The sequence below is a fragment of the Muntiacus reevesi genome, chromosome 10, assembly GCF_963930625.1.
Source record: "Muntiacus reevesi chromosome 10, mMunRee1.1, whole genome shotgun sequence".
Lineage (NCBI taxonomy): Eukaryota > Metazoa > Chordata > Mammalia > Artiodactyla > Cervidae > Muntiacus > Muntiacus reevesi.
In genome coordinates this window covers 15,164,215-15,308,393 of record NC_089258.1, presented here as the reverse complement: position 1 = coordinate 15,308,393, position 144,179 = coordinate 15,164,215, and the positions used below count along the sequence as shown (strand labels likewise).

Sequence of the window (144,179 nt, the reverse complement as noted above, 5' to 3'; positions counted from 1 at the left end):
TTGATAGAGATTTTATCAAACCTCTTAAGTTAATATGTCCTTGCTAATAAGTGATCCATGCTCAGTTGCTGGGAAATGATTGATTTTTAAGTAAAGTATTCTTTTTAGGTGAAAATCTTTATAAAGGGCAATTAAAAATATATAACCAATTGTAGGCAGTAGAAAACTCTATTCAAGTAAATAGAGCCTTTAGCGTAGGCTTTTACTTTGGTGTTAAACTTTTAACTGTTAAGCTGAAGGAGGCACATTACTGTCTAAATTTTCAGGAGGGGCGGGGGTGGGGTGGATTTTACCAGCTCAACATTGCTACTGTTGGTAACTTCTTAACACTTTTCTTAAGTGTTTACTTATTATTTTACCAGTTTCTTAATCTGTTTTTCTTATGTACATTTTTACACAGTTATATTTGAAATTCAGTACAGTTTTGTTCTGTTGCTCAGTGGTTTCCTTGATTAATATCAGTTGTTACAAATGTAGCACATATACTTAAAGATTGCCTCAATGTTAGATATTGAATATTTAATTTGTTTTTAAAATTTGCTTGTTATCAACAAACATGAGAGGCCTGTTTTCCTATTTAAAGCTTTATTTACCTTTTGGGAATTTTTTTTATGACAGATGCCAAGAACAAAATTCCTGGGTCAGTGATTTTGAATATTTTTATGACTTGTGCTAATAAATTACTTTCCATTGGGGTTTAGTGCATTTACATTGCAATGACCAGGAGGTGAAAGAACCATCTTCACCTTCCTCTCAGTGGCATTGATAATACCAGTTTAAGGTTATTTTTTTTTTCTCAAGTTATAGAATGATAAATCTCATCATCTTATGTGTTTTTTGGATACCAGTGAAACTGAACGTTTTCCATGTCTGCTAGATATCCAGATTCTGATGAAGTGTTTCCTTCTGTGTTTTGAAGGCTGCCTAAGCAGATTCACCCACGCAAACCGCCACTGTCCGAAGCACCCTTATGCCAGGCTGAAGCGGGAGGAGCCCACAGATGCTCTCAGTAAGCCCCAGGCTGTGGACAACCAGGCTGCCGCTGAGTGGTTGGCAAAGTAAGGCTCTCCCTGGAGTCCACAGCAGAATGCTGCCCAGTGTGCGGGTTGAAGCTGGGGACTTACACAGTTTTGTCAGTTGAAGTTGCTTTTATACACGTTTTTTAAAAATAACTTGAAATGGGACTTTATTTCTTTAAAGCACAGAATTGTTAGGAGTTTTATTTGGATCTGTGTGTGATAGAAGACTACTGTATGATATTAGTCTGAGCACTCAGACCACAATTTATTTAAAAGCAAGGGTTTACCCCATTTGAAAAGAATGTTTTTTATGTATTGTATTTCATTTGTCATTAGTACAATCCATCTTCATTTTCTTTATATTGAATTTAGCGATGTGTTGATGATTAGAGAGACAGAGACTAGAAGTTCTTCTAAAGTAAAATTTCCAAAAGCATCCAGTTTAATTTTTTTAATGGCAACAAAGTGACCAGTATAAAAACATCCTGTAAGGATGTTTTGATTTAAGGAGTCGTCACACCCCAGCAGCAGCTGATTGTGCCATTCCCTAGCTTCACTTGTCTCCTCTGCGCTGAGGATAAACTCTAGAATCCCTAATTATGTTCGGTGGTTCTGCCTCCCTCTAGCAACACAACTGTCTCCAGCCACCTGGGTTTTATCTTGTCTCTCTATGGCACTGTTACTGTAGTTTCTAGCCCTTTGTGCTCACTTCTCTGTTCACTCTGCTCATTCTTCATTTCTTCATTTCTTACTCAGATTAAACATCACTTCAGGAAGTTCTTCCCTAACCTACCCAGTAACCCCCAAAACAAATAAGGTTAAATCCACTTAACAGATGATTTTATAACACGTTGTATTTTCTATCTCAAAACCTCCATCACACATTTATTTGTTCGATGACTATCTTCCCTGCTGGATCCATAAGCTCCACAAAGGCAGGGATTGGGTTTGTCTCAAGTATTGCACCATTTTCTTCCTCCCTCTTCCTCCTTGCTGGCTTCCACTGCCCCATTGAATGTAATTTTGCCCAAGCCAGAAACTAGTCATCTTTGTCTTTATCTTATTTTTCTCCCATCTACTCAGTGATCAACCTATGGATTCTACTTCCTTAACAATTCTCAGATTCAGCCACTTAAGTCTTCTCAATCGACACTTCATGCTGCTGCCAGAGGAGTCTTTCTAAAATGCTAATATGGTTCTCAGTATGAAGTCTAAACCCTTTATTATAGCATTCAAAGCCCTTACCTAGTCCTTGCTGACCTTGCTGACTTGTATTTTGCTGTTCTCCTTTTCTAGTTGTCCTTGAAGTCATATTGAACTGTTTGCATTTCTCTTTTTATATTTCTGAGTATTTCCACAAGTTTTCTAGTTTGAGTAGTCTAGGTTTCCTGAAATCTGGTAATTTTTTTTTGTATGTAATTTTAAAAACAGCTTTATTGAGGCATAATTGTCATACAATAAATTGTACACATTTAAAGTACATAATTTGATGCATTTTGACGTATGTATATACTTGTGAAACCTTCACCAAAATCAAGATAGTGAGCATACCCATCACTTCCACAAGTCTCCTCATGTAAGCCTGCATCTCCCTGCCACTGCCAGCCCCCAAAAACATTCATCTGCTTTCTCTCTGTACAGTTCCATTTTCTAGAGTTTTATACAAATGGAATCGCCCATTATGTACTTGGTTGGCTTCTTTCAACCATCATAATTATTTTGAGAGTCATGGTGTTGTTGAATGTATCAGTTCATTCCTTTTTATAGCTGTGCAGTAATCTGTTGTATGGCTGTAACTCCAATTATTTATTCATTCACCTCTTGATAGGCCGCCTTTATGTTGGTTTTGGCTATTACAAATAAAGCTGCTATGAACATGAATGGACATTTTTGTAGGTAATGGTACTGTCATTTAAATATGCCTTTCTTTGGTTTTCAAAAAAGGTGGAAAATTTGCATTTTCTCTTGTGCGTTATCAGTTGGCCATGCAATAGAATAATGATGGTGCTCTTAAATTCTTGAATAAGCTCTATGTGTTACCCTTATTAATCCATTTGTGCTATTTTTTGGTCAGAAGCCATCATCCCTCTGTGGATAGGATAAATAGGCTTCTAATGATTATTCTATTTCTATATTTTACTCTAGTCCATTTCACATGTGATCTTGAAATCAGTTTAATGATGAAAACACATGACTCCAGAGCTGAGTCTGAGCTGCTGTTTGTTGATTGTGGCATTCTAAGCAAGTCCTTCAGCTCCCTGAACTTGAGTTTTTCCACATGTTATGGAAACATGTGGAGAAGGAAATGGCAACCCACCAGTATTCTTGCCTGAAGCATCCCAGGAACAGAAGAGCCTGGTGGGCTGCCGGCTATGGGGTCGCACAGAGTCGGACACGACTGATGCGACTTAGCAGCAGCAGCAGCAGCAGCATGGAAACATGTAACGTATTCACTTTGTAACTTTATAAACTGTAACACACAAAATAATACTGTAGTAAAGACCCGCCCACTCCCTTTTTTTTTTTTTTTTTTTAGAAAAGTGAGCATTGGAGAATGTTACCTATACGTGTAAGTAATGCGGATGCATTTCATGCAGGTACTGGGAAACACGAGAGCAGCGCACTCCCACCCTGAAAGGAAAGCTGGTTCAGAAGGCTGATCAGGAGCAGCAGGACCCGCTGGAGTACCTCCAGTCTGACGAGGAGGACGATGAGAAGAGCGGGGCGCAGCGGCGGCTCCAGGAGCAGCGGGAGCGCCTGCACGGAGCCCTCGCCCTCATCGAGCTGGCCAACCTGACGGGAGCCCCGCTCCGCCAGTAGCCCGAACACTGACTCTTCCACTGTACAAAAGTACTGCCCAGCGTACTTAAAAAGTAGATCCTTGGGCATAAGCTAAGCACCTTATTTGCTTATCATAGGCTGCTATTCTGTAGAAATGTATGAAGAATGTCATTGCCCCAGAATATGGGGTGAGAGAGAATTGCACTTTTTTTATATGGTCATAGATTTGTTGTAAAATTTAAAATATTTTGTAAATATGGGACTTCTAGTACAGGGTAGAAAACTACGTATTGTGGGAGGCTAGATTTTGCAAGTTTAATGCATTCATTGGAAGCAGTTCTCACAGAAAGCACTTTCTGAATAAGACACTTGTATGGGGAAAAAAAAAAGCATGGTACATGTAGCCAAAGAAGGTTTAAATAGATTATTTATAAGATCAGTTTTAACAATGTATATTAGTATGTTTAACAATACTGTAAACACTGAAGCAAGCAGAAAGCATAAGATGTGAGTAAGGTATATATTTTAAAATTGCAAAATAGTGTGCCTAATAAGACTAGAGATGGAAAACTGACTTTCAGAAGACTTTCTAACTTTGGGACTTTGGAAGAAAACAGATATTTGAAGATCTTGGTAAGATGAACAGTAGTTAAGAATTTTCAAAATTGGAGTGAAGTCAATCTTATTCTATCTTTCTGAGGTTTTACAACTCACTATGATGTTTAGATTTGAAAGCACTTGTCACCCTAGCTTGTTAACTTGGGAACTTTTGCACATTTCATGTTTCTCATTTGCTGAAATTGAATGATTAATCTTGCAAAGTCTAGGTAACTTGGTAATCGGTATTTTAAAAATATATTATGGGCCCTGTAATGAGATTTGGCACTTGGATTTTTATTAATAAAAGGGACATCTACAGGGTTGTTTTGTAGTGAACCGTTTTAGATCTTTTGTTAGCAAACACTAAATTTAAATGTACTGCTTGTTTAGAATTATTAGCAAATGGAAGCCTCCTATTTATATTTTCAGTGCATAAAGCCACCTTCTTGCTTTACTTCAGAATAACATGCCAAGCTATTTTGTGTTCACTAAATTTAGCTATCAGTTAAACACTGCAGAAAATATTAGCTACTCAAATAAGTAGGCTTCCGGAATAGTTTTAACTGCAAGTGTGTTAACTTGTGTGGTGGTTTTAAATAATTTTTTCCAAAATAGATGAAGTTTTTAAACACCACTTTATGTACTGAAGCATGAATAGAAAAATGAAGAGCTGAGTAGTTCACCTCCTTTGTGTAGGCATAAACTTCCATCATTTTAGCTTTTTTTAAGCAGAAACTAAATAACATGCATAGCATGGTAATTTTATAGATTGCTTAATTGGAGTAAACGTCACAATAAGGGAAATAAGGGCTCGTCAGTGCCTTTCTTTCTTTTTTTTGTATTGAAGAAGTAGCCTACTGATGTAGTTTAAACATCTAAAATGTAGGCTTCTGTATCTCAAAATCCCAACATGTTGCAGTACACAGATAGTTTAAAATGTGTAGCCATGGGGAAGGGGATGTATGTAAATGTCTTGAAATGAGGCAAAAGTATGAAAGATAATAGTAACAAATAATGTGTATGATGAGGACATACTTTAAAAATGTAATTCCTCTGTACAGTAAATTACAAATCTTGAGGGATTTTTTTTTTTTTGTAATAAGAGAATTTATATTTGTAATGGTCTAAGAATTTTTTTTTTTCGTAATCTGGTATATAGAATTTTAACTTGGAGCACTTATGAGCACAGTAAGAGAGACTATAGCATCTGAATTTTCTTGGTTTAGGTTTCAACATTTTTCTCTAGAATTTTCCTCTCAAAGATGACTTAAATGAATTCTAAAAAGCTTCATCAGTCTTGGGAAATTTAATGAACTTACCTAAAGAAGGAAATGCAGTAGGAATTTAAAAAATACAAATTCACACATAATAAAATTTAAGGCCTTCAAAAGTAAAGAGTTTTTGTTTCTCCTGTCAGCTTTTGTCAACTATAATAGTTATATTCACAAACATTTTCTATTTGTATAATTGGAAGTTTTAAGAAATTATTACAATTATTTACTATAGAAATATTTAAAATGTTCCTTTTTTGATATAAGCTATATATTTGGACAAAATACATTGGCATCTAAAATTTGAGGTGTGTTAAAAATGTGGTTTACATTCAAATTTTTGAAGTGTTTTATGCTTCATACGGCTAAGTTGTAGTTTGGCAGAGTTAACAGCATAAGAATAAACATGCTGTAATTTTAAAAGTTGCTTTGAATAAAAACTTACTTTAATTTACAGTTTAAAGTACATGCTTATTTTTTTTTACGTGCTTATTCTTAAACCCTTTATAATTTGTTTTCTTTTTAAAAATATGATAACCAAAAAAAAAAAAAATACAATAACCATAATATAAAAATTTAAAGATGGAAAGAAATATCATGTAGCCATACATTCTCCTGTCATTATTATTTTGGTGCATTTTATATTTCATTCCAGTCTCAGGCATCTTTTTAGCATAGTTGGAACCATTGTGTGAATTCCTTTTTCTTACTTTAAAGTTTTGGCCTTTTAGACTATGGATATTCATTTAACTTCCTCATCTGTTTTCATTATTACAGTGTAAAAATACCGATGTAAAAAAGCATCAAACTACTGCCAGCTCTATCCCAGGCTTTATATTAGGGTAATCAGAAACTGGAGTTTTATTTCACTTATATCCAGGATGTGTTGAATCTGAGGTCAACCCTGGAGAATCCACTCAAGGCTTGTTTACTTTTCTGAGTCAAGCAAATTGCTTTAATTTTTCAATTGTTTTTGGTACCTCTTTAGTTGGTTATTTGCAGTGGCAAGGTTTCAGCCTGTCCAGGCTTTGTGCAAAAGAATTTCACAAGCAACTCTTCAGTGTCAGTTGTGGTTTAAACACAGAAAGGATGAGATTTTTGACACTGACTTAAGTTCCAGGAAGTATGTACACAGAAGCAAATTCAATGCAAATATGATTAAGACTGTCTTGAAAAGTGACTTTAAAATACTGTCTTGTGGTCCAGTGGTTAAGACTCCAGGCTTCCATTTTCCAATGAAAGGGCGGGGGGGGGGGGGGGGGGGGGCAGGTGCTGACCCCTAATTCAGGAACTAAGATTCCACATGCCTTGTGTGGTCAAAAAAAAACAAAAACACAAAACTGTCTTGTTGCCAAAACTTAGTTGGAGACTCTGGAACTCACTGGAAACTTAGTTGATCTTTTTGAGGAACTTAACCAAAATGACTTCCAATTTCAGATTTTGGATTCAACCTGAGTGTGAATTTATTTTCTATTTTAAAAGTCATGTGTATTCCTTTTCTGTTTTGGGTAATGTAGACTTCCTTTCTGGCTTTTTTAGTGCTAGTTATTTGTTAAAAGCTGGGGTCCCAAAGAGTTGGACACCATTGAGCAACTAATAACATCACATCATATCTTCAGTTCAGTTCAGTCACTCAGTCGTGTCTGACTCTTTGCGACCCCATGGACTTCTGCACGCCAGGCCTCCCTGTCCATCACCAACTCCCGGAGTCCACCCAAACCCATGTCCATTGAGTTTGTGATGCCATCCAGCCATCTCATCCTCTGTCGTCCCTATCCTCCTGCCCTCAATCTATCCCAGCATCAGGGTCTTTTCAAATGAGTCAGCTCTTCGTATCAGGTGGCCAAAGTATTGGAGTTTAAGCTTCAACAGCAGTCCTACCAATGAACATCCAGGACTGAAAATACTATTTAAAAAAAAAAAAGGCAAAACAAACCCTACGTCTTAACGTTTCTCCCTAAGGCGGCAGTTTAGAGGAAGACAGGGTTTTTAAAAAACTCTCCCAAACCCAGACAAGAGTCAGAGGGTGGTGCCTTTGACGACGAACTTGAGCCGAACCCGCCCTTACGTGCGGGCAGCTTTGGGGCGCCGGGCGCGGGGCGTGGGGGTTCCCTCCGCGGCCCTTCCTGTTTCGGCCGCGCCTCCTCCCGCGCTGGCTGGGGGCGGGGACTGAACCGGGGCGGCGCGGGCCCGAGGGTGGCCCAGACGGGCGGCCGCGGGACATGACGGCCGGCGGCCAGGCCGAGGGCGCGGGCGCGGACCCCGCTTCCGCGCGGCTGCCTTCCCGGGTGGCCAAGCTACTGTCGGCCCTCTTCTACGGGACCTGCTCCTTCCTCCTCGTGCTGGTCAACAAGGCGCTGCTGACCACCTACGGGTGAGGCGGGAGCCTGGGGGCTGGGAGGAGTCCGCGGGGGCGCCCGGCTGCTCCGCGGGACTCCGGGACCTTCCCGCTCCGGCGCGGCGCGGAGCGGGTGCTGGCCGGACTCCGGAGGTCCCGAAGCCGGGGAGAGCCGCGGGGCTGCCTGCCCTCGTGCACTTCGGTCGCACTCGGGTCAGCGGGTGGCGGGTAACGGCGAGCGGGAAGTCTCGCTAACTCCGGAGCAATTTGGGCGGCCAGTGCACTGCGCACGGGCCACGTATTCAGGGTCCGGACCTTCGCACTGTTTGGAAACCAAACCACAAGCTAGCAAGTCAGCGCGGGCGCACCTTGCCGCGGCTTACTGCTCCAGGACAGGAAGCGCACCTGTGCTTTCAGGAGCACCAGTGAGCTGAAACTAGCGATCCGAATGTGTCCTTCAAATGTAAGCTATTTCTACAAGTCTAGCTATTCAACCATCAGCAGAGTCCTGAGTGGATGTGGATGAGTTTATTCGCATTGTTTGGTCATTCATTCTCAAATCACCAGCATGGTCATGGGAAAATGGAGAAAACAAAATTTCATATTCTTTACTTTTTTTTTTTTGATGAGTATGCAGTAAACCAGCAAATTTGTGTTTCCTTGAACCTATTTGTAAAGATAGAAAATCCTGTTTAATTCTGCTTTGGTTGTATAGGCACCGAAAGCGCTGTGAATTTAGACCCAGTTCCACCAGATAATTACATCTTTGTAAATTATCTCCCAGACCTCGGCATGAGTTGTCGTAAGTGAGGCCTCCTTGTAAACTGTACTGTGCTACAAGAATGTAAAATCAGAATTTTATAAAGAGTCCAAAGGACTTCCCTGGTAGCTCAGTAGTAAAGAATCATCCTGCTTGGGCAGGAGACAGAGGTTCCCTCCCTGGGTGGGGAAGATCCCCTGGAGAAGGAAATGGCAACCCACTCCAGTATTCTTGCCTGGGAAATCGGATGGACAGAGGAGCCTGACAGGTTACAGTCCATGGGGGTCATGAAAAGAGTGAACACTACTTTAGCAACAACAAAGAAACCTCAGAGTGTCTTCAGCCTCCTTATTTTAAACTAGCAGAAGCTGAAACCTAGGTGAGCTTGGCTGGTTCCACCTCTAACAGATATTTACCAGGCAGCTACTAGGTGCCAATGCCTGGTATCAGGGAAGCAGCTGTGAAAAAGCCCCCTATCATATCAGTGGTAGGGAAGAAAGTGAACAGGTGGGCTCATGAATAAGCAAGGTGATTTCAGGTTTGCTGTGAGCGTTCCTGGGGTGGAGTGGTTGGTGGAGAGCATTCCACACGGAAGAAAATGGGCTGAAGTGGGCATGAGCTTGGCCTACTGGAGGAATAGAGAGAAGGTGATCTGGCTAGAACTGAAAGAGCAAGTGGTAGGAGAGACAGTGTTGGAATCGGTAGGATCGGATCCTTCATTCATTCAATAACATTCAATAAACACCTATCATAAAAAGAGAATGCTGTTAATAGGCGTTTGGGGAGTGGTTGACAGATATATCAGTTGAAGTTTGATGGTAAATCTCTGCTTTCTGCTCTTGACTGAGCAGTGTGCTCATTGACCAGAACAGTCAATGAGTCCAAAAACATGTGTCTTCTTGTTGGAAGCAGGGACCGGTAAACACTGGTTAAGTGCTTGGAAGATGCAGGACAGTGTTTGACTGTAAAGAATTATATGAGGCATCTCCTGCTGTAGCCTTTCCATCTTTAAAATTTTGAGTTCCACGACTGAAGGAGGAAATTGTTTTTGTCTCAGCAAGGCAAAGCTCCTTATAACCTTATGTTTCACATTTCCGTAATGTGATACACCGTTGGAGAGCCCTGTTCAAAAAACATTGTTTAGTGTCTCATCTCAGGATGCTTTCAGAGCATGTTTTGAGGCGAAGAGGGTTGGGGTTATTAGGTTATAACAATAAGCCATAGATATCTGATCCAGACATTAACTGTTTGAGGATAGAATGTTGTGTTGTCGGGTAGAAGGAAGAACTTTTTGTAGTTACAACAGGATTATGGGAATGTAGCTCAGGGAATATTTTTTTCTCTTCCAATTTGAGTAGATTGTGTCTGGCTGGAGTCCCAGACTGATGAGTGGTCTTAGTTACATGTTAGTCTTAGGTCATTGACTTGCTAGATTTACCTGGTTGGACAGAGAGAGCTTTGGAAGGACTTAGAGTCAGACTCTGTTGGAGTGAGAGGGAAAAGAATCTGGGGGACAAGATGGGCTTTGATGGTTCAGCGCATTTAGCCCAAAGTCCTGAAGAGTGGAGAGAAAGACCAGGGCTCCTCTAAATGAGCCCCAGAAGCTCAGGAGGCACTGCAAAGAGGAACTCTAGCGCTGAACCTTCAAAGCCCATCTTGTCCCCCAGATTCTTCTCCCTCTCACTCCAACAGGGAGAAGAACAGTAGTGGTTCTTTGGAGTTATATTCATGAGGCTTGTGCAGGCAGTCTCAGTCATTTTTTTTGTTACTATTTTAATACTGTTCTCTGCCATGCAAGATTTTACGAATAATGCTTAATACAAAGTGTAAACTTAGTTGTATTTAGTTCAACAAGTATTTGCTTGGTACTTGCTGTTTGTTTATGCTCCAGGGCTTTGAGATCACTTAACATAGTCATTTCCAAACTTGCTTGGTAATATGAATCCCTAGGAGAGATTGTTTTTTTTTTTTTAGAGCTATTGAATCAGAGGCTCCAGTGGTGGGAACTGGAAGTTTATACTAAAAATCAAAAACAACTCCTAATTTTCTCGCTCAGATGGTAAAACGTCTGTCTACAATGTGGGAGACCCGGGTTCGATCCCTGGGTCGGGAAGATCCCCTGGAGAAGGAAATGGCAACCCACTCCACTACTATTGCCTGGAAAATCCAATGGATGGAGGAGCCTGGTAGGCTACAGTCCATGGGGTCGCAAAGAGTCGGACACGACTGAGTGACTGAACTGAACTGAATTTTCTCCTCCTCTGATGAAAACTGGCTCTCTCCTAAAGACACTGCTCCATTCGGCTCCTGGGAAGGAGCTGGATCCTGGTCATGCCCCACCTGTTGCCACTGCTCTGCTCTGCGGAGAGTCCAGGCTTAGCACTCCCTTCTGTCCTCTCTATGTGCCTCCTAAGCGTCTGTGGCTCCTTTAGTGGAGTCCTGGTCTTTCTGTCCACCCAGACTCTTAAGCCCTCAAGACTTCGTGCTACGTGTGCTGAACCCTCAAAGCCCATCTTGTCCCACATCCGGTGTCACTCCCAGGGCCGTGTGCTCAGTGTGACCCTGCCCGCCACTCCAGTCCTGGTGCAGGACATCCATGCTTAGTGCTGCAGCCCAGGTATTTCTGCCACCTCCACCCTCCAGGCGTCCCTTCTCTCCTGGTCCAGCCGGTGGGCCCCTCCCTGGAAGCCCCTAAGACTCCTTCCCAGCTCTTACCTTGGCTGATACTTATCTCACACAGCCTACCTTTTGCAACTTTCCTTCAGCATTGAGCAGCTCTGACTGTTCGGGGAGAAAAATCACTTTGGGTATGGCTGGGTTGACTTTAATTTGATGATCACAATCCTCAAAACCAGCTCTTCTACCACCCTCTAGTTTCTTCTGGAGCCTTGCTTTCCTTGTCTCAGAAATGTCTCCTTCCTGCTTTCTCTTCTACCCTGAAACCTTCCACACCTCCATCCTCCACTCTCCTCTGATACTTCACTGAGGGAAATAGAAACTGTCAGATGAGGTCCCCTTTCTGCTGTGATGGAGGGAGTGCTTTATTCCTGTGGAGGGCCCAGCTCCCCATTTCTGGATGTCCCTCCTTCCTGCTCCTTTCATTATCCTCCTCATTGCTGCATCAGCCGCCTCTCTCTGTCAGCTTAAAGCATGTTTAGGTTTCTCAAGCAAAAATAACCCTCCCTTGATCCACGTGGGTACTCGTTTCTCTGATCCTTTCAGAGTCAGACTTTAAAAGGTTGTGTACACATACTATCTTCACTTCCTTACATTCACTCCAAAAATAATTCAATTAAAAAATCGGGTGTTGTTTAAATATACAAATGTACAAAGAAGATGATAGTAATAATTGTTCATATTTCCACTATCTGGAATCAATATTTTGAATTTTTTCAAAGAAAAGTCATTCTGTGTGATCATTATAAAGAATTCAAACAAGAGAAAAATATTAGAGTAAAATTTTTAAAATTACTATAGTTGACATTAGGCAATAACTTCAGACATCATTTAGATGATGGATGGATTGGAGAAAGACAGGTTGAATTACTTTTTGTATAAAGTATATTTATAGATATAGCTACTTATTTGCTCATTTCTTTATAAATTATTTTCTTTAATTCAAAAAGGAGTGGAAAATGAGTGGGCGCTTTCATTTAGTTATTCAATTGTTTGAGGATCACCAAAGTCCCTCTGAGCTTTCCTGATGGTTCAAATGATAGAGAATCTGCCTGCAGTGCAGGAGACTTAGGATTGACCCCTGGATCAGGAAGATCCCCTGGAGAATGGAATAACTACCCACTCCAGTATTCTTGCCTGGAGAATCCCATGGAGAGAGGAGTCTGGCAGACTATGGTCCATGGGTTCACAAAGAATTCGACATGACTGAGCAATTAACACTTAAGTCCCTCTACCACTTTTTATTATGTAAAATTTCAAGCACACAGGAAAGTGGAAAGCAAAGTACACTGAACATCTGTACATATACCACTGAAATTAAGTAATTAGCATTTTGCTATATTTGAGTGCTGAAGAATTGATGCTGTTGAATTGTAGTGCTGGAGGAAACTCTCGAGAGTCCCTTGGACTGCAAGGACATCAAAGCAGTCAGTCCTAAAGAGAATCAACCCTGAATATTCCCTGGAAGGACTCTTGCTGAAGCTGAAGCTCCAATACTTTGGCCACATGATGTGAAGAGATGACTCATTGGAAAAGACCCTGATGCTGGGAAGGATAGAAGGCAAAAGGAGAAGAGGGCGGCAGAGGATGAGATGGTTAGAGAGCATCACCGACTTAGTGGACATGAATTTGAACAGACTGTGATAAATTTTGGAGGAAGAGAAGCCTGGTGTGCTACAATCCATGGGGTCACATGAACCACTGAATACATCATTCATACATCATGACACTGCACTCTCAGATATTTCAACGTGCATGTGTGTGCATGTTCAGTTGTGTCTGACTCTTTGTGACCCCATGGACTGTAGCCTGCCAGGCTCCTCTGTCCATGGGATCTCACAGGCAAGAATACTGGAGTGGGTTGCCATTTCCTTCTCCAGAGGATCTTCCTGACCCAGGGATGGAAACCACATCTCCTGTGTCTCCTGCTTTGGCAGGTGGATTCTTTACCACTGCACCACCTGGGATGCCCTATTTCAACATACCTCTCCTGAAATATGGATATTCTCTGATATTAGTATCATTTTTGCTCTTAGCAAACTTAACAGTAATCTCCTAAAATAATCTAATTCCAAATCTATAGTCATCCCAATTGTCTCCAAGATGTTTTTATGATTGTTTTAAACATTTGGATCAAGATCCAATTGAACCTCAGGCAATGTATACAACAGATACATCTTTTTAGTTTGTTTTAATGTAGAAAAGTTCCCCACGCACCTCTTCTCCCTGATTATTGTTGTTGTTTAGTCGCTAAGTTGTGTTCAACTCTTTGTGACCCCAGGGACTGTGGCCCGCCAGGCTCCTCTGTCCATGGATTTCCCAGGCAAGAGTCCTGGAGTAGGTTGCCATTTCCTTCTCCACTTCCCCTTGATATTGACTTTGAAATGCCTGACCCAGGTGTGTTGTAAAGTGTCCCCTATTATGGATTGTTTGATTTATTTTTTGAAGTCTCACTTAACATACTTTCTGTTTTTTTAACTGAAAGTTAGATCTAAAAGCTTGATTACATTCAGATTAAACATTTTTTGGCTTTATACTAATAGTGGACCCTGTAAATTTCAGTTTGCATCATGTAAGGGGTTGTAATACCATTAGTCATTCTGGCTGCGTTTGAAGGCTTAAGGTGAGGGCTGCAAGTTGCATGTATGTATGAAATTTCGTTTTTACTGAATTGAATGGAGAGAAGAGAAATTAGAGTTGAATGAAAAGAATTGTTGACTTTCAAATCAATTTCTTCAGTTTCTGACTGTATGTATGGCTTCTCTGCTGTGAAGCATGACACCTCTGTACTTCTTCCTATCTCCTCTCCCCTCCATGTCTTCTTTTATAGTGTAGCATCCTGTTGTGTAAGTATAATCCCACAGTTGTTTGAATCTGGTCTATGTTAAATGAATACAGTAGTCAGCAGCCTTTTATCGCAGTGTCTCCATTCCAGAGCTCAGTATTTTGATTTGACTCCTAAGTGGCGGATTCCATTGCAGGGTCGTGTTTTTATGGAGAGTTCATGACTGCTGTATTGATGGTGTTGAATATTCTTAACAACTTTTTCTGCAACAAATGTGCTTTTAGATCTGGAGAGGTTGCTTATTTTCCTCCTGTCAAGGAAACAAATTTGCCTGTTTTATCTTTGAATTATTTTCTCTCTTTATTGAGAGAAAGCAGCACAGAGATGAGCCCTTTCTGGTGGTACCTCTCTTCTAAATCTGTTTATCTTTGAGAATGTGTCTTTTTCCTGTTCATTCACTGTGATCACCTCCTCTTGGTAGTTCATTTTTCAGCAGCAGTCATTTACTTCTGTATTGTTTCTAAATTTCTCATAGGGCAGGTATGTTGTTTTCTTCCTCAGCTGGTTTCCTTAGATCTGTGGTTCCCTTTTCATCTCACTAGTTTCCTTTGTTATCTCAATTTTGAGCTGTTGGTTTTCTTGACATCTTCTTACTAAGGTGTTCCGTAGCTGGAAACAATTAAAAGGGTGCCTTCTCTCCTTGTGTTCCATTCTCTTCTAGGCTGAGCTCTTTGTCTTCCTTCTGTAAGCCTTTTGTCGTTGTTTACTGTTTGTTTATGTTGTGGTCTTATTATTTTGCTTGATGTTGCAGGTTGTATTCCTGGGCAAGGAGACTCTCAGGGGTGAGGATACTGGGCAGTGCTGTTGGGACCCACTCCTGTGGGAGAGTGAGGGAAGCAGGTTAGGTAGGGAGAGAGAGAAGCGAGGCTGTGCTTCACCCCAACAGAGCCTTATCCTAGGGTCTCTGGAGCTGGAAGGGCTCAACAGAGTTGTCTTGAACTGGGTCGAGGGCCCTTGGCCTTTATACCTCTGCACAGACATGCAGGCTCAGAACACAGGCTGGGCTGTTGGCAAGGCAGCTTTCTCCTGCTGAGGATGCTCTTGGGAAACTGGGGGATGAGGGCTTCAGTCCAGAAGCAGATGTCTGGGTGACACATCCGGCATCCATTAGAGTACATTTGATTTTCATGGTGGTGCTGTCCGGTCATTCTGTTTTCTCTGACAAGGTAGGTTAGTTCCTTATTCTCTTCTCACCCTATCTGAGATAGGTGTTTCCCTGTAATATGCAGTTTAGGGGATGAGGTGGTGGTGTTGGTGGTGGTGGTTTTTTGAGTGCTAGTCCCTCTTTAGCAGCTGGACAGAATGACTGGGAGCCAGTGAAGGGCTGGAGAGTGAGTGAGCCTGATGAGGTGATGTGCTGCCTTGTTAAGTATGGTTTTAGGTAGGGAGTAAGATTCTGTATCCAGTTGCCTGCTGCCATTTGTTAAAAGACCGACTGTCTTTTCCCTACTGCTCTGTATGGTCATCTTTGTCATGAATCAGGTTTCCATGTGAATGTGTTATCTGTCCTAATCTCTGTTCTCTTTCATTGTCTGGTTAGAATATCATTGTGCAAATACCACACTCTCTCATTTGTTGTGAATTTAAAATCAATCCTGGGAAATTCCCTGGTTGTCCAGTGGTTAGGGCTCCATGATTCCACTGCAGAGTATGGGTTCAATCCCTGGTTTGGGAACTAGGATTCCAGCATGTTGCAGCCAAAAAAAAAAAAAAAAAAAGAAAGAGAATACTGGCATCCAGCAGAATCAGTCCTCCAATGTTTTTTCTTCACGATTATCTTGGATCATGTTTGCTTTTGCCTTGAAATTCAGTTTTAGGGTCAATACAAAATACCTATTCTTGTTTGTAAAGAAAGGTTTGATTTTATAGATCAGTTTGTGGATAATTGTTCACTACAATGTTGATTCTAATCCATGAACTTTATTTAGGGCTTCTTTCATTTTTTAAATACAGATTTATAGTTTTCTATGTAGAGGTAGTTCTTGGAAATATTTTATTAGATTTATACCTGGGTATATTATCTTGAAGAAAGGAAACCAGTGTAATGAATCTCCATGTAGCCATCATCCAATTTCAACAAGCTTGTGACATTTATATCTCTCCTCTTCTCAATTCCAACATCTCCTCCCAGATTATTTGAATTTCTAAAGGATAAGAAGGACTATTTTGTTTAAAAAAAAAAAAAAAAAAACCACGGCACTATCATTTCATGCTTAAAAAGGTAAAAATAATTTTTTATTACCGTAAAATACCCAGTTAGTATTATTTGATGTCTTTGGGTGCTATTGCAAGTGAATACCTTTAAAATTATTATGTTCTTCGTGTCTTTATGATATATAGACCTAGAAGTGATTTTTTTTTCACATATTCATCTTTTATCCAGTAACTTTGCTAAAGTTATTTATTAATTCTAGTCATTTATCCCCCAATTACTTTGGCTTTCTACATATATAACTGTGTTGTTTGTTAATATGACAGTCTGCCTTAAGGGGCAATAGAAGTTTGCCCAGTTTAGCAATGATCAGTTTAAAAAATGGAAAAGAAATGAACAATGAACAAATTTGATGTTTTCACTTAGACAGAAAAAGTAGTCTAAGACCTTTAATAAGTTTAATAATCTTTTAATAACACAACCTTTTAATAACCCCTGTCATTCTGTGTTGTATATTGTTTCCAAATTTTTTCATCAGTTGCTAAAATTATTTGTTATTCTGTATTTTTTGTAGTTTTCCATCACCAATTGTTCTTGGAGTTGGACAGGTAAGTGAAAAAAGATAAATTAACTTCTTACTTATTTGTTAGTACATATGATGAAATTGTAAGTGCTTTTGTTTAAGACTGTGGTTTACAAATTTGTTCAGCTGACAGAGGACTGTGGTACTTTGGGTGAGAATTTGTTCAGTTGGCAGAGGACTGTGGTACTTTGGGTGAGACAACGTGAAGTATTGATACATTTTATTTCATTTTACAATTTAGGAACAGTTGTTATTTGTAGGAGAAACTTCCTTACTAGAATTTAATTACTCTAAAGTAAGGGGGCAGCAGACTGGAAGCCTCCAAGGTCTGCTGGGTTACAGATGAGTGTGCACAGTTGAAGTCACTGTGCTTGTTTAAGAAAAGGATTGGGGAGATGAGGTGAGGCTCACTAGGAATCAGGGAAATTTTATTTTCACAGCAAACCTCCCAATTTGTACATGGTGGCAACAGATTCATATTTTTTCATAAACCTCTCTATGGGCCAAACGAAACAGGTTTAGAGTTTCCTTCCTAAACTTCGTGATGTTTGTTCTCAAGTGTAAGGGTAAGCTTGGATAAACTTTCAAACTTACCCACACTTGGCTGTTTCTGAAATTTTCCATTAATATTATTTTTTGACTTGCTTACATTTTTTTTTATCATATGCTGGTGATTTCTAGTAGACACATGTTAACAGGTACTGAAGAGTTTTTTTTGTTTTTCTTTAGTTTACTAGGAGAAAAAATTATAAAAATTATATCTGTTAACTAAATTTTAAATTGTGAATCTGGAATTTATACAAATAAACATTATTCTAGTTAAATGTTTTGCTAATAAGATACTCTTTGCACATCACTTTAGGGTGAAAAAATAACAAGGAAACAGTGTTTCCTTAAGGTAATAAAAAATATCTCTTTATGGTTCAGTGTGAAAATATGTTTAAAGAAGTACTTTAAAAGATCAATAGTACGTGGTAATACTCCCTATGAAATGCCCAAGGCAAATACATTCACTGTCTTGTACTCAATTAAGGAAAAAACCTTTCTGATTTGCAGTTTGTAAGGGAAGAAGTCAGTAGACCAAATTTTAAAAATTTGAATTGCAGAATAATTTACATAGTGTTGGTATATTTCTGTTAAGAATTTTAAAGTAAGTCATAAATACAAACTACAATTATTATTCAGAGTGGGCTTGAGTTGTATAAATCTATCATAAGTATCTGTACACTCAGGCTTGAGGTTTAGGACAGTAATCATGTTGAAGGAGTCCTTATGTTTGTGCATCCTAATATGGAGAAAAGTGAATAAGTTCTAAAATTTGCATAGAAAGATGATATTAAAAGTTTTTATTTCAAAATAATAATCTGGAGTCTTTCTGATATACCTGGTGTAAACCAGCTGAATAGCATTTGAATGAGATATTTTTTGTAACACTGGCTAGGTGGAGAGAAAATGTCTTCTGTGTTATAGAAATTGTGTACTTTACAAAGTATGTTTATGTGTGGAATTTGCCTCCCTTCCCCACCTCCTTTCACCCCAACACTTACTTTGTGGGGGAAGGTGACCATATGCTCAGAACATGGGAGGTATCATTTATGAGCAGCCTTACTGACTGTGGTCACGCTGGTCTGTTTGGGGCACATCATTGATTCTTCCCTGTTCTTCTTCCTTAAGTTACTTGAGATCACGTGTATATGTGTGAGTCTATTTGATATTATACTTTTTGCCTATAGTTCTAATGCAATCTATGCAGTGACACAAAAGTTAATATTTTAAGGAAAAATGATTTTTTTGGAACCTAGAAAATAGATTTTTCACATACATATGTTTTCGGTGAATCTCTTTTCTTTTGATGATGTATTTGTATCTCAAACAGTCTTTCTCGATATTTTGCTGAAGTTTTTCTCTTCCCTTTTCTTTAGATGGCAGTTACCATAATGATACTATACATGTCCAAGCTAAATAAAATAATTCACTTTCCTGATTTTGACAAGAAAATTCCTACAAAGGTATGTGATGGAAAGTACATGTAATTATGTTGGAAGATGTGAAAATGCTATAAAATTACAAATTGATCTTAGAGTACAGGTCCATTTCCATATACCCTGTGCTTCCTGCTGGTTAGAAACTTTTTAATAAAGATTTCATATCATTCAGTGGTCCACTAATGTAATGTGATAGTAACAGTGTGTGCTTAGCAACGGATGTTAAATAAATACTATGTGTCTTCTGAAATAGCAAAACTCTCTAACAGAAATTGTCAAGGTTGTTTGGTAAAGGACCAGATGGCAAATAATTAGACTCTCTGGGCCAGACTATCTCTCTTGCAGCTATTCAGCTCTGTACTTTGAAAGCAGCTGTAGATGATATGTGGTATGTGTATAAATGAATCGATGTAGTTGTGTTCTAATAAAACTTTATTTGCATAAATAGAAGATGAATTAGATTTATCTCTCGGGCCCTACCAGTTTGCTGATCCCTGCTTTAAATTTTCATTTTTAGCTTGGGTAGCTAAAACCTGTGAGTGGAATAAACAGTAAATACAATTTGATATACATAGTTTTTTTTTCCCCCCCATGGTAGAATTACAAACACGAGACCTGCCATTTCTTCCTGGGTATGTGGAATGGAACTAATTTTATTGAACAGTTGCTAGGTGCCAGGCATGAGGCCAGACATTTAATTCCTAGAACAATCCCCTGCGACCAGTGGTATTAAATGGATCATGGTGACATTTTTGGATTTAGGGAGGTTAAATCAGATTGCAGTTCCTTGAAAGTAAAGAGCTCACATGGTTTGTTCACTCCATGTCTCTAAGGCCTGGAAAAACTTTGGCGTCTAGCTCTGGATTATTCATCAGGCTGACTAAACATGCTTACAGCATCAATAATCAGGGACATCCACACAGAGAAAAACAAACCACTGAAGTGTAGGAAATGTATTAACCTAGTCATCATAAGAAAAATCAGAATATTGTTGGGCTTGCCTACACTTAGTTTATGATATAGTTTTAAATACTTTAAACAATTGTGAAATATCTAGACATAGGAAAAAAAGGCATCATCCATGAATGTGTAATTGAATGAATAATTACCCTTGTAGTCATTACCTAGGTCATGAGATGGGGTCACAGAATCCTTACCTACTATTCTGACTTTTGTCGTAATGATTTTCTTGAGTTCTTTTTTAGTTTTCTAAGCTTGTATGTATGCTTGAATTTAGTTTTGCCTGTTTTTGGAGGTTATATAAGGGGAATTACCTATATATTTTTTGTATCTTGCTTTCACTTTATTATGACGGTAAGATTCATCTACATTGTTGTGTGTAGCTGTATTCTTTTATTTTCATTGTATAAATATAATTTATCTGTTTTACTCTTTATGGTAATTGGAGTTGTTTCTGGTTTGGGCACTAGAAAAATAAAAAGTACTGTTCTGAATGTACTGAGAGTTGGATCTTGATGCAGATGTATTTATTAGTCAGATAAGGCTCCCATCACAAAATACCATAGACTAGGTGGCTTAAAAAAAGGAATTTATTTTCTCACACTTCTGGAGGCAGGAAGTCCAAGATGAAGGTGCTGATAGGGTTGGTTTCTGGTAAGAGTTCTCTCCTTGGCATATAGACAGCTGCCTTCTCACTGTGACCTCATGTGGCCTTTACGCTGTGCCTATGCACTCTACTCTTCCTATAAGGACACAGGTCCTATTGGATTAGGACCCCACACTTATTAGCTCACTTAACCTTAATTACCTCCTTCCAGGCCCTATCTCTGTCTGCAGTCACCTGGGGTCTAGGGCTTCAAGGTGTGAATTTAGAGCAGACACAGTTCAGTCCAAAACAGCACATGTGCATGTAGTTTCTTTGGGAGGCTTATCATGAAGTGAAACTGCTGACTCCTAGAGTGATGCTTTTGAACTGTGGTGTTGGAGAAGACTCTTGATAGTCCCTTGGACTGCAAGGAGATCCAACCAGTCCATCCTGAAGGAGATAAGTCCTGGGTGTTCATTGGAAGGACTGATGCTGAAGCTGAAACTCCAATACTTTGGCCACCTGATTCGAAGTGTTGATTCATTGGAAAAGACCCTGATGCTTGGAGGGATTGGGGGTAGGAGGAGAAGGGGACGACAGAGGATGAGATGGCTGGATGACATCACCGACTCGATGGGCATGAGTTTAAGTAAATTCCGGGTGTTTGTGATGGACAGGGAGGTCTGGCGTGCTGTGATTCATGGGGTCGCAAAGAGTAGGACACAACTGAGTGACTGAACTGAACTGAACTGAGAGTGAGCATATTGTCACCTTGAAAAGATAATGGCAAACTGTTCTCCCAAATGGTTCTACCAATTCACACTCCTGACAAAAGTGTATGAAAGTCCCTATTGCTCCTCATTCTTGCCAATGTTGGGTGTGTAATGACATCTTCTTGGCTTTTATTTGCATTTCCCTGGTTATTAATGAGGTTGAGTGCCTTTTCATTTTTTAGTGCCCATATGGATATTCTCCTCTGTGAAGTACTTGTTAAGACTTGTGCCCATTTTTCTGTTGGTTTTATGTCTTTTTCTTACTGAAATGTGTAGGAGTTAAAAAAAGTATTAAAAATATATTAATGATAGTCCTCTTGTTAGTTATTGTAGCATTACAAATATATTTTCCCCTTTATTTTCTTTATTATGTATTTATCTTGTATCTCTTTATCATGAAAAAGAATCTTAATTTTAAAACAGATATATTTCATCAGTCTTCCTTAATAATTAATCACTATTTTTCTTACTAAGGAAATTCTTCCCCATCCTGAGATTATAAAGATATTTTTCCAGATAAAAAGTATATTGTTTTTCAGAATTAGGTTTTTAATCTGTTTGGAGTTGATTTTTGTGAATGGTACGAGGTACTGGTCCAATTTCATTTATTTTTTTCCAATTAGGTAGTCAATTGTCACAGAATCAGCTTAGAAGTTTATCCTTAATGTTGTGCCACTTATATCATGATACTGTTGTTTCTGGGCTCCTATGCTTTTTCATTTGTCTGTGTTTCTGCACTATTACCTCACAGTCATAATTACTATTGCTTTATGCAAAGTCCCTTGTGGCTCAGCTGGTAAAGAATCCGCCTGTAATGCGGGAGACCTAGGTTTGATGGGAAGATCCCCTGGAGAAGGGAAAGGCTACCCACTCCAGTATTCTGGCCTGGAGAATTCCAGGGACTATACAGTCCATGGGGTCGCAAAGAGTCGGACACAACTGAGAGACTTTCACTTTCATTATGCAAAATCTTGCTGTCTGATAGAGCAAGTCTTTACCTCCTGAATTCTTCATTCTTCACATTTGTAGATGAATATTAGAAGCACATTGTCAAGTTTCAGGAAAAATAACCTGTTTGGATTTTAATTGGGATTGCATTGAAGCTCTAAAGCAATTTGGAGTGAATTGACATCTTTAAAGTGTTGAATCTTACAATCTATGTACATGGTGTACATAAAAGTGAAAGTATTGGTCACTAGTTGTGTCCATCTCTTTGTGACCACACAGATTGAAGCCCGCCAGGCTCCTCTGTCCATGGAATTCTCCAGGCAAGAATACTGGACCGGGTTGCCATTCCCTTCTTTACGGGATCTTCCTGACCCAGGGATCAAACCTAAGTTTCCTGCATTACAGGCAGATTCTTTACCATCTGAGCCACCAGGAAAGCACATACTCCCTTTTAAATTGCCCTCAGTAAAGTTTTGTAATTCTCTCTATATATGTGCGTGTGTTAGTTGCTCAGTCGTGTCTGACTCTGCAACCCCATGAACTGTAGCCCTCCAGGTTCCTCTGTCCATGGAATTCTCCAGGCAAGAATACTGGAGTAGGTTGCCATAGAGTTCTAATATTTTTTGTTAGAAGTAGATTTTGTTGTTGTTGTTGTTGCATTTATCATTTAAACAGGGAAATTTCCTGGTGTCCTGTGTTAAGATTCTGTAGTTCCATTGCAGATGGCATAGGTTTGATCCCTGGTCAGGGAACTAAGATCCCCACATGCTGCAAGGCATGGGCAAAAAAAGATTATTTGGAAAGTTAGAGGTATGTTGACTTAAAATTGTTCACAAACCTTAAACTTCTGAATTGTAGTTTATTCGGCGGAAATTTTTCAGACTTCAAGCCTGGGAGGCAGCATCTCAAGTAATCGTGAGAGAACCGCTCTGAGGAGTTGAGGCAGGGAGCTAGGACTTATAGGAGTTCTGCAACAAAGTGAAGACAGTCTGAACTTCAAACAAGTACTGTTAATTAAAGAAAACCAAATATGTTAACTTAAGGTATATAGCACTTTTCTGTGTACAAGAAGATGCAAAATCTGGGCTTGGAAATCATTCCTTTGATATGCAGCTCAGCTATCTGGGCCAGTATCCTCTTTTCATATCCTAAATTTCCTTAAGTCTCATGTGGGAGCAACTACAGTCTGATGGCTCCTATGTGGCAGGTTTTCTTTCCTTCCTGAATTCCCTTAGGCCTCACCAGCTCACCAGAGGCTGTGGCTGCACAGGTGATGGCTACAATAGCTGATGACCTCTGTTTAGTGATAGAGCACGAAATAGTCCATTTCTCAGGTACACATGTTCATCTTTCTTTTGTATATTGTTTTTGTATCTGCAACATTCTTTCATTTCTTTTACTTGCTTTCCTGTACAGCATTGGACCTACAATTCAGTGTTAGAAATGTAAATTCTGGGCATTTTTGTCTGATCTCAAAGGGAAAGCTTTTAATATTTCACCATTAAGTGTGTTGTTTGCTAGAGGTTTATTTGAGATGCCTTTTATCTATGTCCTAGTTACATTTTGCTGTTAGGACATAGACCCTACCTCTGGATGGAAAGAGAAAGTGGCTCAGTCGTGTTTGACTCTTCGAGGCTTCATGGACTACACAGTCCATGAAATTCTCCAGGCCAGGATACTGGACTGAGTAGCCTTTCAGTTCTCCAGAGGATCTTCCCGACCTAGGGATCGAACCCAAGTCTTCCGCATTGCAGGCAGTTTCCTTAGCAGCTGAGCCACAAGGAAAGCCCACCTCTGGGTGGAAGGGAGTATCAAAGTCACACTTTAAGAGTGTGTGAGAATGGAGATACTGTTACAGCCATTATCTCTGATTATGGATTTGTCTGTTTCTCTTGAGATTTGTTAGATTTTTTGGTTTTGTTTCCTGTATTTTGAGACTGTATGATTAGGTGCCTAGGGTTTTTTTTTTTTTTTTTTTTTTTTGCCCACTACACAGCATGTGGGAATCTTAGTTCCCTGACCAGGGATTGAACCCCTGCACCCTGCAGTGGAAGCACAGAGCTCTAACCAGTGGACTGCCAGGGAATTCCCATAGGTGCCTAACATTTTAAGTTAGTTAAAACTTCCTGGTGCATTAAAGTGTTTACTTGCACTAGGTGAAACTCTTGTTTAAGTTCTTTTAGTGTTTTCCTAGAATTCAAAACAGGCATGCCTGACTTACCAGATTATAATGGTGAATGTATTCTCCCTGTCAACAATGTAAGGACTTTCACTCCATTCACCTTTCCTCCCAACTTATATGCTTTTGCCACTAAGTGCTTTAACACTCTAGATCTCACCATACATTTTAACTTTCTTTTGAGAAAATGTCCATTTATATTTACTGCTTCCTTTGTTTTTCTTTCCTTTGTGGATCTTACACTTGCCATTTTCTTCCTGACTGAAACCAACTTCCTTAGAATTTACTGATGGCCTGCTTAAATTCTCTTCATTTTTGTCTGAAAAAGGAAAAAAAAAATTCCTTTGTTTTTGAAATATATTCTTATTTGAATTCTTCTTTGGCAGTGCTTCAAAGATGTAATTCTGCTATCTCTGGCTTCCATTGTTTCTCTCCGGATTTCTCTTCTCCCTTTATTTTTGACCTAGGAGTTCCTCACTATCTTCCTAGTCCTTTCATGCCTTTATGAAGGTTTTAAATTATTTTACCTAGCATTTTTGTTTTCAGCAGCGATATTAGCACAAATAATTTTGCTCAAGGTTACCAGAAACTAGAAGTCAGTACTGCCTTTATTTTGAATTCTATATGGTAGTAGGGGCAACTGATTCTCTTCAATACCTAAGAACCTCTGAAATTGTAATATCACCAGCTGTATGATTGAGTCCGTTGTACACTGTTAGCCAGAATATTGTTGACCAGAAAAAAACACACAACCTGAAAGTAGAGAATTGTGTCTTATTTTGAAGGCAAAACAAGTACTTAAGCCCAGGAGGCAGTCTCTCAGCTGAGATAGCTCTGAGAGAGTGCTCCAAAGAGGTAAGGGAGGAGCCGGCATATGTAAAATTTTTTGCAACAAAGATGAGGTAGTTGGAACTTCAAAAGATTACTGTTAATTAAAACTGTGTAGTCAAGGTTATGGTTTTTCCAGTTGTCATGTGTGACGTGAGAGTTGGATGATGAAGAAGGCTGAGTGCCAGAGAATAAATGCTTTCTAATTGTGGTTGTGTTAAGGAGTCCAAGCTGACTTTACTTGCTACACGGTAGACCAATAAATCCAAGAGATGAAACATTGAGACAAAGAAGGGACTTTATTTGGGGAGCCAGCTGACTAAGAAGACAGGCTAGGCCTCAAAATAACTGTCTTGTTGAGGCCTGAAGGCCAGGTTCTTTTATGGATCAGAGATGGTGGGGAGGTAAGGAAACAAAGTAAAAAGACCATTTAATTCTTGCAAATAGCTCGCTGAGTGGAAAGCCTCTGGCAGGGGGATGTGTTAGTTTCACTTCCTTATACCCCTTCAGCAAATCAAATCCCTCATACAGTGGAAGTGACAAATAGATTCAAGGGATTAGATCTGATAGACACAGTGCCTGAAGAACTATGGGCAGAGGTTCATGACATTGTACAGGAGGCAGGGATCAAGACCATCCCCAAGAAAAAGAAAAGCAAAAAGGCAAAATGGTTGTCTGAGGAGGCCTTACAAATAGCTGAGAAAAGAAAAGTAAAAGGCAAAGGAAAAAGGAAAGATATACCCATTTGAATGCAGAGTTCCAAAAAATAGCAAGCAGAGATAAGAAAGCCTGCAAAGAAACAGAGGAAAACAATAGAATGGGAAAGACTAGAGATCTCTTCAAGAAAATTAGAGATACCAAGGGAACATTTCATGCAAAGATGGGCACAATAAAGGACAGAAATGGTATGGACCCAACAGAAGCAGAAGATATTAAGAAGAGGTGACAAGAATACACGGAAGAACTGTACAAAAAAGATCTTCACGACCCAGATAATCACCATTGTGTGATCACTCAGCTAGAGACAGACATCCTGGAATGTGAAATCAAGTGGGCCTTACAAAGCATCACTACAAACAAAGATAATGGAGGTGATGGAATTCCAGTTGAGCTATTTCAAATTCTAAAAGTTGATACTGTGAAAGTGCTGTGAAGATACTGTGAAAGTATGTCAGCAAATTTGGAAAACTCAGCAGTGGCCACAGACTGGAAAAGGTCAGTTTTCGTTCCAATCCCAAAGAAAGGCAATACCAAAGAATGCTCAAACTTCCACACAATTGCACTCATCTCACATGCTAGCAAAGTAATGCTCAAAATTCTCTAAGCCAGGCTTCGTCAGTACGTGAACTGTGAATGTCCAGATGTTCAAGCTGGATTTAGAAAAGGCAGAGGAACCAGAGATCAAATTGCCAACATCCGTTGGATCATTGAAAAAGCAAGAGAGTTCCAGAGAAACATCTACTTCTGCTTTATTGACTGTGCCAAAGCCTTTGACTGTGTGGATCACAATAAACTGTGGAAAATTCTTAAAGAGGTGGGAATAACAGACCATTTTACCTGCCTCCTGAGAAATCTGTATGCAGGTCAAGAAGCAACAGTTAGAACTGGACATGGTTAGACTGGTTGCAGATCCGGAAAGGAGTACGTCAAGGCTGTATATTGTCACCGTGCTTATTTAACTTATATGCAGAGTACATCATGTGAAATGCTGGTCTGGATGAAGCACAAGCTGGAATCAAGATTGCTGGGAGAAATATCAACAGCCTAAGATATGCAGATGACACCATCCTTATTGCAGAAAGTGAAGAAGAACTAAAGAGCCTCTTGATGAAAGTGAAACAGGAGAGTGAAAAAGTTGGCTTGAAACTCAACATTCAAAAATTAATGTAATGGCATCCAGTCCCATCACTTCATGGCAAATAGATGGGGAAACAGTAGAAACAGTGACAGACTTAATTTTGGGGGGCTCCAAAAATCACTGCAGATGGTGACTGCAAGCATGAAATTAAAAGATGCTTCCTTCTTGGAAGAATAGGCTACATTGTTTAACCTTGGTAGATATTTACTTATTCCAGGCCTTTAAGACAAAGTAATGTGGCCAGCATACACAACTTTTTGAAAGCGTCATTATTTGACACATCAGTGAGATATGAATCTTTGTCTTTGTCCAGAAAAATGCTTATATGCCTAGATAACAGAAGTTTGCACACTTTTTCAACAGCTTTCTGAACCTCATTCATGAGCTGTATTTATAGAGTTTATAAACTATAAGCACCCATCCTCAACTCACCAACCTGGCTAGGGGTCTCCACCAAGAGAGGTGCTTGTTCAGAGCTATGTAAATAGGGAAACAGTCTGCTAATATGGGCAAGGTCAATATTTCTGTTTCTGTCCACCTTCCCCACCACCACCAGCATCATGGATATCACTGCAGACCTATTTTTTGATCACATAGAGAAACTCATATGTGTTCTGGAGTCTGGAAAATTCAGTCATTGCAAGGAAAGGAACTCTGAATGATTTGCTTTCTGATGGGGAGTGAATGTCACCATCTTTATTGATGAAGGAAAATGTTTTTGGAGTTCTAACCAAATATTGTTTCCTTTTTTTTTTTTGAAGCTGTTTCCTCTGCCTCTCCTCTATGTTGGAAACCACATAAGTGGATTATCAAGCACAAGTAAATTAAGGTAGAGTGCAAAATAATGGTTGCTTGGCGATTTTTCACTAGTTTGCTTTTAGTGTCACAGAGATAAACTGATTTTTCAAGATACTGGTTGGGCTATATATAGAAGATAATAATATTTCATAATTTAAGGAAGTAAGGTAGTTTTGAGTTTGATAATGCCTTAGAAATGTTAAAAAGCTGATATAGTTTTCTTTATGTCCAAGTCTGAAGATAGAATGTGAAATCTGTAGAAATCAAGATAGAGAATGTATGAGATTTTCCAGGGAGATTCATTTATACGAATGTGGTTCTGTGTAACTTTTAATTCCATCACAGTTTTATAAAAGCAGTCAGTTTTCGTATAGTTCAACTTTGGTAGAAGGAAAAATTAATGACGTATTATTTTCAAGTATGTGATACATATTTCTGAAATTTGCATTTGCATTTATTTTATGGTCCTTTGACTACTTTGCTAATAGTCACTATAAAAATGAAAATGGAAGTGTACAATGAACAAGTCATCCTATAAATTGGAAAATGTGGTGTGAAATATGTAGCCTAATGAATACACATTTGGGACACGAAGCTTATGAAAAAGGTGTGAATAATGAGAAAATCAAGTTTATGTAAAGGGTGACAGAAGCGGAATAAAGTCTGTTAGTATAGGAAGAGTAGAAAAGAGGCAGGTAGGAAGTAGACCAGAAGGAGAAAGTACACAGAACACTGAGAAGTGTGAAATGGGGCCTGTGGCCTTTCACTCTTGATTGGAGAGGGCAGATGGTGGCGGTTGTGAAAAACGAAATGTGCAATCCTGTTTCTGATTGTGCCTTTGAGTTGTTTCTTTCTGGGATTAGGCCAGCCGATTTTCCTTAATTATCTCAAACTTGTATTAAAGCTTCCTGTGCCAGGTGCTGTGCCTGTCTTGCCATGTAACCTCTTGGCCTGTCTCTGAGCCCACTTGCAGTGTGGGAGGGCCTTCGCTTACCCTGATAGCTGCCCAGCTCTTGCACTGGGGGTCTGGGTAGATGAGGGTTTCTTGTTTTTAGTGATCTTAGAAACATCTTTATTAGAAGTGTTCTTCAGTACTTTTCTGCATGCATAGCAGAAAAGGAAGATGAAGGCGTTCCGCAAGTAAGACTGAAGAGAAAGGAAGGAAATTGCTTCTACATGGTGTCAAGTGGTATTTCTCTCTCCCCTGTTTTCAGTAAACTGGTAGTTGGTTCTAGAGGCTTAATCAAATTCAGATTCAGTTTTTCAGGCAAGATCAGTTTGTTAGTGATGTTGGATTCTTTCTTCTGCATCACTTCATAGGGCACATAATATTTTATCCCACTTCTAATGATATTTAGTTGATCAAAAATTCTGTCTAATGATTTTAAGGGGTCAGTCTGGTTCCTTCATTAGAACGTTCCCCATCCATTTTTTACATAATGAGTTTAGCACACATTGATGATCATTGTGTAGATACATTGTTTCATTGCAAATTGAAAAATGATGATTTTCTAAGCTATATCTCCCCTTCTGCAATTATTATCTAAACTTGCTCAGTGAATACAAATTTTCATTCACCATTTCATACAGGAAAGGCAGGATAAAAGCTCTATTTATAAGCATTCAGAGTAATAAGCCAGTATTGTGTCACCTTCAGTAGTGAACTGCTGTTTTTTGTTTTGTTTTGTTTTTTACCAGCATTATTAACTCATGAATTGTCATTTACAAGTCCCGTATGAGATGCACTTTGCAAATATTTTCTCTCAGTCTATAGCTTGCCTTTTCATTCTCTTAACACTGTTTCTCAGAGCAGAAGTTTACATTTTTTTTTTTTTAATTTTTATTTTTCAGTGGGTTTTGTCATACATTGATATGAATCAGCCATAGAGTTACACGAATTCCCCATCCCGGTCTCCCATCCCACCTCCCTCTCCACCCGATTCCTCTGGATCTAATGACGTTCCATTATCATTTTTTTCTGTCATGGATTATGCCTTTGATATTTTATCTAAAAACTCATTGCCAAACCAAGGTCATCTAGATTTTCTCCTACATTATCTTCCGGAAGTTTTATGTTTTACATTTAGGTATATGGTCCATTTTGAAGTTAAGTTTTGTGATAGGTATAAAGCCTGTGTCTAGATTCAGTTTTTTTTTTTTTTTACATGGAAATGTCTGGTTGTTTGAAAGGCTAGTCTTTCTCCCTTGAACTGTATTTACTGCTTTGTCAGAGATCAGTTGACTCTGTTTGTGTGGGTTTATTTCTGGGCTGTCTATTCTGTTCCATTGAGCTGTTTGTTTCATTTACCTAATGTTTTAGTTCACTATAGGCATCTTCTTTTGATGCTTAAATTGTATCATCTGAGGTCAGTGGGAGCTCTTTGAGTCGGCTCCTGTGTTCTAGGGCTCCGGTAGGCTTTGATTACTTCCTTGCTTCCTGGCACATGATGTCCAGGTTTATCAGACTTTTTCTGCCATTTCTCCAAGGGTTCCCTGGTTATTTTTGTTTTGAGAGTGAGGTCATAGTATGGGTGCTGGATATATTTGGAAGGAAGGGCTAACACAGTATCCTAATGAGTAACATACAGGGTATGAGAAAAAGAAAGACCAAGACGCCTTCCATGGTTTGGGGCCCGATTAAGTGCTATCAACTGGGTCCATCCCCGGGAGTGGGATTGCTGAGCCATATGTGTTTAACATTTTCAGGAACTGCCAAACCGTTTTCCAAAGTGGCTATACCATTCTACTTTCCCACCAGCAATGTATGAGGGTTACAGTTTCTCTACATGCTTGCCAAATTTGTTATTGTCTGTCTTTTTGATTGTAGCTGTTGTGGTGGTTGTGAAGTGGTGTCTCACTGTGGTTTTGATTTGCGTTTCCCTGATGACTAATGATCCTGACCATCTTTTCATGTGTTTATTAGCCATTTACATGGCTTCTTTGGAGGAATGTCTATTCAAGTCCTTTGCCTATTTTTAATAGGGTTATTTATCTTTTTATTATTCAGTTTTAAGTCTTTATATATTCTAGATACAGGTGCTTTATTATATACATGATTACAAAATTTTCTCCTATTCTGTGGGTTGTCTTTTTACTCTCTTGATGGTGTACTTCAAAGCACAAAAGTTTTAAGTTTTTAAAAATTTAGTTAATAATTAAAGTTAAATATACCTAATATAAACATTTTAACCATTTTTAAGTGGACAGTTTAGTACATATATTCACAATCTTGAGCAACCATCACCACTACCTATTTCCAGAAAGTTTTCATCATCCCCAACAGAAATTCTATACCATTAAACAGTAATACCGCATCCCCCCTCCCCCCCAGCCCTGGTAAACTCTGTTTTACTTACTGTCTCTATGAATTTGCCTGATCTAGATATTTCATACAAATGGAATCATACAATATTTGTCCTTTTATTATGTCCAGTTTATTTCAGTTAGTGTAATGTTTTTAAGTTTCATCCATGTTGTAGCATGTATCAAAATTTCATTCCTTAGTAAGGCTGTCTAAGATTCTACCTAGACAACCTTTGGATCTATCATATGTTATCTATTTATAAACATTTACATTTTGGTAAAGTCTGATATATCTATTTTTTGTTATTGTTGCTTTGCTTTTGGTATTGTGTCTAGGAAAACTTTGGCTGATCCGGGGTCATAAAGACATAATCCTGTTCTTTCATCTAAGAGTTTTATAGTTTTCCTATATTTGGGTCTTTGATATATTTTGAGATAATTTTTTATATATAGAATGAGGTAGGGATCCAAAATCATTCTCTTGCATATGAATGTTGAGTTGTTTCATTGTTATTTATTGAAAGACTGTTATTTCCCCATTCTATGGTCTTGATACCCTTATTAAAAATTAATTTAACATTTCTAATTAATTAGAAAGATTTATTTCTTGATTCTCAATCTTAATGCTTTCATTAAATGTTTAACTTTAAACCAGTACTAGATAATACTGAAAATTGTAGCTTTGTAGTAGATTTTGAAATTAGGCCCACCAACTTTGTTCTTCTTTTTCAGGATTGTTTTGGTTTGTTGGTTTTCTTGCATTTCCACACAGATTTTAGAATTAGTCTGTCCATTGCTGGAGGAAACAGTGGTTGAAATTTTCACAGGGATTGTGCTGAGTCTATAGATTTATTTGAGAAATATTTCCATTTTAACAACATTAAGTCTCTGATCCATAGCATGGAGTGTCTTTCCATTTAATCTTCTTTCATCTTTTCACAATATTTTGTAGTTTGTAGTATGTTCCAGTTCTTACACTGCTTTTGTTAAGTTACTCCTAAGAATTTTGTTCTTTTTGATGCTATCATAAAGGGAATTGCTAATTTCCTTTTTGGATTGCTCGTTTCCTTTTTGGGTTGCTCATTGCTAGTGTATAGAAGTGCAATTGATTTTTGTATATTCTTTTTTTTCATGCATACTTATTTCATTTGTTCTAATAATTTTATGGTGGATTTCTTAGAATTTTCTAGATATATATCATCTGAAAATAGAGACAACTTTCTTTTCTTTTTTTCCAAACTATATGTTTTTTTTTGGGGGGGGGGAGGGACTAATTGCCCTATCTAGAAATTCAAGCGCAATATGAAATAGATGTAGTGATGAGAGGAAACATCCTAGTCTTATCCCTGATCTTAGGGGAAGAACATTCAGCTTTTTACTATTAAGTATCCATATATGCTTTTATTTTATTATTACTATTTTTTCTTTTTTGGCCACAATGTACAGCTTATGGGATATTAGTTCCCCAACTAGGGCTCGAACCCATGTCTTTGGCACTGAAAGTGCAGAGTCCTAACCACTGGACCACCGGGGAATTTCCCTTGCTGCTTTTAAAGGCATCATCTAAAAATATTTTTTGAATTTAATTGAAAATAATGACTTTTTTAAAATCTTGCTTTGAAAAAGGCCATTCAAACCAGTCTCATAAGACATCTTTAAGTGTGGATATAAAGTTCCTGAAAATTCTTTCTGCACTGCTCTGTGGTTGTCGTGGGAAGCCCCTCCGCAGGTGTGGTCAGGAGGAGCTGCCCCCTCTCCCTTAAGGTTCTCACTTTCCTTCTTTAGGTCCCATCTTCTGAGAGTCACACTGGAAACAGATGGAGGTGGGTTTTTCCAGTCCTGGCATTCTGTGGCTGTGCATTAAGCTATGTCCTGGAATCTCTGGGTTTTGAGTGAAAGGTTCATAAGTATTTTTAAAAGGCAGTGAATGTGGCCTTTTACATAAAGTTTTTAGGGAAAATTACCTATAATTTTATCCTCTTGCATACTATTTTAAATATTAACTTTTAGTCTCTTTCTGTACATAGGATGTATCTTATTACAGTTGTAGACTCTACATAGTTTCGTTACCTCCTTGATTTGTTTAACGTTTGTTTTCTAAGAGTGGTAAAGTTTTATATTATAGGATTAGTGCATAATGTTCCCTCAAGTGGATTTAACCAGAATTTATTTGGTCGTTGCTTTGTCTGATATTTAGATTGTTTCTGATATTGTCCTCAAAGACACGACCGCAGTGAACATCTTTGTGCACATGAATTTTTCCTTTTCTTTGAGTTATCATCTTAGAGTAAATTTCCTAACAAGAAGTAACGAGATCTGAGGTTAGGACCATTTAATGACTGTCCACACCTAGTCCTAACTTGCTTTGTCAAAGGGTATATTGGCTCACATTGCATATAATCTTTTAACACAATCTTTGTGGTTTCAACATTTTGTAGTAGTTGGATAGTATGATGTTTTGAATTGCTAATAAGTAAAAATGGCATGAAATTATTAAATTTCCATTTCTTTTTATTATTTTATATGTCTTAGTAACATACATGATAATTAAAGTTGACTCCTTATATTTAATTTAGAAAATTAATGGGCTTAATTAAAAATGTGACACATTAAAAAAAATACTTGTTGTCTGACATTATTATACTTGATTCTTTTCTGACAGCTTGCCGATGTTCACTGTGCTCAGGAAATTTACCATTCCACTTACTTTACTGCTGGAAACCATCATACTCGGGTGATTTTTGTTTTTCCTCTCTTCCTTTGGTGTCCTCTCCCCACACGCCCACATTATTTTTACCTAGCAACTTCTCAGCATCTAGTCATCTTTACAAATAGTTGGTTTGAAGTGCTTGTTGTAATAACTTAAGGGCCAATGGTTTATTCATTTAAAAGCAGATTCCTATTTCCATGGTTTCTTAACATGTTATGAGTGGTTTTTTTTTTAAGTTATAATTTTACAATTAGACAAGTAATATGCATGTGTAGTAGAAAATTCTAAAAAAAAACAATCACTGCAAAACAGATGTAAATCTGTTTTCTGAGCTGAATGGAATATACACTGATTTTGGAATGGCAAGGAATAGTTGTCCACATGTATAGTATGTGTCCTGTACTACAGCAGGTGTGCAGGAGATCAGGGAAATTCATTCTGATGCAGTAATTATGATGTAACACCAGAATAAATTAATCCTTATAATGTTGGTTTAAAAATTTCATGTAAAGATATTCAGGTTGACTCTAAAATGGTGATTCTCGATTTTGCTGTGGAGATTACTTAACAATGAAATTAGGATGATGGTCCAGTGTTCTAAGTTTTACTATTGAATTTTATCTCAATCTTTGGATGCTTGATAAAAGTACAAACCAACTAGACCTACCAGCAGGAGCTCTTCTGCTTTTTTTTTTTTTAATTGAAGGATAATTGCTTTATAGAATTTTGCTGTTTTCTGTCAAACCTCAACATGCATCAGCCATAGGGATACATCTATCCCCTCCCTTTTGAACCTCCCTCCCATCTCCCTCCCCACTCCACCCTCTAGATTGATACAGAGCCTCTGTTTGAGTTTTTCTGAGCCACACAGCAAATTCCTGTTGGCTATCTGTTTCACACATGGTAATGTAAGTCTCCGTGTTACTCTTTCCACACATCTCACCCTCTCCTCCCCTCTCCCCATGTCCATAAGTCTGTTCTCTATGTCTGTTTCTCCATTGCTGCCCTGTAAATAAATTCTTCAGTACCATTTTTCTAGATTCCGTATATATGCATTAGAATACGATATTTATCTTTCTCTTTCTGACTTATTTCACCTCTTATACATTTTGTCCCAGCATCTCTCTAGTGAGAACAGAGAAATACATTTGTAATTAGATTAAGACAAATACTTAAGAATTAGAGCAAATTTGGTTTGATTTACTAATCCATTTAATGTGCTTTTAGTGCTCTTTTGACATAAAGCATTGTCCATTAGATTTTATGATAGCTATAAAACTGTTAACAATGTCTATTCTCAGTTTATTTAAAAGTATAATTTATATTTTTCCTCTCCTCCTCCTTTTCTTTATCTATCTACCTATCTATCCATCCACTATTTATTTATTACAGGAAACAATATTCCTTGAACATCATTGTCAGTGTCTTTGCCATCATTCTTGGTGCTTTCATAGCAGCTGGGTAAGACTTTGGACTATTTCTGCTCAATAACTCCTTTGTGTCTTTGACAACAGACCTGGCCCTGTCCTCATTTTTCATTTTCCATCTGGTTGCAGTTGAATTGAACAGCTAAGAGACAAATCTGTTGATGTTAGTGAAACCTCCATATATTATTGTGAAAGTCAAACTGAGTTCCAAGTTGGCCAGAACATTTCCGAGAAATATATAGAGAGAGCATTACAAGATATTAATACAGTTTTTCTTCATAAAAGGAATGAACTGTGTACTTTTATTACTGAATGTTTGTCTTCAGTATAAAAATTTTACCAAGAGTTTTGAGAAGTTCTTAGGCTAAGACTATAAGAGATTTATAAAGCCCTTATATGCTGATTTGTTTTAGCATCTGGTAACGCCTTAGTGGTCAGTATTTCCAAGGGTGGAATACTCTCATTAAATGTATTTGTATGTTTGGGACATGAGCCAGTACCAGTGTATGACTGCTATCTTATTCATTAATAAGCCTGACCAGGAGTAAGGACTTCAAGTTTGCATCTGAAAGCAGGCACTCAGACTCCTTTTATAGCACAGTGTTTAAAGTGTGTGTGCAGTTACTTTTCTTGGGTTGGAAACTTAACCCTGCTGTCTGTCAGCTCTTTCTTAACCTCTCTGGGCCTGTTTCCTCATTTATGATGCATTTAGCCATTTGTATCTGAGGCTTTTGCATCTGTGGATTTAACCAGGTGTGGATCAAAAATATATTTTTTTAATTCCAGAAAATCCCCAAAAGCAAAACTTGAATTTGCTGCGTACTGGCAACTATTTACATGGTATTCACATTGTATTAAGTATTATAAGTAATCTAGAGATGATTTAAAGTATATGGGAAGGTGTACATAGATTAGGGCTTCCCTGGTGGATCAAATCGTAAAAGAATTCACCTGCAATGCAGGGGACCCAAGTTTGATCCCTGGGTCAGGAAGATCCCCTGGAGAAGGGAATGGCTACCCACTCTAGTATTCTTGCCTGGAGAATTCCACAGACAGAGGAGCCTCGTGGGCTACAGTCCATGGGGTCAAGAGTCAGACACGACTGAGTGACTAACAACAGCAACAACATAGGTTACATACAAACTTTGCATATCGATTTATATAAGGGACCTGAGCATGCACAGATTTGTGTATCTGCATGTGGAGGGGGTAGAGGTGTGGGGTCCTAGAACCAATCCCCTGTGGATGTGAAGGTACAACAGTAATAGAAGAGAAAAACCTACATGAAGTGAAGGGAAGAAAGAAAAGGTTGGAGGAATTTCAGTTAAACTAGTTTCATTAACTCATTTAGAAACAAGAGTTCTGGATCATCAATTGCAAGTTAACGGTGTGGGCTACAGAGCCAGGATGTCTGGAACCTTATTATAGTCTCCTCACTTACCAGCTGGATAACTAAGAACAAGCTAGTCGGCCTCCCTGTGTCTCAGTTATTTTGACTGTTAAGTGCAGATTAGAATAGCATTCACCTAATACGGTCACTTGTGAGAATTAAATGAGATAATAGTGAGGCAGGATTCACTCTGATTTATGGCTGAGTTCAACAGAAACATTTTGAAGCATTTACTGTATGCCAAGCATCATTCTGTGTGCTGAAGAATATAGCAATTAATAAAACAGACAAGAATTCTTGCCTTCGTGAGATATTAGCAATAATAATGATGTTTATTATTGTTATATTGCACATAGAAGGGGAAAAAGTGGAAACAGTGACATGCTTTCTTTTCTTGGGCTCCAAAATCATTGTGGTTGGTTACTACAGCAATGAAATTAAAAGATGCTTGCTCCTTGGAAGAAAAGCTATGACAAACCTAATAGCGTATTAAAAAGCAGAGACATCACTTTGCCAACAAAGGTCCATATAGTCAAAGCTGATATTTCTAGTAGTCATGTAGCAATGTGAGAGTTGGACCATAGAGAAAGCTGAGTGTCAAAAAATTGATGCTTTCGAACTGTGGTGCTGGGGAACACTCTTGAGAGTCCCTTAGACTGCATGGACATCAAACCAGTCAATCCTAAAAGAAATCAACCCTGAATATTCATTGGAAAGACTAATGCTGAAGCTGAAGCTCCAATACTTTGGCCACATGATGCAAAGAGATGACTCATTGGAAAATACCCTGATGCTAGGAAAAATTGAAGGCAAAAGGAGAAAGGGATGGCAGAGGATGAGATAGTTAGATAGCATCATCAACTCAATGGACATGAATTTGAACAAATGCCAGGAGATAGTGAAGGAAGCCTTGTGTGCTGTAGTCCATGCAGTTGCAAAGAGGCAGACATGACTTAGCAACTGAACAACAAATTATTGTTATAAATGTGTTTAGTCCCTTACCTAGGCCAGGGTTTATTATTTGAATTTTTACCTGTAATTTCCTCTTCTCCAATTCTAGCTATGTCTGAGCTCAGTTCCCTTGAAAGCTGGCCTATTTGGTGTCAGTGCTGGTACAGACCTTAAGCAGCCACACTTAGAGCCTAAGTTTTGATCATGAAGACTTTTGTTCAAACTATTTTGTTACATAAAATAGATACATAAAGTAGCTAAAAAGGGGATTATTCTATTGAAAGTGCCTTTCTCCTACAGGGCTCTGAGGTCTCCACTGGGCCTCCTCTCTTTTCTAGGTTTTTTGGAGCTCAGTTTGAAAACCACTGACTTAAAAGTCATTGAAGACTTATACAAAAATTAGTTTATAAAAATGTAAGTCTTTGATGAGGAATAGCAGTTCAGGTACTGTATGTGTGAAGGCACATTTCCAGAAGCAGTTGGTATGAATTCAGCTCATATTTAACATATGTGATAACTCTAATGAGCTGAAGGGGTAAATAGTGCTTCCTGAAACATCTGACTTCTACCCAAGAGCCAGCTTGGAGTAGTAATTCTCCACTTTTTCTTTCCTCAGCACCCACAGAATGGATAACCTTCCTATGGGTGATGAGTGCAGTCTTAGCTGCAGGCCAGCTGTAACCCCACCATTCTTTGCTGTCACTCAAATTAATTCATCAAATGCAAGTACAGATGAGCCAGTTTGGGCTGCTATAACAAATAGTCCCCACATCTTGGTTGTTTAACATACCAAATATATTTCCCCCCCACTCCACATACATAACAACATCAGTTAATGCCGTGGGAGTGCTCTGCCCATTATAGCTACTCAGGGACCCAGGCTGATGGAACCTCTGCCTCAAAGGGGGTTTCCTTTCTCATCAAGAAAGGAAGAAGGCATGTGGGGAATTGTACACTGGCTCTCCAAAGTTTTCCCCAGAAGTGACATGTGTTACCAAAGTAAGTCACGTGGCCAACAACATTTGAAACAGAATGTCTGTGAACAGCCCTAAATGACATCCCAAGGGTTAACCATGAATCTGCCCCCATTTATAACACAAGTAAATTCTTCTCAAACTTCTGTGCTTTCACAACTGGCCTAAACAGATGCTGTTGGGAATTCTTGGTCCCCCTCAAGTAGGAGATGTGAAAACTCTCAAGAATTCCCCTAAGGCTCTCTGAGGAAGTGAGTAAAAGACTTCCTTTCCATTCCTCTGAAATCTTCCATTTTTTGCCCATTCAACTCTTTGCCATCCTAAGGATGGCAGATTCTTTTCTTTTTTTTTTTGGTTATACAAAATCCTTATTTTATTTACACTGTTTTACATTTTCCAGACAATTCTAGTTTAGACTCTCAGGAGCTTCCATAGACTCTTGTAACATATACCAGTCCCCTGTAATAAGCCCGTCTTCTGTGCAGGTTCTTCTTTACACTGAGCTGAATGGGGTAGGCATGATTTGGAAAACTCTGTTTTGAGAGATTCTATTTTTGTGATTGAACCATAGATTTCCAATTTACAATGATTTAAAATTATAATGTCACAAGTATATTTGTAGGTAAGTAATACCAGTGGAAGCTTCAGGCAAAGTCTGGTTCAATTTGCATTCCAATCTTGATGCAGTTTTTGCATATTTCCCTCTTTTTGGTTAGAAATAATCTTATTTTGATACTGAAGGGGACGAGGATATACCACTCCAAAATGTGCCACTTTTGACATAAATGTTATTTTGAGTTGAAGGCATTTGAGAATCAACTAGTGTGGGAAGAGTTCTCTGCCCTCCCCTTTAAGTCTGCCTAAAAGTAGACCATAAATTTCCCTTTGTGAAGGTGTCCCTGGTCCTCGGTCGGAAGAGGAAAGCAGTTCTTATCACCAGACACAGAGAGTCAGCATCAAGATGAGTCAGCATAAGCAGACCTTATTAAAATAACCCTTATCTTCCATAAGTTTCCTTTGTATATTTCCCAGTGCCTTTTCCACAATTGATTTATTCCTTGAGGCCCACACCCTCTGCTGTGTTTATGTGGTATATAAGCTCCGTAGTCTAACCACCTCTTTGAGCTTGATTTCTTTTCTGTGAACTGCTGTGCATGTAAAATATTTAATACAATTTGTATTTTTTTCTCCTGTTACGCTGTCTGTTGTTAGTTAAATTTGCAGGTCCCCAGATACTGACCCAGAGATGGTAGAGGAAACCTCCTTGACAATACATAATTCATAAGTATATTATTCATACTTATGAATTATGACGTGGGTGTGGTACTGTTTGCAAGGTCAAGTGCAGGTGATGAATCATATCTGGTCTTAGCTGTTGTTTACTCTCCTGCCTTTGCCCTATTCCCCTTAAACATGTTTATACTAGTGTTGTTAATTTACAATGGAAATTGAAGAGATGGCTTCAAAGAATGGGGAGAAAGAGGCCTCAGAGGAGTTGCAGAGAAGGAAATGGACCCTGGCTTGCCTTTTTGGTAGACAGGATAGTGAGGGTACCGGTGGTAAAGTGGGGACCAGATGCACGTGTCAGTCCCTCATTTGACCTCTTTGGCCTGTCCTGCCCGGCTGTCCCCAGAGGACTGTACTCTGGGGATGGCCCTGTGTACTACAATAAGAAAAGCCACAGGTGGGTTGAACAAATCACTCCCCTTAGAAAAACAAGGCTCATGCTGTTTTATTAGCAAAACAAGGGCTTCCTAGTCAAAGGAAGATGGTTAATGTCCGTCTGGTTTTAAGCTGTTCTGATTAAGTTGAAGCCTCCTGGTGGCCTGATTTTGTTCTTGTCTGGAGGCAGGGGAGAAGAATCAGCCATTCACCGCCACACAGGGGGAAAGTATGTCAGAGAAAAGGCAGTCTTACTAGCACTACAAATGGATTTGATCAGGGAAAGAGAAAACAGAAGGCCTCTGAGGTCAAGCTGTGAGTTTCTGATAATCATATTCCTTTGTATTCTCCCTCCCAGTTCTGACCTTGCTTTTAACTTGGAAGGCTATATTTTTGTATTCCTGAATGATATCTTCACAGCAGCAAATGGCGTTTACACCAAACAGAAAATGGACCCAAAGGTACCAGATTTTCACTCCTTTGACTTTTTGGCTTTGTCATCTGACCCCTGAAATAACAAAATAAACTTGTAAAGCGGGCATGTAATTTAATTTACATGTTATGATCTACAGATTACTAATTTCTTTTTAATTATACTGTGCATAGGTTCTTGTTATTCCTTGTCATGCAAAATTTTGGGTGAAAATTAGGTAGGAATGGAAAAACAGGCACTATTTTGGGTGCAAAGAAAGAATGCTACATAGAAAGGGGATTATTTTGAAAGGCAAAGTAAAACTAGAAGGTTTTTACCATCGCCATTAGTGATCAAGTAAAGTCAGGAATATTCTGAAAGCAGCTCTCATTTGAGAGTCTGGAGATGTGGGTTACAGATACAAGTATTGCTGAAAAAAGTGAAAGTGAAGGTCACTCAGTGGTGTCCGACTCTTTATGACCCTATCGATTATAGTCCACCACGCTCTTCTGCTCATGGAATTCTCCAGTCAAGAATACTGGAGTGGGCTGCCATTCCCTTCTCCAGGGGCTCTTCCTGACCCAGGAATCAAACCCATGTCTCCTGCATTGTAGGCAGATTCTTTACCATCTGAGCCACCAGCCTGACTGGCTAATGTGACTGCACTTCTCCAAACCTCAGTTTCCTCCTCTGTGGAGTTAGATGACTGGAATGGATAAATGATCAGGCCCTTCCATGAGGGGCGGGCGGGCAGATGGGCTTTCCTCCCGTGTGGCTGCCCCTGGGTTGGAGCTCCAAACCCTTACCCCCATCCCAGCTGTGCCGGAAGCTCTGGAGGATGGGCCAGGCATATGTTCCTTTGTTCCAAGTTCTTTGTGTTGAGTGAGGATGTTTGCTTTGATGGACAGGCTTATTCCTATGAGCTGTTTTTTATCTGCACTGTATTTTTCTATATTATCATTTATTTTTTAATGGCGGTTTTACAAAACTGGGTTTGTTGCTTTTTGAGAATCACAATATGTCACCCTGTATGGAAAGTGGTGGATGTAGTCTCTTTAATGAAAATTAAATTTATGCATGATTGGAAACAAGATACCTGGTGTTTTAACCCTGCTGTTCCTTAATAGAAGGAGCAGATGTTTTTAAGAAGTTTTGTTTATATTAACATTTTTAATGCTATTGACTTTGTTCCAGACTTCCTATTTTGAATAGCATGCTTTAAAAAAAAAAACAATTAGCATGTTAAAGATTGGTGGAACCTCGGAGTCCATTCAGCTCCATCCATTTTATATCTCATTTTTTGGGTAAAACAAATTTTTTTAAAAAATCACAGTATTCTTGAAATGAAGCATTTTATTTTACAACAGAAATTTGCTGAAAATATTCAAATACAGAACTGGTCAGAATGTGTATTCTAACTCTGCATAAGTACATGGTTGTATAAATAGCTCCAGGCAAATAAATGGCTCCAGGAAATCTGACACTTTATATTTCTAAAATTGAGTGGAGTTTTCTTGGCTTTTGCAGGAGTTAGGGAAATATGGAGTGCTTTTCTACAATGCCTGCTTCATGATTATCCCAACTCTTATCATTAGTGTCTCCACTGGAGACCTTCAACAGGTAAGCTGATGACAGTCATTCATTCTTACTTAGCAGTCTTCACGATTTTAATATTTAACCTGTAGTACTCATTAAAATAAAAAGTATATAAGAAAGTATATAAGAAAGAAGTATCTAAAGGTAACTAAGATTTCCAAGAGCAAGATGTTTGATATCCTCAGTAGTACCTTTGGCACTTTGCTTTCTTTGCATTTGTCTTTAAACCCCGAGTAAGTAGCAGGATGTAGTCAAAAAAGCTCTGGCCTTGAAGCTTTTAGCAACACAACAATAACTAAAATCTGGAGTTTGAATCTTCCTTTCCCCTTTGTTGGTGTGAGGACCCTGGGAAAGTTAATTAACATTGAGGGGGATTTTGATAGTTTAAAAAATGGGTTTACTTATTTCTTACCTTTATTATAGACATTTGGAACCATACACACAAAGTGAAGAATGATTTGATGAGCTCGCATGTATCCATCACACAACTTCAGCATATTTTGGCATTTCACCATTCTTACTTCATCTGTTCTCATCTGCTCTCACTCCCCCTTCTTCCCCTGGAGTATTTTAAAGCTAATCCCAGACGTCATGGCATCTGCCTCTAAATATTCCAGGATCTGGAATTTTGAGAAGGTCTTGTTCTTTTAGTATTTGCCCTGTTCATTTATCTGCTGCATACCTGTCAGAGACAGGTAAATTAGCAGAAGGTTATGAGGTTCAGCTGGGGCATGGGGGTGTCTCTTAGGAAGGGTGAATGTTCACCCCATAACGTCCTCAATGGCCACCTTGAAATGTCCTGGCTCAGAAAGTTGCCAGACAGACCACTTGAAGTTCATGTGAGAAACGAGGTGTGTTGGGCAAAACCCTTGTCCCGTGTGGCCTTCTGGCCTCTCCCACAGATGCCCACTCCACCCCCCGTAGCAGTAGCCAGGCATTAACCCTCATTAATCCTGTTGTTGCTAGGCTGGGGTGGTGTTGACAGCCCCCCACCCCTGCCACCACAGCAGACGTTGACCTGCCTATGACAGCATTTCTGTATTTAGCAGCATGGTTATATGGTGGACAGTGGTTGAGCATCAGTGCCCGTTGTTGCCCGCTGGGGGTTTGAATGACTTCAGAAGTCACTCCTGGGGACTCCTCGGGTGAATATCAGGGCTTCTTGTTCCTTCTCAGAACTATACTTTCTCCCTTTTCTAATTCCTCTCTCAGAATAAGGAAATAGTGGCTGGCTTAGTAGCAATGTCCCCAGGGGTAAACACCCATTTCCATGTGTTTATATTGAAAACTACCAAGAAACACCAGTTTTAATATAGAAGTCTCAGTTTGTGAACCTGGGCCTCACTGTTAATTCAGAATATTGGAAGTTAAAACAAGCACCCCAAGTGTCTTTATTAATAATGAACAAGGGCAGAATATCTAAAAACACAGTACTTATTTTTCAGTTACCATCAATTAAACCAATTTTGTGCCAGCAGCCTTACATAATCAAGGTGAAATTATGAGCCCTCAATGAAGTAGTCTTATTGGCTTGCCTCATTTCATTATTATAAAAATGAGTGTTTCTTTTGAGTCTCTGGAATTTATCTCTTCTGAGATTCTGATGCTTTATAGCTTTTCAGATATATATTTATTTCTAAAATGTAAATCTAGAAACTCTTAGAACACTTGGTTGAAACTAAAAGCTTATTTTGCCATAGAAACAATGTTATGAATGACATAGTGACCAGAAACTGAATTTTAGGTACTTTTTAAAAATAGACTACATGTGTTATGTTAATAATTTATAGCAGCATTTCAATAGGAATATGTATTTCTACATTCAGTTTATTGACTTACAAACTTACAGCACGGCGCTTTCAGAAGTTGCCACCTGCTGTAATTATTATTATGCAGAATTATTGTACTTTCTCATGTAATAATAAAAACAGCTAATAACTACCGAGGAATCATTCTATCAGACATTGTTTGAAACAGTGTACATGAACTATCTCATTACATTCCCACAATAGCCTGAGGAGAAGGTATTACTAATTATCCCCATTTTATATACAAGGAATCTAGGGCACAATATTTAAATAACTTTCCAAGGAAAGTAGGTGATAGATCCAAGAGGCTATCTTGCTCTAGAAACACACCCTCTGCTGTAATCTCAGTTTTTAAATTTGTATATTGAAAGTGTTTGTTTCTTTCCTTCATATATGAAAAAGCATGACCTATCACTGTAGCTTAGAAAGTATAAGAGACCTTAGATTTTCTTCAGCTCCCTCAATTCTAGTGTTCTAGGAGAATATTGTTTTCCTCTTCTGACTTCTCACGCTGGAGTATCTCAGTATTTACCCTGTCTAGCCTCTTCCATTTGATCAGTCTCTTAAGATTTCAAACAGAAGTTTCTATACTTACCTTAGAGCCCAAGCAATGATGGCTATTCTCTGAAATTCCAGATGGATCAGAGCTAAATATATAGATTTATTTAAGCATCTAAGAAAAATTATTATCAGAAAAAAATTTTTTTCTGTAAGAGAAGGCCTCTATACGATGACAAAAATACAAAATTCATTAAGTTAAAAATTTGACTAACTTAAACTTGTTACATGGTAAGAGATGCCAAAAGAGATGAGATACTGTAATCAGTAATTTTAAAAAACTCTGTAGGAAAAATAGTAAGATTTTCATTTCTTTCACTTGATTGTTCTGCCCTGTGTTAACTGAATCATCATGAATTTCTTCCAGTTGGTCCCTTTTAACCATGGCTGAATCCATTTTAGACTGTGAACAAAATATAACAAAGTAGTGAACTTATGTAATCAGGTGTGTTAGTCTGCAATATAAAATTGCATTTTATTACCAAGTTTGGTTTGATTGTATTGAAAGTTGATTGATGCATTTGAGTGAAAGGTTAACTTCTCTTGTTAATGGAAGGAGTACTTTGATGAGTCATTTTTCCCAGTTGACTGGAAGGGTCAGAGATTCTGTTGAGACTCATGTGTGTGACTCACTGTACTCCTGGACCTTGGACTTCCACAGTCAGCAGGTCTGGTAATAGCACCTTGATTCTATTTGTGATTAACAAAGTCAGTAATGCCAGCTCCTCTTGTTAACAAGTTAGGCACCTGGAAAATAATGTGTAAACTTTCTTTAGTTAATCAAATCACTGCAATAAGTTCAAAGTACATTTAGTGTATTGCAGTTGATGAATAGAAATAAATAATAGAACTTTTTTCTGATTTAAGAAAATAATGAAAAATGAAAAAGATTCATACTCCAACATACTTTCATAGAAATAGTATGTTTAAAGCAGGAAGTACTTTATTGTTACTCATTTTAAATTATTTTCTGTTTTTAAATAAGTATCATTCTATGTGATTTTTTTAAAATGCCACCAGCACAGCTTCATCATTATTAAAGGAACAGAATAAAACTAAAATCTATCAGAATTGAAGTTGGCAATGAATCCAAATATTTTTTATGAAAATTACCACATAGCACTCAATGGCTTATGTGGTATCAAGAACATATAGTTTTTATTTACTGTTTTCATAAATACTCCCAGTTCTTTGAGTAGATAAGTGCTTCCTATCTTTGGTTTGAAGTTTGGGGCATATGGTTTTTTCTTATTCCCAATTTTATTTAACTTTTCAGACGCAGTGTTTTCCATGTTTCTGTTTTGATTTGATCTTTTGACAATCTTGACATAACATGTCCTGGATGTTTTCTGACCCTTTGATTGGCTTGGGTCTTGCCAGTAAGACAGATTTATATTTATTATATTTTTTATTTCAAAAGTAAGCGTTAAAAAGAAGTTTTATTATGAAAACTTTCAAACCTATTCAGAAGGAAAGAGAATAGTATGCAGATCCCACGTACCCATCAACCAGGTTTGGTGGTTATCAACATATAATGTGTATTTTTTTCATAAGGAAGGTGGGCAAAGTATTACTCATGAAACAGTGACAGTAAAGTGTGATGAGATTGTACTAGTCAGAGAAGAGAATTCCACTTTAATTGGTTTAAAAATTTGAACTGTAAACTTAAAGAGGATTTAGTGTTAAATCTATAAAGTTACTAAAACTTGGCTTGTAACAAAGTATTGCTAAATAGAAAGTGAATAGAAGTCATATTTAATCATGTTATTCAACACATTCTTAAATATAGTGTTGAGTCACTGTAAAATCATTTTTGGATTCAGGCAAGGGAAAAATCATGAATAAAATACTTCTTTTTATTGTTACCTATCTTTTCAAAAGGGTTAATTTTATTTTCTCACCTAGGGACTAAGAGAAGAAGCTGAGCATTAAACTTCTCTACCAGCTCCTTTACCCCAGTTACTTGATTGGTTTGTCAATAGGAAACAATAGTTTATTTGTTCATGATACTTTTAAGCATTTATAAATTCTTTTTTTTTTTTTCTTGGCTGCTCTTAAGTTTCCTGACCAGGGATGGAACTTGGGCCCCGGCAGTGAGAGTGCTGAGTCCTGGCTACTGGACCATCAGGGAATTCCCCTTCCACCCTTTTCCTTTTGTGCAAATTCTTGAAAATAGTTTGTGAACTTAAAAGTTTTCTTAGTCTTGCCAACATTATTAATTTTATGATAAACTTTCTTTTAAGATTATTAAAAAGTGAACACAACCTTGATTTTATGACTAGAAATTAGTAGAAATTTAAAAATAACCACAGCAATAATAGCTGTCATTTTGTTCTTGCCACCTGCCAGGTTCTAAACAGTTTCATTAAATCCTCACACTGACCTTTGAGGCAGTTTTTAAAATAATAATTCCCATTTTGTGAAATGAGCCTCAGGTTCAGAGAAGAAAAGTAATTTGCCCCATGTCTCACAGCTGATATTACCCAGGAGTTTTGAAACTGTATTTTTCTGTTTGTGAAAGTGGAATTTGTACTAGAGTGTGCAAATTGATAAAACCAGTATTATTACTCTAACCATTAGTATTCTTTGCTTTTTTTTTTTAACAATAGGCTACTGAGTTCAATCAATGGAAGAATGTTCTGTTTATCATACAGTTTCTTCTTTCCTGTTTTTTGGGGTAAGAAGCCATAGATAAGAAGAAGCTTTGGTCTACGGTATCTCTTGATAAGTCAAATCAAAATGTACATTCTCTCTGCTTTGTCAAAATCCCTTAGTCTGTGCTTCTCCAGCTTTTCCTGAGACGTAGCCCTGTAGCTGCCCTGGAGAAGGAAATTGCAACCCACTCCAGTACTCCTGCCTGGAAAATCCCATGGATTAGGGAGCCTGGCAGGCCACAGTCCATGGGGTCACAAACAGCTGGACATGACTGAGCAATTTCACAAAGCCCTGTAGCAGAGGAGTGGATCGGGACCCATGACCTCCAAAATATGATGTTGCCTATTGATTTCTGAAAGTTAGTTTGAAATAAAGTCAGCTCCCCTATCACATTCAAATGTGTTTTTTGCCTTTGTCCCAATATCCCGAGATTCCCAAGATTCTCACCTCACATAAATATGTGGAAATAACCGTTTTCTGTAGTGCTGTACCTGTTATATTCAGGGTGTTTTCTGAGGAGATTTGCTAAGGTCATTGTCCAATAATTTTAGGCTTTTGTTCTTAAAATTTTCCTCAGGTGTATCATTCTGTTGAGGGGCCTTGCAGCTTGCGTCTTTTTATATGTTCCCCAAACTTGAAAATTCCCTTTCATTAATAGATAACACATAATTTAAAAGCTGCAAAAGAATGCACAGGGGAACATAAGCTACCCTCCATTCTTCCCTGCCTTGTGGCGCTCACTGAAGTTTTCCTCTTTAGAAGTTTTGAAGAGACTTCCTCTCCACTGCTTGAAGTCTTTGAAGTATCCTTCCTGGGCTGGGCTCCATGTACACGCAAACACTTGTGTCTTACTCCATGAAAAAGGGTCTTTGAATGACTGTCTTGGAACTACTTATCAAAAGATTATTCCTGTGAAGAAACATGCATTTCCCCTTATTATTATTATTTTTTTGATTACTAGTACTACAATTTTCATTGTTGTGTAGATGGACTGAGACAACTCATGATCTCTTTGATCAACACTCTTCAATTCTTAAACTCGATCTTACTTGCAGTAATGTAGTCTCATGCAGTAAAAGTGTTTATGTATATTTTCCAGCTCAGTAATTCTTTCTTTAGCTGTGTCTGATGTAATGTTTAGCCTATTTCTTGGAGTTTTAAAAAAAATTTATAGTTTATTGAGGTATAGTTGATGTGCAATAACATATAATGGCAACCCACTCCTGTATTCTTGCCAAGAGAATCCCACGGACAGAGAAGCCTGGTGGGCAATATGGTCCATGAGGTCGCAAAGAGTCAGACATGACTTAGTGACTAAACAACAGCAATTATATGTGTTTCAGGTACACAGCATAGTGATTCACGGTTTTTAAAGGTTATAGTCCTCCATTTATAGATATTATGAAGTATTGGATATATTCCCTGTGTTGTACTATACATCCTTATAGATTATTTTATACATAGCAGCTTGTACATCTTAATCCCCTATTCCTTTCTCGCTCCTCCCCACTGGAGTTTTTGATTTTAACAATTTTATTTGTAAAAGTTCCACAGTTTTTTTTTTTTTTTAATTTAATCTGTTCATTCATGACATTCTTTTGTTGGTTATCTTTGTGACTGTATCTTTTATTTCTTTAAATATTACACACATAGCTATTCTGTATCTGATGAGTCCAATATCTGCAGTTATTGAGAATCTAAATATATAGGTTGTTGACTCAATATGTGTTTGTGAATGTCATTATGATTTGTTTTCTTGGGTATTTGGTGACCTGTGATTTGTAAGCATATGATTCAGTCTTAATCATTAAGATTCATCTTAATTAATCACAATTTTGTGGACCAAAATTAGGAATTTGAGAAACTTTCTTGAATGGACAGATTGTTTTTAGTCTTGCTGGTAGCCAGGGGTGCTCCTGACTTGGACCGCTCAGGCCTTTTTGAGGGTCTGGGCTAGTGGGCTAGCGTCTCTTCTCATTTGAGGTTTGGCCCAGGGCTCAAGCCCAGAGAGTGTTGTTTTGCAGTGGCCTCTGCCCTGATGTACTCTGATCCTGTACCCAGCTTCTCCTGTTTTCAAAGGAGGGATTTTGGGCAACCTCTTGTGCCTCTTTCAAAACCAGTATTCTCTCAAATAATGTGTTCTTTCCAAGCATTGATTGTTTGGCAGTGGTGAGTACTAAGTGCTCCCAGTACTTAGGCAGCCATTGTTGAATGCCTAACCATAGTAAGATATTTATATCCCAGTTGCTTACTGAGAACAAATAATTTTGGAAAAAATCTACTAGCCTGTGTTTGTGAGTTACTCTTTGTCAATTACCTTCCCCCCATTCCAAATAATAAAAAATTGAGCTCATATCACACAAACTCTGACTGGTACCTTTCCTTCCCTAAGCCTTTGTTCACCTATATGTAAACAGTAGAGTCGAATTTTAGTTTTGTCTAATGTCATTAGAAACTTGATAAGATACTGCTTTTTTTTTTTTTCACTTGCACTTTACTGTGTAGCCATTACATTCAGAAAATCAAGAAACAAACCCTTTGATGTCAACTATCTGCAGTGAGAGGTGGGGTAGGCAGTGCCTGGATGTGAGTTGGCAACTTCTGGGACTTCTTTGTCAGAATCTTGACCCCATCTGTCTACAACTCTATACATTTTTTTCCCCAGTTAATAGTGTGCTTCCTAGAAAACAAAGACGCTCTTGATAAATATTCTTAATTATTATTTTATCAGTAGTCATTTTGCAAGTAAAATCTCATAAGGCCATTGTAATTAGAAATAATCAGTAAGTGATAAAAACAATATTTCAGATTCTACAACTTTAAAGATGAAAATTAGGTAAGTCTCAGTTTTTTGGAGAAGGAAATGGTGACCCACTGCAGTATTCTTGCCTGGGAAAGCCAATGGACAGAGGAGCCTGGCAGGCTACAGTCCATGGGGTTGAAAAAGAGTCAGACACGATTTGGTGACTAAGCAACAGTTTTTAAAGGGGGTCTTTTGAGGACATCAATCTAACAGTTTGATGCCTCTTCTCTGGAATCAGATGGCCTGGATTTGAATCCTGGCTTTGCTGCTTTTTAGTTCTGAGTCTGTGGACTAATTATTTACTCTCTTTGAACCTGATGTTTCCCAGTTGTATGACTACTACCGAGTTTTCCAAATTTGCTGGCATATTGAGTGCAGCACTTTAACAGCATCATCTTTTAGAATTGTAAATAACTCAGCTGGAATTCCATCACCTTCATTGGCTTTGTTCATAGTAATGCTTCCTAAGGCCCACTTGAGTTCACACTCCAGGATGTTGGATCTAGGTGAGTGACCACACCATCATGGTTATGCAGGTCATTAGGACCTTTTTGTACAGTTCTTCTGTGTATCTTGCCACCTCTTCTTAATCTCTTCTGCTTCTGTTAGGTCCATACCAGTTCTGTCCTGTATTTTGCACATCTTTGCATCAACCCCCTATTTTCTTGAAAGATCTCTAGTCTTTTCCATTCTATTTTTTCCATCTATTTCTTTGCATTGTTCACTTGTAAAGTCTTTCTCCTTGCTATTCTTTGGAATTCTGTATTCAGCTGGGTATATCTGTCCATTTCTCCTTTCCCTTTCACTTTTCTTCTTTTCCCGGCTATTTGTAAGATCTCTTCAGACAGCCAATTTGCTTTATTGCATTTCTTTTTCTTGGGGATGGTTTTGGTCACTGTCTCCTATACAATATTATGAACCTCCATCCATAGTTCTTCAGGTACTCTATCAGATCTAATCAAACCACTAGGCAATTCAGGTGTGACCTAAATCAAATCACTTATGATTCAGTTCAGTTCAGTTGCTCAGTCATGTCCGACTCTTTGCAAGCCCATGAACTGCAGCACACCAGGCCTCCCTGTCCATCACCAACTCCCAAAGTCTACCCAAACCCATGTCCGTTGAGTTGATGATACCATCCAACCATCTCATCCTCTGTTGTCCCCTTCTCCTCCTGCCCTCAATCTTTCCCAGCATTAGGGTCTTTTCAAATGAGTCAGCTCTTCGTATCAGGTGGTCAAAGTGTTGAAGTTTCAGCTTCAACATCAGTCCTACCAATGAACACCCAGAACTGATCTCCTTTAGGATGGACTGGTTGGATCTCCTTGTAGTTCAAGGGACTCTCAAGAGTCTTCTCCAACACCACAGTTCAACACCTGACCACTGGAAAAACCATAGCCTTGACTAGATGGACCTTTGTTGACAAAGTAATGTCTCTGCTTTTTAATATGCTATCTAGGTTGGTCATAACTTTCCTTCCAAGGAGTAAGCATCTTTTAATTTTATGGTTGCAATCACCATCTGCAGTGATTTTGGAGCCCAGAAAAATAAAGTCAGTCACTGTTTCCACTGTTTCCCCATCTATTTGCCATGAAGTTATGGGACTGGATGCCATGATCTTAGTTTTCTGAATGTTGAGCTTTAAGCCAACTTTTTCACTCTCCTCTTTCACTTTCATCAAGAGGCTCTTTAGTTCTTCAGTTTCTGCCATAAGGGTGGCGTCATCTGCATTTCTGAGGTTATTGATATTTCTCCCGGCAATCTTGATTCCAGCTTATGCTTCTTCCAGCCCAGCATTTCTCATGATGTACTCTGTATATAAGTTAAATAAGCAAGGTGACAATATACAGCCTTGACAGACTCCTTTTCCTATTTGGAACCAGTCGTTTGTTGTTCCATGTCCAGTTTTAACTGTTGCTTCTGACCTGTATACAGGTTTCTCAAGAGGCAGGTCAGGTGGTCTGGTATTCCCATCTCTTTCAGAATTTTCCACAGCTTATTGTGATCCACATAGTCAAAGACTCTGGCATAGTCAATAAAGCAGAAATAGATGTTTTTCTGGAACTCTCTCTTTTTCGATGTTCCAGCCGATGTTGGCAATTTGATCTCTGCTTCCTCTGCCTTTTTATTATTTCTTCTATTATGTCTACTTCATCTTCAGTCATCAAGTTTTAAGTCTGAAACTGCTTTAGAAGAAAACTTCTATTTTGTCATGGTGCATTTTTCAGAATGCCGCTTTCTTATACTTTCTCACTCAGAGGACACTATGAACAGATCATTTGCTTCTTGGCAGTAATACAAACCATTGTAAGCTTCTGAGCACATCCTTGGTTTTCAGAGCAGCTGGGACTGGGCTCAGACTGTCCCTTCGCTTTGGTTCAAGCTCAAGGAGCCACAGGATTAATGTGTGCGCGTTCCAACCCTTGACTCCAGAGAACTCTGTCAGTTTCTTTCTTATTTTCACTGCTTTCAAGTTTGTGTTTCCAACTTGCTTTTTCTGACCACCAAACCTCTATCCAGAGTTGAAAATGTAATTTAAAAACTCTAACACTTTGAAAATGTACATTAAGAAGCCAACAGATTGGTGAAAAGGGCAGATTTTTCTTTTGAGCTATGGTTAAGGATTCAACTCTAAGGAATGCTATTTGTAATCAAGAATTTGTAAATAAAGCTTATGATGAAGTGAAATTGCATCAGGCAGGTAAACCGGATTGTGGCAGCCATGATAATTTAACACAGGCAAAGGTAAAATAAGACTGAAATTTAAGTAGACAAACTAGATTTTAAAAAGCTAGCTCTGCTAGTCTTTTTAATCTTGCCCAGAAGTGACAGGTTCCGGTTCGTTCACACCAGCAGCTGGCACCAGCCCCAAGGCCCTGGAGGCAATTATTTTATTCTGTTTCTGCCCCAGTAGCAGCCTCTCTGATGGACTTCCTTGGTGGCTGAGTCAGTAAAGGCCTGAATGTCCCTGTGTCCGCCTGCAACACAGGAGACACAGGTTTGATCCCTGGTTTGGGAAGATCCCCTGGAGGAGGGCATGCCAACCCACTCCAGTATTCTTGCCTGGAGAATCTCATGGACAGAGGAGCCTGGCAGGCTACAGTCCACAGGCTCGCAAAGAGCCGGAAACGACTGAAGCAACCGAGCATGCACACAGCAGCCTCTTTGATCTCACTGAAGCAGTAATATGTTCCTTAATAGAAATACAAGTGTATCTGTTTTCCCTGCTCACAGTATAAAAAATGTTCTATTCTTTGAAACTTCCCCGATACTGCCAAGATGTAGGGTCCAAGACAAGATGATTCTGCTGATTGCTTGGGCACTGGAGTGACAGAACCTTCAAAGAGTTTAGATATCCCCATCATTGCCCAACAAACCACATCCTAGTGTGAACTCAGGCTCCGGGAAAATGGGCCATATTTATCCCATGACTTTGGCTTCCCTGGCACACCACTGAGGTCTGGGGTAACAGTGAGTTCTTACTAGAGTTGGGCCAGATGAGAGTACTTGAAGTTCTTTGAAATCTGGAATGAGAGAGTGATGTGCTTGGGTATCATTGTGATTGGTGGAAGGAGTGTGGAAGTGGCCTTTTATTACTTGATCATTCGTGTTGAATTTCTATATATACTTGTACGTGGAATAGTAATCAACAACAAGATGTAAACAAGGCCATTTAGGTTCTGCTTGTGGCTGCCAGGAGGGTGCCATCCAACTTTGGGTTAGTCAGTTATTTTTTGTGTTATTTTTCAGAAACAGGAAGAAACTTTTGAGCAGGGGTTCTGGTCCAGGGGTTTCCACATGAGCACCTCCATCCCTTGGGGCCCTATAAACACCAGCTGGTATCTGTTGTCTGAATAAATGTATCTTGTATATGTGCCATCGTTTTTCAGATGTACACAGATGATGTCTTATTTTTAAAAGTATGGAATGGCAGAAAGCTACTGAGAATTCAGCAGTGCTTTTAAATGTCTTTTCATTTTATTAATTCATAGATGCTAAAATCAAAACTATCATGTGAAGATTGATATTTTTGGTGTTAAAAGTGGTTTCCTTTGCACTGAGTTAATGGAGGGTCTTTTAGTTCAGAATCTTGGTCTTAGCCAAAGGACTGTAAGGTCCTTTGCATATAGAAAACTATTATATTTCTTAGAAAATTTTAATATACTCCTTTGGGCCTAGTCATTTTATATAATAGTTACTCTCTCTGCCAACATCTGTTGGATCATAGAAAAAGCAAGAGACTTCTAGAAAAACATCTGCTTCATTGACTATCCTAAAGCCTTTCACTGTGTTGATCACAACAAACTGTGGAAAACTCATAAAGAGATGGGAATACCAGACCACCTTATCTGTCTCCTGAGAAACCTGTATGCAAGTTAAGAAGGAACAGTTATAATTGGACATGGAACAACAGACTGGTTCCAAACGGGGAAAGGGGTACATCAAGGTTGAATATTGTCACCCTGCTCATCTAACTTCTATGCAGAGTACATCATGTGAAATGCTGGGTTGCATGAATCAGAAGTGGGAATCAAGATTGCTGGGAGAAAGATAAAAAACCTCAGATATGCAGATGATACTACTTTAATGGCAGAAAGCGAAGAGGAACTAAAGAGCCTCTTGATGAAGGTGAAAGAGGAGAGTGAAAAGCTGGCTTAAAACTCAACATTCACAAAACTAGGATCATGGCATCTGGTCCCATCACTTCATGGCAAATAGATGGGGGAAACAATGGAAACTGAGACAGTCTTTGTTTCCTTGGGCTCCAAAATCACTGTGGATGGTGACTGCAGCCATGAAAGAAAAGCTATGCTCCTTGGAAGAAAAGCTATGACAAACCTAGACAGTGTATTAGAAAGCAGAGACATCAGTTTGGTGACAAAGGTCTGTCTAGTCAAAGCTATGGTTTTTCCAGTAGTCACATATGGATGTGAGAGTTGGACCATAAAGAAGGCTGAGTGCCGAAGAACTGATGCTTTTGAACTGTGATGCTGGAGAACTCTTCAGAGTCCCTTGAGTGCAAGGAGATCAAACTCGTCAATCCTAGAGGAAATAAACCCTGAATATTCACTGGAAGGATTGATGCTGAGGCTGAAGCCCCATTACTTTGGCCAGCAGATATGAAGCTAGAAAAAGACCCTGATACTGGGAAAGATTGAGGGCAGGAGGAGAAGGGGGCGACAGAGGATGAGATGGTTGGATGGCATCACCGACTCAATGGACATGAATTTGAGTAAACTTCGGGAGATAGTGAAAGACAGGGAAGCCTGGCGTGCTGCAGTCCTCGGGGTCACAAGGAGTCGGGCAGGACTTAGCAACTGAACAACAACAACAAAAGAAATGCAGCCTGTCTGTCTGCAGAAAGTGGGCTGTTCCTGTATCAGACGCCATCTGGCACTTAGGAGAACTGCTGCTAATTCGGATTTCCCCAGGAGGCTGGAGACAGGGACTCCTCCCCTCACTCAGGCCAGCTGGTGGGTGAGTGTCCTAGTGGCCCACATTCATGGTAGATGGATATTGGCCAAGGTGGTTTCACTAAAATTTGGAATGAAGAAAACATTGCACGTTTGAAATCCTGGATTAGGAAATTTTAAGCAAAACTGGAACATAAAGAACATCCATGGTTGTCTTGGGTATAATGCTGCACTCCAGTTTAGGAAGCCTGCAGGAAGCTTTTCTGTGTTCTGGAAACTGGGTTGGGCCCCTCCCAGGAGTTGTGATTTCTGTTATTTTATTAGACTCTTAGCTCCTCCAGGGCAGATGCTGTGGCTCATATGCTTTTACTACCCAGGCCCAGAAAAGCAGGCAACAAACAACATCAGGTTGATTTTTTAAATCTTTTTATTATGCATGCTTTGGGTTATTTATAGCTGCCTGGGACTAAAATTAATGTTGAATTTATTAAAACTGTAAAAAAAAAAAAAAACCTTGGATTTTCTTAGGCCAATTTATAAATACTCTTGCTTTATTTATAAAATTAGTAATTTTTGTATTAATATAAGAATACTTTCATTATTTGGTTAATGGTTTAAGTCAAGTGGTTGAAATCTCCTAAACAGCTTACTGTAAATCAGTCTCATAACTTAGTGAATTAAAAAAAAATTAAACATCTTAAATGTGATTTACAAATGTAATTTACCTGATTTTTTTCTAACAATTCCAAGGTCATAAGACCCTAGAGAAGCTGATGGGCCAGGTTGTTTTAAAACCTAGAAACTCTTTGAAATCTAGGAAACCAAACTTGGCAATGTGGTAAATCACCTTCTCTTAAACATCAGAATACTGTGTGTAGACTTAGATTTTTGTATTCTTTTCAAGTGAAAATTGGCAATTTAACATAGATTTCAGTTTTCAGATACAGACAACAAAAGTCAAGATGTTAGATTCTCTCACTTGTCAAATTGTTGTAATTACCTTAATAACAAAGACATACATTATTCTGAAGATTACAAAATTTATTTGTAATTGAGTTTATTCCTTAACTTAGTATAAAAACTTGATGTATATTATCTCTAATATTTTTTCTCTGTCATCCTTGGTAATGAACATATTCAGGCTAAAAACAGTTATTGTGTTGCATATTAGTGATCTAGATTCTGTTGTTAGCAATCAGAAATTTGGACCTGGACCTGAAACTAGTAGGTACATTGCCCCAGAGGGAGTCTCCCTAATGCCTGGGGCCTGAGCCCTTCCTTAGAGTACAGTTTCCAAGCTAGGATTTAGCTTTAAAATCCAACACATCTTATGTCCTCTGTATCTTTCCAGTTTCATTCTCAACCAGTTTTAATGGTAACCTCTTTCAACATTTAATCGTCTGATTCCAGTGGATGAAATTTTGCACCCTACTTAGGTTACACCTAATTTTCTTTACTACTTGAATGAAATGAATGTATTTCTTTACTTTTGATTGGATTCTTCTTTCTTTTCTGTGTATGTGTATATATATTTTCTTCTCTGATGCCTGGTCATGATTCCATAGTCATTTTGTTGACCAGTGTTAGACATACTGGTCAATGCTGAATACCTGTTGAATTAACTTTGGTAGTAGGGTACAGGAGTATTATAGGCATATGGAACCCATTATTTAAATCTTCTTAGTCCAAAGCTAGCAATCGTTCAGCAGCTTTCTCTGCTAACACTAGTGTTTCTCAGAACTAGCTGCACGTTAGAATCATCCGCAGATCTTTGATATGGCACATGTCTGGGGTCCCACCTCAAACCAGACGAAGGAGACTGTCAGGCATCATGGTGTTACAAGTGCATCAGGTGATTCTGATCCGCAGAGAGGATTGAAAGCTGTTAAGTGAAACAGTTCAGATCATTTAAAAAATCTTATTGTCTTTACGCCCCTTTTGTGGAAACACTGACGGGAAATGCACAGATAAAATGAAAAGGACACGTAAGGTAGAAAGTTTGGCTAATGCACGACTAGACCATTTTCCTGTAAAAAGTTGAAGTTAGTAAGGAGATGTTTTAAGATGTAGGCTTTAAAATCTTCATCGTGTTTTTCTTTTTTATTTGTTTAAAACAGCTGTGTTTAAATGCTTGCTGACTCTTCGCTCAGGTGTCTGCTTCCTTGCCGCAGGTTTCTGTTGATGTACTCCACAGTTTTGTGCAGCTATTACAATTCAGCCCTGACGACGGCAGTGGTTGGAGCCATCAAGGTAAGTGGTTGAAGCCTTGAAATACACACCCGAATTGGGGAATTGACTATTTAATTTTATTGTTGTTATTATCCGTGGTAGGTGGTTGGAGCCATCAAGGTAAGTGGTTGAAGCCTTGAAATACACACCAGAATTGGGGAATTGACTGTTTAATTTTATTGTTGTTATTATCCGTGGTACAGTAAGAATGGAGGCTTGTGATATTTTCAGCTATGTCTGGGTAATCCCTTCTTACGTTTTCTAATCTTTTAATCCACAAGACAGAGGGAAGACCTGCTAATTTATAGGTTGTTGTTCTGTTACTCAGGTGTGTCCGACTCTTTGCAACACCATGGACTACAGCACGCCAGGCTTCCCTGTCCTTCACTATCTCCTGGAGTTTGCTCAAACTCATGTCCATTGAGTTGATGATGCTATCCAACCATCTCATCCTCAGTAACTTTTAAATTGGGGATGGAAAGAAGGGATGGTCTGGGAAAACCAAGTAAAATAGCTGAAAAAATTACAAATTTCTGCGACAAGATACAGTGTGATCTGCATTTTGATTTTCTGGGAAAATATTGCTGACTAAGGGGATCCTTATAAAGAACTGTTTTCAGTCTAGATCTGTATAAGGTGATTAGCTCTGGGATTGGTGTATATGCTGTGTGTGTGTATACAGCATTTGAGTACACACACTAATGAATTGGAGGGTGAGGCATTCTAAATTCCGTTCTGCAGTTGCTTTGTGTTTCTATTCACATGAGCTTCTATGACGAAAGAGTGCTTCATCGGTAGACTTATCTCTTGGCTACCCAAAAACCATTGACAATATACTGGACAGAGCACTGCTTAGAATTTGTCAGCTGTCTTAATCAGTTTATGTTTAGGACTAATATGATTAAAATTTCCCACCCAGTGATGATAAAGAGATGAGATCTGAAAAGCTGATTACAACCTAACTCTTACATCTTTTTCCTGGTATAGTATGTGGAAGAAGGTATGGATGATGCAGTTCTGTGATTATAGTGCTATAGTTGACTTCATTGTCTTTATAAAGCCATATGTTATAGTTTTTATTCACATATTCAATATTCCATGAATCCCTACTATATGCAAATCCTTTTGAAAAGTAACTAAAATATTTTGTCTCAGATTTCACCATATGTATGTATCTTCCCCCCAAATCCTTTACTTCTAAGATCACTAATGCTCTCTTTTTGCAGAATGTATCCGTGGCCTACATTGGAATGTTAGTAGGTGGAGACTACATTTTCTCTGTGTTAAACTTTGTAGGGTTAAATATTTGGTAAGTGGGATTTTTAAATGAGTTCATCTTAGTAACATGAATTTTAAAAGCCTGATTAATATGTTATAAGTGAAAGAGCAGGAGGTATTTTGATGTTACAATTCCTAGGATAAATTTTACTTGAAATATTCAGTTCATCTTTTTTTATGGCATACTTGCTCATGTGGTTAATGGGGATGTATGTAGTGAAAATTCAGAGTCGAGATCTGAATTTAATTCATGTGTCCTCCTCACAGGAAAGACCCTACATTGCGGTCTTCCTTTTGTGAATGGGCCTCACTAAATCTGTGCTCCATCAGAGCACATGTGTTAAAGATGTTGGGAGGAGTGACTAAGATACTTTCGAAAGGCGTTTTGGGGTCTCAGAGGTAGGACACCATTTTAGGATAATAGTATATCGTTTATTCCAATAATAAGTGAAAGTGAAGTTGCTCAGTTGTGTCCGACTCTTTGCGACCCTATGGACTGTAGCCCACCAGGTTCCTCCATCCATGGAATTTTCTAGGCAAGAGTACTGGAGTGGGTTGCCATTTCCTTCTGCAGGGGATCTTCCCAACCCAGGAATCGAACCTGGGTCTCCTGCATTGTGGGTAGGCGCTTTACCGTCTGAGCCACCAGGGAATCTCCATTCCAATAATAACCAGGTGCTTATTTTTCTCCAAGTTTATGTATTAGATTTGACCTGCTCTTTTTCTGCTGCCAAAGATTTGTAAATAAGAGGGCTAATTCTCATCAATTAATCCACATATTTGAGGAAGTAAAACAGGGGGTTCGATAATTTCCTTCACATTCGGCTGACTGCATTATAAATCAACTATACTTCAACAAAATTTGAAAAAAGAAATAAGTAGCCAAAGTATAAAAAAAATTAGGCTGATTATATTTATCAAGAGTGTAACTGTTGATGGTACCACCTAGGGAATTTATTTTTACTGTTTTTTTTTCTTCTTTCAGCATGGCAGGAGGCTTGAGATATTCCTTCTTAACTCTAGGCAGCCAATTAAAACCTAAACAACCTGTGGATGAAGAAAACATCTCTCAAGATTTGAAGGTCTAGAACCTGGGGCACAATTGCAGACTGGCTTGCAGACTGGGAAGCGGGGAATATTCCCAGCTGTTTTGGCTGTGGCACTCGCCCGTCTGGTTAAGGCACAACAGGAATGTCTGCAAAATGCAAAGCGAATCTACCTCATGTGCTGCACAAGGAGCCGTCATCTACCCTGAGAAACGTACCCGGGCAAAGCCTTACCAGCTGAAAGTGAATCTTTTCAAACAATTGGTGAAGGGATCATTTCCAAGGCACTTGCGGGGCCCACACACCTATGTGCCCTCCCAGGTATCCAGAGTGCTTCAGAGGCAGTAAAAGGCCGATGCTGTTGAGGGTGTTTCTCAGCACCTTGGCCTTAATTTCAAAGGTCCCAGCCAAAGCAAAGTGCCAGTGAGAACATATTTTTGGTTTAAGCAGACATGTCTTCATTTTAGTAAAGTCAACCACTTAACTGCCAGTAAAGTTGTTAGCTTTGATTCGATCTTATATGTTGGTATCTTCACAATCATCAAAGTAAAATAAAAAATAATTTATATGCATGCCTCATGCTGGTATGTTATTGTAGGCAGGCAGTAAACAGTAAGTCATTTTATTCAGGCTGCCTTGAAGGGTAATGAATGACTCATGTTGGGAAAAATTACAAAATAACTCAATGGAAAAAACAATACTCAGGATGCTCTGTCAACATTTAAGTAGGTTATATTTCTCTCCTCTTCTTCTTCCAGGTTTGTTCAGGGGACTCTGAAATTCAGATCATGTCAATTTTAACCAAGGTATATTTTTTTTCCTGGGCTTGCCCGACTTCCCAGACCAATGGTATGTGGGAAGGAACCTAGGATTGAATGACAGCTCTTATCATCTCCTCCCAGGTGTCTCAGTAGTAAAGAATTCACCTGCCAAGCAGGAGGCACAGGAGATGTGGGTTCGATCCCTGGGTTAGGAGGATCGTCTGAGGAGGAAATGGCAACCCACTCCAGTGTTTCTGCCTGTGAAATCGCATGGACAGAGGAGCCTGGTGGGCTGCAGCCCCTTGGGTTGCAGAGTCTGACATGAGTGAGCATGCATGCACAGCACGGCACCATTTAGCAATGGACCGTCCTCACAGGGGCTGTGAGTCCACAGTCCCACTCTGGGAATCAGGGGCCTTTCTCTTCACTGGGTCTTGTCTTCACTTCAGGGGTCTTGTCTTCACTGCTAACTCACTGAGAGCTCCACAAGTCACCTTGCCGTGGTTACCTCCATTTTTTAATCTGTAAAACGGAACTATATTCCCAAATCCCTGCCAGCTCTGACTTTCTAAGTTTATAGAAGCTGAACCAGATGGACAGGACAGCAAACCAGAGGGACAGGGCAGCAAGTGAAGGAATGATTGTGCTGACATGTTTCAATTCACTTAAAAAAAAATTAATTGTAAAATACACATAGCATACAATTATCAGCTTAACCATTTCTAAGTGTACAGTTTAGTCGTGTTAAGTATATTCACAGTGCTGTGTAGCCCATCTCCAGAACCTTCTCATCTTGCAAAACCAAAATTCTATACCCTTTAGACAATAACTCCCCATTCCTCCGTTTCCCCTGTCCTTGGCAACCACCATTCTCTTTTCTGTCTCTATGAATTTGACTACTCTAGATACCTCATAATGGAGAAGGCACTGGCAGCCCACTCCAGTACTCTTGCCTGGAAAATCCCATGAACGGAGGAGCCTGGTAGGCTGCAGTCCATGGGGTTGCGAAGAGTCGGACACGAATGCGCAACTTCACTTTCACTTTTCACTTTCACGCATTGGAGAAGGAAATGGCAACCCACTCCAGTGTTCTTGCCTGGAGGATCCTGGGGCGGCAGAGCCTGGTGGGCTGCCATCTGTGGGGTCGCACAGAGTCAGACACAACTGAAGCGACTTAGCAGCAGCAGCAGATACCTCATAAAAGTAAAATCACACAGTATTTATCTCTCAGCTCGCTTATTTCACTTAGGATAATGTCCTCAAGGTTCATCCATGTTGCAGCATATGTCAGAATTTCCATTCTTCTTAAGACTGAATAATGTTCCATCACATGGATATACCACATTTTGTTTATCTATTCATCTGTCAGTAGACTCTTGGGCTGCTCCTACCTCTTGGCTATTTTGTATAATGCTGCTATTAACGTGGGTGTACAAATATTTCTTTGAGACCCTGCATTCAGTTCTTTTGGATGGTAAAAGGAAACCTGTTTCCTCTACACATAAAACACTTCTGACACCAAAGATGTGGGGACTTTCCCTCACATGAAGCCATTCTTCAACTCTCTGGATGCCAACTAGGGGTCCTACAGTTAAATTCTGACTCCACCCAGAGTTAGCACAGACCCCACAGGTTAAGGGCCCAGTCCTGCAAGATTTCCCCCTGCTTCAGATGCCAGTGCCAAGTCCCAGGTTGTGACTGGTGCTTCTGACCAATTGACCTTAAAGCTGGAGTCTTCATACCCGCTTCCTTGGGTTCAGTAATTTGCTGGAATGGCTCGCAGAGGTCAGGGGAGTGTTTTACTCTCTATCACCAGTTTATTATAAAGCATTTGACTCAAGAATAGCCAAAGGGAGGAAGTACTTATGACAAGGTATATTGGAAATGGTTTGGCGCTTTCCTAACCCGTCCTGGCACATCAGTGTGTTCATCAGCTGGAAGCTCTCCAAACCTCATCATTTTTCACAGTAACACAGGGACCACAGATACCATTTTGTATTCCCACCAACAGTGGCGGGGGGGGGGGGTCCTATTTATCCACATGCTCGCTTGTTATTTCCTTTTTTTGGTAGTAGGAGGAGGAAGTGGTGGAGAAGGCAATGGCACCCCACTCCGGTACTTTTGCCTGGAAAATCCCATGGATGGAGGAGCCTGGCAGGCTGCAGTCCATGGGGTCGCCAAGAGTCGGACACGACTGAAGTGACTTAGCAGCAGTAGGACGTGGTGGTGGTTTAGTTGCTAAGTCGTGTCTGACTCTTGTGAACCCATGGACTGTAGCCTGCCAGGCTCCTCTATTCAATGGGTGTGAAGTGATATCTCATTGTAGTTTCGATTTGCATTTCACTGGTGATTAGTGATATTGAGTGTCTTCTTGTGTGCTTCTTGGCCATTTGTCCATATTCTTTGGAGAAATATCTGTTCAAATCCTTTGCCCATTTTGAATTGGATTGTTTGGGGTTTGTTTTTGTTTTCAAATTATAGGAGTTCCTTACTATTTCAGTTTACTTTTAAAAGGCTTCTAGAATATTACCTTGGGGCTCCCAAACTAGTGTAATCACCCTTTCTTGCATCATCATCAAATGAAATCCAGGGGCCGAAAGTGCTAAGACTTGAAAAATGTAAACTTCAACTAATTTTTTTTTATCAATGTCAAGCTAAAACAAGACTTGTTTTCTTCCAAAATTGTTTTTCTAATTTTTATTTTTAGAATTCTTAAAGGAAGATGCGTTTGTGTTTTTCTAAAGTCTTACAATGGTTGGTCTTTTGTTTCAATAGCCAGGATGCCTCGGGATGGGCTCCTTTTATTCATTTATTTAATTGAAGGATAATTGCCTTACAGAATTTTGTTTCTTCTGTCAAACATCAAAATGAATCAGCCATAGGTATACATATTCTCCTTCCTCTTGAACATCCCTCCTGGAATGGGGTTCTTATTTAAATATTTTTCTTTTGCAATCACCTCAAATACTTGGTCTTACATGACCGCCCCCCCACCCCTGCCCTTTTTTCACCAGTGTGGAAAGATTTCTTCCCCTTGTTTCCATATGTGACCAGCAGAGGGCACCCTAAGAGCAGTCTCGCAGTCCCGTGTGATGTGTTTCTAGCTTCCTCCTGTCCTACTCTGTGTGATCCCATGGACTGTGGCCCGCCAGGCTCCTCTGTCCATGGAATTCTCCAGGCAAGAATACTGCAGTGGGTTGCCATTTCCTTCTCCAGGAGATATTCCTGACCCAGGGATTGAACCCGGGTCTTCGACAATGCAGGCAGATTTTTGTAGCTGGGTTGAAACTTGCAATGTTTGCTCTGCTCTACAGAACTAGAGTGGGGTGGATGGGAATGCCAGTCTGGGTTTTGAATTAAGTTTAGCTGAGAATGCTGGATGCAGAGAGGTGGTACAAAAGGAATCCATGAACTTCAATGTGGTTGAAGAAGAAATGTAGCCCAGTGCCCCCAGGTCTCCAGATTTCTTTTTTCTTAAAAAAAAAAAAAAAAAAAAAGTAATAAAAACCATTCTGGTGGAACAAGGAAAATTAGTTTAATATACTCGCTACTTTGCTTACTTCTGGCTATTTTACTGCTAATAGCAGTGACATTTGTTAACTTGTACTTTTTCCTGTTGTTTTAGTATTTTTAAAATATATTCCATATATAAGTAAAAGTACAGGCGCACTAGAAGTTAGTGAAAACTGAGTTAGCCTAAAGAATAAAACCTAGTTTAGAGAAGAGTTATATATTATATGTGTATAATTATTGTTATATGTTTATATATTTTACATATTATTTTTATTTATATATATTTTCTGTACTCTCAGGAAAATGACAAAGGTACATATGTCAATGCTTTCAAGAGACTTTAGTGAGTTTTTTCCTTTTGCCTCGTCACTTCAACTTTTCAGTCTTGTTGAGTCATGTTTATGACTTGTGAGTAATTTCTGTTTTCTGGGAATGGGTGTATGTACTTGTGTGTAAATTTTGAGGACTGGGACTTGTCAAGGATCAGTGTCTTAGCTGATCAGTAGCTGCCGCTCTGTGCTTTGGGAAACTGAGGGCGCCCAGCAACTCAGGATCTCTAAGTTCCCTTTCTGTCACTAGATACTAAAGCATGTGGAAAAACAAAACATGCCTCTTTAGGATGAAGCCATTCCTGGGGACTCCCAGGGTCAGGGAACACCATCTGTGTGTCTCTGATTCTCACCTCCATTCCAGGCTGAGGTCTCCCATGATAAGCCTCAGAACCTTTTCCCTGCAATGTATTGTTCCTGGGACAGAATATCAGCATTACCTGGGGCTTGTTAGAAATGCAGACTATCAGGTGCACACACACACTCAATAAGAATCTGCATTTTCACCCTGGTAATCTGAGGAGAACTACCCCAGACTTTTGGTCCAGATCATATTTTCAGTACCAAGGGTTCATAACCTGAGGTTCACAGAATTTATAGGTCTGGTGTACTTGAATGGAGAAAGAAAACATCTTCATTTTCTCTAATGAAAATGTAGCATTTCTTTTCATTTGAATGTAGACCACAGTTAATACTGGCTGTACTTGTGACTTAATTATCAATAGAAGTTGAAATATTTTCGTATCACCTTAGAGTTTTTGTAGAAAATCATTGGTGCATTGCTCAGTATTCTTATAGTTATTAGTGCCTCCACTAGTTCTTATTGTTTAATATGTTCATAAAGAAGAATATATCAAATTTAGACGTATTTTTATATGTATTCATATGTAGTTAGTGTGATAGTACATCATATTTAGAAAATATTACTGTAACTTTATGACAGTTGATTTTCATTATAATTTTATGTATTTTATTTTATGCATTTAAAAACATTATTTGTAGAAGGAGGCTGTAGCCATCCATAGACTGCCTTGTGGTTCATGACACTGAAAAGAGTAAGGATCCCTGCTTTAGAGGAAAAGGAAAAATTCAAGATTAATATGTTTCCTCAAGAAGTTGTCCCATTTTTGGCCTCAGGAGGCTTGCTCCTGGATGAGCCCAGGGGCAATTTTTATATCTGCTCCCTGGTGGGAAGGCATCTTCCTCCAGCCAGTGTGGTCAGCGGGCTGCAGCCAGGGGGGGAGAGAGAGCCAAAGGGAAAGGAAGGGGAGGAAAAGGGGGAAAAGGTAGGGAAGGGAGAGACCAGGACACAGGACAGCTCGGCTTCGCTGCCACGTCCTTCTCATTCACAGCTCAGATCAGAGGTCTGCCTCGTAATTCTGTCACAGTTCTTGAACCTTGTTCTTCAAACACTGCTTACCTAAAGTGTGACATTCCGTCTAGGGGAGGTGGGACAGCAGTGTGAGGATGCTCTGTGGGCCCACTCTCCACTGATTCAAGGGGAACTAGAGAAGACTGTAAAACCATTTAAGGTCCCTGGAAATTGTCCTAAGGGAGATTAGAGATTGCATTATTTAGTCTCGGTTCAATTCAGTTCAGTCACTCAGTCGTGTCTGACTCTTCGAGACCCAATAGACTGCAGCACGCCAGGCTTCCCTGTCCATCACCAATTGCCAGAGCTTGCTCAAACTCATGTCCATCGAGTCAGTGATGTGATCCAACCATCTCATCCTCTGTCATCCCCTTCTCTGGCCTTTAGTCTTTCACAGCATCGGGGTCTTTTCCAATGAGTTCTTCGCATCAGGTGGCCACAGTATTGGAGTTTCAGCTTCAGCATCAGTCCTTCCAATGACTATTTAGGATTGATTTCCTTTAGGATTATTTAGTCTATGCTTCGTTAAAATGCTTTTTGAGTTTGTGGCTTTATTTTCTAGCTCTGTCATTCAAATAACATTTTTTTAATAAAAATTGAGAAATTTCACATTAGAAACTGGATTTCTTGCAATAGTTGAAAAAAAAATCACAACTTGCTAGGTGGGCCAGAATCTCCACAGGGCAACAGTCAGCTGGAGCTGAGGTCGGAGGGTAGTTGTTATTTTGTCATGTTCTCCACCATTTTCTGTGTCTCCAATCATGTGACTGAGTGTCTACCTTTCATTAGTGCACTTGTAGTGTTGTTTTCCTTAAAACAAAGTCGAGGGACTTTTATGGTGGTCCAGTGGCTAAGACTCTGAGCTCCCAATGCAGGGGGCCCAGGTTCAATTCCTGGTTAGGGAACTATTGATAGATCTCGTATGTCACACCCAGAGATCTGCCACAGCCAAATAAATAAAAGCAAATTAAAAAAAACCCCAAACAACAGAGTTGAGAGGATAGGAGGGAAATAAAAGCTGAATCAAGAGAACCAAAGGTTCAAGAGTGTATTTGTGGAAATAGAAATTAGACCTACTGTGTGCTTGTTTTGAAACAATATAGATTAAGATGTCTGGCCTACTTCATTAATTTATATTACTTGTCTGCCTTGGGGCTCCCCAGGTGGTGTTAGTGGTAAAGAACCTACCTGCCAATATAGACGATTTGAGACATGTGTTTGATCCCTGGATTGGGAAGATCTCCTGGAGGAGGGCATGCAAACCACTCCAGTATTCTTACCTGGAGAATCCCATGGACAGAGGAGCCTGGCGGGCTGTATTCCATAGTGCTGTAGAGTTGGACATGACTAAAGGGACCTAGCATGTACACTAATCTGCCTTGATTGTAGGCATTTCAGTTTTTGATTCCAGTTTCAAAGGCCCATTTCTCAAACTATTCTGTCTCCGTCCTGTGTAGAGTTCCTGGACATTTATCATAAGGACACTTTTTTGTTATCATTTATTGAATTTGGGCTTCCCTGGTGTCAGTAGTAAAGAATCTGCCTGCAGAAATGGAGACCTGGGTCCGATCCCTGGGTTGGGAAGATCACCTGGAGGAAGAAATGGCAGCCCGCTCCAATATTCTTCCCTGGTAAATCCCATGGACAGAGGAGCCTTGGTGGGCTGCAGTCCATGGGGTCGCAGAGAGTTGGAAATGACTAAGCACGCAATGTATTTACAGACAAACAATATATTGGTGTTGCCAAAGGGGTGAGGCAGCAGTGGGTGAACTGGATGTAGGGTGATCAGGTCAAAAGGTGAAAGCATCTAGCTATAAATAAGTTATGGGAATATAATACACAGCCTGGTGACTATAGTTAATAATACTGTATTGCATATTTGAAAGTTGCTAAGAGAGTAGATCTCACCATAAATATTTTTTTAAAATTTTGTAACATGTATGGTGATGGATATTAACTAGACTTACAGTGGCGATTATTTTGCAGCATGTACAAATATTAAACCATTATGTTGTATACCTGAAACTAATATAATGTCATATGGCAATTATACCTCAATAAAAAACTCAAACACTTAAAAAATTTGCTGATATAAGCATACTTAGCGATGACTTTCCAGCTTATACAGTTGTTTTTAAAATAAAAAATGTATAATAAAAATTTTAAAAGAAAAGTATTTAAAAGATTTATATTGGAGTTAATATTTATTGCTATAATAATATAATTCATTCAGTTGCATTTCTTCAGTGGGAAGAAAACAGTAGCTAACAGACTGGAAAAAATAACATGTCTCCACATAGAAGAATTTTCAAATGCATTGAGGTACTCTTGTGAATAGTACAGTGCAAATTTATTTTAAATCTTTTCTGGATTCATATTCAGATATTGACAGATAATTTCTCAGTCTATTAAACAGCACTGAATATATCTTTTGATGTTGAAAAGTAAAGGTAGAAGAATTCCCTGGTTGTTCAGTGGTTAGGACTCCATGCTTTCACTGCAAGGGGCTCAGGATCAATCCCTGGTCAGGGAACTAAGGTCCTATATGCCATGTGGTGAGACAAAATAAAAAAAGTAAAGGTGGGATCTTTGGTTTAAAAGCAAGCACACAAGTGAATTACTACATACTTCCATTTTTGGGACTTCCTGGGTGGCTCCGAGGGTGAAGAGTCTGCCTGCACTGTGGGAGACTAGGGTTCGATCCCTGGGTCAGGAAGATCCCCTGGAGAAGGAAATGGCAATCCACTCTAGTATTCTTGCCTGGAGCATCCCATGGACAGAGGAGCCTGGTGGGCTACAGTCCATAGAGTCACAAAGAGTTGTACATGACTGAGAGACTTCACTTTCACTTTGCATTTCTGGTAATATGGAATGCTAAGTTATCCACTCTTTAGAAAATAAGATAAAATTTGTTTAAAATTAAGGTATGGGGATTTTCCTGGCAGAGACTCCATGCTCCCAATGCGGGGACTGGGGTTTGATCCTGCTGGATCACAGAGAAAGCAAGGGAGTTAAAAAGATCTGCTTCACTGACTATGCTAAAGCGTTTGACTGTGTGGATCACAACAAACTGTGGAATATTCTTAAGAGATGGAAATACCAGACCACATTACCTGCCTCCTGAGAAACCTGTATGCAGGACAAGAGGCAACAGTTAGAACTGTACATGGAACAACCAGCTGGTTAAAAATTGGGAAGGAGTACATCAAGAATGTATATTGTCACCCTACTTGTTTAACTTCTATGCAGAGTGCACCATGCAAAATGCCAGGCTGGGTGAATCACAAGCTGGAATCAAGATTGCTGGGAGAAATATCAACAACTTCATATATGCAGATCAGCTCAGTTCAGTCAGTTCAGTCACTCAGTCATGTCCGACTCTGCAACCCCATGAATCGCAGCACATCAGGCCTCCCTGTCCATCACCAACTCCTGGAGTCCACCCAAACCCATGTCCATTGAGTCGGTGATGCCCTCCAACCATCTCATCCTCTGTTGTCCCCTTCTGCTCCTACCCCCAATCCTTCCCAGCATTAGGGTCTTTTCCAATGAGTCAACTCTTCGAATGAGGTGGCCAAAGAATTGGAGTTTCAGCTTCAACATCAGTCCTTCCAATGAATACCCAGGACTGATCTCCTTTAGGATGGACTGGTTGGATCTTCTTGCAGTCCAAGGGATTCTCAAGAGTCTTCTCCAACACCACACTTCAAAAGCATCAATTCTTCAACGCTCAGCTTTCTTCACTGTCCAACTCTCACATCCATACATGACTACTGGAAAAACTATAGCCTTGACTAGACAGACCTTTGTTGGCCAAGTAATGTCTCTGCTTTTTAATATGCTATCCAGGTTGGTCATAACATTCCTTACAAGGAGTAAGCATCTTTAAATTTCATGGCTGTAATCATCATCTGCAGTGATTTTGGAACCCAAAAAAATGAAGTCTGACACTGTTTCCACTGTTTCCCCATCTATTTCCCATGAAGTGCTGGGACCAGCTGCCATGATCTTAGTTTTCTGAATGTTGAGCTTTAATGGCAGAAAGTGAAGATGAACTAAAGATCCTCTTGAAGAAGGTGAAAGAAGAGAGTGGAAAAAGCTGGCTTAAAACTCAACATTCAAATACGAAGATCATGGCATCCAGCCCTATCACTTCATGGCAAATAGATGGGGGAAATGTGGAAACAGTGTCAGATTTCATTTTCTTGGACTCTAAAATCACTGTGGATGGTCATTGCACATGAAATTAAAAGGCACTTGCTCCTTGGAAGAACAGCTATGACAGACTTAGTGTATAAAAAAGCAGCGACATCACTTTGCTAAGTTCTGTATAGTCAAAGCTATGGTTTTTCCAGTAGTCACGTACAGCTATGAGAGTTGGGCTGTAAAGAAGGCTGAATACTAAAGAATTGATGCTTTTGAACTGTGGTGCTGGAGAAGACTCTTGAGAGTCCCTTGGAATGCAAGGAGATCAAACCAGTCAATCCTAAAGAAAATCAACCCTGAATATTCATTGGAAGGACTGATGCTGAAGCTGAAGCTCCAATACTTTGGCCACTTGATGAGAAGAGCCGACTCACAGGAAAAGACCCTGATACTGGGAAAGATTGAGGGCAAGAGGAGAAGGGGGCAACAGAGGATGAGATGGTTGGATGGCATCACTGATTCAATGGACATGAGTTTGAGCAAACTCAGGGAGATAGTGAAGGACAGGGAAGCCTGGCATGCTGCAGTTCATGGGGTCGCAAAGAGCTGGACACGACTTAGCAACTGAACAACAATGAACAACAGGGAACTGGATCCCACATACCCTACCTAAAGATCCTGCATGTCACAACCGAGACCCTGTACAGCCAAACAAAAATTTAAAAAAAATCTGAAGTATAATTTACTTTCATAAATTACACAGACCTTAAGTGTATAACACATGAGTTTTGATAAAGGCATACTTTCATAAACAGGCATCTTATCAAAATATAGAACATCCTCATCACCATAGAAGGTTCCTTATTACCCTACCCGGTCAATCACTGGATGTCTACCAAGAATCAATGTTCTGATTTATTTTACTGAAGATTAGGTTTGCCCTAAATGGCAAATAGATGGGGAAACAGTGGCTGACTTTATTTTGGGGGGCTCCAAAATCACTGCAGATGGTGATTGCAGCCATGAAATTAAAGGACGCTTACTCCTTGAAAGGAAAGTTATGACCAACCTAGACAGCATATTATAAAGCATAGACATTACTTTGCCAACAAAGGTCCATCTAGTCAAGGCTATGGTTTTTCCAGTGGTCATGTATGGATGTGAGAGTTGGACTATAAAGAAAGTTGAGCACCAAAGAATTGATGCTTTTGAACTGTAGTGTTGGAGAAGACTCTTGACAGTCCTTTGGACTGCAAGGAGGTCCAACAAGTCCATCCTAAAGGTGATCAGTCCTGAGTGTTCATTGGAAGGACTGATGTTGAAGCTGAAACTCCAATACTTTGGCCACCTGATGCGAAGAGCTGACTCATTGGAAAAGACCCTGATGCTGGGAAAGATTGAAGGCAGGAGAAGAAGGGGACGACAGAGGATGAGATGGTTGGAGGGCATCACCGACTCAATGGACATGAGTTTGCATAAACTCCGGGAGTTGGTGATGTTCAGGGAAGCCTGGAGTGCTGTGGTCCATGGGGTCGCAAAGAGTCAGACACGACTGAGTGACTGAACTGAACTGAACTGAAATGGCATCATATAGTATATACATGTGGGTAACTTCTGAAATGGATCACAATGCCTGCCTCCTCGTATTCACTTCCTTGTATAATCTCCTCCCTTTGAATATGGGCTGGACCTAGAATGTGAACTAATTTCTCGTTATAGAATACAGCAAAAGGAATGGGTGGTCCCTTCCAAGATTATGTTGCAAAAGAGTGTGGCTCTTCTCTTTCATCTGACTCCACATTTGCTTGATCTGATGAAGCAAGGTGCCATTTTGCAAGTTGCTTTCCAAAGAGACTTGCGAGTCAAGGAACGTCTAGCTGTTTGTGTGTGTGTGTGTGTGGGGGGGGGGTACGGTTGAAAGTGAAAGTTGTTCAGTTGTGTCCAGCTCTTTGTGACCCCATGGACTATAGAGTCCATGGAATTCTCCAGGCCAGAATACTGGAGTGGGTAGCCTTTTTCTTCTCCAGGGGTCTTCCCAACCCAGGGATCAAAACTAGGTCTCCCACATTGCAGTTGGATTTTTTACCAGCTTGAGCCACCAGGGAAGCCCAAGAATACTGGAATGTGAAGCCTATCCCTTCTCCAGCGGATCTTCCCGACCCTGGAATTGAACTGGGGTCTCCTGCATTGCAGGCGGATTCTTTACCAACTGAGCTATCAGGGAAAGCTTTTGAAAGCTGCTCTCCATTTCTGGATGACATTTGATGACAAACATCATTAGAAAAAATTAGTTTTGTCCTCTTTTACCGAAAACTTGGCGACAAAGTCAGATTCTCTTCAGATCTCTCTGGTGTGAAACTTATTATAATTCTTCCCCTTAACACAAACCACAACTTACTTACACAGATGCTTCAGGGGGGAAGGCCACACCCTTACAAATATCTTAACAGCCTTCTTCAGGCCTCTTTCTTTCTCTGAATTTCTCCAGTTTCCCACCCCCTTGGCTCTCCCCTCCGCATTTTATCACCTTGAGTCCAACCATTGTGTCCTCTGGGACAGATAAACACCAAACAAATATTGATAAATAGGTCAGTTGTGAAAGAATTCATTCCCTTCTTTGCCTTGTTCGTTCTTCTGCATTTCCAGGTCACTTAACTCCACAGGCTTCCAGCCGAGATACAGCCCTCCTCCCTGAGGCTCTGCAGCTTGCCCCCAACCTGTACCAGTGTCTGTCACCTGTCTACCAAAGACTTCTTTAACAGGACAAACTTCATTGCACCCACACAAAATAAAGGCTATTTTTTACCTTTTCCTTAAAGAGTGAATATTTATTGAGTGGGCTTCCCTGGTGGCTCAGATGGTAAAGAATCTGCCTGCAATGCAGGAGACCCAGGTTTGATCCCTGAGTTGGGAAGATCCCCTGGAGAATGAAATGACAACCCACTCCAGTATCTTGCCTGGAAAATCCCATGGACAGAGGAGTCTTGCAAACTATAGTCCTTGGGGTCAAAAGAAGTCAGACACAAGTGAGTGACTGACAACAGCAACATTTATTGAGTCAGTTCAGTTCAGTCGCTCAGTCGTGTCTGACTCTTTGTGACCCCATGAACCGCAGCACGCCAGGCCTCCCTGTCCATCACCAACTCCCGAAGTCCACCCAAACTCACGTCCATTGAGCCAGTGATGCCATCCAATCATCTCATCCTCTGTCGTCCCCTTCTCCTCCTGCCTTCAATCTTTCCCAGCATCAGGGTCTTTTCAAATGAGTCAGCTCTTTGCATCAGGTGGCCAAAGTAATAGAGTTTCAGCTTCAACATTAGTCCTCCCAATGAATACCCAGGACTGATCTCCTTTAAGATGGACTGGTTGGATCTCCTTGCAGTCCAAGGGACTCTCAAGGGTCTTCTCCAACACCACACTTCAAAAGCATCAATTCTTTGGCACTCAGCATTCTTTATAGTCCAACTCTCACATCCATACATGACCACTGGAAAAACCATAGCCTTGACTAGACGGACCTTTGTTGACAAAGTAACGTCTCTGCTTTATAATATGCTATCTAGGTTGGTCATAATGTTCCTTCCAAGGAGTAATCATCTTTTAATTTCATGGCTGCAGTCACCATCTGCAGTGATTTTGGAACCCCCAAAAATAAAGTCAGCCACTGTTTCCCCATCTATTTGCCATGAAATGATAGGACCGGATGCCATGATCTTAGTTTTCTGAATGTTGAGCTTTAAGCCAACTTTTTCACTCTCCTCTTTCACTTTCATCAAGAGGCTCTTTCATTCTTCTTCACTTTATGCCATATGGGTGGTGTCATCTGCATATCTGAGGTTATTGATATTTCTCCTAGCAATCTTGGTTCCTGCTTGTACTTCCTCCGGCCCAGCATTTCTCATGATGTACTCTGCATATAAGTTAAATAAGCAGGGTGAAAATATACAGCCTTGACTGCTTATTTTTTTAACCATATAATTATATTTTCTTTAATTTTCAAGTTGAAAATCATCATGAATATTCAGGTTTATCACTGTACATTTTAGTATAGTGTAACTATTGTGGCAAAGGATTATGTGTGAAATGCATATAGGTTATAAAACATTATATTATATTGTGTGAACACTCATGTACATGCTGCTCAGTTCAATAATCACATGATACCAGTAGCTTATACCTGCCTATAGCATTTCTCCATCATATCATTTCTCCCCAGATGAAACCACTTTCTTGAATTTTGTGTTTATCATTCCATTGTTTGTAACAACAATTTTGTCACATTTTAACATAAACAATATATTGCTTTATATTGCTTTTTTGAGTTTATAAAACATCAGACTTGATATTCTGGCATTTGCTTTTTTTCACTCAACATTATGTTTCTGAATGTCACATGTTGTTCTGTTTGTCTGTAATTCATTCATTTGCAATACTGTATAATATTCTGCTGTGAGAATAAACTCATTGGGATAGTTCCCAGTTTTGGGGAACAATGCTCCTTTTTTTTTTTTTTTTTGGAACAATGCTCTTTTGAATATTCTTCTACTTGTCTCCAGTTGTTATGTTAAGGAGCTGTGGGTCAGAGTACTTTTGCTTTACAAAGCAAAGTCCCAATCCAAAAGAATTTACTTGTCATGGCAGGAGACCCAACCACGAGCAATAAATAAGATAAGCCAATAAAAAATATCTCAGAAGAAAACTAAACCAGAGTCACAGGACAGCCTGCTGGGCATTGGCCAGGCCTTTCCTAGACCTTAGTAAAAACAATATTTGTTGTCTTCATGTTTATCAAACACCTCAGCCTCTCACTCCTTTGGGAACACTTGTGGATGAGCTGAGATGGTTGATCTATACTGCTTCTGCCAACTAACCATCAGTGGAAAGAGTAATAATTAACCAAGATAGGTAATCCCTGTAATGTGCATAGTGCAGAGTTGGGTACACAAGACATAGTAAATAAGGGGCAGTCGGAAAAAATGGGAAGGAGTGGGGAGCTGCCATTGCAAAGGCCATCTCATTTGCTCTAATTTTAGTTTAATCTCCATATTACTTGTACTTTCTTCAGGTAGCCCATAGCTTTATGAACAAGTGACAATTGGAACTGAGAAGATGCTCCAGATAAGGACCTTAGTTGAAAGTGCTAGGGTAAATACATGGCATGGTTTAGAGAGGAATGCAGGCTGAATTTGACTGTAACTTGTTCCTCTCACTTTCCTTCCTGGGTCTCCTTCTCACTGAAAGGATCTTGCTCATCACCTGACATACAAGCAAACCTGTCTCCAAGGTTTTCAATCTGAACAGCTGGAACATAAGAGCTGCCATGTTCTGGTATAGGGAAATCTGCAAGGGAAGTAAGTTTTGACACTCAAAGGTAATATCAGAAGCCATTATCAGACTTAAGCTTGAGATGACTATTAAGCATTCAAATGGAGTTGTTAATGTTGCTGCTACTAAGTCGCTTCAGTCGTGTCCGACTCTGTGCGACCCCGTAGATGGCAGCCCACCAGGCTCCCCCATCTCTGAGATTCTCCAGGCAGCAACGCTGGAGTGGGTTGCCATTTCCTTCTCCGATGCATGAAAGTGAAAAGTCGTGTCCGTCTCTTCGAGACCCCATGGACTGCAGCCTACCAGGCTCCTCCGTCCATGGGATTTTCCAGGCAAGAGGACTGGAGTGGGGTGCCATTGCCTTCTCCAGGTGTTAATGTTACTTTGCTTTCAAATGGAAATACAAGTATGGATGAGCAGACTGGTTACCACTGAAGTTATACATTTAGGGGTTCTCAGTGCACAAAGTCCTTAAAGTCAAGAGATTAGGTAATGTCATCAAATGAGTAAGTGTGGACACCAAAGAGAAGAGGGCCAAGAGCTGAATATGAGGACACTCTTCTTGGATGATGTCAGAGTCTCTCCACTCCCCTGTTTCAGTGTGTGACCACTCTCCATCCCTACTTCGGAAAGGTCACCTTTTCTCAGCATCAGATTATGTAATGTTATTGTTTTGGAAAAAAAGCTATAACAAACCTAGACAGCATATTAAAAGGCAGAGACATTACTTTGCCAACAAAGGTCCTTATTGTCAAAGCTATGGTTTTTTCAGTAGTCATGTATAGATGTGAGAGTTGGACCATAAAAAAGGCTGAGAGCCGAAGAACTGATGCTTTTGAATGGTGGGGTTGGAGAAGACTCTTGAGAATCTCTTGGACTGCAAGGAGATCCAACCAGTCAATTCTAAAGGAAATCAACCCTAAATATTCACTGAAAGGACTAATGCTGAAGCTGAGGCTCCACTACTTTGGTCACCTGATGAGAAGAGCTGATTCACTGGAAAAGACCCTGATGCTGGGAAAGACTGAGGGCAGGAGGAGAAGGGGATGACAGAGAATGAGACGGTTGGATGGCATCATTGACTCAATGGACATGAGTCTGAGCAAACTCCAGGAGATAGTGAGGGACAGGGAAGCCTGGCGTGCTGCAGTCCATGGGGTCACAAAGAGTCAGACACGACTGAATGACTGAACAACAACAACAGCAATTACCTGAGTGTCTTTGGTGGCTTCCTCTCACTTGAGTAAAGTCCAGACTCCTCACCAGGAGTATCTGACTCCTCCACATGCCTCCATCTTACTTTATTCTTTCCTTTTGTTCTGTACACACCAGATCTGCTATGTAGTGCTATTTATTCCTCAGATACATGCATCTTTCTCATTTTAGGTCACTTGTACTAGCTGTTCCCTGAAGGGGGAAACAGTCTGAAGGGGGAAACTTATCTTTGTAGGGCTTTCTCCTTTCCACTCAAATTTCAGCTCAAAATACCACCTCTTCACAGAATTTTTTTCTGTCACTCCACAGCAATTTTTTATGGCTCTGATATGTGACATTCTTATATATTTGCATATTGACTCTGAATCTCAGCTCCCCCTGGCAGTGATTGGCCGTGTTTATTATTCTTTATTCCCAAGACCTCAAACAGCGACTGCCACCTAGTAGGCAGTCAATAGATAGTTGTTGATTAAGTGAATGAATGACTTTTAGAATTTTGCATAGTTTTTAGTATCTATTTTAGCTTCCAGATTTAGGGAGGAAATGCTGGGCTCTCATTTTTTTTTTGTCCAGGCTTTATCTTTATGTTCACCTTTGACTTCTTCAACACTCCCCTGCCTCACAAAAGCCCAAGAGTGCTATAAGGATATTAGAAAGAATATTTTATTCCAAAGCCTATGAATCAGAGGATTGTGTAAAGAAGTTACTCTAATCTGAAAGCCTCGACACAGTGACTCATTGGAATGTTCCCAGTGACTCCAGAAGGGGACTGATGCTGCCGCAGAGTAGCCACGCTCACCTCGAAGGCTGTGAGGGACTGGACCAGATCTGAAACAGCATCTGCCGTGCTGCCATCATGGGGGAGGTTCTGGAGCAGTTCTTCATTTTCGTAGGGTTGCTGGTTTGCCTGTTCTACCTGATGAAATGCGTGAGATTCTCTAAATGTATTTTCCTGCGCTTCTGGAAAGTTTTGCCAAGATCTTTCTTGAAGTCAATGGGAGAGTGGGCAGGTAAAGAAAGCTCTCCATCTTTTGTTTTTTTGTTGTTGTTCTTATAATTACTTAGGTCTCAATGATATATTGCATCTTTTCATTTTGAGAGCAAAGATGTAATTCCTTTGGGTTAATTTGCGGGGTTGGAAAGGACAAATGAAATTGACTGAAAAACGTGATGTGTGGCATCAGGAGAGTCATTCAGGAAGAATGTGACTCAGTTCGTGCCTGTGTGCTTTTCCTCTCATCCTTACTAGTTGGGCTTTCTTATTTTTGGGGTTTCTGATGATACAAATCATGGATGAGGCAGAAAATTATGTATCCTTTTCCCCAGATTTTAAAAAACCCAGAGTGCTTTCATTTTCTTAAACGGAACTTCAAAATTCTGAAATCCAATAATAATGTAAATCCATTTTATTATAATAATTTCTCAGAGACCTTTCACAAAGTGAGGGTAATGCAAAATCAAGGCAATAAAGATCTCTGTGGAGACATGTTTTTAAATGGTTATATTCAGAATCTGGGTCTGGTTTATGTCCCAAGTAGATTGATTAATCACTGCCTCTCAATAGGATTTAGCTCCTGAAACTGCCACGCAGAATTTCAGCTCTGTACTGAGTTTAAGGTGAAGAGCGTGAGGCTATGGATTCAGCATCTCCTTGAATGAAGTCCTAGGTTTGCGTTTCAAAGTTGGTATTCTGTGCTGGTGTCAGTCTATCAATAAACAATGCTGTGACTTGGCCAGCCCTTGTGGGTCTTACTGTGATTGCAAAATGCCTTTCGGCACCATCAGGAAACTTAAGGAAAAATAAAGGTTTATTACTTACAGGGCCTGTAAATTATATAGCACACCTGGTTCCACAACAAGGTCGTGTGTAGAAAGAGAGGGAGAGAGTGAACGGGCCTGGGGTTCTGCTTTTATTTTATTCTGGGGTGGGGGCCTAGGGTTGCAAGAACTTTTTCTTTAATGGTGAATTTAAAACATAAGAGAGGGAATTTAAAGTGCAGGAAGAGAGAAAACAAGTGGTCAAAATGGTCAGTTATTGAAACCAACCAGGGTTTTTAAAAGATAGATGCTTGTTCCTTGGAAAAAAAGCTATGACAAACTTAGCATATTAAAAAGCAGAGACATTACTTTTTTTATTTTTTTACAAAGGTCTGTATAGTCAAAGCTATGGTTTTTCTAGTAGTCAGGTACAGATGTGAGAGTTGGACTATAAAGAAGGCTGAGTGCTGAAGAATTGATACTTTTGAATTGTAATGTTAGAGAAGACTCTTGAGAGTCCCTTGGACAACAAGGAGATCAAATCAGTCAATCCTAAAGAAATCAACCCTGAATTTTCATTGGAAGGACTGACACTGAAGCTCCAATACTTTGGGCATCTGATGCAAAAAGCTGACTCATTGGAAAAGACCCTGATGCTGGGAAAGACTGAGAGCAAGAGGAGAAGGGGTTGGCAGAGGGTGAGATAGCATCACGGACTCAATGGACATGAGTTTGAGCAAACTCTGGGAGATGGTGAAGGACAGGGAAGCCTGATGTGCTGCAGTTTTGTGGGGTCGCAAGGAATTGGACACAACTTAGCAAATGAAGAACAGAATTTTTTTAAAAAGAGACCTTATCTGGGGGAGGTTGCCTGGCCCTTTACGTTATCCTATGGCCAACATAACTTATTAGCGATCCCCATCTTTAGAGTAGATGCCTCTTTGAAATTGATGCCTAACTAGCAATCAAAGCATAAGCTAAGCACTTGCATTACGAAAAGGAAAAAAACAAAATCAAAACCCAACTGTCAGGTTTTAGCTACAATGGGGTAGTAAGAAATCCAGTGATCTTAAAAAAAAAAAAAAATGAATTTAAGTGGCTTTAGGAAAACAATCCCAGGCTACATAGGAGAGATTGTAAACAACCTTATAGGAATGCCAGATGAAATACAGGATACTCAAGTTATATTTGAATTTCTTATTTAGTGATAAATAAATAATTTTTAATATATGACACTCCAGTTATTACGTGGGACATTCTTATACTAAAAAATTATTTGCTGTTTATCTGAAATTCAAATTTAACTGGGCATCCTGTGTCCTTATTTGCAAAAGCTGGCAACCTTATACCCTCAGCATTGGAAATAAAAAAATTATCATATGAAAATTGTTTGGCATGAAAAAATGTGTTTTTAACTGTTGCATGTTATATCTGGAGAGAAAGAGAGAATATGTATGTGTGAGAACTCCTTCCTCTCAGGTCAGTAGGAAGTTCCCAGTGTACTTGCTGAGCAGTCTGAACTTGAGTGTTCTGGATCCAAAAGTCCTGCTCCACACAGATTTAAATGCCATTCTCTGAGGGGTTAGAACTCAGCCCTTCTAGGAACAAGCATTCCAAAAGAAGTTCATATGCAGCCATATGTGGCCAGTTTCCTAATTTTGTCACTGGTATCCTCTATAGAGGTGTGGGGCCAAGATCAGAGCCTGGGTTCAGATCCTGCTGCCATCATCTTTAGCACTGTGGCCTTGATTGCGTTAAGAACTTTCTCTTAACTTCCTCTTTTATAAGGGAAAAGATGGTCCCCACATTACAGACTTGTTTTGAATGTTAGATGAGATGGTGGCTGTGGGGTTGCCCAGCCACATGCGCTTTCTGTGTTTCTGTGAGCCTGACAAGGAAGAGCTTTATTGGACCTATGATGCCTGTTGCACCTTCTCCCTAAATTCAAACAGCCTCATCTGTCACCCTCACCCCCAACTCCCGTGAAGAAGCTGCTAGTGGGAGCCCAGGTGGCTGTGGAGTGTCAGAGCCTGGATCTAATTTAACCTGTGTCCCAGGGCCGATCCGGGACTGCTACACACAGGAGCAGGAGCGGAGACAGCCAGGAACCTCAGAAGCCAGCCACCTCCTCTCTTCTGCCTCCTGTCCATCTCATGCTGTGTAAAGCTGCTGTGCAATTTAGCTGGTAAATAATTAGGTCTAAGTGAATAACAAACGAATCCCCCAAATAAAGTGCATGGCAGAAAGTAAGCACTCAGAAGATGCCAGCCACTTAGTGACCGTATCTCGACTATATAGTTCAGGCCTGGTACGTGGTGATTTGGAGGATGCCTGTAAGGAAGGGGAAGATGGAGCAGAATACAACGGAACCCTGAGCATAGTACCTCTACCAAGCAAAACAGGTCATATGCATGGAGTCACTTAAAAGTATCCAAATAAACACGTAAAATAATTGGTAATGATTAAAATGAGGATGCTTCTGCCAGCGTGCTGCTTGAAGTTTGTTTAGCTTGGTCCGCTCTCCCTCTCAGGTAAACTAAATGCACACACAGCTTTCATACACACTTTTGGAAAGCATATCCTTCGATTGTTGCTGCAAAGGTAAATTGCAGATAGGTATATACTGAATTGTAGTTTATTTTGAAACGATGACATTCAGACAATTGAGTTTTATTCTAGAGCTCAGTCATTAAATATGTATCTGCTGTTATACAGTGGAAAATTACCCAGTTATAAAAGGAAAAAATCTGAGTCAGTTGCAGTGAGGTAGATGAAACCAGAGCCTGTTACACAGAGTGAAGTAAGTCAGAAAGAGAAAAATACCATATATTAACACATATATATGGCATCTAGAAAAATGGTACTGATGAACCTATTTGCAGGGAAGGAATGGAGATGCATATGTAGAAAATGAACTTGTGGACACAGTGAAGGAAGGAGAGGGTGGCAAGAATTGCAAAAAGTAGAATTCATGTATATACACTATTATGTGTAAAATGGATAGCTAGAGGGGAGCTGCTATTTAACACAGGGATCCGAGCCTGGTGCTCTGTGATGACATAGAGGGGTGGGATGGGGTGCAGGGAATATATAATTATGACCAATTTCCACTGTTATATAGCAGAAACCAACACAACGCCGTAAAGCAATATTCTTCCAATTAAAAAAAATTTAAAATCTATGTGCAATGGACTATAAAAGGACTAGATGGCATATCTCACGGTCATCTATTAATCAGTTGATCTAGTGAGCACAAATTCTTTAGGTTCCTTCATGTCACTCCATCCTCTTTTTGCATTTCTATATTTTCCTCGTTAAAAGTTCTCTATCTTCCATGGGTTTTGATTTCTGCTGTCCTATGAGGGTGAGGATAGGAAATGGGGAGAACTTGACTTTCACTAGGAACCTTGAAACATCCTTACAGTGACAACTGGGTGTGTGGGTAGGGAGATAATAGAGTACACTGCTTGTCCTTGTTGAATTAAGGCTTAGAACTGTAAGCCCTTATGGGGTCTGAATAAAATGTTCTCTGGCTGAGACACTTTGTTTCATTTTGGACCATGTTATCCATAGCCTCAGCAACTCTTCACCTCAACCCCATCCAAAAAAAAAAAAGCTTCATTTTGAAGTTTAGTGAAGGAAGTCAAGGCTGGAAGATTCACAGTTAAGCAGTTGGTCACAGTTGAGCAGAGTTGATTTAGAGAGTAGGAGGGCATTGCTTTGGAATATTATATTGTATCTTAGAGAGGAGGCCTGCAGTCAAATGTAGCCAGCAAGAAAGAAGATCTTAAAGATTAATTAATTCTATCCTTTAAAACCATTTCTGCTTTTTTTCAGTGATCACTGGAGCAGGAGATGGGATTGGGAAAGCTTACTCATTCGAGGTAGGTTGTTTTCTTGAAGACTTTCTCCTCTCCTTGTTTTAAATACACCATGGTCATGTGTCACCACAAACATTACTGTTCTGATTATAAAAGCAATAGACATTCTTTTACAAAGAAAACTATTTTCTATTGAAAAGGAAATTTAAAAATCATAATCTCACCCCCTGGCTACCTTAAAAAAATACAATGATATTCAAAGGTGGCAGTATCTCTCCTTAGGAGTTGTTTTAGGAATTTATGGGGGCACTGTTATTTTCTAGGGTAATTGTACCATAAGCATTTATTATACTTAAAACAATAAAAAATGATAAACTACTTTCCTTGTGTTTATCCTTTACATCATAGCCAGGGCATATGTTAATTTAAAAATCATTTGTGTAGGTAGCATATATATATATAAAACTTTCATTTCAAGAAGATTAATGAGCGTTAAAAATAATGTAAAGAGAGAAGCTGATAGGGTTGAGGGTCACTGGTGTGTGATGTCCTTGAGTGTTTCCTTCTAGGCTTTTTGTTTCTCTGTAGATAGACAGCAGGTAGTTAAGCTTTTCTAAGAATGCGTTTACAGGATATGTAGTTTGGTAAGCTATTATTGGGTTTCCCGTGTGGTGCAGTGGTAAAGAATCTGCCTGCCAATTCAGGAGACACAGCAGACGTGGGTTTGATCCCAGGGACGATACTCTGGAGTAGGAAATAGCAACCCACTCCAGTATTCTTGCCTGGAAAATTCCTTGGCCAGAGGAGTCTGACAGGCTACAGTCAATGGGGATCATAAAAAGTCGGACACGACTTAGCAACTAAGCAGTGGTCTAGGGGTCAGGAGCTATGTATTCTAGTCCTCACTCAGTCTGCAGATTTTGGACAAATTATATATCTTTTTTGGGCTTCCAGGTCTTTACTAGCACAAAAGATACCATCTAAGAATTTTCAAATTCTGTTTCTGTTCTAGATGAATTCTAGCTTGGCTCTTGTAGAATCTTATTCTTTGTTTCCTTTCTTTCTTTTCTAAGGCTGTGTTAAACAATTTTCTGGGATCTTTCTTTCATGCAAGATTTTCTCTCTTCCAGAGAACCTGTTCTTCTCTCCCTGCTAATTGCTGCTTCAAGGAAAGCAGTTCAGAGTCTGGAATACTATGAACTGTAATAGTTAAGAATTTGAGGTTGAAAATTAATTAGATCCCTGTCTGTTCAAACTCTGCCTCCAATATGCTTACTGCAGAATTTCTACATCAATAAACTGGAGGAGATGATAATTGCATCTGGGCTTTTGTAAAATTTAAATGGATGAGGTGGGCAAAATGCTTTGCATGAAGTAAGCTCTCCAAGTTTAGCCACTATTATTATTGGATGTATAAGCTGCCTTTTCTCTCCCATATATTGCTTTTTTTTTTTTTTTTTTTTGAGAAAGAATATGTGTGGTACTTACCCATATTTTTACTCTTTTTATTGCTCTTTCTTCTTCCCTGGTGTTCCAAGATTTTTTCTTTTCTAATTTCCTATCTGTTTAGAGAAGTTCCTGTAGCTGTTCTTTTGTAGTAATTCTGCTGGTGGCACATTCTTATTGTTTTTCTTCATCAGAGAATGTCTCAATTTCCCCTTCATTCCAGAAGGATAATTTTACTGAATATAGGATTTATAGTTGACAATCCTTTCCTTTCAGCACTTGGAAAATGTTGTGCCACTTCCTTCTGGCTTCTATGGTTTCTGGTGAGTCTCATGTCATTCAAATAATTTTTCTCATAGGTAAAGTGTTATTTCTCTTTAATTGCCTTCATTTTTTTGTGTGTTCAGTTTTCAGGAGTTTAGTTATGTTTTTTGGTGTGGGTTTATTTGAGTTTATCTTCTTCGAGATTCGCTTAGCCTCTTGAATCTGTAAGTTTATACATTTTCACAGATTTGAGAATTTTTCATTCATACTTTCTGCAAATATTCTTTCTGCCTTCTTCTCTTCTGGGACTCTGGTGACACAAATGTGAGACTTTTCTTGTAGTACTTCCTTGTAGGTCTCTGAGATGCTGTGCATTTTTTTCAGCATATTTTTTCTCTGTTTAGATTGCAGTTTAGTTGCTCAGTCATGTCTGAGTCTTGTGACCCCACATACTATAGCCTGCCAGTCTCCTCTGTCCATGGGATTCTTCAGGCAAGAATACTGGAGTGGGTTGCCATTTCCTTCTCCACTGTTTAGATTGGATAATTCCTATTGTTTTATCTTTAAGTTCATGGATTCTTCCCTTGGTCTCTCCATTCTGCTATTGAGCCCATCGTTTGAGTTTTTAATTTCACTTTCTGTACTTTTCAGTTCTAAAATTTCCATTTGATTTTTTTTTTAATATCTTCTATTTATTTGCTGAACCATTCTATTTTTCTTTTGTTTTACTTGGGTCTGTGATTGCTCTCTGAAGTGTTTTTATGGTAGCTTTTTAAAAATTCTAATCAGATAATTCTAATATCTATGTCATCTCAATGTTGGTATTTGTTGATTGCTTTTATCTTACTCAAACCGAGATCTTCTTGGTTCTTGGCAGGTTGAGTTTTGTTTTGTTTTGTTTTTTAATTGTATCTTGGATATTTTTGGTTTTAAGTTGTGAGACTCTGGATCATATTTAAATTTTCCTACTTAGGTGTATATGGACATTGCTTCAGCAGGTGGAGGGGAGGGTGCTGGCATTTTTCTCTCAGGTGAGGTAGGAGCCCAGGTTTTCCACTTGGCCTCCACTGGGAGTTGCTGGATATGGGTAGGAGTTCTGGCTCCTCACAGGCCACTCTGGATTTTGGAGGGAAAGAGTGCATCCTTACTGCTCTCCACAAGTGATACTTGGAGGCAGTGGTCTCACTGTTACTGCAGTGATGGTATAAGTCCTGAATCTCCACTAGGCTTCCTCGGTCATCATCAAGGAAGAGGGGACAGAGCTGAGGGGTGCTCTGGTACTGTCAGATAGAAGTGGAAGCTCAAGTCTCAGATGACATGAGGGATGGGATGGCTGGGATGAAAGTCCTGGTATCCTGGTCAGCCTTATCTGATGCCAACCTGGCAGGGGTTGGAATCCTTGTTAGAGCGGTCTCCCCAGGGTGAAAGTGTCAGCTGCCCCCTCAACCTCTGGAGGTGAGGGTAGCAGTAAAATCTTATATGTATATATATATATATTTGAGTTGTTTGCCGGCAGTAAAGCAGTTATTTTCTAAACCGAGCCTTGCTAGGGTGCCCCTTTTCTAGTCCTCTTGTTAGAGACAGCAGACTCTTGTTGGGACTTTTTATGTCTGTATCTGTTGGTGTTTCTGAATATCCAGCTTCTCCAGCAATAAGTCTGGGATATATGAGACAAAAATAAAACCCAGGAAACCATGGCTGGTTTCCATCAGGTCTCAAGGCCCATAGCTACTCTTACTCTCTTTTGGAGTCTTCTTATATTTAGTTTATGTATTATGTCCACGTTGCCTGTTTTAGTTGCATTTCATGGTAGAAATAGGGAAAAGTATTTTCACTCCATCTTTCTGGAAGCCTATTCTTTATTGCATTTTAACCTAGTCTGTATTTATAATTAGAGAAGCAAGAGAGACTTTGTCTCCTTTGAAAGGAATGTCAACCATTACTGGGAGAGGTGAAAAAAGTGGTTGAGAGGGATGGCGTGGAGGAAGGAGGACAAGAATGAGCCTGCTCTTCACACCTCTGAAGCCTCTGCTTCACTCTGTATTTCACACCATTTCTGTTCCTTTGGCACCTGAATTCAAGCTCTTCTATTTACTGCCTCCCAGAAGAAGCCCTGTCTTCCCTGGCGTTCCCGCCACCTTTTATAGATCAGCGGTGACTGGCACCTTCCTTGACCCAGGCCCTAACACACGGCAGAAGGAAAACGGCCTGTTCGTCATAGCAGCAGCCATTCTTCTTTAGCACAGTGCCCAGCAGGGAATTCTGGGAGAGTGAGTGCTTCTGGGGCTTAACTCCCTAAAGCAGGGGAGCGGTAAAACCCATGTATGGAGCCTGTCAGCCTGGACATTCTAGAAACAAGATTGAGCCCTGCTCAAATGCGCAAGGGGAACAATGCTGGCCCAGACAATCAAGTGTTCACCATGCCCCCCTCCTGGCTCTGACCACTTCACACAGAACCTTTAAAAAGTCTATGGCTCTTAAGACAAATGGCACGATTCAGGAGAGGCTGGAAGCCCACAGGCAGAGTCCTTTGTGCTGAAAATGCAAATTGTTTTCCATTTAATGGACAGTTTCCTTTTCAGGAGGCTGATGAAGTGAATTGTGAGACCAAGGTGCTTAATTTTTAGCCATGCTTTGCTAGATGCCCAGACTGAAAATGAGGGCTGGTGGGGGGTGGGAGGTGGGGAATTTTCAAAGAGAAAAAGAGAAGACTTCACCATATCACTAGCCTTAAAATTGGACAGTTCTTACTTTTAATTTTTTTTATCTTTTAATTTTCTATTTATTTTGAAAGTTTTAAAATAGACTTCAGTTTTTCAAGCAGTTCTAGACTGACCACAGAATCTTGCAGAAGGTGCAGCAAGTTTACATATACCCCCTGTCCCCATGGACACTCCAGAGTGGCAAGTTTGCTACAATCGGTGAACATACACTGACACATCATTATCACCCAGAGTCCATAATTTACCTTGGGGTTCACTCTTCTTGGTTTAGTTTTTCCATGGTGGTTGTTTTTCAGAGGGAAGTGTGGTATGGCACCGCTGAAAATGTGTTTCTCTTAGGGACCCTCTGCCCACCCTCTCCTTTGTTCAGTCTGGTCTGAATGAAGCTTTCTCTATCTCAGGTCAGTCAAAATTGACACAAAAATCTTTGAGAGATTTTCCATGGCTTATTTCCTTTCCTTAGCTATGTTGCAGTCAAACTGTCTGTGAGTAAATTTCTTTGCATGTCATTTAAAAATATACTAGGAAATCAACTATTTAAAGAAACAACAAATGCAGAATGAAAAAAAAGGAAAGGTGTTAGTCACTCAGTCGTGTCTGACTGTTTTCGACCCCATGGACTGTAGCCTGCCAGTCTCCTCTATCCATGGAATTATCCTGGCAAGAATACTGGAGTGATAGCCTTTCCCTTCTCCAGGGTTTCTTCTGGCCCAGGGATCAAACCCAGAATATCACTCCTAATTATATTATATTATACATATATATATATATAGATGTCTTTTTACAAAGTGAAACCTTTACAGATTCCAGGCCAGGGGTGGGACTTGTAATAATACTTTATGGCTGAAGATCAGCTGTTAGACTGAGTATAATTTGCTTTAAAGTACTTCAGCATGCATAATATGATATATATGTGAGTCAGCTATTTTGAACAGTTTCTTGAGGTATAATTCACATACCATAAAATTCACCCAAGTGTACAGTACAATGATTTTTAGTAAATTGACCAAAGATTTCACCATCATCACTATCCAGTTTTAGCACATTTCCATCATCCTAATGACCCTAATGAAGCTGAAACTCCAGTACTTTAGCCACCTAATGCGAAGAGTTGACTCATTGGAAAAGACTCTGATGCTGGGAGGGATTGGGGGCAGGAGGAGGAGGGGACGACAGAGCATGAGATGGCTGGATGACATCACCGACTTGATAGGCATGAGTTTGAGTGAACTCCGAGAGTTGGTGATGCTCAGGGGAGGCCTTGCGTGCTGTGATTCATGGGGTCACAAAGAGTCGGACACGACTGAGCGACTGAACTGAACTGAACTGAACTGAATGACCCTAATGAGATCACTGACAACTGGTTATGGTTAATCCCCCTTTCCTACCCCTAGTCCTAGGCTGCCGCTCATCTTTTCTGAACATTTCATACAAATGCCACCACACAATATGCAGTCTTTTGTGCCTCATTTCCTTCAGAGTATTTTTGCGGTTCATCCATGTTGTAGCATGTGTCAGTGGTTCTTTAGTTTTTATTGCAGAATAATATTCTATCATATGGATATACCACAGTTTGTTTATTCATTTATTAGCTGATGAATATGTGGGTTGTTCCCACTTGGGAGCTATATAATATGCTGCTGTGAATATTCTTATGTGCTGTTTTGCATGGATGTAAATTTCCATTTCTCTTGGGTAGATTACCTAGGAATGGAATCTCTGGGTTGTACGGTAAGTTTGTCTTTAAGATTAGTGAGTCCACATTTCTGCCATGGGTTAACAGTTGAAGATAATGTCCAGAGGTGGTGTGTGTTGAGTTTCCTCTACTTACCCCCTCAGGATTCACTCTCTGCTCTTCTTCACCCTCCTCTGTGCCCCAGGAGGCTGACCTGCACCAAGGACCCCAACTGGCCTCTGGTTTCAGCAGGGTTTGTGGGGGTTGGGAGACAGTGGCAACAGGTAAGGGGAGTCAGGAACCTGAAGCTGGCTTTCTCTCTGCTCTTTCTGTGGGTCAGGGAGGGCTGTGTCTCTGCTAAAGGCCGAAGCTCTGTTGAGCCGCCCTCTCCATCTTCTGGTTCTGGTGCCTGTTCATCTCCCAACCCCTTCAGGTTCACAACTGCTGTTGTTAATAGCTCCAGAATATCGTGGGTTTTCCACACACTACTCACGCTTTGTAGATCAGCCTTTTATTAAACTCGCTGCAAGTTACCCAGAGAGGGTGCTGTTTTTGCCAAGACTCTGGCTAAATCCAGGTTTCAGCTAATTTTTAAAGATGCTAAATCAGAGTTCATCAACACCCGTGCTTCAGCTAACTTGACTTGCATTAGAGAGTTTGCCCCTTAACCTAAGAAATGTTATAAAGAATTTTCCTGAGGAAGTATCTTCCAAGATGTGTGGATTTGCTAGAAGTATTGTATAGGCACTTTTGCCCTCCTGTGAACAAGAATGTGGTATCTGTGAGCACAGCAGAGTGGTGTTCTTGACCTTGAATGGATTTGGCCCTGTGTCCTGCCGAGAGTGGAGGATTCTGTCACCTAACCCTGCCAGAAGTTTGACTGCACCCTGCCCCCAGAACATGATCATATGTACTTGGGATGAGCCTTCACAGAGTGCCTAAGGGACAGATGGCTGGGACTCCACTAAGCTATGATAACAGGTTCATAATTGCTTTGAAGCCTGCTTACTGACAGATGTTTTTGTTGGTAGGATTTGGTCTGAGACTTGTTTGCATTTTGCAACACACCATCTGCTGGCTAGTTGTTGGGGGAGGGGAGATCCGTAGCCAAAATCTACCTCTAATCACTGAAGACCACAAGAAAACCCAGTGATTGTGAACTATCAAATAGGTTAGGCCCATGAGCATATTTAATGCCTCCCAGGGTTCCAGTCATTCAGAGTTCTAGTCAGCTCTGCCCAGTCCTTAGGGAGCATATGCACTGTTACCTAATTTTCCTGTATTTATTTAGTTCTCCTTTAACTTTTTTTTTTTTTTAAACTAACCTTTTAATTTTGAGATAATTATAGATTCAAAAGCAGCTGTAAGAAACAATACAAAGAGATCCTATGTACCCTTTACCCAATCTTGCAAAGTTATCATATAACTCAGGGTATCAACATCCATACAGTCAAGATACAGAACATTTCCATCACCATAAGGAGCCCTTGTATGGCTGTTTTATAAACACCCCCACCTCCACTTGTATCCTCCCTCCCCTCTTTCTTTCTCCTTCCTTCTTTCTTTCTTTAAGTATAGTTGATTTATAATGTGTTAATTTCTGTTGCACAGCAAAAAGATCAGTTATATATATATTCTTTTTCATATTCTTTCCATTATGGCTTATTATAGGATATTGAATATAGTTCCCTGTGCTACAATAGGACCTTGTTGTTTATCCACCCTATACAAAAATAGTTTGTATCTGCTAACCCCAACTCCAAATCCTTTCTTCCCCCACCTCTAATCACAAATATCTTCTCTATGTCTCTCACTTCTTCTTAACCTGTGGCAAATGCTTATCTGGTCTCCAATTCTATAACATGGTCATTTTAAGAATGCTATGTAAATGGAATCATGTACTTTGTAGCCTTTTTGAATTGGTTTTTTTCTTCCCAGTATAATTCTCTGCAGATTCATCCAGGTGTCCCAATATTTTGTTCCTTTTCAGTACTAAAGAGAATTCCATGGTATGGAGGTTCCACAGTCTGTTTAACTCTTCATCCATTGAAGGACATTTAAGTTGTTTCTGTATTTTGGCAACACAAATAAAACTTCTATAAACATTTATATATAAGTTTTGTGTGAATGTAAGACTATTTTTTTCTGAAATAAATGCTCAGGAGTGCAATTTCCAGCTGGTGTGGTAGAATCCCCATGGACAGAGGAGCCTGACAGGCTACAGTCTGTGGGGTCACAAAGAGTGCTACACTATTGAGCAATTAAGGACAGCACAGAGTACTAGCTCCATGTTTAGTTTTTTAAGAAATTGCCAAAATATTTCTCAGATTTATTGTATCATTCTCAACACTGTGTGAGTGGTCCATTTTCTCCACATTCTCACCGGCATTTGGTGTTGCTATTGTTTTTTTTTTTTTTCCTTAGCCACTCTGAGAGCTGTGCAGTAACATATCATTGTGGTTTAGATTTGCACTTCCCTGATGGCTAGTCATGTTTATGTCAGCTCAGTTCAGCTGCTCAGTCATGTCCGACTCTTTGAGACCCCATGGACTGCAGCACACTAGGCTTCCCTGTCTATCGCCAACTCCCAGAGTTTACTCAAATTCATGGCCATTGAGTCAGTGATGCCATCCAGCCATCTCATCCTCTGTCATCCCCTTCTCCTCCTGCCTTCAATCTTTCCCAGCATCAGGGTCTTTTCAAATGAGTCAGTTCTTCACATCAGATGGCCAAAGTATTGGAGTTTCTGCTTCAGCACCAGTCCTTCCAATGAACATTCAGGATTGATTTCCTTTAGGATTGACTGCTTGGATCTCCTTGCAGTCCAAGGGACTCTCAAGAGTCTTCTCCAACAGCACAGTTCGAAAGCATCAGCTCTTCTGCACTCAGCTTTCTTTATAGTCCAACTGTCACATCCATACATGACTACTAAAAAACCATAGCTTTGACTAGATGGACCTTTGTTGGCAAAATAATGTCTCTGCTTTTTAATATGCTGTCTAGGTTTGTCATAGTTTTTCTTCCAAGGAGCAAGCTTCTTTTAATTTCATGGCTGCAGTCACCATTTGCAGTGATTTTGGAGCTCAAGAAAATAAAGTCTGTCACTGTTTCCACTGTTTCCCCATCTATTTGTCATGAAGTGATGAGACCAGATGCCATGATCTTAGTTTTCTGAATGTTGAGTTTTAAGCCAACTTTTTCACTTTCTTCTTTCACTTTCGTCAAGAGGCTCTTTAGTTTTTCTTTGTTTTCTGCCATAAGGGTGGTGTCATCTGCATATCTGAGGTTATTGATATTTCTCCCGGCAATCGTGATTCCAGCTTTTGCTTCCTCCAGCCCAGTGTTTCTCATGATGTACTCTGCACATAAGTTAAATAATCAGGGTGACAATATACAGCCTTGACGTACTCCTTTTCCTATTTGGAACCAGTGTGTTGTTCCATGTCCAGTTCTCACTCTTGCTTCCTGACCTGCATACAGGTTTCTCAAGAGGCAGGTCAGGTGGTCTGCTATTCCCATCTCTTGAACAATTTTCCACAGTTTGTTGTTGTCCACACAGTCATAGGTTTTGGCATAGTCAATAAGTAGAAGTAGATGTTTTCCTGGAACTCTCTTGCTTTTTTGATGATCCAACAGATGTTGGCAATTTGATCTCTGATTCCTCTGGCTTTTCTAAATCTAGCTTGAATATTGGAAGTTCATGGTTCATGTACTGTTGAAGCCTGGCTTGGAGAATTTTGAGCATTACTTTACTAACGTTTGAGATGAGTGCAATTGTGTGGTAGTTTGAGCATTCTTTGGCATCGCCTTTCTTTGGGATTGGAATGAAAGCTGACATTTTCCAGTTTTTTTCTGTGGCCACTGCAGTTTTCCAACTTTGCTGGCATATTGAGTGCAGCACTTTCACAGCATCATCTTTTAGGATTTGAAATAGCTCAACTGGAATTCCATCTCTTCCACTAGCTTTGTTTGTAGTGATGCTTCCTAAGGTCCTCTTGACTTCACATTCCAGGGTGTCTGGCTCTAGGTTGGTGATCACACCATCGTGATTACCTGGGTCATGAAGATCTTTTTTGTGTAGTTCTTCTGTGTATTCTTGTCACCTCTTCTAAATATCTTCTGCTTCTGTTAGGTCATACCATTTCTGTCCTTTATTGTGCCCATCTTTGCATGAAATGTTCCCTTGGCATCTCTCATTTTCTTGAAGATATCTCTAGTCTTTCCCATTCTATTGTTTTTCTCTATTTCTTTGCACTGATAAGGAAGGCTTCCTTATCTCTCCTTGCTATTCTTTGGAACTCTGCATTCAAATGGGTATATCTTTCCTTTTCTCCTTTGCTTTTTGCTTCTCTTCTATTCACAGCTATTTGTAAGGCCTCCTCAGACAACCATTTTGCCTTTTTGCATTTCTTTTCCTTGGGGAGGATTTTGATCCCTGCCTCCTGTACAATGTCACAAACCTCCATCCATAGTTCTTCAGGCACTCTTTCTATCAGTTCTAATCCCTCCAATCTATTTCTCACTTCTACTGTATAATCATAAGGGATTTGATTTAGGTCATACCTGAATGGTCTAGTGGTTTTCCCTACTTTCTTCAATTTAAGTCTGAATTTGGCAATAAGGAGTTCATGATCTGTGCCACAGTCAGCTCCCAGTCTTGTTTTTGCTGACTGTATGGAGCCTCTCCATATTTGGCTGCAAGGAATATAATCAATCTGATTTTGGTATTGACCATCTGGTGATGTCCATGTGTAGAGTCTTTTCTTATGTTGTTGGAAGAGGGTATTTTCTATAACCAGTCTGTTGTCTTGGCAAAACTCTATTAGCCTTTTTCCTGCTTCATTCTGTACTCCAAGGCCAAATTTGTCTGTTACTCTAGGTGTTTCTTGACTTCCTATTTTTGCATTCCAGTCCCCTATGATGAAAAGGACATCTTTTCTGGGTGTTAGTTCTAGAAGGTCTTGTAGGTCTTCACAGAATGTATATGTTTTTAATTCAAAGAAGTGTAAGGAAGAAAAGAGAAAAAAAGGTCGTTATCTCTTTGCCCAAATAATTCCTATTAAAGATAAAATAATACAGGTATAAAATTAGAAAACTCAAGTAGCACAGAAAGGCATAGAAAGAGAAATAAAGGACTCTCCTCACTCCTGCCCTTACCTGGCCCTTCTCCGTAAAGGTCACCAGCGTTCACAGTGTCTTGAGATCCCTTTCAGAAAAGGTAAAGGAAAACCATGGCTATATCCATACTTACATGTTGATATGGAGGTTGATAGTACAGAGTAATTTCAGCATAACAATCCAGACTTTCCTGACTGGTCAGTGGCTCTGTCTAGTTCCTTCTGGCTTGCTTCTTCATCTATCCTGTAAGCCTTTGTGCTACTCTTTAAGATTGGAGCTGGGTCATAAGCATGTCTGCGTCCTGCAGCCCATCAACAGTACTCAGTCCTGCAACCAGAAGAAAGACCAGGAGTGTCATCTGGTCACAGCCTGGGAAGAAGAAGGGGACAAGTTTTACTGGCCTGTTAGCAGTCTCTGAGCAGAAATTACCTTCTGTTTACCTTTTGCCCACATGAGCACAAATGAGATCCTGAGTCCCACAACCATAAACCCTTGTTTAAACTTTGCTTGTTCATTTAATAATGTAGCAGGGAGATCTTTCCATAGCAAAGGCAAACAGATAGCCTTCATTCCTTTTAATGATTTCAGGTTATCCTATCCCAGCAATGTACTATGTTTCTTTTATTTGGATGGACTTGCCTTTTATTTTTGTATTTACAATAATGTTTCAAGACACATCTTTGAAGATAAACCTACAAATATCCAAGAATACATCCCTATCAGAAAGACTGCTGAATCAATGGGTGTGTGCACTCAAGTACTGGATACCATTGCCAGATTGTCCTCTATACTATTGAACCAATTTTAACTGACCCTTTACTACTATGAATGTTAATATTTATATACATATAATATGTTTAATATATATTTAAACATTATAAGATTTACTTTTCATCAGTCTAATATATGTAAACATCCATTCTTGGCTATTAATGCGTGCAGAGTGCTAGAAGCAAAATATATGACTCAAGATTGTCTGGTTGAATTTCTTCATACCTGGGCAGCTCTAGTGCCATCCCCCAACATCTGGGATGGTAAAAATGCTACAAGCTCCAGTGTGTCAGACAAGCTGTTAGAATTCTTCTCAAGACAGATCTGTATCTGTATCTGATCCTGGCAGATACAGGTAATGGCACAGAGTTGCCTCTTCAATTAAAATCCCTTGGCTCAGCCCAACCCAAGAAAAACAACTGCTCTTCTCTAGTCTTGAATATTATCCTACATGTACTGGCACTATATGATGGTGTCTTATGCTGTTTCAGCAAGGAATTTCTTCTTCCTAGTGTCTAAATTATTCTAGTCTAAATTACTCCAGCTGCACTGTAAGCTTATTTGCTTTCATCTTGCCTTAAATGAAAGCAGCAGCTTTTAATTATATTTTCTTGGATTCATTGCTTTGTTCCTGTGTGGCTGGGCTTCAACCCTATAATTTCTGATTCAGGCTTTGAATATCCTAAATTCACTGTGGTATGTTGTGGCTGTGTGCATGCGTATGTGTGTGGAGGGAGGGAGATGTACCAGACAAGAATGTACATAATGTCTAAGTGAAAATCGCTCAGTTGTGTCTGACTTTTTGCGACCCCGTGGACTGTAGCTTGCCAGGCTCCTCAGTCCATGGAATTCTCCAGGCAAGAATACTGGAGTGGGTTGCCATTTCCTTCTTCATATAATGTCTGAATGTGATTACAAAAATAAAAATTAAAAGGAGTGCAATATCCCTTATCACCAAGCTTAAGAAATACAGCCTCACCAGTTCCCTTGAAGCTTGTCATACAAGCACATGTGTTTTGCCTTTGCCTTTCCCCTCCCTCACCCCGGTAGATGTAAACACTATCATGAACATTGTGTTAATAATTTCCTTACTTCAGAAGAGTTCTGTAGCATGTGTGTGTCTCCCAATACATTTGGTTGCAATTCTTGATTTGAACTTAATATAAATTGATTCATATGTCTTTTGGAATCTGTTTCTGCTTCTCATCAATACCGTGCTTTTTGAAATTCATTCATGCTGGTGTGTGTAGAACTTGGTTCATTCATTTTCAGTATTGTATGGCATTCCATTATATAAATTGACCTGATTTAGTTATTCATAATAATTTAATTCACAATGGCCACAGATAAACCTAAGATACTGGTGGCCCGAGCAGTTAAGTGTCCCCCCAATCTCTATTCTTCCATTGTGTAAAGTTGTAGCCAGTAGGCAGCTATCCAGCCAGGGAATCTCCCAGACTCCCTTACATCTAGCTGGAGTTTTGTGACATTTGCCCAGTGAAGTCAAGTGGAAATGATGTGTGTCACTTGGTCAAGGTGGTTAAGGAAGGGTTGTATCTTCTCCACCCTCTTTCAATCCTCTCACTGGCTGGATGTCAACAGCCAGGACAACCTTAGAAACCTAAAGTTGAAGGTGGCAATGCCTTTCTCAGTTGTGGGTCCTAAAGAATCATGTGTAATACAATCCGTTATATAAGATAAAAACCAACTTCATTGTGTGAAGCCACTGAAATTTTGGAGTTATTTGTTATAGAAGCTTAAGTTATCCTAACTAATGCAAACTAACAAGAAATGTCCAAGATGTTTATGAAGAAACTTCTAAAAGTTTTAGAAGAATGCAGAAGATCTGAATAAATAGCATGTTATGGATGAGATAACTAATTGCTACAGAGATATAAATTTCTCCTTAAATATCTCTAATTTCAATATAATACATTAAAAATACAATTTTATCATTTACTTGGGAAATTAAACAAAGAAGAAAACACAAAAACATTTGAAAGAAAATAACAGATAGTAGAGACTTCCTAAGATACCAGATATCAAAGCCTATTATAAGATGATCAGAAGTGGCACTGACACAGAAATTAACAAATAGTCCAGTGCAACAGAACAAATAGGTCAATGACAGACCCACATACATATGAGAACTGGGCATATGACTAGCATTTCAAATCAGGAAGAAAATGGATAAATAGAAAAATGTTGCCAAGACAATTAGCCACCCATTTTGAAAAAAAATAATACTGGATGATTTCAACCTCACACTATTCTCAAAAAATAAACAACAGCAACAAAAATCAACAAACTACAAAGGGTTATAAGAAAAGGTATTTATATCCTTGAGGTTAGGGAAAATCATAAAGGAAATTCCAAAAAATAAGGAAAATATTAACAAACTTGATAACATTAAATTAATATTATATTAATATAATGTATGGAAATGGCACCATAAGCAAAGGAGAAAATAGTTACTATATATATATATATATATATATATATATATATATATATATATATATATATATATAGTAGGCAAATAATTAATACCAAGAATATATAAGAATCAAACTTCTACAAATTGATGAGAAAATGAAAACCCAAAGAGTAGAATAGGCAAAGGGTATATTCTGGTTATATCTAGACAAACCTGTAATTCAAAAAGATAAATGTACGCCTATGTTCATAGCAGTGCTAATCACAATAGCCAAGGCATGGAAGCAACCTAAATGTCCATTGACAGATGAATGGATAAAGATGTGGTACACAGTACAGTGGAATACTACTTAGCCATAAAAAGGACTAAATAATGCCATTTGCCACAACATGGATGAAACTAAAGATGATCATACTAACTGAAGTAAGTCAGAAAAACACAAATATCATACAATCTAAAATACAACATAAATGAAACTATCTATGAAACACAACAGGCTGGAAGTTGCCAGGGGAGAGAGGATTAGGAAAGGGATGTATTAGGAGGTTGGGGTTATCAGATATTAGCTTTTATACAGAGAATGGATAAAGAACAAGGTCCTACTGTATAGTACAGAGAACTACATTCAATATTCTATGATATGTACCACGTCTTCTTTATCCATTCCTCTGTTGATTATACACAACAGAATATTACTCAACCATAAAAAAGAATGAAATAATGCCAGTTGCAGCAACATGGATGGACCTAGAAATTGTCGTACTGAGGGAAGTCAGACAGAAAGACAAATATCATATGATACCGCTTATATGTGGAATCTAAAAGAAATGGTACAAATGAACTTATTTACAAAACAGAAAGAGCGTCACATTTGTAGAAAATAAACTTATGGTTACCAGGGGAGATTGGGATTGACATATACACAATCATATATATAAAATATATAACTAATAAGAACCTGCTATATTGCACAGGGAACTCTACTCAATACTCTGTCACGACCTCTATGGGAAAAGAATCTAAAAAAGGAATGGATAACTCATTCACTCTGCTGTAGAGCAGAAACTATCACATTGTAAATCAACTATACCCCAATAAAAATGAAAAATATAGACACAGTGGGAAAATTTTTCAAAAAATGTGCATGTAAAGGTTCATCGATGATGGGCGAATAAACAAAATGTGATATAGGCATATAGCACAATATTTTTCAACCTTGAAAAGGAAGGAAATTCTGACATATCCTACAATGTGGATGAATCTTGAAGACATGCTTAGTAAAATAAACCAGTCACAAAAAGAGAAAAACAAATAAAATATTATATGATAAACCATAATGGAAAATAATATTTAAAAAGGAATGTATATATTTGTATAACTGAATAACTTCATTGTACACGAGAAATTCCCTGAAGAAGGACATGGCAGCCCACTCCAGTTTTCTGGCCTGGGAAATCCCATGGACATTGGAACCTGGTGGGCTACAGTCCATGGAGTCACAAAAGAGTTGGACACAAGCGAGCAACTGAACTACAACAAACAACAGCAGAAATTAACAGTACATTTAAAACCAATTATACTTCAATACAAAATGATAAATAAGGGTATATGCTGGTACCTGTGGGTGGATGTTCAATTGCTCAGTCACACGTTCGACTCTTTGTGACTCTATGGACAGTAGGAGACCCCAGGCTCCTCTGTTCATGGGATTTCCCAGACAAGAATACTGGAGTGGGTTGCCATTTTCTCCTCCAGGGTATCTTCCTGATCCAGGTTCAAAACTCGTATCTCCTGTATTGGTAGGTGGATTCTTTACCACTGAGCCACCTGGGAAGCCCTACATGCTGGAAATTCACATATAAACATACAAAAATATTCAGTCCCGCTGATAGTTGGAAAAGTGCAAAGCAAAACACTAGCGGGATATGATTTTTTGACTTTTAGGTTGAAAAAGATAGAAACAGTTTCTAATGTAGGATATAGGCCAGAGTGTGGAGAAGTAGCTATAACTATTTTTGATGGTACAGTTTTAAAGTAGGGCATTTTAGCAATATTGTGAAAATTTAGCAATGATGTACCTTTTAACCCAGCAATTCCAATTCTTCTTGGCTATCCACTCTAGGAATTAATTCACTTGTATATACAAAGAAGAATATTGAAGGGTTTTCACTGTAGTGACATTGATAACAGGAAAACTTCAAAACAGCTTGAATGCTCACCCAAAAGTGAACTAAAGAGCACTATGAAGTAATAAAAAAAAAGTCAAGTGGCTCAGCATGGACTATAGTAGAAATAGATGCATTACTTAGAGGTAAGACAAATCATGAAGTTAAAAAAGACAAGCTTAGAATGCCACTTGGGGCTTCCCAGGTGGTACTAGTGGTAAAGAACCTGCCTGCCAATGCAGGACATGTAAGAGATGCAGGTTCAATCCCTGCGTCAGGAAGATCCCCTGGAAGAGGGCATGGCAGCCTACTCCATTATTCTTGCCTGGAAAATCTCATGGACAGAGAAGCCTGGTGGGCAACAGTCCATAAGGTCGCAAAGAGTCGGACACAACTGAAGTGACTTAGCACACACACACAGAATACCACTTATAAAGAGTGAAAAAAAGAAATCCCACAAAACAAACTTCTATTTCTGTATGTACTTATGGAAGCATGTAGATGGAGAAAGTTAGAAAGGAAGACCAACACCAAACTAAAGATAGCAGGAGCCTAGCAGTCATGGGGAAATGGGACTGTGAGGGCAGTGGGGACAACTTTTATAATACTTGTGTATTTAATACTGTAATTTAATAAATCAAAATAGAAAAAGACATAATGCTGAGGTTTTGAGTCCAGAGATTCCTTTTTTTTTTTTTTTTTTGCAAAACCAAATTTTATTTAAAACACAAATATGTTACTTTTTGCAAACAAATCCACAACACATATCTAAATAGTGAGGTTAAATAGCCACTTAGTGCTCATTTAAGTCTACAGCACCTCTCAGGTGCTAAAAGAGTGGCCCCATGCCCTTGGACAGAGGTGTCTGGGCTGGTTCTAGGTAGTGACAGTTCAGGCTAAAATTTTTTGCCTTAAATATTGGCTTCACGTGAGTACAACACAGTGGCAGCTCTTTATATTATTAAAAAGGGAGCAGCACACTAAAGGGAAGGTTATAGAGAGGTTTGATAAATGACTAATTCTCACCACATTAACACGCAAACTTCAGTTACTGTATCAGCCATTCTGAAATCTATATAGAAATACCCAGGAAGATGTTAGCCTCCTTCAAGGCTAGTTGTAGACCAGGACATACATTTTGGAAGTTGGTCCCTTGCAGTGTCTGTAACAGGAGTGTCCTTGAGATGCTGTGGTGGCAGGACAGGTCACTTTCTAGAAGAGTTGCCTGGGGCCCAGCAGCTTCATCCTTCATGCCTTCCTTGGTGCACGTCCAGTTTGGGGGACATACTCTTGCGTGGCAAATCCCATGGATGGAGGAGCCTGATAGGCTACAGTCCATGGGGTTGTGAAGAGTTGGACACAACTGAGCGACTTCACTTCACTTCACTTCTTGGGGTGGACAGGGAAGAGACTCTCAGTAAATTAGGTGAGAATACAGACTTGGGCTTCACACTCCACCCTGCAGTCCCCTTTAGCCCGTGTAAGTGACTTAGGAAGAAGGAATAGCAGCCAGCAGAGTCTGAGTGGTCGTCTGCACTCCTGCTGGGGTCTCAGTTTAGTGGCTGGTGGCTGAGTGCTCTGATGAGGACTGGTATCTCTTTTCTGCAAAAGCACCAGTCCACATAGGTAGGATGCAAGTGGGACTGTCCTAGAGCCCCCCCAGTGACAGGTTCATGAGTCAGTGGTAGGGAAGCAGCTTAATGGTCTGGCTAACACTGTTCTTTCCGAGAGCTGCTCACCTGTGAAGGAGAAGCTCTAGTCCTTGGTCTTTAGTGTTTCTCGTGGAGCAGCAAGTGGAAAACCTGGGCTACATGTAGTGTGGACAAGCTGGCGTGCTGGGCCCAGAACTGCCTATGAGGTCAACAACCAGTGCTTGGGGTCTGCTTGGTAGGTGTCTGCTCCAGACAAGGTGACTTCCACTTCTCTCAGGGGAATATGAAGGCCTGGACCCCCACCCATGTGGGTAGGCAGGGCTTGAAGTGGTCTCTCTCCTCCCTGCTGGAGAGTCAAATGTGGTTGAAATCACAACTTTGACAGACCTCGTTTAGCCAGTTTTTATTTCCTTGCCAAAAAAAAAAAAAAAAAAATGCAGAGAACCAAATTCTAAATGACAATAAATACCTTTTTTCTCCACAATATTGCTTAAGACAATCAAGAGCCAGCAATCCAGTTATCCTGAAGGTCCCAAGAGTCACGGGCAAATGAGGTTTTCTTGGTGAGGCAGGTCCCTGCCTGGGGTGGGCTGGTTCTGTGCTGAGAGGCCTGTTGGGTTACATGACACCCAGGGGATGCAATCCTCAGAAGAACAGTGATCCCAGAGTAAAAAAATGAGACCCAAACCAACCAGGGGCCTGCTCTTATTGGCTTTAGACTGATGCCAGAGCTTTGCTAATGGATACGGGGAGGTGGGCAGACACCCCCAAGGGGCTATCCTGGGCTGGGAGGGAAACTGGCAGAGGGGAGGAGGGTTCCATAGTGTGATTTCCATGTCAGAAAACCCCAAGTAGCCTAGATTAATGCACTAACAGGTCAACTCCAGAAATCCATCATTTGCAGCGAGATCTGGAGACCAAGGTCTCTACCAGATGCTAGTGCAGTGACAATGATGGTAGCAGAAGGCTGGGTGATTCAGAGATGAGAGATGCTGTCAGGATTCACCCCGTCACATTGTAAATCAAAGTCCTGAGGCCAGACCAGTCCCAGGCATAGGATAAAAAGATACCATAAAAAAATTCCACATTTTGTTCACAGAAGAAAATAGGAGTGGGGTCCTAGAAATACTGCGGCAGTGTGCTGTGCTTTGGAATGGAAGCAATGTCTCTCCAAGGAAGCAAGGGTGTGGTAAAGCAGCGGTACCAGCCAGGGAAGGCCGCCATCCACACTCCAGTGCTGGAAGCCCACCTTTGGACTCATGAAGTGTCAGGAGTGTCACGGAGGCCGGCAGGGCTAGAACTGCTGCATGAAAGAAAGTGAAAGTCGTTCAGTCCTGTCTGACTCTTTGTGACCTCATGGAGTATACAGTCCATGGGATTCTCCAGGCCAGAATACTGGCGTGGGTAGCTGTTCCATTCTCCAGGGGATCTTCCCAACCCAGGGATTGAACCCTGGTCTCCCACATTGCAGGCAGATTCTTTACCAAATGAGCCACCAGGGAAGCCCAAGAAGACTGGAGTGAGTAGCCTATCCTTTCTCCAGTGGATCTTCCCGACCCAGGACTCAAACCAGGGTCTCCTGCATTGCGGGTGGAATCTTTACCAGCTGAGCTACCAGAGAAGCTCAGTGAAGCATCTGTAATGAGGGAACACTTGGTTCTTGGGAAGGTGGAGAACAAGTTCCAAGACCAGGAGCACCATGAACTCAAACCCAGTTAGATCGCATCTGTTGAATTGAAACCTTTCTTTTAACTTGTCGATGAGCTGCTCCATGTCACACTTGTGGAGGTCGCTGCTGGTCTTGGGACAGAGCCTGCAGCTCTGCTTGTTGAGCTCACTGCAAGACCAACTTCTCCAAGTACGGGTAGACATGGACACCGTCATGGCTCCAAACCACACTTCCTGGACAGGTTCGGCATTTCCGGTTTTAAAGTTCTAATTTTGCTTAGTGTTAGCTCGATATGCAGACTTTTCTGGGAAGGTTTCGTTCGTGTCCTTCTTGAGGTTGGAGGGCTTCACGCACCCTCTCACCGTGGAGATGTAGCAGATGAACATGAGGGCGGCGCTTGTGCTTGCCACAGGGCCCCTAAGAGTCGTCCAGGAAGTTGGAGTTGTACTCCAGGGCATCCCCGCGTTGTCCCCTAGTTCTGAGCCGGCAGAGTGTGGGGACGCTGGACCGGGGCTGTCTCTCTTGAGTGTGACCAGGGTGTTGGTGGAGTACAGGAACTGGACGTAAGACACAACCTTTCCACTTGCCCCCAACTGGAAGACTGTCTCAGAAGAGCCGCTGGAGGGATGCGTCTGCTTCTGGCTGTCCACCCTCAGGTCACTGACCCGCAGCCGCCTCTGTAGGGTGGGCCTGAGAAGGCTGCACACGGGGACCCCTAGGCGCAGAGCAGCGCAGTCCTGCTCTTCCTGGAGTCACACTGCCTTGATGAAGTGAGTCTCCTCCATGCCTTTGGGTCTGGGGATCCAGATATGTTTAGTTCTTTGAATGAGGCACATCCCACTGCGTCTTTTGACAGCAGGCCACAAGCCTTCTCTGGCACTGCCTGTCTAGGCTCTGGCCCAGTCTGAGGGCTGAGCAGGCCCTGGGCATCAAGGCCCTGCCCTTGGTTCCAGCAACAGATGGCTGCGGCAGGTGTAGCAGGGGTTTCTTAGTGCGTGGGCCCAGACTCTGGGGCTGCCCGTCGAGGGAGAAGATTGCAGCCTGGTTGCACCTCGAGTCCCCTTGCCTCTGCAGCACCTGCTGGGTCGGGTGGCCCTGGCAGCCTGGCCGGGGACGGGCCTGGGAACGAGCGAGATGCTGCACATACTTTGGCCACTGCCCTCAGAGACTGTTAACTGGATGGTTTTGGTGGGAATTGTTTTGTTTGTTTGTCTGATGTCTTCCTGGGTGATTCTGAGACCACAGGCTTGAATACTGGCTATTGGAGACTATATGGTAAAGTCCTCAATTCAGCTGAAGTGTTTTTATGATATAACTTGTTAAAATTTGGCATAGTGTTTGCTTTGGCAGCACACACGCTAACGCTGAAGCGATGCAGAGAAGATTAGTGTGGGCCCTGTGCAAGGATGGCATGCAAATTTGTGAAACATTCCATATAGTTGTTAGGATGGCAAATTTTATCTCATGTGTATTTTACCACGGTTTAAAATTGTAACAGTTTCATTTAATTAAAAACGTTAAGAAGGATTTCAGTTAATTGAGCCATGTCGCCATAGTCTGAGCTTGGGTTGGAAAAGAACTTCCAGGCAGAGTATTTCAGAAAGCAGTGAGTTCATTAAGAACAAAAAGCAGAGATAATGAAGGTGCTGCCAGCACAGTGGGCTGACCTCCTGGCAGACCAGGGGAGAGTCCCCAGGAAGCTATTAGAAGGTGGATTGGCTCAAGGGAGAGCCCAGGGAAGTAATAGATACTTCTGAACATATAGTTCTGCATGAATTGATACTTCTGAATAGATAGTGAGGGATGTTGCAAATATAACAAGCCCACTTCCTGACAGACCAGGGAAAGAGGACTCTTTGTGGGTTAGTAGCCAATTTTTGGAGCCTCAAGACAAAGAAAATTCTTGCTGGAAGGGTAGCCTTAAGTGCTTGGTTAGGGTACTGTAGGGTGGGGAGCGGGGTGGGCATTTTTGCCTAATATGGGGTCAAGAACTGGCTGATAAGGATTGAGGGCTTTCGGCAGCGGTTACAAAGGGCTCAGTCATTTCTGGAGATGACCTTGGCTCTGGGCTCCGCCTCTGTGGCCTTGGCGCGTGGCCTTGCACCTGTGGGCTTGGGATAGGACCCCACGAGTCCTTTGTCACTAATTCAAATATTGTCTGTTTCTCTCCAGATGAACATTGGTTTTCCCGTTTTTCTTCAGGCAAAGCTCTGTCTTTTCTTACCTGTAGCAATTTTAGGTGTGAGGAGTCTGGGCCAGTCTGTGACCGCCCAACACACGTGTCCTCTGGGCCATATTAACGCACACCATTTCTGCACATTGTTGCTCTGCCCCTGTGAGTTGAGGGATTGTCCATTCTGAAGAGAGTTCCTTCTGATCTCAGGAAAACATCCATTTACTCTCCAGTTTCCTATTTCATTTTCTATCCTGTTGGGAGCCAGAGAACAGAAAGAGAGGGCTCGGGTCCATGACTGTGCCTGAGTGAAGAGAACCACAAGAAAAGCGTCCTTGTGAATAGGAGGCAGCTCAAAAGCTGCTGCAGAATTTTTTTTTTTAATTATAGGTTGTGGCCCTAGATCTTGTTACATAGATTATAGTATAAAATCCCCCAAATTCTGAATTCCAACACACATCTGACCTTTAATGCTTCAGGTAGAGGGCATTCAGATTGTGGATCTGTACAAAAAAGCTCTTAGAATAATAGTTCCTGGCAGGTAACATGTGCTCAGTTGCTTCCGTCTTGTCCGACTCTTTGAGACCCTGTGGTCTATAGCCCTCCAGGCCCCTCTGTCCATGGGATTCTCCAGGCAAGAATACTCGAGTAGGTTGTCATACCCTGCTCCAGGGCATCCTCCCACCTCAGGGGCTGAACCTGCGTCACCTGCATTGTAGGTGGATTCTTACTGCTGACCACGAGGGAAGCCCTGGCATATAATAAACATATGCAAATAAACTACTGGTATTATGTCACCTTTAGCCTGGTCCAGTGTGGCTGTTTACTTAACCTAGAAACCATTGTCACATTGTGCACATTTACACTTAGGAAGATCAAGCATATCACCCTACGACCAAATGGGTGATGCCCCAACTCACTTTAATATAACAAGCCTTCCTTTCTGCTTATCATCTATTTTTGGTTTTCCCATCCCTTCAGTTAGCAAGACAGGGATTCAATGTTGTGCTTATCAGCCGGACACTGGAAAAACTACAGGCCATTGCTGCGGAGATTGGTGAGTAACTGCAAGAAATAAGGGAGATGTTTGTGGAGTCCACTTGCCAGGTTTGCTCACATCCTGCCTGTAGAGGCATCTGTCAGCATCCCTACATTTGCTCTCTGGTGCCTGGGGTACCAGCCTCCTTCGGGGAGCCCAGTTTACAAAGTTAAGGGCAGGACATAAGTGGCTTTAGCTCACTTTAGTTCATCAGTGATTCTTGGGGCTTCATGAAGCAGAAACACATTCACCCTACAAATAGATCCATTCCTTTCTTGGGTCTAGTGTCTCTGTCTCTAGAATCAGATCCCCTCCCCAGAGGCCTCAGCTGTCTGATTGCTTCAGTTACTTCCTTCAAAAGCAGGGACTTCCCTTCCCTATGTCTGTGCTTTGCTCCTTGCAGAGGGTTGAGTGACAATGCTCACTGCTTGTTGTTAGATTTAAAGAAAACAAACAAACAAAAAAAAAGATTTGATTCAGGGCTGCCATGTATGGTGTGAGGGTTGTACACTATACAACCCTAAGAGATAGGATTTATATTATAATGTTTTATTTTGATGATCCACTCTGAAGTGTTTTTAGTTAATAATAATGATTGTTATATCCCCTTCTGAGCATTTGAATTTTAATAATTAATTATTAACTTAGTGATTAATAAACTCAATGCAAAGGAATGAGTTTTCACCTATGAAGACTCATGAAGACCATAGCAGGTTGTCTGGGGACAGTCTTATTTCCCTGGAATAAATTTGGGCTAAGAGAAGACCGTGGGGGAGTATGTGGCTGAACAATCACAATGAGGAGGCTCAATGCCCTTGAACCAGTGAATTCTGCTTTTGTGTTCTGACTGGATCTGAAATAACTTTGAGCAGGACTATGACGTTCTTCAGTATTTTCCTTACTGTGCACTTTTCATTGTCTTTTTGAAAAGCAAGTAGTGTCTTTAAAGTGTCCCCAGACTATGCCTAAAGATCACTTGCCCCAGAAATATTGGATCTAACTCCAAAGCTGAGTGGGCAGCAGCTAGTGAAATCTGCCTGCAGTTTTTATGTCTAAGAAAAAGCTCCCACAGAAGGAAAGTTCACATGGAGTAGTGACATAGTTCACATAGACTCTTTCCATTTAGACTAGTGGAAAGAGGATTGAACTTGGAGGGAGCAGCGGGTGGGTGCCCTTGGTCAAGCTAGTAAGCTTCTTAGAGCCTTAATTTTCTCCTCCAGAAAGTGGAGACAATACCTACTTCATTCTTGAGAATATTAAAAAAAATGTACTCTGCGTGTAAATGTTTTTATAAATGCCAAAGTGTTGGACAAATGCAAAGGGTTTCTGAGTGCACGTGGAGAGGACCTGATACTCACTGAGGACAAGGATCACACTTTGCTCTAACAGCCCTTAGTCCGCAGGTCTGAAACTTGAGCATGAACCACAGTTACCCCCAGTGCGTGTGAAAACAGATCACCAGGCCCACTCCCAGGGTTTCCTGGTTCAGTAGGTCTGGGTGGAGCCTGAGATTTTATTTCTAACAAGTTACCAGTGATGTTGATGCAGTGGTCTGTGGACCTTGCTTTGAGAACTATTGTATTAAATCTGTGATAATGCCTTTACTTGTCACTGCAGTGAATCTTAGAATTACACAGAAACCAACATTCACAAATCTTTTAGCACATCCCAGCATTTATCTGAAGCCATTTCTTGTTTCTAATGAAGATGATGGGCTTGTGCTCTTAAGTGTCTGTTCTGTTCAGGTAATACTCAGGGAGTATTAGGGGAATAGAGATAAGAGGGGGATTTGGACACCTGTTCATTGAAAAATAACTGTTGTCTCTAATGTAGAGTGGACGATAGGAAGTACTGTGAAGATAATACAAGCGGATTTTGCCAAAGATGACATCTATGAGCATATTAAAGAAAAACTTAAAGGCTTAGAAATTGGAATTTTAGGTAAGTAAATTGCAATAATGCAAAGCTTGTCAAAATAAGTCAGTGAAATAATGATCTTAGTGAGATTTGATTATTCAGTAGTTGCTTAAATTTAACCCATGACTGTAAGCTGTAGCATTAAACCAAATATTAAAGTTCAGTTCTACATAAGGCATTACTGGATTAACAAATCTGTATATGGTTTTGGAATGTAGCAAACCTACATAATTTCAATCTTCCCAACCATATTTCCTAGTATTAAAATATTTTTCTTTCACTGAATGTTGACATTTGACAGGAATAGGAAAACTTTGGTCTAATGGAATTAGTTCAATAAACAAATATTGCTGTGATTGACTCATGAAGTAGTGAGTCAGTATGATTATTTGAGGATAGAGTTTCTCATTTGGGAAATAATATGCAATTTTTTTTCTGTGATAATTTATAGATGATCTGTTTTGTGATTACATACACAGTACAGTGTATTGCAGAGAGAAGGAGGATTTTGATTTTCAAAATAATTACATGTTTACTAATAATAATGTAAAATGTACTCTAGGAAAACTAGAAAGAGCAGATGAACACATAAAAGAATTATGAGTTCCTTAAAATCTTTAACAGCCTGAGATAGCATCTTGGTACATATCTTTCCAGATACATACATGCATATTTTCAAAATGAGGATTAAACTTACATACTGTTTTGCAACATTTAAAAAAATTATACATCAAAAATGTTCTCCCAGGTTTTTAAAACTCTGAGCAGTCATAGTTCTGAATGACCGCATTGCATCCCACCACATGGCTGTATCATGATTCATTTTATCTGCATTGTATTATTGGACCACAGTTTTTTCTCTTCCAATTTCCTCACTTTTATTGAATTATGTTGCAGTGAACAGCCTTTTATATACATTTTTTTGTACATGCTTTCTTGGAAAACTTCCCAAGAGAAGAATTTCTGGGTTGAATATGACAATTTTTAAGGCTTTCAATAGACATTTGCCATGGAGTCTTCTGATATCTTTTTGTTTTGCTTTTGTTGGTCAGTCAACAATGTTGGAATGCTTCCAAACCTTCTCCCAAGCCATTTCCTTAACACGCCAGATGACATCCAGGTAAGCTTGTACTGTTCTGTGGATGTTTTCCTCTCCCCCAGTCCTGAGCCCCAACTGGGTAATACCCGGGCTGGGAAGGGGTGATGGGAGTGTGGCCAAAATTCTGCAATCCAGGTGGATGACGGGAAGTGTCGCCTTCAAGTACTCACCTGAGTACTTGATACATAGGGAAGGGTATCACTGTTCCGGACTATCTCTAGGAAAAGAACATCTTCCTTCTTCTCCACACATCAAAATTCACTTGTCCCAGTCTTTTGGGGGCTCCACACTGTGCTTTCTAAGGAAGGTAATGCTCCTAACAAATTCATAGCTCTGGATTCAGTGGGAGAAAGCCAGGTCTTTGGCTTTCTTTGCCTTTCAAGGTCATAAGGTTCGTTCAACTTTCAGTGTGAGGGAAGTCCATAATACAGACTTTGTGGCTGAGGGTGTTGTAAGTTCAACAAGCTTAACCCAGACCCATGACTGTCATTGTTGGTCTTGAGTAAATTTAGTATGCATTAGCAGTCTTTGAAGGCACTGTATTTTGACTCTTCTCTAGGCTTTGACCTTTGAAATCAAAGGGTTATACTAATTTTGAACAGGCTATGATGCTTCTATTCCCCAATCCTGCAAGTAGTCCTAAGGTTCTATGTAAGCCCCAAGTGTACTGCATGGATGAATAATGCCAGATTGCTTGGACACTGCTGAACCTCTCACCAAACCTCTTCTGGCCACATATCTAACTCCATGTTCCCTGTTTCTGGCATAAGTCTGTGTCTTTTCATTAAGCTCATTCCATTCCTGCTTCTCTTTATTTATGTCTGCATTTGTACTTGTCTATGTGTCTGTCCCTCTTTCCCTGTTTGTGTGTCTTGGGTAATTCTAGTAGTTTCTTTATCTGGCTTCTGTAGCCCAGAACCTCTACCTTGTATTATACAACCATTCATCTTTATAATCTTTATGTTAGTGTCTTCTAGACCCACATATACTAACCTCCTTTCCTTCAGATGGAAATTAACCATCTCCCTTTGAGAAACAGTGTCCATATTCCTCCCTAAATTTTCAAGAAAACTCTTAATTGAGGCACACATTTTTGCCCACTTTGTGGTTCTTTAGCACTGAATATTTCTCAAGAGAATTTCTCAAATGATTCAGCTAAATCATGATTGTGATTATTTATTACAGAGCCTCATCCACTGTAACATCACCTCAGTTGTGAAGGTATGTAATCAATGTATATGCTCAAGGCATTAAAATGTAGTAGCTGTTGGAATTTGGCAACTCAGGAGAACTGGCCCCTTCCCTGTAAATGTAGAATTCTTTAAAATTGAACTGTACTTGATTGAAAGACTATGGAGTAGCCTTTTAATTGTCTCATTTTTTTTTTTTCCATCAAGAAAATACAGTGGATTCACTCTCCCTAGCATCTGAATCTTATTTCTGCATTCAGTTTTGTCATATGTCAGAACATATGAGGCCTGATGATGATGAATTCAGGATTCCAAAGCAACTTATAAAAATTAGTACCTTCCTCTGAATTTAGTCTTTGTAAATAGGGGAAAGCTCACTCTGTTTGGAAAAAGGACAGAGACTGTGGTTTTAATTTTATCTACTCTTGTTGTTAAAAAAAATATTTGTTGAATTAAAGTTCAAGTGCATATGTATTCTGATTCCAGATCAGTTACTACTTAAGTAGACAGCACTGGGCATGCTATTTAGCTCCCTTGAACTTCATATTCTTCATCTACTATTAATGTATTGAGGATTGAACTAAATGGTATGTCAAGTGCCATTCAGCACTCAGGTCCTTTTATTAGAATTTACTGCATAAGCATTTATAGCCATGACTACCACAAAGCTATCCTATGCTGTACCTTTGTGTGAATAAAAAAAAAGGTAGACAAATTGTCTGGGCAGACAGTTTGGAGAAAGATGCTGGCTGAGAGTGGACATAGCCCTATGCTTGATGAGTAGATGATGCTTTTGTGTGAAAACAATGTTTCCTTTACCTCTGAATGATGAAAGCCATCTAAATGGCTTGAGTGAACCCTGGACTTTTAGCCCGCACTCACTCCCACAGCTGGGCATCTTGTTTGGTACACAAAATTCCCAACTGTGCATGGAAGCTCTCATAACTGCTCTGGATGGTTCAGTGGAACGTCAGCAATGAATCAGGCATGACTGATTTCATGAAACCAGAACCCTTGTTGGAAAGCAATGGGAAGCACAGTCTCTTCTTCACTACATGCACTGGCAGCAGAAGACTACTTTCCAGAGGAAAGGGGGATAGATGCTGAGCAGACCAAAAAAAAAAAAATATATATATATATATATATATATGTGTATATATATATATTTTTTCAGGTAGATAAGGTTGAGCTGACAAAAATTATTTTCACCATTGGTTTGTTTCTTTGTTTGTTTTGGTAAATATACATTCTTTTTATGCTGAGCAATCAATGACTTTTTAAAATCCCCAGCCCATATAACTGAAAGTTTTGTATGTCCCGCTGTTGTCTGCAGCCTTACCACTAAAACCTTTCCATTAATGTATACACTGATCTTTTAGTCTTGGTCCATTTGATCACAGGGTTTCCCAAATGTATTTGACAACTTTCTGACTCTTTTAGCAGAAAAATACTTTGATTTTCTAAAAAAATATATTTTATACATTGGTAGATGCTAACTTTCTTAAGTGACAAAGAAAACAAATTGAAGGTTATCTTCTAAGTATGTCATGCCCAAGATGGCCATGCTAGCTGGAAACATGACTCAGTTCAGTTCAGTTCAGTTGCTCAGTTGTGTCCAACTCTTCGTGACCCCATGGACTGCAGCATGCCAGGCCTCCCTGTCCGTCACCAACTCCTGGAGCTTGCTCAAACTCATGTCCGTCAAGTTGGTGATGCCATCCAACCATCTCATCCTCTGTTGTCCCCTTCTCCTCCCACCTTCAGTCTTTCCCAGCATCAGGGTCTTTTCCAATGAGTCAGTTCTTCACATCAGGTGGCCCAAGTATTGGAGTTTCAGCTTCAGCATCAGTCCTTCCAATGAATATTCAGTACTGATTTCCTCAAGGATGGACTGGTTGGACCTCCTAGCAGTCCAAGGGACTCTCAAAAGTCTTCTTCAACACCACAGTTCAAAAGCATCAATTCTTCAGCTTTTCTTTATGGTCCAGCTCTCACATCCATGCATGACTACTGGAAAAACCATAGCTTTGACTAGACAGACCTTTGTTGGCAAGTAATATCTCTGCTTTTTAATATGCTATCTAGGTTGGTTGTAACTTTCCTTTCAAGGAGCAAGCATCTTTTAATTTCATGGCTGCAGTCACCATCTGCGGGGATTTTGGAGCCCAAAAAGATAAAGTCTGTCACTGTTTCCATTGTTTCCCCATCTATTTTCCATGGACTGATGAGACCAGATCCATGATCTTAGTTTTCTGAATGTTGACTAGTATCATTTAATTATTCCAAAGGAACCATCTGGAAACACTAGAGTTCTCTATCAAGGGCAAAAGTGGAGAATGAGTTTGAGGGCAAATGGAAAGGTAGGATCAGAGAATAAATACTGGAACCTTTGAGACAGGGACCCACAAAGTCCAGTGTTGTCTCTCTAATTGGGATCATTCACCCAATCAGGTTTTTGGGAGACTTTGAGAAATGCTGTCCAATAGTGCTCCACCTTAATGAAGTTAGGAGAATCAAGGCAAGAGTGTTGCTCCAGAACTGGCAGGGAAGCCCTCTTCCAGGGGCAGTAAATTGGAGTGGGGAAGGGATTTTTCAATCCTGTTGTAACTCCAGCAGACCAGCAGACATGTATCTAGGGAGCTATTTCATAGACCACATACAGGCTAACAATGCTGCTGTTGAATTGAAGAGATGTTCTTCTTTATCTCGTACCTTGTATGTGAGATGGACACGTGTTAGGCTTCCTGACGGTCCCCTAATTCTAACTCCTGTGTGAGTTTTACAATGGCCAACCTACTTTTACCTCTCTGCCAGAATGAAGGGTATCTGGGAGCCTCAGTGTTGGTCCCATAGCCATAAGTCAATTCTATAGCTTTTCACTCCATTTTCCACAAAGACTTCAGTTTTATGAAGAAGAAGCTAGAGGCCTGTGACCTGTTTGCCATTTGTTTATGATGCCTACTGTAGGTTCTAGCAGACTCTAATGTTGCCAAAATTACCTCCAGTGAGTGTCAGCAGATTTTCAAGGCCATTTGAGAAGCTGAAGTTCTTTCTCCAGTTTCTTCCAGCAGCACCTATTTCCCAAATTCCCACTGCCCATTGCTACTTTGTTTCTTTAAAGGTCAGGGCTTAACTTTGGCCTTCTCTTACAGATGACACAGCTGATTCTGAAACACATGCAATCAAGGTAAGTTCTTTCCTTGAAAAAACTTGGAGCAGCCTGTGCTGCCTGGACTGGCCGTCAGCTGACTTAGGGGTCAGGGGGACAGTGTTCATCTGCTGCTGCTTTAACAAATGATAAAACTGTGGTGAAAGGACATGGAGATTATGGGTTGAAAGCCTAACATTCTGAAGCAGGCCAGCTTTGCCAACAGATAAACATATTTGAAGGTCAAATGTAGCATATACTGGAGGGAGGAAGAAAGCAGCAATTCCAGCAGACCTTGTATTTAAAAAAAAACTAACTCATAATGAGCTTAAAAGAAACTTCAGAAGTTGGCCTGAGACCATTTCTTTGTTATTATGCATTTCAACTCTTGTCAGAATGAATATTCCAATTTAAGGGTAAAAATCACTATCCCGTCAGTGTCTATTCATTCCACATTTTATTTTATTTTATTTATTTATTTATTTATTTTTATTCCACATTTTAAATCACCCTAGTACAATGCCCATTTGGGAACTGGTTTTTCTCAGGCGGTATTCATTAAAGCAAATGGTTGATAGTTTTATCTTCCCTAGAGAAAGAAGGGGCTTGGCCCTGGTATTCAAATGTGAAGTTTCTTGGTTTTTCTGGATAGAATCCATCTACTAGGGAAGGGTTAAGGATACTGAATTTCCAAAGGGTAAGAACCTCAGAGACTTGTGTAGGAGTGCCTGTGTAAGCTGACGATGGACTGTCAAATTCCACCCAGGACAGGATTCTACATATGACATCTGTCCTGTTGTGGGTCATTTTTACGAGTCAGAAGGGACTTTGAGCTCATGTGGTCACGCTTGAGAGAGAAGGCTCCCTTCCCCCTGAGTTTTGTCTTAGCTGAGTTGGTTCTCTGCATTTTCGTGGGGGATCTTTGCTGTATCTGAGCCCCTGTTTCCTGTCACCAGCCCTTGAAGTCAACTGGCTACCAACTGACATTGCTGTATGGTAGTATTGTTCATGATGGAGGTGAAGTTGGACTCACAGTTCTTGGAAGCCAAATGCTTAGTACACACACAGAAACCTAGAGAGGATGGAAGTTTCCTAATGTTCACATAAGTCCCTTTATTTTCTCCCTTCTCAAGGTGTAATCAAGTATCAAAGTAACTGAAACTTTGTTTCATTGCCTGTTAGGCAGAAAGGTCTCATCTTGAACATATCTTCTGGGGTGGCCCTCTTGCCCTGGCCTCTGTATTCCACCTATTCAGCTTCCAAGGTGAGTGACAGATGTAGTCCAAGTCTCCTCCTTCTTCCCCTTGGTTTTACCATTTAGTACTTTTCCTTCAGATCATCTGGCAGATTTGCCTAGAGGCACTCTTCTAGGTACAGGGAGCTAGTCCACCAGTATCTGGGTGCAAATCTGAAAAAGATGTGCCCCTGGGCTGATGAAGCCTTGCAGTAGCCCAGCCAGGCAGTGCAGCCCCCTTCGAATTCCAGCCCCCTTTCACTTCCTTGCCTGGGAGCTGGTGCACTCTTCATGCTAGCAAGTAACATTGTATTGATAGTTTCTTTACATCCCAGAGACCTCTCTGGGTATAACATGGACAGGCGGTGGCCCTAAGTAGGTGTTTATTACAAAATGTATGTTCCTGCTCTTTGAGGAAGCTCTTCCCAGACCAGGAAATGAAGTTCCAACTAACTCCCATCAAGGCGAGCTCCCTTGGTGTCCTTTGAAATCTGAGCAAGTTGCCTCTGAGAGAGAATCAAGTCCTTAGGTGTTTCTCCTTCTTGTTCCAGGCTTTTGTGTGCACATTTTCCAAGGCACTGCAAGCAGAATATAAGGAGAAGGGAATCATCATCCAGGTGAGGTCAACCGTTCTGAGTCCTTGGGAATGGGAACTCTGGACCCCATGGACCCAGGGCCACGCCTTCCTGCAGGACGGGCTGAGCATGTGTGACTGGGAGAGAGGGTCTGTATGACACCACGTGGGTTCCTGTGATCCTTGAGGTGGCAGCGGGGCCACCATGGTTCTGCCTGATGCTGCCCTCATCCGTGCCCTGAGTCCCGGAGAAGGAAATGGGGTGGGGTGAGTGAGTGCTCAGAAACGCTTGCCGCATGATGCCGCCATCAGGACAGAAATTAGGATCTTGTCTAACCATACTTTACTCTCTGACCTAGATCCAGAAGATAGACTCATGTGGGAGGAACTATGTGTGGGGAACAAACAAAAGAAAACCAGATATTGGTCTATGTTGGAAGGGGGAGAGAGTGCTGTGTTTGCTTGCAGTTCACCTGTGATGGGCCCCAGAGATTCCCACCCTCTGGTTCTTGAGCAGCTGGGGGAAAGGCTCTCTGCTTTCTCTTTCTCCGACACTGACAGCACAGTCATGGAGTTGAGCTTGTTTGAACTGTAAACAGAGTTGGATCATCACTGCTGTCTTTAGCCTGAACAATATGCCATGTGCTTTCTCTGGCAACACAGTTAACTCTTAAGTGGTTCTGGAACCTTGAATAAACAGTTTAGAGAGGTTTTTGGTTAATTGTTTGCATAGAAGTTTGATGACATACTATTATATATGAATAGGGCTTCCCATGTAGCTCAGTTGGTAAAGAATCTGCCTGCAGTGCAGGAGACCTGAGTTCAATTCCTGGGTCAGGAAGATCCCCTGGAGAAGGAAATGGCAACCCACTCCAGTATTCTTGCCTGGAGAATCCCATGGACAGAGGAGCCTGGCAGGCTATAGTCCATGGGGTCACAAGAGTCGGATACCACTTAGCAACTAAACCACCACTATTATATATGAAAAAGGCACACTCATAGTTATATTTTTAAAATTAGTGCTGTACATACCGATTTTCAACTAAAACACTCAGGTGGTCATTCCTGTGAATTAACCAGCTATAGGATAAAGCTTATTCAATAAGCAGGTGTGAGTTAATAGGAGGAACTGTGTAAATAAAAGCATCTTCCCAGTTATAGTGAGTACAATCCCATTCTCAGCCTTGCTGAACTGAAGTCTTACTTATCAAATATTTTTCCCTTCTATCCATTCTGCAGCTCCTAGCCGAGGACAGATTCCTTTTGCAACAGCGTTACTCTGCATAAGCTAATTTTGCTGCAGTAAAAAATAATTCCTAAAATGTCGTCAATTTAAAAGCACAAAGATTTATTTCTCATTCATGCTACCTATTCACTGTGAACTGTCAGAGGGGATTAGTTCACTCTGGTGACACAGGTACCCAGGCTGATGGAGCAGCCTCCATCTTGAATATTGTCAGTTGACATGTCAGAGAAAAAGTGGTACAAGTTCACGAGAACTTCCTTTGATAATTAAGGGCTCTGGGTCAGACGGGTCACCTGTCACTTTTACTCATAATCATTGGTTAGATCTGATTACGTGGTCCCACCCAACTATAGGGACTCAGGAAGTGCAATTCTATCATGTGTTTGGAAGAAAGAAGAACTAGAAATATTTGGTGAACAATGCTAATGATTACCAGAGCCATTGCTTCTTGGCCATGTGACAGTCTCAGCATCATCTTGAGCTTGATAGCTGTGGGCCAGAGATGCTATAGCTGCTAAGTCAGTGGGTGCTGTGGAGCAGAAGATGTGGGAGAGGTGGGGTAGAAGAAGGGAGCTCCTTCTCTCGGGCAGAAGCTTTGGAGCTGCTACAAGTTCCAGAAAAGACCCTATGATGTTTTGAAAACTAACTGGTCTCTCCAAACACGCATGTAATTGGTACTCAATGAATATTTGTAAAATTCCTGAGGGAGTGTGCACTGTACACTTGGGTTTGATTTTCAAATCCCAGTGCTGCCATTTATCCTCGGAGTGATTTTGAACAGCCTGTTTAAACTCTCTGAGCTTGTCTCCCCATCTGTAAAAAGGGGTTTAAAATAGCTACTTACTTCTCTGGGTTACTGTGAAGATCTAGTGAATAAGTAATTATGCAAATTTTTACCAATATTTATTGAGCCCCTGTTTTGTCCAGAAAGGTGTTTTGTCAACCAAAACTCACTGTGGGAATGGAAACACTTTTATTATTTCCCTATCTGAAATCTGGGTTTGAAAATGCATGCTTCTTATATTTCTCTAATAGTACACTTAGAGATCTTTGGAATAATTTGGAGTATTATACAAATTAATAACTATGTCAATTTCCATGAGAATAAATTTAATTGAATTGACTGACACATATTGGATTCAACTGTGAAACAATGTAATTTCAAGTGTGATTAGAAAAAAAAGTGATGTGACAGAAATTTCAAAAGTAATGTGAAGAAAAAGAAAACAAACATGGGTTTTTTTTTTCCCCTAAAGATGCCAAGGTCTCTATGTCAGGGAATAAAGTAAGAAACCCCATCATGAAACCTCATGCCAGGCCACATGTGGTGAGACCACCGGTGGAAAGATGGTGGGGTTTTCAGAGGCCAGTGTGCTGTTGTTTTTTCTTACCAGAATAGGAAAGATTATGAGGTATGTGCCATTCCTGGCTCCTAACTGAAGTGTGAAAGTGGGAATCTAAAGTACTTGAAAGTGCTCCAACTTTGGTCAATGTGTTAGAAATAAACTTCTGTGATATCTCTGCCAGATAAAACATGGGCCATCCAGTTAAATTTGAATTTCAGATAACAGATGATATTTTGAGAGTAAGTATATCCCATCAATACTTGATATATAATTAATCTAAAAAAATTTTACATTGTTTGTCTGAGCTTCAAGTATAACTGGATGTCCTACATTTTCACTTTCCAAGTGGGGGACCTGGGTTCTAAGAGCTCAGTTCTCACTCACACTGTGTGTATTTGAACCACCTGACGTAGTGTGACCAAGGCATCATCCGGAGTTGGTTGCTAAATTAAGCCAGAAACCAACCTTTCTGATCCCAGCTCTGTGCTGGTTCTACACCTTTCACTCTTCTATTATCACATATTTTCCTGAGACTTTTTAAGGGAAGAACAGAATTTGAACATGAAGGGATGGTAACATGGGTGTTAATTTCTCAGGGCTGAGCAGATTGTCCCTGTGTCATGGTTTCCATTTCCCGTTGCAGGTGTTGACGCCATATGCTATTTCAACTCCGATGACAAAGTATCTAAAAACCAACATGATAACCAAGACTGCTGATGAGTTTGTTAAAGAATCACTGAATTATGTCACGATTGGAGATGAGACCTGTGGCTGCCTCACCCATGAAATCTTGGTAATTGATAACTTCTCCTTTCTCGAAGCAAGGGAGGACAGACATGCAGGTGACCCCAGCAGGGATTAGTCAGCTTCTTGCTGTCGGAGCTTTCAGTAGGGTAGTGATGCCAGAGGTATGCTGCTGAGGGTAATCCAGCCCATGAAAGGTATATTTAGCAAGGGCTAGGAGAAGCTGGAGGGCTGGATGCCCAGCTCTAGATGACTCTGAAGTTGGCATATCTCATCCTTGGCTGCCTCACCTCTCCCCTCAGAAAGTGAAGTGATTCCCAGAGCTTTGTGAAGGTCGGGACAAAACACAAGGTGCTTCCCTGTATGAACAGTATATGTTTTTGGCCTTCTGTGCCAGTAAATGTTTAACTTTCCAGGAAAAAAAAAACAAAAAAACAAAACGCCTTGACTTGTAGCATTTACTGATTACCATGATTGATGTGAAGCTACCAGTGGGTTGTCACTGCACATGAATTCAGGAGGAAGCTCACAATTGGCTCTCGTGAGCAAGTACAAGACAATTCCGGTACACTATGGACTCCATCAAATGTGGAAATAGTCTGAAGTATGTGGCATGAGGAGTTCCGGCCATTCCTGGGCTGTTTTTAGAAAAAACAAAACAAAATATGAAACAAAGGTAGAGGAGGTGCACGCTAACACTGAAAACAAACAGTTCCAGGATAGTTCTGTTTCCAGCATCACCAAAGAATTTTAGCCAGATATTTACTTTTCCTTTGTATATCAACTCTCTCCTCTACCTCATATGCTTTCCTACTGTGGGAATTCAGTTCAGTTCACTGGCTCATTTGTGTCTGACTCTTTGCGACCCCATGGACTGCAGCACACCAGGCCTTCCTGTCCATCACCAACTCCCAGAGCTTGCTCAAACTCATGTCCATCAAGTCGGTGATGCCATCCAACCATGTTATCTTCTGTCATTCCCTTATCCTCCTCCTGTGGGAATTATCTCTTTCTTTCTCTCTCTGATGCTAGAGGGATTCATAGGGCAGTGCACTGAATCCTCCCAAAGCATTCGATTATCTCCTGAGCCTCAGTACTGAGGCTGTGGCAAGAGATACTGAATGTCTCAGCTGATTACTTGCTACTTTTACTGTAGAATGTTGACAAGGTGTAGAATCACCATTTGAACTCATGTTGCACAGTAGACAACCAGAAAGAATATAAGATCTTTGTTGCCAATTGCTGATCTGGTTTTTCTTCAGACCTCTGCTTTCTGCATGGCATGAAAACAAATTAGTGAAATGTCTAGTGAATTTTAATTTAGTTTGATCTGGTAATCTAAACTGTGCATTTAGGAAATAGGTTGCCCATTATTTAGAGAAAAATGTTCAGTCTGGCTGGAGTATCCCTTTTTCCTGCCTCTCTAAGATGACACTGGGGAAAGAGTACCTATGATCTCCTACTGGTCCTTAAGGTGTGTGTGGCTGGTGTCCCCTCATCTACCTGATGATCGCTCACCTTGCTGGTTTATGTCTGTGGGAGTGAGAGGGTGACTCTTTCTGTACTGTGGGTTAGCTACTGATGGCTGCAGATCCCTGAATCTCTACTATCTCCTTCCTCCTGCCAGAGGCCAGCTGTCCATCTGCAGCTTTGGTTAACAGAGGCTCTCTGGCTCTCTACTCTGCATCAGCACCAATGTGAAGTCAGAGGTGCTGGAAAATCAAATCTCAGCACCTACCTTGCTAAGCTGAGATAATGTTCTGCGGCTGCACTCCAGAAGAGTGGAGACAATAAACCCTCCTTGGCCATCCTTACTTATTTATCACACTTTCCTATCATTCACCCCAGGCCCCCAGCCCTCCAGCCTGAGCCCAGAGGACAAACATATCAGGGAACACACATCTGGCTATGTCTCACTCTATCTCTTACTTTCTACCATCTCCAGGGCTTTTTGAAGGCTTTCCCACTGTCACATCCTGTCCATCTCAGAGGGATTTAGCTAGCTCCAGTGGGTAAGACATCCTCTCCATCCCTTAGGAGAACTCTGTACTTGCAGTCATCCAGGATATTGATGTTTTAAATGGAATTCATTAACATTTAGAAAATGTTTTCTTGAGACAATAGCATGGCTTGCAAGACTATTGTCTTGCTACATACTGTGATACAATTCTAGATGTCAAAAGTTGAATTTAAAAAAATTTCTCTTTGATTTCTGATGTAACAAATTCAAATCTCTACTGGCAAACAGATGCCAAAAACAGAAGAGAAAAGCTGTGCCTGGTGAAGCAAAAGAGAAAACAAGGAAAACACGTAAATCATTAAAACCATGGAAACCAATTTTGAATATGCCAGGGTGTAGAAAGATCATTGAATCTAAAGTTATGAGTAATCAAATGAAATCGACCAGCAGACAAGCAAGCCTTCCACTTCAAAGAGTTGAGGTCTACCCCCAAGGAATTTTTGGGGCAACAACTGAGGTGGGACTGGGGCCTCTAACCTAAGAATCCATGTGGAACTTGGGGCTTCATAGTTATCTCATTTAATCCTCCTAAACATCTTGTGAGACAGGACATTTGGTTCCCCTTTTACTGCTGAAGAAACTGAAGCTCAGAGCTGGATCAGATCAAATGAAGCTCAGATGGATCCAGTGGCCTGAGAGCACTGGGCTTGTAATGGTGAAGCACGGGTTTAAGCCCACATTTGCCTAATGCCAAACTTTTCCTGGTCCCCTCTATATGGTGCCTTCAGGTTGGAAGAAGGTAGATAAAGATGGGGATGGGAGAGGGGGCTTTTTAGAACATTTTCTTGGAGCCGGAGATTTCCATTTATTTTATCTATGGCTGACTTCAGTAATCCAGAACATTTGGTTCAAGACAAGGCTAACGATGTCTATCTATGGATGATTCATGTATGACAGAAACCAACACAATATTGTAAATCAGTTATCCTCTGGTTAAATTAATTAATAAAAAACCCCAAAGTTAATGGTTTTGTTGTGAAATAAAAAGGTTCTGGCTGGGAGAAAAATGAAGTTTTTGAAGAAGTTGCTTTGATTCATAGAATTGGCCAGTAGAAGAATTCTTCTTCTTCTTCTGGTTCAGCAACAGAAGTTCAACTAGAGGAAAACTTGAACCTTGTAGGGAGTAACCCTATTTCTTCAGGCAGCTTGAGCCTTCTGAGTTTTGCACTCCTTTGGGGTATCCCAAAGCAGGAAACTAAAAATGGTTTCTGGGATGTTTTGTAGGTCGACTGAGGAATGTTGGATTAACAGGATGACACTGTGGATGAAATAATTGCTTTTACCTAGACCTGTCTTATAGGAAACAAATGTAATTTGAGGTCAAGAAATTTCCAAGACCTGTGCCTCTTGCCTCATATGTATGTAAATAGGCATCTGTGCCTCAATTAGCGGCTTCCCTTCTTTTTCAAAGTAAATACTCCATGATAATAATTTATGCCTTACAGAGGAGCCTGGTGGGCTGCCGTCTATGGGGTTGCACAGAGTCAGACATGACTGAAGTGCCTTAGCAGCGTGACTGATTCATTAACTATTTAAATGAATTTTTTTCTTCCATTTTTATTGGGATTTAATTGATATACAGCATTGTATAGATTTACAGTGTACATCATAATGATTTGACTTACATGAAATGATTAGCACAATAAGTTTAGTGACCATTCATCATCTCATACAGATACAAAATTAAAGAAATAAATTTTTTTGTTTAATGAGAACTCTTAAAATTTACTCTCTTAACAGCTTACATGTGTATAATACAACATTTCTCATGTTGTACATTATATCCCTGGTATTTTCTTATCTTTTATTTATTTATTTTTTTATTGGAAGAGACAAAATTAACTTATTTTATTAGTAGATGATAATATTGAATACTTAGAAAACCCAACATAGACTTACAATGTAACTATTAAATTTCTTTCTTTTTTCATTTATTTTTATTAGTTGGAGGCTAATTGCTTTACAGTATTGTAGTGGTTTTTGCCATACATTGACATGAATCTGCCATGGGTGTACATGTGTTCCCCATCCTGATCCCCCCTCCCACCTCCCTCCCCATCCCATCCCTCTGGGTCATCCCAGTGCACCAGCCCCGAGCACTTGTCTCATGCATACAACCTGGACTGGCGATCTGTTTCACACTTGATAATATACATGTTTCAATGCTGTTCTCTCAGATCATCCTACCCTCGACTTCTCCCATAGAGTCCAAAAGTCTGTTCTATACATCTGTGTCTCTTTTGCTGTCTCGCATATAGGGTTATTGTTACCATCTTTCTAAATTCCATATATATGCGTTAGTATACTGTATTGGTCTTTATCTTTCTGGCTTACTCCACTCTGTATAATGGGCTCCAGTTTCATCCATCTCATTAGAACTGATTCAAATGAATTCTTTTTAATGGCTGAGTAATATTCCATGGTGTATATGTACCACAGCTTCCTTATCCATTCATCTGCTGATGGGCATCTAGGTTGCTTCCATGTCCTGGCTATTATAAACAGTGCTGCGATGAACATTGGGGTGCACGTGTCTCTTTCAGATCTGGTTTCCTCGGTGTGTATGCCCAGAAGTGGGATTGCTGGGTCATGTGGCAGTTCTATTTCCAGTTTTTTAAGGAATCTCCACACTGTTCTCCATAGTGGCTGTACTGGTTTGCATTCCCACCAACAATGGGTTCCCTTTTCTCCACACCCTCTTTCTTATCTTTTAAGTGGAAGTATGTACCTTTTGACTACTTTCATTCACATACCATATCCTCATCTCTGGTAACTGCAAATCTGATCTCTTTTTCTATGTGCTTGTTTGTTTTTAAAGAATAATTGACTTACAATTTTATGTTAGTTCTTGTTACACAACATAGTGATTAGATACTTCTATAAATTTTAAAGTTATCACCATAAAGTCTCTCACTACAGAAAGATATTATACAATTATTGACCGTATTTCCCACACTGTCCATTTCGTGCCTGTGACACATTTGTTTTGCAACTATAAGTCTGTGCCTCTTAATCTCCCTCATCTATTTTTCTCCTCCCACCAACCTCCCTTCTGGCAACCACTTGTTTGTTCTTTGGATCTATGTTTCTGTTTTGTTATGTTTGGTTATTTGTTTCATTTTTTAGATTCCACATATAGAAGAAATCATAGAGTATTTGTCTCCTTGTCTGACTTATTTTACTTAGCATAATACCCTTTAGGTGCACCTATGTTGCCACAAATGGTTAAATTTTGTTACTTTTATGGCTGAGTAAATTATATATAATATCTAAATTATTATATATACCAATTATTAATATATAAATTATTGCATCATATATATTATATATATATCACATCTTTATCCATATATCTACTAATGGGCATTTAGGTTGCTACCATATTTTGGCTACTGTAAATGATATTGCAATGAACATAAAGGTGCATATATTTTTCAAATTAGTGTTTTCATTTTCTTCAGATAAATATACAAGAATGAAATGGCTGGATGCTCTCATAGTCTATTGTTTATATTTTAAGAACTCTTCATACTGTTTTCCATACTAGCTGAGGGTTCCCTTTTCTCATATCCTCATCAGTACTTGTTATTTGTTGTCTTTTTGACAATAGCTGTTCTGACAGGTGTGAAGTTCTGTCTTATTCTGACTTTGATTTGCATTTCTCTGATGATTGGTGATGTTGAGCATCTTTTCATGTGCTTGTTGGATATCTATATGTCTTCTTTGGGAAAATGTCAATTTAAATCCTCTGCCCATTTTTTATTTTTTAATTAATTTTAAATTGGAGTATAGTTGATTTGCAGTGTGTTAGTTTCTCCCGTACAACAAAGTAAGTCAGTTATACATGCACATATCCACTCATTTTTCGATTCTTTTCCCATATAGGTCATTACAGAATATTGAATAGAATCCCCTATGCTATTCAGCAGGTTCTTATTAGTTACATATTCTGTACATAGCAGTATATATATGTCAATCTCAGGCTTCCAGTTTATCCTCAACCCTGCTCCGACTTTCCCCCCTGGTAACCACACATTTGTTTGCTACATCATCTGTGACTCAACTCCCGTGTTGTAAATAGATTCATCTGTACCATTTCTTTGGAGTCCACATACAAGCGATATCATATGGTATTTATCTTTCTCTAACTTCACTCAGTATGATAATCTCTAGGTCCATCCATATCACTGCAAATGGCATTATTTCATTCTTTTTTTATGGCCAAGTAACATCTCATTGTATATACGCACCACATCTTCTTTATCCATTCCTCTGTTGATGAATGTTTAGGTTGCTTCCATGCCCTGGCTTTTGCTCATTTTTTAAAAGTAATATTTATCTATTTTTAATTGATTGATTGGTTTACAATATTGGTTTGATTTCTGTCATACATCAACATGAATTAGCCATAGGTGGACATATGTCCGCTCCCTCTTGAATCTCCCTCCTAAAGGTTTTTTTTTTTTTTTTTATGTTGAGTTTTATGTGATCTTTGTGTACTTTGGATCTCAACCCTTATTGGACAAATCTCTTGCAAATATTTTCTCCCATTCAGTAGGTGACCTTTTTGTTTTGTTGATAGTTTCCTTAGCTGTGCAAAAGCTTTTTAGTTTGATATAGTTTCCTTTGTTTATTTTTGTTTTTGTTTCCTTACCTGAGGAGATATATGCAAAGATATTATTAAGACTGATGTCAAAGAGCATATTGCCTATATTTTCTCCTAAAAACTTTATAGTTTCAGGTCTTATATTTAAGTCTTTCATCTACATTGAATTTAATTTTGTGCATGGTGTGAGAAAATAGTCCAGGATGATTCTTTTGCATGTAGCTGTCCAGTTTTCCCAATTCCTTTTATTAAAGAGGATGTCCTTCCACTCTTGTATATTATTGTCTCCTTTGTTATAGATTTATTGCCCATGTAAATGTCAGTTCAATTCTCGGTTCTCTATTCTGTTCCACTGGTCTGTCTATTTTTGTCATAGTATCATACTGTTTTGATTATAGTAGTATAGTTTGAAATTAGGTAGCATGAGACATAACTGTTCTTTCTCAAAGTTGTTTTGTTTATTCTTTTGTGTCTTTTGTGTTTCCATGAAAATTTTAGAATTATTGTTCTACTTCTTTGAAAAAATGTCATTGGCATTTTTATAGGGATTGAATTAAATCTGTAGATTACCTTGGGTAGTGTGGTCATTTTAACAATATTAATTCTTCCAATTCATGAACATGTTGTATCTTTCCACTTTTGTGTCATCTTCAGTTTCTTTCATCAGTGACCTATAGTTTTCTGAGTATAAGTCTTTTAACTCCTTAGGTAAAAGGTCTTTTTTTTTTTTTGATGTAGTGGTAAATGAGATTGTTTTCCTAATTTATCTTTCTGATAGTTTCTTGCTATTGTATAGAAACACAGCAAGTTTCTGTGTATTAATTTTGTGTCCCAAAACTTTACTGAATTCATTGATGAGTTCTAATGGTTTTCTTGGGTCTCTTTAAAATTTGCTATGTATAGTGTTAAGTCATCTGCAGACTGATAGTTTTACTTTGTCCTTTTCAACTTGGATTCCTCTTGTCTGGTTGCTTTGCTAGGACTTCCACTAACATGTTGAATAAGAGTGATGAGGATGTTCTGATCTTAGAAGGAATGCTTTAAGTTTTCCTCATTTAGTGTGATGTTAGTGGTGGGCTTGCCATATATGGTCTTTTTTATGTTGAGGAAGTTCCCTCTATACCCACTTTGTTGAGTTTTTAATCATAAATGGATGTTAAATTTTGTCAAAAGCCTTTTCTACATCCATTGAGGTAATCATATGATTTTTATTCTTGAATTTGTTAATATGGTGTATCACATTGATTCATTTGTGGATATTGAACAACCCTAGCACCCCTGACATAAATCTCACTTGATCATGGTGTATAATCTTTCTAATTATTATTGAATTTACCAATATTTTGTTGAGACTTTTGTATCTATATTCATCAGTTGTATTAGCCTGTAATTTTCTTTTTTGGTGTGTGATACCTTTGTGTGGTTTTGGTATCATAGAATGAGTTTGTATATATATATAAGAGTTTATATATATTTATATATATACATAAATATATTTATATAAACATTATATATTATATTATATATTAAATATATTAAAATATATTATATTAAATATTAAAATATTGTATAAATATAAATATCTATATATATAAATGATTTTATATATGTGTGTGTATATATACATACACACATTTACATATATATATTCTTTTTCAGTCATTTCTATTATGGTTTATCACAAGATATAGAATCTTGTTATTTATCTACTTTATATATAGTAGTTTGTATCTGCTAATCCCAAACTCCTAATTTACCTCCCTCCCCCCTGCTATCCCTTTTGGTAGCTATAAATTTGTTTTCTATGTCTGTGAGTCTATTTTTATTTTTTAAATAAGTCCATTTGTTTATTTTTTAAGATTCCACACATAAAAGTGATATCATATAATATTTATCTTTGACTGACTTACTTCACTTATTATGATAATCTCTAGGTCCATCCATGTTGCTTCAAATGAAATCATTTCATTCATATATATATGTGTATATATATACATATATGCATATATATATACACACACACCACATCCTCTTTATTCATTCATCTGTCAGTGAATATTTAGGTTGCTTCCTTGTCTTGGTTATTATAAATAGTGATGCTATGAACATTAGGGTGCATATATTTTTTCAAATTCAAGTTTCTCCAGATGTATGCCCATGAGTGGAATTGCTGGATCATATGGCAACTCTATTTTTAGTTTTTTAGAGACCATCCATACTATTTTCCATAGTGGCTGCTCTAATTTGCATTCCTATCAATAGTGTAGGAGGATTTCCTTTTCTCCACACCATCTCCAGCATTTATTATTTGTAGACTTTCTAATGGTGGCCATTCTGACTCATGTGAGGTGATAATGCATTGTAGTTTTGATTTGCATTTCTGTAATAAGTAAGATGTTGAGCATCTTTTCATGTACCCATTGGCCATCTGAACTTTGAGTATATGCTGGAAGAACTGATGCTGAAGCTGAAGTTCCAATACTTTGGCCACCTGATGCAAAGATCTGACTCATTGGAAAAGACTCTGATTCTGGGAAAGATTGAAGGCAAAAGGAGAAGGGGGTGGCAGAGGATGAATGAGTAGATAGCATCACTGACTCAATGGACAAGAATCTGAGCAAACTTAGGAAGATAGTGAAAGACAGGGAAACCTGGAATGCTGCAGTCCATTGGGTCACAAAGAGTAAGACATGACTTAGTGACTGAACAGCAACAATGTCTTCTTTGGAGAAATGTCTACTTATGTCTTCTGCCCATTTTTCAGTTGGGTTGTTTGGAGTTTTTTGAGTTATAGGAGCTGTTTGTTTATTTTGGAAATTAAGCCCTTATTGGTTGCATTGTTTGCAAATATTTTTTCCCAGTTCATAGGTTGTCATTTTGTTTATGGTTTCATTTGCTGTGCAAAAGCTTATAAATTTGATTAGGTCCCATTTGTTTATTTTTGTTTTTATTTTTATCGCCTTGGGAGATTTTGGGAGTTTTTTAAATTACTGATTCAACTTGTACTGATTCAACTGGTACAATCTTGAAAGATTGTACATTTCTAGTGATTTGTCCAGTTCTTCTTGGCTGTCCATTTTATAGGCATGTCATTATTCATAGTAATATTTTATGATCCTTTTTGTTTCTGAGATGTTGGTTGTAGCTCCATTTCTGATTTTACTGATTTGGATTCTCTTTCTTCTTTTCTTGATGAGTCTGGCCAAAAGTTAATCAATTTTGTTTATCTTTTGCAAGAAGCAGGTATTAGTTTCATTGATTTTTCTATTGTGTTTTAGTCTCTATTTCATTTATTTCTGATTTGATCTTTATTATTTCTTTATTTATACTATGGGTGTTCTCTTTTTTCTGTTCCTTTAGGTGTATGGTGAATAGCTGAGATTTTTCATGTTTCCTGAGGTGGGCTTGTATTGTTATAAACTTCCCTCTTAGAACTGCGTTTGTTTTTCCCCATGAATTTTACATTGTTATTTTTGCTTTCATTTGTCTCCAGGCAGTTTTTTATTTCTTCAGTGATCCACCAGCTGTTTAGTGGCATATTATTTATGCAGCTAAACAATATTCCACATGTTTGTGTTTTTTTCAGTTTTTGTTGTTGTTTGATTTCTAGTCTTATAGTATTGTGGTTGGAAAATATGCTTGATATGACTTCAATCTTCTTAAATTTCCTGAGACTTCTTTTGTGGCCTACCATATAATCTATCCTGAAGAATGTTCCATGTGCACTTGAAAAGAATGTGTATTTTGCTGCTTTGGGAAGGAATGTTCTATAAATATATGTATTAAGTTCATCTGTCCTAAAGTGTAATTTAAGGCCTGTGTTTCCTTATTGATTTTCTGTCTGGATGACCTGTCCATTGATGTAAGTGGGTGTTTCAGTTCCCCCACTATTATTGTGCTACTGTGAGCTTCTCCCTTTATGCCTGTTAATATTTGCTTTATGTGTTTGTGTGCTCTTATGTAGGTTGCACATATATTTACAATAGTTATAGCCTCTTGAATTGATCCCTTGATTAATATATAATGTCCTACTTTTTCTCTTATTACAGTCTTTGTTTTAAACTGTATTTTTCTGATATATGTACTGTAACCCGACTTTCTTTTTATTTCCATTTGCGTGGAATACCTTTCTCCATCTCCTCATTTTCAATCTGTATGTGTCCAAATTAATTAATTGATTTGGTCACAGTGCCACAGCTTGTGGGACCTTAGTTCCCTGACCAGGGATCAGACCTGGGATCATGGCAATAAAAGTGCTGAGTCCTCACAATTGGACCAGCAGAGCATTCCCTGTGTGTGTCTTTAGATTTGGAGTGAGTCTCTTGTAGGCAGCATATATACTTGTCTTGTTTTTATATCCATTTCACCACTCTGTATCTTTTGATTGTAGCATTTAATTAATTTACATTTAAAGTAATTATTGGTATCTATGTTCTGCCATTTGAACTGGGTTGTTTTTGTAGTTCCTTTCTAAGTTTTTTCCTTGCTTTCCTTTAATTTGATGACAACTGTTAATGTTATATTCAGGTTCCTTTTTCTTTTGTGTGTGCATATATCTATTACAGGTTTTTGGTTTGTGGTTACCATGAGGTTTATATGTAGCTATCAAGGCCTGGCGTGCAGCAGTCCATGGTGTCAAAAAGAGTTAGACACAACCAGGCGACTGAACAACATATACACATGATTGTTTTAAGTTAATCATTTCTTAAGTTTAAACACATTTTAACAACTCTGCCTTTTTACCCCCTGCCCCTCCATATTTACTTTTTTGACATTATAATTTGTATCTTTTTGTTTTGTTTATACCTTGACTACTTATTGTGGATACAGATGATTTTACTATTACTTTTTTCTTTTAACTTTCCTCCTAGTTTTACATGCGGTTAATTTACTACCTTTACTGAATCTTTGGCTATACTGATGAGATGTTTTTATTTAGTACTTTTTGTATTTCTACTTGTGGTCTTTTTTCTGCCTAGGGAAGAAGTTCCTTTAATATTTCTTGTAAAGCTGATTTCATGGCACTGAACTCTTTAAGCTTTTGCTTGTTTGTAAAACCTTTGTTCTCACCTTCAAATTTGAATGAAAATCTTGCCAGGTAGAGCATTTTTCATTGTAGGCTTTTCACTTTCATCATTTTCAATACACATGCCACGCTCTTCTGGCCTGCAGTTTCTGATGAGAAGCTAGCTGATAGCCCTTTGGGAATTCCCCTCTATGTAACTTGTTGCTTTTCTTTTTCTGCTTTTAATATTCTCTTGTTGTCTTTAATTTTTACTATTTTTAATACAATGTGTCTTGATGTGGTCCTCTTTGTGTTGATCATGGTTGGGATTCTCTGTGCTTTCTGGACCTGGAGATCTGTTTCCTTTCCCAGATTAGAGAAGTTTTTAGCTGTGATGTCTTCAAATATATTCTTTTTATGTTTTTTCTTAAAAAAAAAAAAAAGCCATTAACTTCTCACTCTGTTCATCTTTCACCATTCTGCTCCTGAATTCTTTGAGCATCTTTCTGATCATTACCTTGAACTTTATCAGATAGATTGCTTAACTCCACTTCACTTAATTCTTTTTTCTGGTGTTTTATCTGGTTCCTTCATTTGGAACATATTCCTCTGTTGCCTTATTTTGCCTAATTTACTGTTTTCATTTCTATGTATCTGGTGGGTTGGTTAAATTTCCCTATCTTGAAGAAGGGGCCTTTTGCAGGAAATGTCCTGTATATCCTAGAAGTATACGCTCCTCTGCTCAACAGAGCTATATATTCTAGGGGTGCCCCCATGTGGACTGTGCAAGCTCTTCTGTTCTGGTGGGCTGATTACTGTGGGTGGTCCAATAAGCTTGGCTGGCTTCCAGTTCTGTCTTTTTCAGAGGCTGCTGGTGGGTGGGTCTAGGTTCTTAGGAGTCAGGTGGGAACTCCAGGGGGGTCCTAGGGCTAATGCTGGCTCTGGTGTGTGCAGTCAGACTTCAGGGTGGCTGGTTGCAGGGCTTGGCATCCTGGATCTAGTGTAGGTCTACTAGTGGATGGGGCTGGTTCTTCACATGGCTGGCTGCTGAGTCTGGTGTTCCAAAGCTGTAAGCGGGGTCTGATTCCAGGGCAGCTGTGGGTCCCAAGGTGTCTCAGAGCTGATGTTAGCCTACTGGTGGGTGGACCGGGTCTTGACATGTTAGGTTGTGGGAATGTTGCATTCTTGGAACTAGTGTCCATCTGCTGGACTGGGTTCAGAGGCTAGTGACAGCCCCTTGGTGGGCAGAACCAGGTCTTGGGTTCTCTGGCTGAAAGGCCTGTGGGTCTTCGAACTGGTGTTTGCCTGCTGGTGTTCAAGAATAAGACCCAGAGTGTCCTGCAGCTAGTGACAGCCCACTAGTGAGTGGAACTGAGTCCTAGGGTCTCTGGCTGCAGGCCCTGGGAGTCCTGGAGTTGGTATTGGCTTGCTAATGGGCAGGTTTGGGCCTGTCAGCTATAGGGCCCTGAGGGTCTTGGGGCCAGCGCCAATACACTGGTGGTTGGGGCTGGATCCTGGGGAAGCTAAGTGTTCAGGAAGGTGTCCTAAGATAGCCAGCCTACTGGTGGGTGGAACTGTGTCCCTCTCTGGCTAGTTGCTTGGCCTGAGGAGTCCCAGTGCTGGTGCTGACAGGCTGGTGGGTGGGGCCACATTCTGACACTAACAAGCTAGTCGGAGGATTCCACAATGGTGCTTACCAGCATCAGTGTCCTTGTGGTAGAATGAGCTCTCCAAGTGGCTGCCCAAGGGTCTATGTCTCCAGAGTGAGCTCTAGTTGTCTCCTACCTTTTTGGGAGGCTCTCTACGATCAACAGGTGGATCTGACCCAGGCTCTTTTCAAATTACTGCTTCTGCCCTGTTTCCCAGAGTGTGTGAGATTTTGTGTGCACCCTTTAAAAGTGGGGATTTCCTGGTGGCTCAGTAGGTAAAGAATCCGCCTGCAATGTGGGAGACCTGGGTTCAATCCCTGGGTTGGGACGGTCCCCTGGAGAAAGGCATGGCAACCCATTCCAGTACTCTTGCCTGGAGAATCCCCATGAATAGAGGAGCCTGGCAGGCTATAGTCCATGGGGTCACAAAGAGTCAGACATGACTGAGTGATTAAGCACACAGCACTTTAAAAGTGGAGTCTCAAAAAAAATAAAAAAATAAAAAAAATAAAAGTAGAGTCTCTATTCCCTAACCCCCCTCTGGCTTTACTGAAAGTAAGCCTGCTGACCTTCAAAACTAAACATTCTTTGGCCTCATCTTCCTGACACAGGACCCTTGGGCTAGAGAGCCCAGTGTGGGGCTCAGACACCTACTCCTTAGGAAAAACCTCTACTCTTATAATTATCGTCCCATTTGTGGGTCTCCTACCCAGGGGAAAGGGCCTTGACTATACCACGTTCCACCACTTTTACTCATCTCTTTGTGGTTCCCTCTTTCTATCTTTAGTGGTAGGAAATTTTTTTCTGCTAGATTTCAGGTCTCTGTCATTAATAGTTGTTCTGCAAATAGCTGTAATTTTGGTGTACCTGTGAGAGGAGAGGGACTCAGCATTTCCTACTCCACCATCTTGGCCATTTTCCTGTTCATTAACTCTTTCATGCATTCAGGTACACCATTGTGTCTTAGCATTGTGTCAGGTGATGGAAAGCATTTCTGATTCTTTCTTGGAATCTCATTTTAGTAGAACTTTGGTAGAATAAATATGAAGATACTGGGAGATCAAGGACCAAGAGAAATGTGCTCACCAAGAGAAGGAAGATAGGGAGGGTGTTACTATGGACAGAGTTCTCTTAATTTAGAAATATATCACAACTGATCTGACAAGTGACCACTTTGGTTCCTGAGAAAACCTCATTTGCTAAGAAAGTGTCATACATAGGACATTGAAACTTTAACAACTACTTGAAAGGTTTGGTACTTAAACTCATTCATCAGATATATATTTTTAAAGGTGATGCATATAAACTGAGACGTTATGTTGCATCCTCCTTGCTCCTCTTCTCTCCCAGACACTCATGTTTTTGTCTATTCAAGGCTGGCATTCTGAGCCTGATCCCATCGTGGGCCTTCTACAGCAGTGCGTTTCAGAAGATGCTCCTGACTCGTTACGTGGACTACCTCAGGAAGAATGCCAACAGCAGATAGTGTTGATGAACTCGTGTGCCGTCCAGCATTGCTTTCTTCACCAGATTCTGCACTGGCCACAGAGGACCCAGGAGCAGACCAGTACCTTTTACCTCCCTGAAACTGGAGGGCCCATATCACAGACACAGCACAGAAAACTCAACTTTTTTTTTTTTTTTTTTTTTGCAATTTTACTCAAGTCTGGAGATCTTTGGGAGAGCTGTGATATAAAAACATGTGTTGTGCAATGGGGTTTTCATAGTTAGAGAAGGTAAGAGTGTATGTAATACTGGAAAATTTCTGTATGGAATTATATAATGTGAGAAGAGAGCCTCTGATTCTTTGAATATCAAAAACAATTATACCTAGTAATCTACTTTTATAGCTGGATTATAGAATGTCTGAAGTCACTAAGCTTTATCGATTGCAGTAGTCCTTGAATAGTCACTGGTTCTCAAACTGGCTTCCTCAGAGACCCAGGAAACTGTCTAGGAGAATAGGTGGGGGCAAAGGTTACTCCAGGACAGTTTCTGGCAACCCCTTGTTTCAACTAATGCCGCACCAGATTTATCTATTTCAATTTTACTTGGAGTTCCATGTAAGACTGTGTTTATAAAAATAAAAGCAAAAAAAAAAAAAAAAACCAAATAAAAAAAAATAAAAGCAAAAAATGGTACATTGCTAAATAAAAGTAGTTAAAAAAAACAATTGTTCTAGTGCAGGAGTTGATATCTACAGAAATGAGGTTTTTACAGGTCTCCACTTCTTGGGGTGCTGGACTGAGGGTTTCAGCCGTCAACATATATGGGATGGCATTTTGGGGAATTACTTATTCACGTCTTGAGGGAGTTGAGGGAGGAGCATGCCAGCTGGTGAGCTGGTGTTGTCTGGCGTTAATAAAGCGTCCCCCACTTAGACACCATCATGCTCCAAGCACTGGCCGTGCTTGGTGGCATCTATCTTTTCTGAGACAGTCATTTGCATTTGTGGTGTGAGCAAAGATTATGTGCTGCTTCTCTGGTTATAAAAAGAGTCTTGGAGATTTGGTTGGAAGTTATGGTACATTTAGGTGTTTTGGAGGAAAGCAGAGGATAGAACATTTAAAACCTTGGTAAACTTAGAAAGGGAACTATAAATTTGCTCTGAGGAAAAGACTGGGAAAGTTTATTCATTTGAAAGTATAGATATCTACCTATATCTTCTCAGTTATGGGTAGCTAATAATTATAAACACAACATTTTAATGTATTGATTATTTACTGTAGGGAAGCCTGTGACTGGACCTGACCTAATTTGTCACATTGATTATCTTTCTCTATCTACGAGGCAGGCTGGTTGTGTTCAATCTCTTTTTTATGATGAAGAATCAAATCTCCTTATCAGCCAGTATCCCAAGAGGAAACAGAAGGCATGATTGAGAAATGTGAGGAATTCATTGCAAATATGTGGGGAGAGTGTTAGGTATGCCACCTGAGCTAGTGATCGACGGGTGCTTTTACTTACCCCAAGGTCTGAAAGGGCTAGGAAAGGAGGAAATATTAGGAAGATTGGTAAGGAGAGAGGCAGAGAGAGAAGGGCATTGTATAAGAAGCACTGCCTCAGAGGAGCTGTGACCTTTGACTGAAAGATGCCACTAGGCTGTGGCCACACGATAGAGGGAGAGGCGAACTGCGACATTGTGATTTACAGTAAGAAACATATATTTCACTTTCATTCCCATTCTTTGAAACTTCCTAAATGTAAAGATCTATAAATATGTCAATTGTTATTCATAGTTAGCCCCTTTCAGCTGCACTTGAGTTTAAGTTAATGAGCTGCTTTTAGACAGCCCCTGAAGATGATATTGGTTGTCAAGGGACCAACCATGTGACTAGAGTTGGAAATTTTAGCCCCGCTCCTCAAATTTTGGGGAGAGGTGAGTGGTGGAGATTGAGTTCAATCACCAGTGACCAAAGATTTAACCAATCATGACTATGTAATGAAGCTTCCACAAAATATGAACTACAATTATGGGGTTTTGAGAACTTCCAGGTTTTTGAACATGTGCAGGTACTGGGAGGGTATCGTGCCCACAGTGGGCGTGGAAGCTCCATATGCCTTCCCACATACTTTCACCTATGCATCTCTTTCATCTGGCTGATCCTGAGTTGTGTTCCTCTGTGTATAAACTGGTAATTTAGTAAGTAAGCTATTTTCCTTAGAACTATGACCTATTCTAGCAAATGATCACACCTGAGGAGGGGGTGGTAGGAACTCCTGATTCAGTTAACAGCCTGAACTTCAATTCCCATATGAAGTGGGAGCAGTCTTGAGGGACTGAGTCCTGAACCTGTGGAATCTAACGCTATCTTCAGGAAGATAGCGTCAGAATTGAGTTGAATTGTAGGACATCCAGCAGGTGTCCAGCCTGATGTGGGAAAATCTCCCCACACAACTGATGATCAGAATTACTTGAGTAGCGAGAAGGATGAATGGAAAAAACACGGGTGTTTTTCCTTTACTGGAATGATATCCAAACATTATTCTCTTGTCTTCTGAATCTCCAGCTGGTGCCTCCCACTGGACATATCCAACTGGAAGCTCATTGATGTATTTCATAAGATCAGTCTCCTTAGATACCAAGGTGTGGGTGGGGAGGGAGAAGGGTAGAGACTGGATCTGGAGGAAAGGGTTGCAATATACGTCCCACATATTAAGAGATTTCCCAAAGTCGTACCATTAATAGTTGGTAGCACATGAATTGGGACATTAAACTTCTTTTCTTACTATACTTCACTCTATGCTTCAAAGGGGGTAAAACTTTAAGCCAAAAAAATATGTATCTCATTGTGAAATTTATGATATCAGCAAAGTGGGAGGTATTTTATAGACATTAAATGCTCATCTACTTAAATGTGAGACAATCACTCTTGCTATCTGTACCAGTTAATACTGCTATGTAATAAGTGACTTCTCAACTTAATGGCATAAACTGACAACCATTTTCTTGTGCTTATGGATTTTGGGGGTCAGAAAGGGCACAATGAGAAGGTTCATTTTGCTCCATGATATCTGGGAGCTCAGCTAGAAAGACTCAATGACTGGAAATGATTCAGTTTCTGGAGATGGCATCATTGGGAGGGTTGCTTGGTTACATGTCTGACAACTGATGGGAGTTGTTACCTGGGGCCCCAGTTGGGGCTGTGGGATGGAAATGCATACATGGCTTCTCTAAATGTTACCTGGTCTTCCTCACAGCATGGTTGTCTGGGTTCTATGAATGGGCATCCCAAAGAAAACTAGGAGGGAGCCACAGTGTCTTATATAACTTCACCTTGGAAGTTACATGGCATTATTTGAAAGCCTTCTCAGATTCAATGGGAGGGAACACAAACTCCAACTCTTGATGGGAGAAGTATCACATGTAATAGGAAATATTGTTGTGAACCATCACTGGAAAATGAGCCACACTAATTAATCTTACTATAGGTTTGTCCTGGCCTGTATCAATTATGGAAAATAACTTGGCATTTCAACTATCAATGGAACAACTTATAGAAGTGTAGACATTGTGTTTCTAAACCTTTATTTCAATCCCTGGTAAGTTTGCCTTTGGGGAAGAACTTATACATCCAGTAGCTTAGGTGAAAACAGGAATGCAGTTCAGCTAATAAAACCAGGGCCAGGTTTTAGATGTAATTTTTAGCTGTGTGAAATAGGGGTTTTTCTGGTGTGTTAATCCTGGGTTGATTTGAAGGACTGATTATCTAATGAGATTTTTGAGGGTTTTTAAGAGAGAATTTCCTCATAGGAAAGTCTTAAGATGTTGGATTGGATGAAATGAAGGTAAAAAAATTCTGTATTTTAAGATCTTTATTCCCATCACCACTAGCACTAGATAATAACTTGTTGAGTACTAATAACTTGTCAGTTCAGTTCAGTCACTCAGTCATGTCTGACTCTTTGTGACCCCATGGACTGCAGCATGCCAGGCCTCCCTGTCTATCACCAACTCCCAGAGTTTACTCATACTCATGTCCAATGAGTCGATGATGCCATCCAACCATCTCATCCTCTGTCGTCACCTTTTCCTCCAGCCTTCAATCTTTCCCAGCAATAGGGTCCTTTCCAATGAGTCAGTTCTTTGAATCAGGTGGCCAAAGTACTGGAGTTTCAACGTCAGCATCAGTCCCTCCAATGAACATTCAGGACTAATTTCCTTTAGGATGGACTGGTTAGATCTCCTTGCAGTCCAAGGGACTCTCAAGAGTCTTCTCCAACACTGCAGTTCAAAAGCATCAATTCTTTGGTACTCAGTTTTCTTTATAGTCCAACTCTCACATCCATACATGACTATTGGAAAAACCATAGCCTTGACTAGACAGACCTTTTGTTGGCAAAGTAATATCTCTGCATTTTAATATGCTGTCTAGGTTGGTCATAACTTTTCTTCCAATGAGCAAGCATCTTTTAATTTCATGGCTGCAGTCACCATCTGCAGTGATTTTGGGGCCCCAAAAAATACAGTCTGTCACTGTTTCCATATCTATTTGCCATGAAGTGATGGGACAAGATGCCATAATGTGTCAGGACTATGTAAACCCTTCTTATGTAATAACTTAGGATATAGGTAAGAAATCACATTATCATTGCCTTCATTTTACAAATGAGGAAAGTTAATTGTGAGCACAGTGAAGTGAGCCCCAGAAAAGCTGAGTAAGTCGTACAGATTCACCTGACCAGTGAGTGACAGAGCTGGCATTTGACACGGGTCCTCTTCCAGTGTCTGTAGGCCAAAGCACTACAGTATAGCCCTACCTGTCTGGATAAGATTCTTTAACTGGAATTAATAGCAAAGGGTGAACACTATTGCCCCCAACTCTGTATTTTTCACTTACACATATCGTGGAGAGAGAGGTGGAATCCGGCTTTGCAACCAGGTCCACGTGTCTTGATTTCAACACTGACCATTTTCCAAATTTACCATCATCTGGGAATCATTTGGGAACAGGGAGGCTTGCCAAATTTCATGGAACTTTTGTTTCCGCTGAGTAGTACTGGACTCTTGTTCCTTTTTGTTTGGAGGGCTTAGGACCCGGAGGAACAGCATTAGCAGCTGGTCGTCCTTCCAGCCTTCCATCTGTATTACCTCCCTAGATGCCAAAGGCGGAAGAATCTCTCTGACAACACTTGGAGCAGGAAAATGAGGTGATTATGGGCTGCTGCTCTGAAAAAGCTGGGAGCTGTTGCTGGGGCAGTTCCCTCAGGCATCATCCATTTCTTGTTCTTGTGGGATGGGAACCAGAATGCCCTACTTCAAAAAGATTTTTTAGCCAGTGCTTGCCAAAGAAAGCTTAAGACGGTCATCCCAAGGTCAGCATGATTTTAATCATGTTTGTCTGCTTCCGATGCCAAAAAAATGACGATGATTCTCACTGTAGTTTATCCACTGCACTTAGGACTCAGTCTGTTTTAACTTGTGACTGCCCTCTAATGGTCTAGGACAGGCACTGTTGGGTTTTTCTCCATAATCCTGTAGGAATTTTTAGAACAGAATCTAATTTGGGGAAAGGAATCTCTCAGATTATTGTTAGTTCTTTTTTATTTTTTTTAATTTTTTTTGTTTTAAATGCATCTTTATTTTGTTTGATGCCAAGCCTGGGATGTGTTAATTCTTTTTTAAAAAATGGAGGTATAATTGACCCATGGGGCTTCCAAGGTGGTGCTAGTGGTAAAGAACCTTCCTGCCAGTGCAGGAGACATAAGAGACGGGTGGGGAAGATCCCCTGGAAGAGGGCATGGCAACCCACTCCAGTATTCTTGCCTGAAGAATCCCCATGGACAGAGGAGCCTGGCAGGCTACAGTCCATAGGGTGGCGAAGAGTCGGACACGACTGAAGCGACCTAGCATGCACACACATAATTGACATATAATGGTATATTATGAAAAAATATTTGCAATAACATTATATTTCAAGTGTACAACACAATTCAATACATGTATATATTGCAAAATCCTCACCACAATAAGTTTCATTAACATTCATCATCACACATGGTCACAAACATTTTTTTCTAGTGATGGGAACTTTTTAGATCTAGTCTCTAAGCCCCTTTAAAATGTGCAACATAGTATTGTCACCTTTGGGCTTCTCAGGTGGTGCAAGTGGTAAAGAACCTGCCTGCCAATGCAGGAGACGTAAGGGTGGCAGGTTCGATCCTTCGAACCTGAGGGCATGGAAACCCACTGCAGAATTCTTGCCTGGAGAATCCCATGGACAGAGGAGCCTGGGGAGCTGCAGTCCGTATGGTCGCAGAGAGTCGGACACGACTGAAGCAACGGACCTTGCAGGCACATTTACCTTTAGTTGCCATGCTTCACATTATATCCCCAGGACCTGCTTGTCTGGGGGTGTGATAAGTCATAACTGGATGCTTTTACCTTTTGACCACCCTCCCCCACCCATTCCCCCACTGCACCCTGCCTCTGCTAACCATCAGTCTGCTCTCTGTATCTGTGAAAGTGGGTTTTCGAAAAAAAAATTCCACATATAGATGAGATCATGTTGTATTTGTCTTTTTTGTCTGACATTTGTCTTAGCATATTGCCCTCAAGGTCTAGCCCTCAATTTATTTTCTGAGCTGATATGTGAGTGCGTGTGCTTGTGTATCTGTGTAGGGTGTCATCAAGAGAGAAAGAGCAGGTAGAGGGGAGAGAAGGAGAGGGAAGGGGGTGGTTCAGGCTGTAATGTCAGTGATGGAGAGTGGTAGATGAAGCTTCACTCGCTTGCCCGCTGCTCATCTCCTGCTGTGGGCCCAGGTTCCTAAGAGGCCTGGGACTGGTAGCAGTCTACCCGCCCAGGGGCTGGAGACCGCTGGGCTAAGGCACTTGGCCTTTTCAGTAAAATTACTTCAATAGTAAAATTAGAAAGATCTTATTACATGATCTAAAATTTTCTGTTCAGCTCTTATAGTCTATACATCTCAAGTAAGTTTTGAAAATAAACTTTTTTCTCAATCTTTAAAAGATAATTTTCCTTCCTGTAAAATACATGCAGCGTAGGAAATATAGAAACTACAGAAGAAAGAGAAGAAAATAAAGACCACCATTTATCCCATCACCCAGTATTAACCATTCTTTACTGGTTAAGGGTTTTCTTTTCTATATTTTCTCTCTGTGTGTGCCTGAGACACAGACTTTACATTCTGCATCTCCCTTTAAGATTATAGCATGGAATTTCCTTGTGTTAATCAGTATTCAAAAGATGATTTACAATGGTTACTTAATATGACAACATATTTATTTTATCATTTTTTTTGCTTTGCATTTAGATATATTCTGATTTTTAAATTTTTATAAATAACAATATATTAGATTGGCCAAAAGGTTCATCTGGGATTTTCCATAAGATGGTATTTATTAGACTGTAAATCATTCACAAAGCTGAGCAGCAACTGACAATTTTTTTAAATTTTTTAAATTTTTTTATTTTTCAGTGGGTTTTGTCAAACATTGATATGAATCAGCCATAGAGTTTCACGTATTCCCCATCCCGGTCCCCCATCCCACCTCCCTCTCCACCCAATTCCTCTGGGTCTTCCCAGCCCACCAGGCCCGAGCACTTGACTCATGCATCCCACGACAATTAATTTGAGAACATTTCATCACCCCACATAGGAAGCCTATACCCATTAGCAATCACTCTCTAATCCACATGCCCTCTCCCCAGCCCTAGCCAACCACTAATCTACTTTTTGTCTCTGTGGATTTACCTACTTTAGACTTTTGGTATAACTGGAGTCATATAAAACATATAGGTTAAAAAAAAAACAAAAAACATATAGGTTTTTTCATTGGCTTCTTTCACTTAGCATAATGTTTTCAAAGTTTATCCATCTTGTGGCAGATATCAGTATCTCTCCTTTTTATTGCTGAATAATATTCTGTTTTATGAGTAATATCACCTTTTATTTGTCAGCTCATTTGATGGACATTTAGGTTAGTCCTACTTTTTAGCTGTTATAGATAATGCTAGTATGATCATTTTCTACAAATTTTTGTGTGGACATGTGTTTTCATTTCTCTTGGGTATGTATATACCTGGGAGTGGAATTGCTGGGTGATACGGTAACTCTATGTTTGACCTTTTGAAGAACTGCCAGACTCTTTTCCAAAGTGATGATACCATTTTTACATTACCACCACAGTGTTTAAGGGTTTAAGTATTAAGGGCCCTCTACATCCTCATCATCGCTTGTTATTATCTATCTTTTTAACTATAACCATCTTGTGGATTTAAAATGATATCTCACTGTGGTTTTGACTTTCATTTCCCTGGTGGCTAATGATGTCAAGCAGTTTTTAAGTGTTTATTGGCCATTGCTTTATTTTCTTTGGCGAAATGTTTACTCAGGTTGTTTGCTCATTTTTAAATGTTGGTGTTGTTCAGTCACTCTTTCAGTTGCTGACTCTTTGCGACCCCATGGACTGCAGCACGCCAGGCTTCTCTGTTCTTCACTATCTCCCAGAGCTTGCTCAAACTCATGTCCATTGAGTCAGTGATGCCATCCAACCATCTTGTCTTCTGTCATCCCCTTCTCCTTCTGCCTTCAACCTTTACCAGCATCACAGTCTTTTCCGGTGAGTCAGCTCTTTGCATCCCATGTGTGTATGAATTTACATTACTGGTTACTTTTTGAAGTAGGATTTCTGGAGGGAAAGGTCTAAACATTAAACAGACACACACACACACACACACACACACCAACAAACCAAACTCCTAATGCTTATTACCAATTGTTTCCACACACACACACACACACACACACACACACACACACACACACAAAACAACAAACCAAACTCCTAATGTTTATTACCAATTGTTTCCAGAAAAGTTGCATAAATTTATACTTCCATCTTTAGCAGTGGTCCTCAATCATGGGTGTGATTTTTCTCTCCCCGGGGACATTTTTCAATGTCTGGAGATATTTTGGTTATCTGAACTCAGGGAAGGAGGATACCACTGGCATTTCTTATGAATAGAAGCCAAGTGTGCTTCTAAGCATCCTACAATGCACAGTTACAGCCAACCGTCTTGCCGTTCACACTGTCTGCACTGTTCACTGAATCCAGGTTAGGCAAGACTCGAGCTAAGAGGCTGAAAGAAGACGCGAGGAGCCACAGGAACTGCAGATATGTTTATTCTTTCCTGGCGGGCATGGCGGCCATAACACAGCCTCTTTGCTGGCTGACGCAGCAGCTGTCGCAGCCGCCACAACATGACTTCACAGAGCTAACCATGGTGTCGCTCCAGTGTGGCTCCAATGCAGCAGCAGCCAGGGCTTTCAAGGTGGCGCTCAGACAGGCGTAATGCACAGGGTAGCTCGTGACCCAGTGAGCACCTCACGATGTGCATGCGCGGTGCTGTGAGTGATCTCAGCTGCTACACAGCCAATCACAGTCATTGTTTACGGAACACGGGGCAAGAGGGCACGAGAGTGTGGGCGAGAGAGCCCCACTGGCTCCATCTTGTTAATTTCCCCACAGTGTCTGTCTCAGTGTACCCAGGTTCCTGCCAGCTTATTACTACTTTATTCCTAAGGTGTCTGAGTTGGTGGCTGAATCTCACACATTTAAATGCCATCTGCATTTCAGTAGCAAAATGGAAGTAAGGGGTGACAAAAATGGAACAGAGAGTGTATGCCAGTTTTATTTTAAGAAACATTTCTATTATATGATAGAAGTTGTATTCCTATTACATAGTAAAAACTATATTCTTTTATTTCCCACAGGTAGAAACTAGCTGCAAGAGAAAGACATTCTGTGACAACACATGCAAATCTCAAGACTTCTATTTGAAAGAAGGATAACAGAAATGGGGAGAGAACAGCAGCTTGTGCATAGTTTTTGCTCCCCTTTTAGAGATAAGGACCTGGAACCTCAGGGACACATATAAATGCCAGACCTGTGATTTGACCCTGGCTCTCTCTGATAACAAAATTCATGTTATTTCTACTATATCACATCACATTTCATTTAAAGGTTTAATGAGATACCAAGACATGAATCAATTATAAAACAAGGCAGATATTTTTAAAGTGTTAGGATATGTGTCAGAGAGCAGTAGGCCCCCTAGTTCTAGCTGTGGTCTTATAAGCTCCCGTGTGCCAACCTCATGCCAGAGCTGTGACTCACCCTTTGAAGAGAGCTCACAGGAATCTGTGACAGAGGCCACCGAGTGGGACAGTGAGTTGGGAAGCTCATCAGACACGTTGGTTAAACCTGGGAATCAAGAAGGATAATACATACGTTAAACATTTTAACTTAAAAAATTATTATGGAAAATTCCAAACATAAACAAAGAAATCACAGTAGTTTAAGCCACCCTCATTATACTTTTCAACAATGATCAACATTTTGCTCTTCTTGCTTCACCTATAACTTCATTTTCTTCCAATCCTCCACTTCAATTTTTAAATTCCATTTTCTTTAGGTTAAATTTACATACATTAAAATATACAAATCTTAACTACACAATTTTGAAAATGACAGGTGTGATCCATGATCTTATCTAGTTATCAAACATTTTCATTACCCCAGAACATTTTCTGAATTCCATCAGTTTAGATTAGTTTTGCCTGTGCTAGAATTTTATATAAATGAATCATATACTCTTGGTTCTTCTGTGGCTGACTACTCAGTATCATGTCTGTTGAGTTTCACCTATGCTTTTTCAACCATTCCTTTTCAATTTGGATATTATTTCATGTAAGAACATATCACATTTTGTTTATCCATGCTTCTCCTGATGGACATTTGGTTTTCCAATACACTTGTAAAACTGTATTTCTTTGGCAATCTTTTGACATAGGGCCAAGTCCTTTCTTTTAAATATGGTCCCACTGATTAGAATTGCAACTTGTCTTTCTTACATAAATCACACTCATATAATGCATCAGTTACAGCATATAGGCTTTATTTCTTTAAAGGGGAATGAGAACTTCACATTTAGAATCAATCTGTTTCACTCTGAATGCAGAATCATTTTGAAGTTTCAAAATCCCCCCAACAATATTTCACAGTTGTTTTGTCCACATCTGATTCTACTGTGATAATTTTTTATTGATTTCCCATTATTGAGTCTTGCCAAAGCACTAACTTTAGTTTTCATAATATTAATAATAATCATCATCTTTTTCATAACAAGATTTTGTTGGTTTATACAATTTTTGATTCATTGAATAATTCTAATGGTAAATGCAACAGACAAAAATAGGAATAACACAATTCTCTTCATAAGCGCTAAATTCTTTTGGTAGGAAGAAATGAAAGTGTAGATAAGAGAGAGGAGCATTATACTTGGTAATAAATGTTTAATTAGCATAGTCCCTGATTTGTTGCCATTGTTTTTCAGAGAGAATTAAAAG

The 144,179-nt window shown here is 39.8% G+C and overlaps 3 protein-coding genes, 1 non-coding gene and 1 pseudogene across 9 annotated transcripts in view; 4 read left to right on the top strand and 1 right to left on the bottom strand.

The window, feature by feature from the left end:
* The window catches only part of ZNF367 (zinc finger protein 367), a 23,668-nt gene extending 17,534 nt beyond the window's left edge, over positions 1 to 6,134 (top strand). The window contains exons 4-5 of the mRNA XM_065947224.1: positions 920 to 1,058; positions 3,617 to 6,134. Of these exons, the coding sequence (XP_065803296.1) occupies positions 920 to 1,058; positions 3,617 to 3,839 (362 nt within the window). The 3' untranslated portion in view covers positions 3,840 to 6,134. The remainder of the gene's footprint in view (positions 1 to 919; positions 1,059 to 3,616) is intronic.
* A 1,590-nt stretch (positions 6,135 to 7,724) lies between these two features.
* Positions 7,725 to 60,746, top strand: SLC35D2 (solute carrier family 35 member D2). 6 transcript variants are annotated; one of them, XM_065947151.1, is made up of 12 exons: positions 7,731 to 8,045; positions 17,017 to 17,050; positions 18,948 to 19,034; positions 27,904 to 27,971; positions 33,906 to 33,977; positions 35,346 to 35,414; positions 40,716 to 40,818; positions 42,297 to 42,389; positions 47,341 to 47,408; positions 57,775 to 57,853; positions 59,059 to 59,141; positions 60,096 to 60,745. In XM_065947151.1, the coding sequence occupies exons 1-12, from the start codon at positions 7,894 to 7,896 to the stop codon at positions 60,196 to 60,198; spliced, it is 1,011 nt and encodes a 336-aa protein (XP_065803223.1). In that variant the 5' UTR covers positions 7,731 to 7,893; the 3' UTR covers positions 60,199 to 60,745. The 6 variants fall into 6 exon arrangements, with proteins under 6 accessions (XP_065803225.1, XP_065803226.1, XP_065803227.1 ...); XM_065947156.1 differs by lacking the exon at positions 7,731 to 8,045 and adding an exon at positions 8,369 to 8,472; XM_065947153.1 differs by lacking the exon at positions 47,341 to 47,408 and having other exon boundaries at positions 7,725 to 8,045; positions 60,096 to 60,746.
* A 16,927-nt stretch (positions 60,747 to 77,673) lies between these two features.
* On the top strand, positions 77,674 to 132,792 carry HSD17B3 (hydroxysteroid 17-beta dehydrogenase 3). Its single transcript, XM_065947538.1, has 11 exons — positions 77,674 to 77,827; positions 82,413 to 82,459; positions 105,471 to 105,546; positions 107,362 to 107,469; positions 108,498 to 108,565; positions 109,730 to 109,765; positions 112,887 to 112,921; positions 114,065 to 114,146; positions 114,668 to 114,733; positions 117,926 to 118,075; positions 132,682 to 132,792. The coding sequence occupies exons 1-11, from the start codon at positions 77,674 to 77,676 to the stop codon at positions 132,790 to 132,792; spliced, it is 933 nt and encodes a 310-aa protein (XP_065803610.1).
* On the bottom strand, positions 102,259 to 105,203 carry LOC136176857 (CDK5 and ABL1 enzyme substrate 2-like; annotated as a pseudogene).
* Positions 103,651 to 103,757, top strand: LOC136143903 (U6 spliceosomal RNA). Its single transcript, XR_010658410.1, has one exon. It is a non-coding gene; the product is annotated as a U6 spliceosomal RNA (small nuclear RNA).
* Positions 132,793 to 144,179: the final 11,387 nt, after the last annotated feature.

What these genes read in the sequence shown, in the direction of transcription:
- HSD17B3 (XM_065947538.1), top strand. Translation starts at nt 77,674, where the DNA reads ATGGGGGAGGTTCTGGAGCAGTTCTTCATTTTCGTAGGGTTGCTGGTT. An exon ending in CTGAAACACATGCAATCAAG is followed by an intron (nt 112,922 to 114,064) that starts GTAAGTTCTTTC and finishes ATTGCCTGTTAG; the next exon opens with GCAGAAAGGTCTCATCTTGA. An exon ending in GCCTCACCCATGAAATCTTG is followed by an intron (nt 118,076 to 132,681) that starts GTAATTGATAAC and finishes TGTCTATTCAAG; the next exon opens with GCTGGCATTCTGAGCCTGAT.
- SLC35D2 (XM_065947151.1), top strand. Translation starts at nt 7,894, where the DNA reads ATGACGGCCGGCGGCCAGGCCGAGGGCGCGGGCGCGGACCCCGCTTCC. An exon ending in GGTGCTTTCATAGCAGCTGG is followed by an intron (nt 35,415 to 40,715) that starts GTAAGACTTTGG and finishes TCTCCCTCCCAG; the next exon opens with TTCTGACCTTGCTTTTAACT. An exon ending in AACAGAAAATGGACCCAAAG is followed by an intron (nt 40,819 to 42,296) that starts GTACCAGATTTT and finishes TGGCTTTTGCAG; the next exon opens with GAGTTAGGGAAATATGGAGT.